The 144,179-nt window shown below is 39.1% G+C and overlaps 6 protein-coding genes and 3 pseudogenes across 6 annotated transcripts in view; 5 read left to right on the top strand and 4 right to left on the bottom strand.

Annotated features, from left to right (window-relative positions):
• LOC111091419 (adhesion G protein-coupled receptor E2-like) overlaps positions 1 to 5,624 on the bottom strand; it is a 9,830-nt gene extending 4,206 nt beyond the window's left edge. The window contains 3 exon segments of the mRNA XM_038565376.1: positions 3,174 to 3,252; positions 5,088 to 5,210; positions 5,612 to 5,624. Coding sequence (XP_038421304.1) covers positions 3,174 to 3,252; positions 5,088 to 5,210; positions 5,612 to 5,624 — 215 coding nt within the window.
• OR7C29P (olfactory receptor family 7 subfamily C member 29, pseudogene) lies at positions 16,950 to 17,886 on the top strand (annotated as a pseudogene).
• OR7A73 (olfactory receptor family 7 subfamily A member 73) lies at positions 34,157 to 35,077 on the top strand. Its single transcript, NM_001388904.1, is given in 1 exon segment — positions 34,157 to 35,077. A coding segment is annotated over 1 exon segment (921 nt).
• OR7A24P (olfactory receptor family 7 subfamily A member 24, pseudogene) lies at positions 43,677 to 44,614 on the top strand (annotated as a pseudogene).
• On the top strand, positions 56,590 to 57,522 carry OR7A70 (olfactory receptor family 7 subfamily A member 70). The gene is given in 1 exon segment (NM_001388672.1): positions 56,590 to 57,522. A coding segment is annotated over 1 exon segment (933 nt).
• OR7A72P (olfactory receptor family 7 subfamily A member 72, pseudogene) lies at positions 68,395 to 69,331 on the top strand (annotated as a pseudogene).
• OR7A69 (olfactory receptor family 7 subfamily A member 69) lies at positions 78,473 to 79,328 on the bottom strand. The gene is given in 3 exon segments (XM_038565375.1): positions 78,473 to 78,520; positions 78,522 to 78,688; positions 78,974 to 79,328. Coding segments are annotated over 3 exon segments (570 nt in total).
• Positions 79,329 to 89,723: 10,395 nt separating this feature from the next.
• OR7A57 (olfactory receptor family 7 subfamily A member 57) lies at positions 89,724 to 90,655 on the bottom strand. Its single transcript, NM_001389186.1, is given in 2 exon segments — positions 89,724 to 89,885; positions 89,888 to 90,655. Coding segments are annotated over 2 exon segments (930 nt in total).
• A 15,097-nt stretch (positions 90,656 to 105,752) lies between these two features.
• OR7A51 (olfactory receptor family 7 subfamily A member 51) lies at positions 105,753 to 106,685 on the bottom strand. Its single transcript, NM_001388671.1, is given in 1 exon segment — positions 105,753 to 106,685. A coding segment is annotated over 1 exon segment (933 nt).
• Positions 106,686 to 144,179: the final 37,494 nt, after the last annotated feature.

The raw sequence follows: 144,179 nt of genomic DNA, 5'->3' as shown, positions 1-144,179 counted from the left end.
TTCCAGAGTTCCTTCTATGTGCTAGGCACTGGGGTACAGTGGTGAGAAATACCTTGTTTACCCATGAAGTGTATGGTTTGTGAAGAGTGACTATAATTTTTCACAAACCCTTGATTTATATTGCATTTGTCTATAGGTCTGTCTGCCCACTGGAGTAAAAGCTCCAGAAGACAGAGGCTATGCTTATTTAGTGTTGGAGTCACAGTGCCTATCATAGAGCCCAGAGCAGTGGTAGACAACCAAATCATGCCTATGACGAAATTATTGCCTGAATACTACTAAGAAGTAGGATTTACTTTTTGGACTACTACTTGAAAAGTTTTAAAATTAAAATACACTTATGGAAATATGCTTGAGATTAATGAAAAAGAAAGATAAGGGAGAAGAAAAGCCATTGGCATAATATACCACCTATGCCATTGGCATAGGTACCACCCCACAACATGCTTTTCTGTTTAAAACAAGTTGGAAAGCATTCCAATGTAACTCATCAAGGGATATGTCTTTTAACTCTATTATTAATCATCCTAAACTGTAAACAATCCAAATGTCCCCCGATAGGTGAATGGACAAGCCAACTCCGGTAGAGCTGTACAAAGGAATATTACTTAGCAATAAAAAGGAATGAGCTAGTCATCAAAATTACCATTGGAACTTTGAAGAAATATAAATATCTGAACCACATGTCTAGGCATGGTTCAGTACATCTTAGGTAGGGAGGGCTTAGGCATCTGTATTTTTTTTAAATACAGTGTGATTCTACCAGAGAGCCCAAATTGAGAATTACTATGCCCACTTTTGTAAAAAATCTCTGGACTAATATGACTTGTAGATCCAACAACAGATTAGAATTATGCAGCCCACACAGGGAAAGTAATTTTATGCAACTGTATTATCAGCCAAACCCAGGATCCAGATAAATAGGAGAAGAAAACGGTCATTATAAATCCAAGCTAACTGTATCCATATTTCTTTCTGGAAAATAAAAATTTCAAAAATGGGGGTTTAAGGAGGGCATGTGATGTGAAGAGCACTGGGTGCTATACACTACTGATAAATTATTGAACACTACATCTGAACCTAAGTATGTTTACTAGATGAATGTTGATGTTGACTAACTGAATTTAAATTAAAAAAATTTATCTTTGTGTATGGTGAAAGAGAGTGGTCTAGTTTCATTATTCTGCATGTGGATGCCCAATTTTCCCAGCACCATTTATTGAAGAGACTGTATTTCTTCCAGTGGATAGTCTTTCCTACTTTATTGAATATTAGTTGACCATAAAGTTGAGGGCCCACTTCTGGGTTCTCTATTCTGTTCCATTGATCTATGTCTCTCTTTTTGTGCGAGTACCACACTGTCTTGATGACCACAGCTTTGTAGTACAACCTGAAATCTGGCATTGTGATGCCCCCAGATATGGTTTTCTTTTTTAAAATTCCCCTGGCTATTCGGGGTCTTTTCTGATTCCACACAAATCTTAAAATAATTTGTTCCATCGAAAGATGAATGGATAAAGAAGATGTGGTTTATGTATACAATGGAATATTAGCCATTAGAAATGACAAATACCCACCATTTGCTCCAACATGGATGGAACCGGAGGGTATTATGCTGAGTGAAATGAGTCAAATGATGAAGGACAAACATTATATGTTCTCATTCATTTGGGGAATATAAATAATAGTGAAAGGGAATATAAGGGAAGGGAGAAGAAATGGGTAGTAAATATCAGAAAGGGAGACAGAACATAGAGACTCCTAACTCTGGGAAACGAACTAAGGGTGGTGGAAGGGGAGGAGGGCGGGGGGTGGGGGTGAATGGGTGACGGGCACTGAGGGGGGCACTTGACGGGATGAGCACTGGGTGTTATTCTGTATGTTGGCAAATTGATCACCAATGAAAAATAAATATATTATTATTAATTTTTTATAATTTTTTAAATTTTTATTTATTTATGATAGTCACAGAGAGAGAGAGAGAGAGAGAGAGAGAGAGACGCAGAGGGAGAAGCAGGCTCCATGCACCGGGAGCCGGATGTGGGATTCGATCCCGGATCTCCAGGATCGCGCCCTGGGCCAAACCGCTGCGCCACCCAGGGATCCCAAATAAATATATTATTAAAAAAAAAAAAAAGAGGGGCAGCCCGGGTGGCTCTGAGGTTTAGCGCCACCTTTGGCCCGGAGTGTGATCCTGGAGATCAGGGATCAAATCCCATGTCGGGCTCCTTGCATGGAGCCTGCTTCTCCCTCTACCTGCATCTCTGCCTCTCTCTCTTTCTGTGTCTCTCATGAATAAATAAAATCTTTTAAGAAAAAGGAAAAGTGGAGTAAAGAAAGGAATAAACTATTGATACACAAACAATATGAATGAACCTCAAAAATGCTACACTGAGTGGAAAGAATATAACTCAAAAGGCTGCATATTGTATTATTTCATCTGTATGACATTTTCAAAAGACAATGCTACAAGTGGAAAAAACATCTGTAGGTTTGGGTTTGTAGGATAGAGGGGTGGAGTGACTGTAAGGGAACAGAAGGAAGAAATGTTTCAGGATAATGGAACTAATTGGTCTAGATCCTGAATGTAGTGTTGGTAGTCCAAATATGTACATGTGTTAAAATTCATAGACCTCTTTGGGGCCCCTTCTGGCTCAGTCAGAAGAACATGTGACTCTTGATCTTGGGATTGTGAGTTCGAGCCCCTTGTTGGGTACAGAGTTGACTTAGAAAAATCTTTGAAAAAACTCATAGAACTGTTCATCAAAGGGAAAAACAAGTTGATAAAAAGGCTCTGAAGCTTATCATTGTATGGCAGTACCATAATATGTCAGACTCTTCTCCATTAATAGAAGTCATCTGTTTCCAATCTTTAACTATTGCATACAATGTTGCAATAAAGAATCTTCTAGATATACCTTAACATGGCACTGTAAGTCTGAACAAGAATGAGAAATAGGAAGAATGAGCCTCTGATAGACCCAAGGTACTCTCTCCTGGACTCTCAGACCTAAATGATAACGGTTCTAAGACAATTGTCAAAATTGACAGGATGAGGTTGGTTCTGGGAGTGGGAGAAATGTGAGTCATGGGAAGCTACTTACCTTGAAAAGTGTTCTCTTTTTAAAATTTGGTGCTGTCTGAAAGGAGCTTTTGCCCAGAGGCACACTCACAGTAGTGACCCTCCTCCACATTGTGACAATGTGCAAGGCTTCCATAAGACATGTAGAGGTGGGCCACACTCGTTGATACCTAGAACACAAGTCAGAACTGCTAGGAATGTCCAAAATTCTGGTAGGTAAAATCTCAAATGATTTTACCCCTTACATTTTCTTTCCAAACAAAATAATGTGTTTATTGAACAAAACTAGGAAATCAGAAAATGCACACATAAAGACCCTACCACTGAGATTGCAACAATTTTTTTTAAATAATGGAGAACAGTATAATAAATCCACATATACCTGTCACCCAGTGTTACCAATTATGAAAATAATTCTACTACTTTTTCATCAATTTCCCATGGCATCAGACCATAGCTTAAAAAAAAATTCACAGCTTTTGGCATATACAAATTCTCCTGGGATTTTAGAATATTTTATGACTACTATTCCACATCAAAATAATAAATGATTTTAATGCCTCTAGATATTCCATAGAAGTATTTTATATTTTATCCAACTCATGACCACCCAGACAGACATCAGATTGCTACAGTTTGAACCATGGGTCCAGATTCTTCTACTTCCTAGTTGTGTGACTTTGGACGAAGGGATTTCCCTCTCTGAGCTCAGTTTCCTTATCTACAATATGGCACCAACTCGACTTTATCAAGGGGCTGATCGGAACTTCTTCAAGGACAGCGTTTGAGAGATTTGTGGACTTTAAATTATCCCTTTCTGAATTCCAGCTGTATGACCAGCTGTATGAGTGTGAGAAAACCACCTCTCAATGTCTCAGTTATCTTCTCTATAAATCGGATAATAACAATATCCACCCATTTGGTTGTTGGGTAGTTTAATTTTAATTTCAGAAATAGTATTTTACAAATGGCTAATGGCCATCCTGGCATGAGATTACATGTGGGTATTTTTGGATGGAGGAACTGAGATTATAGCTTATAGGGAGTTCCCAGAAAGTGAGTACTAGGGTTGGTAGAACATTCCAAATCTCTCATGGTTGCACTGCCCTCCCTAAACACCTCCTTCAACATGCTGCCTCCATCTTTGACCAATTAATAGCCAACAACAATAACAACAACAGCAAAATGTATTGGTTTCTTATCAGGTGCAAGGCGCTGTTCTAAATGTTTTGCATATATTAATTTATCATTTATGTATTTTTTTTATTGAGGTAGCATTCACATAACAAAATCAACTGTTTTAAAGTGAACAATTCACCGGGATTGATTACATTCACAATGTTGTGGAAGCACTAACTGTCTCTAGTTCCAGAACATTTTTATCACTCCAAAAGAAAACCCCCTTTGGTGAAAGGGGATTAAGAGTACAGTTCTCATAATGAGCACTGAATAATTGTGAATCACTGAGAATTTTTGAATCACTACACCACTCCTGAAACTAATATAACTAATATAATACTGTATATTAATTATACTGGAATTAAAATTAAAAACTTAATTAAAAAAAAAAGAAAAACCCTTACTCAATTAAGTAGTCACTCCCCATTCATCCCTCCCCAGCATGTGGCAACCACCAATTTGCTTTCCGTTTCTATGGATTGTTTATATGTATTCATTGATTTAAAGCACATAATAAGTAAGCAGGTGGATATTATCATTGTCTCCGATTTACAGATAAGAAAACTGAGGCACTGGGAGATGAAACAATTTGCTTGGATTTGCACAGCTGGTCAGTACAAGAGCTGGAATTCAGGTAGTCCTGCTCCAAATTCTAAACTTTCAACACTATACTGCTTGACCTTGAGACATGATTGCCTATCTCTTGGCTTCTCTCTCCTGCCCTTGGCAAAGAACTTAGTCTTGCTTCAAGGGCTGAGGAGTCTGAATACACCCAAGAGATGCCTCTATGATGACCCTTTCTACTGTCTCTCAGTAGAGACTCTACCTGTACAGACCTCCAAGGGGGTGGTGAAGATGACCTCTCCAGACAGAGAAGTGAATCCAGGATCATAGTGGTAGGAGGTGGCACTGGTACAGTAGGCATTCCATTGGCACCAAGCACAGGGAGCTGTGGGGAATGAATATATGGGTTTGAGGGCCCTCAGAAGATGCCAACTGTCAGTTGGGAACAAGGAGATGGAAGGAGGAGAAAGATGTGATGCTCGTCTTCATATAAGGACTTGTCCTTGGTAATGAACTGGAAGATTGAGAAGCAGGGTCTAAGTTCTCAAAGCCAAGAAGACTACTCCCAAGGAAAGGCCCTTGCTAGTGTAAAGTCCCTTTCCTCAGCTTCAGGTGATGGGTGGGATTTGTTACACATATAAGCCTCCATTCTTGTGGGCAATAGCTTCCAGTCATATTAGTGGGACACAGAGCTCTAGAACAGGGAGAGGAAGTAAATATAGCTGAGGAATGAAATCCAAACCAACCCCAGAAATAGGTACTACAACTTGGTTAAGGCACCTGTACCCCATGGCCCCATGGCTTCTAGATCATCCCAGTGTTTCCTTCTGAACAGACTCTTAGACTTCCCCACAGGACCTAGGGGGGCACATGTTCTCCCTTTTATCTTCTGGAGGTCTCCTGGGGGAATTGATAACAGTAGGCTTTTGGTATTGGAACAAAAATCTATACAAATGGAAAGTAATAGGCACACATATTAGAACATCTATTCCCATCCATTTTACAAGATACATTTTATGGAGAAATTTTCAGATCTGCCTGTCTTTATTCAATACAAATACTAGTTCTTTACAGTCAGGATCTTTCTTCTTTTGACGTGGCTTAAATCCATTTTTATTTCCAGGCTGACCTGAGATTACACCATGGTCTTGGAGCTGAATGCAACGGAACTTAAATTTTAGTTCTTCAACTCACTGGCTCTGTGACTTTGTGCAATTTGATCTTTACTTTAGATTGTTTTCAGTTTAATAGAAAATTCCAAACATAGTAAAAAGTAGAAAACAGTCAACTGAAGTGTGTATTAATCACCCTGCTGCAATAATAATAAACTCATGGTCACTTTTTTTTTTTTTTTGTTCATGGTCACTTTCAATTCTTCTACACCTCTACTCAGTTCCTGCCCCACTGGATAAGCTGGAGGCAAATTCTAGGCACCATATTATTTCACAGGATTTATCCTAAGAACAAAAATATTTGTAGGTAATAATAACAAAAATATATAGATCATAAATTGAGAAACCCCAAAATAAACCCCATATTTTCCCTTGGTGCAAATTCAAACCACTTCCTTCTTTGAAAGCTTATTAGAATTGAAAAAATGTCCTCTTTTGGTTCTTATCCTTTTGGAAAATAGTGCAAGAGCAAGCTGTGAATCAAGCAGAGGAAAAACATTGCTGCAAGTCACAGAGAATACTAAAATGGTTTTAATTGAAGATTCTCACAATTCTACCTATCTGAATAAAATGCAAAATACCTGCCCCTTATGTACAGAATCATGAAGCCTTAGCTGTGGGAGAATTCAATCTTGAGCTGTGGGTCAATAATATTTCCTGTTGAAGCAACTATGTTCCCTAGAAGAACTGACTTGGCAAATAGCAAGCCTGAATGCTTTCTTCCCCTTCCCCCACTAATTTGAACTTACCAAATCTCTCTGTTCTGCTTTTCATTCCTTGCTTGGCATTACTATTCTTTTCACCACCAATCTCTGTGCTGATTGATGATTCTTAATTTCCAATGATGAAAGAGTGAGTGATGGTGAATCTAGAGGGTCTTTCTAAATGAGTAAATCTGCTGGTCCCTGGCCAATGATGCAGTTCAGTATTGTTGAATAAGACCACTGCCTAGCTAACATTCACTGAGTACTACTACATCCTGGTATCTGAGCCATATATGTTATTCTTCTTCATTCTTAATTTTCTCCATTGATTTCACTCTAGTGATTCCAGCCAAACAAGAATGTGTTTAGGTGGGAAAGCTAATGAATTTATAATGACTAGTTTATGATTTCAGGCACATATACCCCTTAAGATTTTTTTAAGTTGGAAATACTTATTCTTACCAGGATTTTGGGAGCATTCACATTACATTGTCTCCTGGAAATACCTAACAAACAACATTCTTCATATTCTCTTTTGTGAAAGGCAGTTAATCATGCCAATATTAGTTATATCCACTATTTCATCAACAGTAGGCTATTTTTATTAATTTTTGCTTTTTTTTGAAGTTTCTTAATATTATTCAGTTGTTCCCATATTATAATCGCAAGATAAATAGACCTGGTTTTGATATTCCATTTAAATTACTTAGAAGTGGGCAGCCCTGGTGGCTCAGCAGTTTAGCACCGCCTTCAGCCCAAGGTCTGATCCTGGAGACCGGGGATCTAGTCCCATGACGGGCTCCCTGCATGGAGTCTGCTTCTCCCTCTGCCTGTGTCTCTGCCTCTCTCTCTTTCTGTGTCTCTCTTGAATAAATAAAATCTTAAAACATAAATTACTTAAACGTTTTAAATCTTTTTCATCAACAAATTATACAACTATATATTTGATTGTTAAAATATTTCTTGTAGGCCAATATTCCTGATGAATGTAAATATCCTCAATAAAATACTGGCAAACCAAATTCAGTGGCTCATTTAAAAGGATTATTCATAAATTCAGGTAGCATTTTTTTCCTGAGATGCAAGAGTGATTCAACATTAGGGGCATCTGAGTGGTTCAGTTGGTTAAGCATCTGACTCTTGGTTTCAGCTCAGATCATGATTTCAGGATCATGATATTAAGTCCTACATTGGGACTGCGCTCAATGTGGAGTCTGCTTGAGATTTGTTTCTCCTTCCCTCCCCCTCCCTTTCTGCTTCTTCCTCCCCTCATGCTCTCTCTCTCAAATAAATAAATAAATAAATAAATAAATAAATAAATAAATAAAAATTTAAAAAGATTGGTTCAACATTCACAAATCAATGTCATATTACACTAATAAAATGAAAGAAAAGAATCGGGGATCCCTGGGTGGCGCAGCGGTTTGGCGCCTGCCTTTGGCCCAGGGCGCGATCCTGGAGACCTGGGATCGAATCCCACATCGGGCTCCCGGTGCATGGAGCCTGCTTCTCCCTCTGCCTATGTCTCTGCCTCTCTTTCTCTCTCTGTGACTATCATAAATAAATAAAAAAAATTTTTAAAAAAAAAAAAAAAAAAAAAAAAAAAAAAAAAAAAAAAAAAAAAAAAAAAAAAAAAAAAAAAAAAAGAAAGAAAAGAATCATTTGATAATTTCAATAGGCACAGAAAAAGGATTTGACAAAATTCAACATCCATTGACAATAAAAACTCAACAAATTGGAGATAGAAGGAACATATCCTAATATAATGAAGGCCATATATGACATATAACAATTCCACAGCTAATATACTCAGTGATGAAAGGTTTTCCTCTAAGATCAAGAATAAGATAAGGTTGTCCACTTTCATAACTCCTATTCAACATAGTACTGGAAATCCTAGCTAGAGCAATAAGGCAAGAAAAAGAAATAAAAGGTATCAGAACTGGAAAAGAAGAAGTAAAATTGTCTCTATTTGCAGATGGGATAATTTATATATTGAAAATCCTAGACCCAACCTGTTAGATCTAATCAACAAATTCAGGAAAGTTACAGGATACAAAATTAACATACAAAAATCAGTAGCAATTCTATACATCAATAGTAAAATTTCTGAAAAGGAAGTAAAGAAATTGATTACTTTTACAATAGCATAAAACAATGGAATATCTGGGAGATGAATTTAAAATTAAAATTTAACTTGATGAAAGATTTATGCATTACCTGACATTGATGAAAGAAATAAAAGAAGATACATAAAAATGGAAAGGTATCCTGTGTTCATGGATTGGATGAATTAATATTGTTAAAATGTCAATACTGGCAGAAGACATCTATAGAGTCAAAGCAATCCTTATCACGATCCCAATGGCATCTTTTCCAGAACCAGAAAAAACATTCCTAAAACTTATATGGAACCACAAAAGACCCTGAATAGCCAGAGAAGCCCTGAGAAAAAAAAAGAACAAAAGCGGAGGTATCACACTCCCTGATTTCAAGCTATGCTATAATGCTGTAGTCATCAAAACAGTATGGTACTGGCATAAAAACAGACAACAGACCAATGGAACAGAATAAAGAGCCCAGAAAGAAACCCAAGTATATGGTCAAATAATATTTAACAAGGGAGCCAACAATACTCAATGGAGAAAAGATGTACAGTAAGACGTGAAACTGTAAAATTCCTAGAGGAAAGCAGGAATAAAGCTCCTTGACATGAGTTAATGTTAAAGATTTTTTTGGGTATGACACCTAAACGCAGCAACAGAGTTGAAATAAACAAGTGGGACTACACTAAACCAAAAAGCTCCCATACTACAAAAGAAGACATCAGAATGTGAAAAGACATCCTATAGAATGGGAAAAATATTTGCAAACCATGTACAATTGACCCCTGAACAAAGTAGGGGTTAGGGGCGTTGATTCCAAAACTTGACTCTCCCGAAACTTAAGGACTAATAGCTTACTGTTGACTAAACCTTACTGTTAACATAAACCATTAACATGCATATTTTATGTGTTAATTATATTTTTTTACTACATTCTTGCAATAAAGTAAGCTAGAGAAAAGAAAATGTTGTTAAGAACATCGTAAGGGGGACACCTGGGTGGCTCAGTGGTTGAGCATCTGCCTTCAGTTCAGGGCATGATCCAGGGGTCCTGGGATTGAGACCCATATTGGGCTCCCCACGGGGAGCTGACTTCTCCCCCTGCCTATGTCTTTGCCTCTCTCTGTGTCTGTCATGAATAAATAAATAAAATCTTAAAAAAAGAGAAAATCATAAGGAAGAAAAAATATATTTACAGTACTGGACATATGTTTATGGAAAAAAATCTATGTATAAGTGGATTCATGCAGCTTAAGCCTGTGTTGTTCAAGGTCAACTGTATCTGTTAAGGGGTTAATAACTGAATTATATAAAGAACTCATGGAACTCAATAGCAAAGTAATAATAATAATAATAATAATAATAAGTTCAATTAAAAAATGAGCAAAGGACCTGAATAGACATAGATATAGAAGATATTTGAAAGGCCAGCTGATATATGAAAAGTTGCCCAGCATCATTGTCATTAGGGAAATGCAAATTTAAAACAGAATGAGGTATTACCTCACACCTATTAGGATGGCTACTTTTATTTATTTATTTATTTTATTATTTTTTTTTTTACTTTTATTTTTTATTCTATTTTTTATTTTTATGATAGTCACAGAGAGAGAGAGAGGCAGAGACACAGGCAGAGGGAGAAGCAGGCTCCATGCACCGGGAGCCCGATGTGGGACTCGATCCCGGGTCTCCAGGATCGTGCCCTGGGCCAAAGGCAGGCGCCAAACCGCTGCACCACCCAGGGATCCCGGATGGCTACTTTTAAAAAGACAAAAGGTAATACATGTTGGCAGGGATGTGGAGAAAAGACCCTTGGTGCACTGTTGGAAGGAATATAAATTGGTATAGCATTTATGGAAAATAGCACGAAAATTTGAAAAATGTATAGCTATCATATGACAGCAATGTAATTTTGAGTATGTATCCACAGGAAATTAAGTCAGTATCTCAAAGAGATATCTGTACTCTCATTTTTATTTATTCACAATAGTCAAGATATGGAAACAACCACTTGTCCATCAATGGATAAATGGATGAAGAAAATGTGGGTATATGTGTATATATGTGGGTATACACACATAATGGAATATTGTGCAACCTTAGAGATGAAGGAAATTTATCATTTGTGACAAGATGGATGAACCTGGAGGACAACTGCTAAGTGAAATAAAACAGACATGGAAAGACAAATAGTGCATGATCTCACTTACATGTGGAATTTATAAATGTTGATCTTTGAGAACCAGACAGTAGATAAATGGTTAGCAGGTGCGGGAGGCAGGGGCAAGGGGAGAAATATTAATAAAAGGGTATAAGGTTTCAGTAATTCAGGATGAGTAAGTCCTGGTGATGTAATGTACAGCATAGCAAGTATAATCAACAATACTGCATTGTATTCTAGAAATTTGCTCAGAGAGGAGATCTTGATTGTTCTCACCAAAGAAAGAACTATGTGAGGTGATGGGTATGTTAATGAGCTTGATTGTGGTAATCATTTCACAATGTATACATATATGAAGGCATTATATTGTGTACTTTAAATATATATGCATTTGGGCAGCCTGGGTGGCTCGGCGGTTTGGCACCTGCTTTCGGCCCATGGCATGATTCTGGAAGCCCGGGATCGAGTCCCACATTGGGTTTCCCGCATGGAGCCTGCTTCTCCCTCTGCTTGTGTTTCTGCCTCTCTCTCTCTCTGTGTCTCCCATGAATAAATAAATAGATCTTAAAAAATATATATACACATTTTATTTGTCGATTATACAATCATAAAGCTGGAAAAAAGTCATACGGCTGTAAATTTTCTATATCTTTTTTGGATTAATTTTAATGAATTATGGTTTCTATGAAATGTGTATCATTTCTGTTTTTCTTACTATACAAAGAACTTCCACAGGGACTCCTGGGTGGCTCGGCAGTTGAGCGTTTGCCTTTGGCTCAGGGCGTGATCCCAGAGTCCTGGGATGGAGTCCCACATCAGGTTTCCTGCATGGAGCCAGCTTCTCCCTCTGTGTATGTCTCTGCCTCTCTCTGTGTCTCTCATGAATAAATAAATAAATAAAATCTTTAATAAAAAAAGAACTTCCACAAACAGAAAAGAAACACAATCAAGAGAAAATTGGGGGAAAGTTTTGAGTTTCACAAAGAAGGATATGCAACTGATCAGTATATGTAACATCATTAATCACCAGAAAAATGCAAATAAAAACCACGGAAACCCTAAATGGGAGCAAGCTTCCTGTTTTTGATCTCAAGACAGAAAAAGGCCACTAATGGGGAAAAAATGGTGAAATCCAAGTAAAGTCTGCAGTGAACAGTAACATACTTCTTGTGGTTTTGATAAATATTAATTTTCTATTATTGACAAATGTGTCATAGTTATGTAAGGTGTTAATATGGGAAAAGCTGAGTGAAAGGCATATTGCAATTCTCTGTATTACCTGCACAGCTTTTCTAGAAATCTAAAATTATTCCAAAATGATGTGTATTTTTTAGAAAATATAAAAATGAGAAAATGCTACACATCCACTACATACCTGCTGAGATAGCTAAAATTTAAAGAAGAAAAATAGTAAGTATTACAGAAAATGTGGATACTGGAATTCTCACAGTGATGATGGAAATATAAACTGGTAGAAACAATTTAGAAAAGTGTTTAGTAATGTCTACCAAAATTATATGTAACCTATGACCTATCATTTCATTCTTATGAATGCCCAAAAATTGAGTGCATGAGTGCATCAAAACTGTACAGGAATATTTATGGAAGTTTGATTTATAATAACAAAAAAACAAAACTGGAAATAATCCAAATGATCAGAAACAGTAACACGAACAAAGAAATTGTAGTGTTTTTTTCCAATGGAATGCTACCCAGCGATAAAAAGGAACAAACTAGAGTGCCTGGGTAGCTCAGTTGGTTAAGTGACTGACTTTTTTTTTTAAATCTCTCTTTTTTTTATTGCAGTTCAATTTGCCAACATATAGCATAACACCCCGTGCTCATCCCGCCAAGTGCCCCCTCAGTGCCCATCACCCAGTCACCCCCACCCCTCGCCCACCTCCCTTTCCACAACCCCTTGTTCCTTTCCCAGAGTTAGGAGTCTCTCATGTTCTGTCCCCCTTTCTGATATTTCCCACTCATTTTCTCCTTTCCCCTTTATTCCCTTTCACTATTTTTTATATTCCCCAAATGAATGAGACCATATAATGTTTGTCCTTCTCCGATTGACTTACTTCACTCAGCATAATACCCTCCAGGTCCATCCACGTAGAAGCAAATGGTGGGTATTTGTCGTTTCTAATGGCTGAGTAATATTCCATTGTATACGTAAACCACATCTTCTTTATCCATTCATCTTTCGATGGACACCGAGGCTCCTTCTTGATCTCAGTTCAGGTCTTGATCCCCAGGCTGTAGGTTCAAGGCCACCATTGGGCTTCACACTGGGCATGTAGCCCACTTAAAAACAAAAACAAAAAAAGAACTATAGTTACCTGTTAACACACAGATAAATTTCACAAACATAACAGAGTGAAAGAAGAAACATGTTACTTGCATGTAATTATAAAAGATTTTAAAATAAGTAACATTAATCCATGGCCTCACAAATCAAAATAGCAGTGACTTTCTGTTTTTCAATGATGTCAGGAATGCTCCTATATGGGGGGCTTTGCACTGGATATTTCTCTGTCTTAAATGCTCTTCTCATGGATAATCCTGGGCTTGCATCCCAATGACCAGATTTTTTTCTCAGTGGTCTTTAATTAAAAGTAAATATTAAGAGTACAGTTTTCTCTCCACTCTACAATCTCATCATTTTGTATGATTTTATTTAACAATAATCACCACATGAAATATTGTTTACTTATTCACCGATATTCTATTTCCTCCAGGCACACACATATCCTGGAATAAAACTAACTAGGGATAAAGATTTTTTAAAATTAAGTTTACTGTTCATTCTCCGTGCTTTCAACCATAATCAGCACAAAATAATTGGTCAAAGCTAGCTATTGATGGACAAAAGAAAGTCCCAGGAGATTTGCAGAGGAAAATAAAGCCTTGCGAAAATGTTTGGATTAAGGGCAAGAGAGGCTGAGCAGTTTCAGCATCAAGTAGAAGATGGAAAATTTGGGATTCCCTGGAATTTTTAGCTAACAGGAACTAGATTTATGGATAATATATAAGAATTAGTCAATTACATGTGTTTAAAATAAAATCAGTATTTCTATTCATTTTTAAGCCTTTGAAAATTAACTTATTTTTTATTTATTTTTGTTTATTGTTCTTATGTATATATATTTACTTTTTAAAGTTATATTCAACTTAATTAACATATAGTGTATTATTAGTTTCAGAGGTAGAATTTAGTGATTTATTAGTTGCATCTAATAACCAGTGCTCATTACATCAAGTGTCCTCTTTAATGCCCATCACCTAGTTACCCCATCCCCCATCCCCCATGCACCTCCCCTTCAGGAACCTCCAGTTTGTTTCCTATAGTTAAGGGTTTCTTTCTATGGTTTGTCTCTCTGTTTTCACCTTATTTTTCCTTTCCTTCCCTTCACCTCTGTTTTGTTTCTTAAATTCCACACATGAGTGAAATCATATGGTATTCATCTTTCTCTGACTGACCTATTTCACTTAGCATAGTACACTCTAGCTCCACGCACGGCATTGCAAATGGCAAGATTTCATTTTTTTGATAGCTGGGTAATAAATATATCTCACATCTTCCTTATCCATTCATCTGTCAATGAACATATGGGCTCTTTCCATATTTTGGCTATGGTGGACATTACTGCTATAAACATTGGAGTGCAAATGCCCCTTTGAATCACTGTTTGTATCCTTTGGATAAATACCCAGTAGTGCAATTTCTGGTTGTAGGGTAGCTCCGTTTTTACCTTTTTGAGGAACCGCCATACTGTCTTCCAGAGTGGCTGCACCAATTTGCATGCACTGTAATGTGAACTATGGATCTTGATTGATTAAAGATGTGTTAGTGTAGGTTAATCAGTTGTAAGAAATGCACCACTGCGGTGGGCAATGTTGATAATGAGGGTAGCTATGCCTGTGTGGGGGAAGGGTAATATGGAAAATCTCTGTACCTTCCCCTCAACTTTGCTGTGAATCTAAAACTGCTTTTTAAAACCAATATAATTTAAAAGTTCCCCCTTTTTCTCTTTCATACTTAAATTCCTGCTCTTATGTTTTACATTTGCAAATAGTGAACCAGTAAAACCCTAGGCCCCCACTCTCACCCCAATAAAAGCAGAACACCAGGCCCATGCTCACACTATCTCTGTGGACCCAGGTGTGCTGTGTGCTTTCCAGGACCTGTAAGCAGATTTTTTTTTTAAATGTTTGTCCTTCTCCGATCGACTTACTTCACTCAGCATAAAACCCTCCAGTTCCATCCATGTTGAAGCAAATAGTGGGAGTTTGTCATTTCTAATGGCTGAGTAATATTCCATTGTATCATAGACCACCTCTTCTGTAGCCATTCATCTTTCGATGGACACCGAGGCTCCTTCTACCCTTTGGCTATTGTGGACATTGCTGCTAGAAACATTGGGGTGCAGGTGTCCAGCTGTTTCACTGCATCTGTATCTTTGGGGTAAATTCCCAGCAGTGCAATTGCTGGGTCGTAGGGTAGTTTTAACTCTTTGAGGAACCTCCACACAGTTTGCCAGAGTGCCTGCACCAGTTCACATTCGCACCTACAGTGCAAGAGGGTTCCCCTTTCTCCACATCCTGTCCAACATTTGTTGTTTTCTGTCTTGTTAATTTTCCCCATTCTCACTGGTGTGAGGTGGTATCTCGTGGTTTTGATTTGTATTTCCCTGATGGCCAGTGATACAGAACATTTTCTCATGTGCTTGTTGGCCATGTCTATGTCTTCCTCTGTGAGATTTCTGTTCATGTCTTTTGCCCATTTCATTACTGGATTGTTTTTAAAGATTTTATTTATATTCATGAGAGACACACAGAAAGAGGCAGAGACTTAGGCAGAGGGAGAAGCAGGCTCCCTACAGGGAGCCCGATGTGGGACTTGATCCTGGGATCCGGACCTGAGCTGAAGGCAGATGCTCAACCGCAGAGCCACCCAGGTGTACCCAGAACATTTTTAAAAAGCAGACTCTATGCCCAGCATGGATCACAATGTGGGGCTGGAACTCACAACCATGAGACCAAGACCTGAGGTGAGATCAAGAGTCAGATGCTCAACCAGCTGAGCCACCCCACAGTGTCCCAATACATTTTTTCAATTTCCTGATGGTTATTGCTGAGGGTGTCTTGCAACTATAGTAAGAACCACAAGGACTGGTCCAGTAACAACACTGGCAAAAGATATACTGAGACTGGCACAAAAAACATGTATCCATATTTATGGTATTATACAGAGTATTTTCGCTGCCTTCAAAATCCTTTGTGCTCCACTTTCCTTTTACTCCCACTCCATCCCATGGTCATCACTTATCTTTTATTCCATGTTCATAGTTTTGCCTTTTCTAGAATTTCATGTAGTTGGAATCATATAGTATGTAGCTTCTTTCACATAAACTTCTTTCCCTTAGAAATAAACAAGGGGTGGTAGAAAGGGAGGTGGGCGGGGGCTGGGGTGACTGGGTGACGGGCACTGAGGGGGGAACTTGATGGGGTGAGCACTGGGTGTTATGCTATATGTTGGCAAATTGAACTCCAATAAAAAACTTCTTTCCCGGGATCCCTGGGTGGCGCAGCGGTTTAGCGCCTGCCTTTGGCCCGGGGCGCGATCCTGGAGACCCGGGATCGAATCCCACGTCGGGCTCCCGGTGCATGGAGCCTGCTTCTCCCTCTGCCTGTGTCTCTGCCTCTCTCTCTCTCTCTCTGTGTGTGACTATCATAAATAAATAAAAATTAAAAAAAAAACTTCTTTCCCATAGTAATATATATTTAAGTTTCTTCTATATCCTTTTATGGCTTGATAGCTCATTTCTTTTAAGCACAGAATAATATTCCATTGTCTGGATACATTGCACTTTATCCATTCACCTACTGAAGGCTGCCTTAGCTCCTTCCTGTTACTTTCTTGATTGCTGCTTGTGGCTAAATTTGAATACCTCTTGTTTCCATTTCTGTAGTGTCTTCAGCTTCATGGAACAAGGAAACCAAACCCAAATTTCTGAATTTATCCTCCTGGGCCTCTCAGAAGAGGCAAAGCTGCAGCCTCTCTTCTTTTGGCTGTTTCTGTACATGTACCTGGTCACCTTCAGTGGGAACCTGCTCATCATCCTGGCCATCTGCTCAGACTCCTGCCTCCACACCCTCATGTACTTCTTCCTCCACAATATGTCCTTTGCTGACATCTGTTTCACTTCTACCACCATCTCCTAGATGCCGCTGAACATCTAGTCTCAGAGCAAAGTGATCACCTACTAAGGCTGCCTCAGCCAGATGTATTTTTTCATGCTGTTTGGAGTATTAGACAATTTCCTCTTGACAGTGATGGCCTATAATAGGTTTGTGGCCATCTGTCACCCCCCTGCACTACATGGTCATCATGAACCCCGAGTTTTGTGGCGTCCTGCTTCTGGCATGCTGGTTATTGAGTGTCATGGACTCTCTATTACATGTCTTAATTATTTTATGACTTTCTTTTTGCACAGAGTTGAAAACCCTTCACTTTTTCTGTGAACCTAAGCAGGTGATCCAACTTGTTTGTTCTGACAGCTTCCTCATTGACCCCATGATATATCTTGCAAGTGGACTTCTGGGGGTTCTTCTACTCATTGGTACCCTCTTCTCTTACTCTAGAATCATAACTTACATTATGAAAATTTCATATTTTGGGGCAACTATAAAGCATTCTCCACGTGTGGGTCTCACTGCTCAGTTGTTTCCTTATTGTATGGTACAGGCTTTGGGGTATATCTTAGTTCTGCTGCTTTGCAAAACTCCAGGGCAAATGCCATAGCCTTGGTGATGTACACGTGGTCACACCCATGCTGAACCCCTTCATGTATGGTCTGAGGACAGAGACATAAAGAAGGTCCTAAGAAGGTTCTTTAGCCAAGAGACATTCTTTCCATAGAAGGGTCTTTTGTTTCAAGATGAAAACTTGAGTAACAGAGCTCAAAATTCTAGAAGACCTAAATCATGATGTTTGTATCAGTTCATAGGAAAACAATCTGCAATTTATCTTTTTACATACTTCAGTCTCTTTAATTTTTCATACACAAGATGCAATTATTTATTTTGCATTTCTTTAAAAAATATTTAGAACTCTCATTAAATTCCAAAGCATGGATTTTTAGGAGCAAATTAAGAATACAGAAAATTGGGTAATTATAATGTGTTAAAGAGCCAGAAGAATATATGTGGAATGCTACCTCCCTCAGATGAAAGCAGCTATCCTTTAAAGTATTCTGTTTGGAAAGAAAAATCATTTAACATATCAGAATTTATATACTGGTTTCCAGGGATGTCTGCCAATCCATCTCTGAAAGAGAGCACATCTACAACAGCAGAGGCACCTGGAACCCTGTGTGATGAATTTACAATAATCCACATTCAATGCAGTATCTAATTTTCCCCTGCACAGTCCGAAACAAAAAGTAAGTGTATAAGTAATAGAGATGACAACTCCTGATTTTTCAGGCACTGATGCTGTCCTTCTTGATGCTTCCTCCAGGGATGCATTATTACTTTTCTTTTAGTGTTCTGGTAGGCAGCAACACTGTCTGGTGTTTTCCCTCAGCACCTCCTGCCATAATAGACCTTTCACAGATCATAAAAGCCATGCAGATAGTCTGCCTATTGTCAGTTAAGTCTTTGTAATGATGCACCCCAGAAATTAGGCAGTAATAGCAAGATATACTTATGCACCTCACCTGAGCTTTGTGAGACAGAGTATGATGAATGTCGCATCATCTGATCCCAGAAACCTCCACTTGAATTTGTAGGCCATCATGGTAATTTCCTATTACACGGTTCACAGTTTTTTAGGTAAAAGTCCACAGATGCCTTGGAACACTAGTATTTAGATAAGTGTTTAAGGAGCTCTTTCAGGGGCACCTGGGTGACTCAGTGGCTGAATGTCTGCCTTCAGCTCAGGGTGTGATCCTGGGGTCCTGGGATCGAGTCCCACATTGGGCTCCCCATGGGGAGCCTGTTTCTCCCTCTGCCTGTGTGTCTGCCTCTCTGTGTGTCTCTTGTGAATAAATGAAATAAAATATTTTGCAAATTGAGCAAGATGAGAGTAATTATACCATAGAAACTGGCAAATGCTACAAGTAAGTGTTCTCCTTTGTTCCATTTTTCTTATTTTTTTCCTTCCTTTCTCCTTTATTTCTTTTCTTTTGAGAGAGAGCTTTTTTTTTTTTTTTTTTTTTTTTTAAAGAAAAGGCTCTCCCTGTGCAGAGCCTGATACAGGACTCAATCCCAGGACCCTTGATCATGACCTGAGCCAAAGGCAGATGCTCAACCACCTAGGTGACCCTCAATTTCTTTTAAAAAAATTTATTTATTAAAGGGAGAGAGAGAGACAGAGAGAGAGAGAGAGAGAGAAAGAGAGAGAGATAGAGAGATAGATAGATTTGGGGGAGGAGCAGAGGAAGAGAGAGAGAGTATCTTAAATATGGTCCACGCTGATCTCATAACCCTGAGATTATGAGCCAAAACCAAGAGTCAGTTGCTTAATCAACTGAGCCACCCAGGTGCCCATCATATTGCCCAGTTTCAAGCTACCAACTTTAGTTCAGACCACAGTCCTCTTGGGTCATTATAAGCTGGCTAGCACCATCACCCCAGAGTCTTTGGGTTGAGTTTTCAGGAAAACATAAAGTTTTGTTGTTGTTTTAGAGCTTCAGGAGTGATCCATTGAGTGGATCAGGAGTGACCCATTGCTTGATTCATCAGTTAAAGATCTGCGGGTCAGTGAACTGACTCAGATCTGAGAGTCAAGTAGAGATTAGGACCCATTATTGTGATGACTCAGGTCATGATTTTCTTCATTAGAATTAGAGTTTTTTGTTACTTGTTTTTGTTTTGTATTGTTTTGTTTTGTTTAGTTCTCAGATTGGATGGATCCTTAGTAAGCTTCCCATCTTTTTTGTTTCATGGAGACACCATTAGGTATTTGCCATTTCAAGAAATCTCTGTGGCTATCACAATTTAGATGTGAATAATTAACTCTTACATAAACTTTCAACACCATACCTCAGATGTTTTGAACTGCTGACATGGCCTCTGCCAGTTCAGGAAGGGTTGATCTCAGGACAAATCCATTTCAGTTTGTGCATGTCCATGGTAACTCTGTCCTACAGGAGAAAAGCTCTGTAGAGCTTCACAAGGAGCCATTACAGTCTTAACCCAGTTATTTCTCAGTGTTCTTATGAATTTTATGTTCTCTTAACCCCATTTTGGGTATCCATTAGGGTTGGGGTATTGAATCCACAAGATAAATCTGTCACCATGCCCTTGTCTCCTTGTACTTTGGATTCCTTCCTCTACATCATATGAAGCTATTTATGGTACTGACATTCTTTAGAGTATGCCAATCTTTTTTTATAATGCTTTTTTTGTTATGATTTAAAACATTTTGAAGTATTAAGTTACGTGGCATTAAGTACTTTCTCCCTATTATGCACCCACAGCCCCTATCCATTTCCAGAACTTTCTCATCACCTCAAATGGACCGTCTGTCTCCATGAAACACTAACTGTCCATTGTCCCTCAGCCTAGCCTCTGACTCCTGCAATCTTACCTTCTCTCTTCAGAACTGAGTAGTCAAAGCACATCATATAGATATGATTGTGTAATATTGGTCCTTTTGTGTCTGGCTTCTTTCAGTTAGCATAAGGTTTGCAAGGTTCATTCATGTTGTACCACATGCCAGAATTCTATTCTTCTTACGGGCTGAAAGATGTTCCACACTTTATTCATCTGTGATTTTTTTTGATGGATATTGGGGTTGTGTCCACATTTTGGTGACTGTAAATAAAGCTTTATGACAATTGGTGTACAAATATCTGTACATCTCTTTAAATTTCTTTGGGTCACATAAGTAGGTACAAACCCCAAAGTGAAACTAAAGATCATATGATAATTCCATGTTTCAGTTTTTGAGGAACTGGCATACTGTTTCCTACAGCAGCTGTGCCACTTTTTATCTCATCAGCAAAGCACCACAGGGTTACAATTTCCCCATGTCCTCACCAACACTTTTTTTTCCTGTTTTAGCTTTGAAAATAGCCATCCTAGTGCATGTGAAGTGGTGTTACTTTATGGTTTTGATTTGCATTTCCCTAAAGATCAGCCATGTTACCCATCTTTCATGTACTAGCCATTCCTTTATCTTTTTTTTTTTTTTTTGGAGCAATGTCTATTTGGGTCCATTGCCTGTTTTTTTTTCACCACTAATTTCATTCTTAAATTTATTTTAAAATTTAAATTCTGGTTTAGTTAACATACAGTATAATATTAATTTCAGATGTACAATATAGTGATTCAACATTTCCATAAAACACTCATTGATCATCAAGACTAGTGCCCTCCTTAATCCTCATCACCTATTTCCACTATACCTTTCCCACCTCCCCTCTGATAACCACCAGATTGTTCTCAATAGTGAAGAATCTATTTTTGGTTGGTCTCTCTCTTTTATTTTCCCTTTGCTTGTTTGTTTTTGTTTTTTAAATTGTACATATGAGTGAAATCACATGATATTTGTCATTCTCTGACTGACATGTTTCACCTAGCATAATACCCTCTAACTCCATCCACATCACTGCAAGTGGCAAGATTTTATTCTTTTCTGTGGCTGGGTAATATTCCATATTGTGTATATACATACCACATCTTCTTTATCCACTTATGTATCACTGGACATTTGGGCTGCTTATTTATTTTGGCTCTCATAGATAAGGTTGCAGCAAACATAGAGGAGCATGGATCTCTTTCAATTAGTGTTTTTGTATTTTGGGGGTAATAACCCAATATGCTGTGTGATTTTTAAAAAATTTAAATTAAATTAGCCAACATTTAGTACATCATTAGGTTCAGATGTAGTGTTCAATAATTTATCAGTTGTATAGAACACCCACATGCCTTCCTTACTGCCCATCACCTGATTTCTCCATCGCACCACCTACCCCCCTCCAGCAACCCTCAGTTTGTTTTCTATAGTTAAGAGTCTCTCATGATTTGCCTCCCTCTCTGAGGACTTCTTACTCAGTTTTCCCTCCCTTCCCCCATTATCTTCTGCATTGTTTCTTATATTGCACATATGAGTGAGATGATATGAGAAGTGTCTTTCTCTGATTGACTTATTTTGCTCAGCATAATACCCTCCAATTCTTTTTTATTTATTAATTTTTAATTAAAAATTTTTATTTTATTTTTTAAATAAATTTATTTTTATTGGTGTTCAATTTGCCAACATACAGAATAACACCCAGTGCTCATCCCGTCAAGTGCCCACCTCAGTGCCTGCCACCCAGTTACCCCCACCCCCCTGCCCTCCTCCCCTTCCACCACCCCTAGTTCGTTTTCCAGAGTTAGGAGTCTTCCATGTTATGTCTCCCTTTCTGATATTTCCCACTTATTTTTCCTCATTTCCCCTTTATTCCCTTTCACTATTATTTATATTCCCCAAATGAATGAGACCATATAATGTTTGTCCTTCTCCGGTTGACTTATTTCTATCTACATAGATGTGAATGGTAAGATTTCATCCTATCTGATGGCTGAGTAATAAACCATTGGATATATATACCACATCCTCTTTATCCATTCATCTGTCGATGGATAACTCTCTTCTTTCTACAGTTTGGCTATTGTGGACATTGCTGCTATGAGCAAATAGGTGTCCTGTATTTCACTTCATCTGTATCTTTGGGGTAAATATCCAGTAGTGCAATTGCTGGGTCATGAGATAGCTCTACTTTTAACTTCTTGAGGAACCTCCATGCAGTTTCCAGAGTAGTTGTGCCAGCTTGCGTTCCAACCAAAAGTGTAGTAGAGTTTCCCTTTCTCCACAACCTCACCAACATTTGTTGTTTCCTGTCTTGTCACTTAAGAAGTATCTCATTGTGGTTTTGATTTGTATTTCCTTGATGACAAGTGCTGTGGAGTATTTTTCATGTGTCTGCTAAGCATTTGTACATCTTTTTTGGAGAAATATCTGTTCATCTCTTCTGCCTATTTTTTTGGCTGGAGTCATTGTTTTTTTGGGTGTTGAGTTTGATAAGCCCTTGATAGATCTTGGATACTAGCCCTTTATCTGATATGTCATTTGCAAATATCTTCTCCCATTCTGTAGTTATCTTTTGGTTTGTTGACTGTTTCCTTTGCTGTGTAGAAACATTTTACCTTGATGAAGTGTCAATAGTTCATTTTTGCTTCTGTTTGCCTTGACTTTGGAGACATGTCTAGCCAGAAGTTGCTGTGTCCAAGGTCAAAGAGGTTGCTGCCTGTGTTCTCCTCCAGGGTTTTGATGGATCCTGTCTCACATTTAGGTCTTTCATCCATTCTGAGTTTATCTTTGTGTATGGTGTAAGAGATTGGTTCAGTTTCATTCTTCTGCTCATGGCTGTCCAATTTTCCAAGCGCCATTTATTGAAGAGATTGTCCTTTTTCCATTGGATATTCTTTCCTGCTTTGTTGAAGATTAGTTGACCATGGAGTTGGAGTCCATTTCTAGATTCTCTGTTCTGTTCCACTGAACTATGTGTCCTTTTCTGTGCCAACATCATACCTTCTTGAGGATTAAAATTTTGTAATAGAGTTGTACTCTGGCATTGTGATGCCCCCAGCTTTGGATTTCTTTTTCAATATTCCTTTGGTATTTGGAGTCTTTTCTGGTTCCATACACATTTTAGGGTTATTTGTTCCAGCTCTGCGAAAAATGTTGATGGTATTTTGATAGGGATTGCACTGAATGTGTAGATTGCTCTGGGTAGCATAGACATTTTCACATTTTGTATTCTTCCAGTCCATGAGCATGGAATGTTTTTCCATTTATTTGTGTCTTCCTCAATTTCTTTCACAAGTGTTCTGAAGTTTTTAGAGTACAGATCCTTTACCTGTTTGGTTAGGTTTATTCCTAGGTATCTTACCGTTTTTGGTGTAATTGTTAATGGGATTAATTCCTTAATTTCTCTTTTTCCAGTCTCATTGTTAGTGTATAGAAATGCAACTGATTTCTGTGTATTGATGTTGTATCCTGCCATATTCCTAAATTGCTGTACAAGCTCTAGCAATTTCAGGGTAGAGTTTTTGTGTTTTCTGCATTAAATATCATGGTATCTGCAAAGAGTGAGAATTTGACTTCCTCTTTGCTGACTTGAATGCATTTTATTTCTTTTTGTTGTCTGATTTCTGAGGCTAGGGCTTCTAGTACTATGTTGAACAACAGTGATGAGAGTGGGCATCCCTGTCATGTTTCTGACCTTAGAGGAATAGCTCTCAGTTTTTCTCAGTGTAAGCAGCTCTATGTGGTTTTTGCTCTCTGAAGTCTTTTTGTGCCATTTCAAAGGATTGGGGAAAAATGGTGGTGCCCCAATCTTCTGCCCCAGAGCTGAAATATTGAGGTCCCCACTCTTCAGTGCACCATTGGGTAAAAGCAATCAATCACTTCTGTGTGCACCAAACTCCCCAGACTCTTGTGGTGAGCACCTGAGTCAATCTCCACTGGGGAAGGAGGGGGATCCCATCTCAGTTCTTCTACTTGCTGGGCCTTTGCTCTTGGAGTGATTGCCCACTCATATTGCAGTTCATGTATATGGCAACATCGAGCTGAGAACCCAGTCCCTTCTTTGCTGATTGTGGCCTGCTTCCTCGGTCCTCTGCTTGAAAACCCTGCCACACTCAGGCACCCTCATTCTTTTTGTGACCCCGGGGATCCTGAGACCACATTGTCCTGCCTAGGACTCTGTCACACTTTATCACCTGAGCACCTTTTAGGTTGGGATATGCCTCACTGGAGCAGACTTCTAGAAGTTCTGATGATGTGCTCTGCTGCTGGGAGGGCTGCCTCCCCTCGTGGTTTGTCTTCCAATATATCCCCTCAGAATCACTTCTCTGCACCTCCTACCTTGCAAAAACTGGTCACTTTTGTATTTGTAGAATTGCAGCAACTCTTTCCATAGATTTCAGGTTGAATTCACAGGTGTTCAGAATGATGAGATAGGTATCTAACTGAATTCAAGGGACCAGATGAAACATGGGTCCCCCGCTCTTCAGCCATATTCCCTCCCCTACCCAGTAATGTGATTACCGGATCATAAGGCAGTTATATTTTTAGCTTTTTGAGGAACCTCCATAGTGTTTCCATAGTGTCAGCGTCTGTTTCCATTCCCAACTACAGTGAAAGAAAGTTCCCTTTTCTCCAAAACATCACCAACAGTCGTTGTTTCTTTTTTAAAAAATCTTTTAAAATGTAGCACTGGGTGTTATTCTGTATGTTGGCAAATTGAACACCAATAAAAATAAATTTATTATTAAAAAAATAAAATGTACATCTAAAACTAATATTACACTGTAGGTTAAATAACTAGAATTTAAATAAAAGAATTGCCATTTGAAAATTGAGTTGTTTGGTTTTTGTGCTGTGGAATTTTTGTACATTTATTGGATATTAATCTATTGCCAGGTATGTGGTTTGCCAATCTTTTCTCCACTTGTGGGTTCTTTTCACTTGAGTAATAGTACCTTTGATGCACAGATAGTTTTAATTTTGCTGAAGAATTTATTTTTCTTCTGGTTGCCTGTGTCTTGGGTGCTATATCCAGAAAATCTTGGTCAAATCCAGTGTGTTAAGATACACCTCAGTGTTTTCTTCTAGTCCTTACAGTTTTTTTTTCTTGTGGTTAGATCTATGATTGATTCGAAGTCATGTTTGTAGATGGTGGATGGAAGGGTTGCCTTCATGTTTTTGCAGGTTATATCCTGGTTTCCCATCACCGTTTTTTGGGAAAGTTGTCTATTTACCATTGAAGTGTCCTGGCACTTTTGTCAAAAACCATTTCACCCTCTAAACTGAATTTATTTCTGCTCTCCCCCTTTTCCAGTGATTTATATTTCTGTTTTTGTTGCTGCTATTGAAAATGGATAGTTAAAAGTATAATGTGGTAACTCTGAATATCACGTCCCTAGCAATTTTTTATTGAAGTGTAACTTACATACAGTGTTCTTTTAGCTTCAGGTGTACAATGTCATGATTCATAAATCCCATATGTTGTTCAGTGCTTATCAAGATAAGTGTAGTTTTAATCCCCTTCATCTATCTCACTCATCACCCATTCAACTGTGAGCTCCTCAGGAGAAGGAACCTTGTCTTACACTTTTCTTCGTTCTTCATTACACTTTTCATGTAGCTGAGTTACTATCGTATCCTCAAGGCTGCATAAATGTTTGTAAGATGCATAAAGAAGCAAATGGTTGAGTGATGTTAAACAGACATTGTATACAATGAAAAAGAAGGGAGAAGCAGGAGAACAGAAGAAGCATTCTGGGGTCTGGGGAAATCCATGATCATGAGCAAACAGAAGGGGGTCCTGATGATTGAGGGCACATAGAATCTCTAATTCAAGTCAAGAATTGGATGCTTATTAGGGGTACTCTGACTTATTAGTGAGATTCTCTAAAGAGCAGAGACCTCCTTGTGGGATAAAAGAGTTTAATGAGATAAGAGACAATCATGCAATGGCCAGATTGTGTCTCAATACCAACCATGGGACCAGTTTGCATTCTATGTTTAAGTCCTAGCTCCACAGCACCAAGTGTCCTAAGGGGAAGCAAAACAAAAGAATATCTCATTAATGAGACTCATAGGAATTCAGCCTCTACACCTATAGAAGTTGAAAGTCTCTGCTGTACTTACTGAATCTCTTCTAATCTCAGGTGATATGAGAAATAACTGTGTTTTCCAGACCCTTCATGAGTGGGGCAATGTCTCTTCCTTTCCTGTGGGCATGACTTTCAAGTTCATCAATCATCCATGGGAGTAACTGGTTCAGTGATCTTCCGCTCTTCTGTGATAATATCTGGGTGAGCCACAACATCTTCACAAGTGTTGGGGACATGTGTTATGGTAGGAGGGACGCTTCTATCCTAGTTATTTTGGGGGCATTAACAAAGGACAATAAGTAAAGGAAGGTTTACTAATACTATGTCTTGCCCAGTAAAGCTTTGATTCTCTGGGTACACGAAATCATCTTTCCCTGATCTGTCTTGTCCAGAGTGGTGCTTAATGATAGGATGTCATTCATCAACAGTATTTTCTCTATTTTATTGCTTGTTTTTTCATTGTTGAGAGTGTCTGCTTGTTGTTATTCAACCATTTGTTATTGCAGTCATAGGCACTATCATTTATTCTGGGCTTTAATAAATGACTAAGACGTTGTTTCTTCTCAAGGTATTCACTGTGTAAATGGAGTGAGAGATGTAAAAATAAAAAAAAATGTGATATCGTGAGATTGCACTGAAATCTGTGGAAGTATCCAAAAATGTTGACTCTTTATTTTAATTTTTTTCAAACGGTTGACTCTTTCATGGGAGTTAGTGAAGGCTTCACACACAAGCTTACTGAGCCTTGAAGGAGGTGTTTGAGTCCTTCCAAGGGGGATAAGGAATGTGAACAATCCAGGAAGAAACAGCAGAGGAGGAAATGTAGAGATTAAGTAAAACGGAAGTTGTGCTGAGATTAGAATCCCCTCTTACTGATCTGAGCAACAATCAGTAGCAGGGAATGCAAAATGAATCAGCATGAGCCTGGCCTTGTAGGAAACAGTCAGAATAACACAGAATGGAGTGTTTTGGCTACAGGGCTGACATTTAATTCTGAAAATAAAGTGAAGAGTAAGTGCAGGTTTTAAAGGTCAGGGACAGCTATGAATAGGCCTGCTCTATGGAAAAGTGACCCAGGTTAATGTGAGGAACAAATAATTGCTGTGTTCAGAGTGTGAGGGGGGACATTGAGGGATAGAAATAACACCATGAATGTGAGATGGGAGTCCAGTGATGGGTTCCTGAAGGTATGGACATCATAGGTACAAAAATTCACATGATTTTTTCATTCATTATTACATTTTAAAAAAGATTTTATTTATTTATTTATTTATTTATTCATAAGAGACACAGACAGAGAGAGGCAGAGACACAGGCAGAGGAAGAGGCAGGGTCCATACAGGAAGCCTGATGTGGGACTTGATCTCAGGACTCCAGGACCATGCCCTGAGCCAAAGGCAGATGCTCAACCACTGAGCCACCCAGGCATCCCCACTCATTATTACATTTTTACTAGAAACTAGAACAGACATTTTCTCTTCATCATTTGTATGAATTAATTAATACTACAAACAATGCCAGACATATTAATCACTTTATTGAAATCTTCCAAAAACTATGAATTTGGTATCACTCTTTAATATTATGAATGGAAGGTGTCCTGATAGTAGTGATCCTGCTTATAGAAAACATATAGTGGAGCCTAGGTACATGCTTAGAGCTCAGTGTTTCCAAAGATTTTTGTGTTTCATTAATAATTTTGAGATTAAGCAACTTTAGTCTTTGAGTAGTTATACATTTATCAAAAGTCTTTTTACTGAGATAATTCTCATAAGTTCCCTTCCCTGTTTCTGCTTAGGAACACATACTATCTGTTATACATGTTATGTGTAATCCTCATATTTGCTCAACTTCCACACCCAGCAACTTTTTTCTCAGGCTTCCCTTGTTCTTGAAGAATTGATAGCTTTGAGGAGTACTGGTAAGGTGTTCTGTAAAATGATCTTCTTTTGGACATGCCATATTACTCTTTTCTTGCTGAGTAGACTAGGACTATGGATGTTGGACAGGAAGACCAGATAAGTAAACTGCCATGTTCATCTTACAACATCAGGGGTACACCCTGTCAATGTGACTGACCCTCATTGGTGTTGATATTGGTGTCCTCACTGTCATGAAGTTTGCCAGATTTCTCCACCATGGTTACTCAGTCCCTCTTCTTTCCCTACTGTAGTCTTGTAGGGGCTTTCCATGTGCAGCCCCATTCCTAAGGAGTAGGAGTTATCTTCCACCTCCTGGAGAGTAGAATACCTATGTACATTGTTGGTATTCTTTTGCCCTCTAGTGTGTGTCTTCTCTATTTATTTTCACCTTATTTACATTGGTGTATACTCCTTGATATTGATTATATAGTCTGCATTATAACCTGATATTAATTTATTTTACTGCACAGATTGCTCCTGCTTTGGCAATGGAGAGCTCCTTCAATCAGCTGATTTGTCCCTTTGGCATGTCCCTATCATTCTTGGCTTTTTGGTGGTAATATATCATTACTATCTACAGTAAAATATGCTTCAGCTTCTTGTATTTCCCTCCTGAGTCCTAGAACCTGTGATTCCTGAAAGGAGTCCTTTTTTATTTTATTGGCTCATGGGACGAGCACCAAGATCTGGGTGTTAGATGTGCTAATTGTAACCAGGGCCTCTATATTCCCTTCACTCACTGGCAGAGTGTATATCACTCTGTGTATTTGCAGACAGCTATGCATATATCTATATAACTGTCTTTATCCATGTTAAGCTAAAACAAGTTCATACTGAATGCTCCAACTCTCTTTTATTTTTCATTTTTTAGAAAGATTTTATTTATTTGCTTGAGAGACATTGAGAAATAGAGAGCAAGAGAGAGAACAAAGAGGGAGAGGGAGAAGTAGACTCCCTGTTGAGCAGAGAGCCTGATGTGTGTCTCAATCCCAGGACACTGAGTCAAGACCTGAGATGAAGTCAGACACTTAAAAAAAAGATTTTATTTATTTATTCATGAGAAACACACAGAGAGACAGACAGAGACATAGGCAGGGGAGAAGCAGTCTCTCCATGCAGAGCATGATGTGGGACTCAATGAACCGTAGGATCATGACCTGAGAGGAAGGCAAATGCTTAATTACTGAGCCACCCAAATGCCCCTGAAGGCAGACACTTAACTGGCTGAGCCACTCAGATGCCCCTCCAATTCTCCTTTAAGAACCATATGATCCTCTCAATAGATGCAGAGAAAGCATTTGACAAAATATAGCATCCATTCCTGATCAAAACTCTTCAGAGTGTAAGAATAGAGGGAACATTCCTCAGCATCTTAAAAGCCATCTACAAAAAGCCCACAGCAAATATCATTCTCAATGGGGAAACACTGGAAGCCTTTCCCCTAAGATTGGGAATGAGACAGGGATGTCCACTCTCACCACTGCTTTTCAACATAGTACTAGAAGTCCTAGCCTCAGCAATCAGGGAACAAGAAGAAATAAAAGGCATTCAAATTGGCAAAGAAGAAGTCAAACTCTCCCTCTTTGCAGATGACATGATACTGCACATAGAAAACCCAAAAGACTCCACCCCAACCAAGATTGCTAGAACTCATACAGCAATTTGGCAGTGTGGCAGGATACAAAATCAGTGCCCAGAAATCAGTGGCATTTCTATACACTAACATGAGATTGAAGAAAGAGAAATTAAGGAGTCAATCCCATTTATAACTGCACCCAAAAACATAAGATACCTAGGAATAAACCTAACCGAAGAGGTAAAGGATCTATACCCTAAAAACTATAGAACACTTCTGAAAGAAATTGAGGGAGACACAAAGAGATGGAAAATATTCCATGCTCATGGATTGGAAGAATTAATATAGTGAAAATGTCAATGTTACCCAGGGCAATTTACACATTTAATGCAATCATTATCAAAATATCACGGACTTTCTTCAGAGAGTTGGAACAAATCATCTTAAGATTTGTGTGGAATCAGAAAAGACCCTGGATAGCCAGGGGAATATTAAAAAAAGAAAACCAGAGCTGAGGGCACCACAATGTTGTACTACACATCACAGGCGTACTACAAAGCTGTGGTCATCAAGACAGTGTGGTACTGGCACACATAGATCAATGGAACAGAATAGAGAATCCAGAAATGGACCCTCAACTTTATGGTCAACTAATATTCAACAAAACAGGAAAGACTATTCACTGGAAAAAAGACAGTCTTTTCAATAAATGGTGCTGGTAAAATTGGGCATCCACATGCAGAAGAATGAAACTAGACCATTCTTTTACACCATACACAAAGATAAGCTAGAATGATCATTCTAGCCTCTCCACTTTGCTCACCTGTAAAGTCCTACACCAAATGGCCCACCATTTACTCTCCGTTTTCTTATATGTTCAATTTCATTCACATGTGTGAAAGTATCAGCACTGGTTACAGTATCCTCTGCAATACACCTTTATAAACTAGATTAGGGTGCTTCTGAGCAAGTTCTTTCATCTCCTGTTTTACAGATTCCACTCAGTTCCCATATCCTCTATTTCTGCACTTCCCCCCCACCTTCTGCACTGCACTGAAATTAAATGCAATTGTAATACAGTTAGTTTTTTTTTTTCCCACACAGTGCACTCCATTTTGGGATTCCCTTAGTCATCTGTGTTTTGTGTTTGTATTGATCTATATTTGTAACACTGCTGAATCTGTTTCTTAGGCAACCAGGTTTTTTGTTTTTAATGGCATCTTATTTTTTTTACATATATTTTTAATTGGGGTTCAATTTGCCAACATATAGCAAAACACCCAGTGCTCATCCCATCAAGTGCCCCCCTCAGTGCCCGTCACCCAGTCATCTTATTTTTTAAGATAAAATCACCTTTTTTGTGAGCTTCTTCCTTTCTCTATTGATGACTTTTATTTCCCTTCTGTTTTTTTCTTTTCACCTTCTCCTTCCCCACCTTCCTCCCCCCCTTCTTCTCTCAGCTAATTGCTCTGTTGAACTTGCAATGCCATGTGTGTAAAAGGTATGAAAGCAGAAATGTTTGTCTTGTTTTTATCTTAGGGATAACTTTTAGCCTTTCACTATAGAGAATAATGTTAGAGGTGGGTTTTCATATATGACCTATATCATGATGAGGAAGTTTCCGTCTGTTCTTAGGTTTCTTCAATGTTACTATTATGAAAGAAATGCTCAATTTTTTTCTGCAGCAGTTGAGTTAATTATACACTTGCCTCCCTATCTGTTAATGTGTTGTATTACAGAGAGGGGTTTTTATAAGTCAAGCCATCCTTTCCTTCAAGGAACAAATCCCACTTGGTAATGATGCATAACCCTTTTATTTTTTTAATGTTAAATTCAATTACCCAACATATAGTACATCATTAGTTTCTAATGTAGTGTTCAATAATTCAGTTGTGTATAACACCCAGTGCTCATCACATCATGTGTCCTCCTTAATGTACATCACCCAGTTACCTCATCCCTGCCCTCCTCTCCAGCAATCTAATGATATTCTCACTCTTTGATGAATTCCCATTCAGTTTTTCCTCCCTTACCCTATGATCCTCTGCACTGTTTCTTATATTCCACATACGAGTGACATTATATTATAAGTAACTTTCTCTGATTGACTTATTTTGCTCAGTTTAATTCTCTCCAGTTCTATCCATGTGAATGTAAATGGTAAGATTTTATTCTTTCTGATGACTGAATAATATTCCATTTATTCTTTCTTATGGCTGAGTAATATTCTATCTTCATCCATTCATCTGTTTATGGATATCTCGGCTCTTTCCACAGTTTGGCTATTGTGGACATTGCTGTTATAAGCATTGGGGTGCAGATGCCCCTTCGGATCACTATATTTGCATCTTTAGGGTAAATACCTAGTAGTGCAATTGCTGGGTCATAGGGTAGATCTATTTTTGTTTCTTGAGGAACCGCCAAACAGTTTTCCAGAGTGGCTGTACCAGCTTGCATTCTGGCCAAAAGCATAAGAGGGTTCCCTTTTCTCCACATCCTCACCAACATTTGTTGTTTCTTATCTCATCTCTTCTGCCCATTTCTTGGCTGGAGTCATTATTTTTTGGGTGTTGAGTTTATAAGCCCCTGATAGATCTTGGATACTAGTCTTTTATCTGATATGTCATTTGAAAATATCTTCTCCCATTCTGTAGGTTGTCTTTTGGTTTGTCAACTGTTTCCTTTGCTGTGCGGAAGCATTTTGCCTTGATGAAGTGTCAATAGTTCATTTTTGCTTCTGTTTGCCTTGACTTTGGAGACATGTCTAGCCAGAAGTTGCTGTGTCCAAGGTCAAAGAGGTTGCTGCATGTGTTCTCCTCCAGGGTTTTGATGGATTCCTGTCTCACATTTAGGTCTTTCATCCATTTTGAGTTTATCTTTGTGTATGGTGTAAGAGATTGGTCCAGTTTCATTCTTCTGCTCATGGTTGTCCAATTTTCCAAGCACCATTTATTGAAGAGATTGTCCTTTTTTCCATTGGATATTCTTTCCTGCTTTGTTGAAGATTAGTTGACCATGGAGTTGGAGTCCATTTCTAGATTCTCTGTTCTGTTCCACTGAACTATGTGTCCGTTTCTGTGCCAGTACCATACTGTCTTGATGATTACAGCTTTGTAATAGAGTTTGTACCCACAGTGTGATGTCCCCAGCTTTTGTTTTCCTTTTCAACATTCCTTTGGTATTTGGGGTCTTTTGTGGTTTGATTATGTAAAATTTATGCTGTTGTAGACATCGTATATAATATATACATATAAAAATGACAGTGTCCATTGCCTTAGGATGTTTCCAAAGAAGCAGAAGGCTTTAACCTCCTCTTTCTTCTACATCCAACACCTGTTCCTGTTGCGTTACACACTCTGCTCCATCTTTCTCTTTGATGTTGCCCAGTGGTTTGGGTAAGGGGGTTTGCACAGGCTATTTCCCTGCCTTGATTGTTCTTTTCAAAGTTATCGACATGGTTCATGAATCCACTGCTCTCAGCTTTCTTGCTCAAAAGCATCTTATCTGAGAGGATACAATGGAAAGATTTCTTTTCACTTTAGGTCTACCTTGTCATGCATTATTTTACTTATTAGTGGTGACCACCACTTGAAACATCATTTACTCATTCATTAATATTCTATTGCTCCCTCTGACACACACATATTTAGGCTCAATCTTGTTAAGGTCAAACACACATCACTACTTAATACAATGTTTTCAACAATACTTACCACAAGGTATTTGTTGAATGAATAAAACAACTCTTAGGGAATGTATAGAGAAAAACATTGCCCTTGGGTAAATGTTTTGATTCAGGACAAGGATTATTAATCATTTTTAGCATCATGGGAAACATGGAGCATTTGGGATTCCCTGAAATTTTCAACTAAATATTCTGGATTGGCAGGAAATGTATAAGAATTAATGAATAAAGCAAGTTGAAAACACAAATTGCAACATTTCTTTTAATTCTGTGATCACTGCTTGTGCCCTCAGAAAGCTTTTGTCTCTGTTCCTGCCTGTTCAGCAGTTACATGGAACAAAGAAATCAAAGCCGCGTTTCACAATTTATCCTCCTGGGACTTTCAGAGGTGGGAGAACTACAGCCACTGCTCTTTTGGCTGTTCTTTTCCATGTACCTGATCACCTTCAGTGGGAACCTGCTCATCATCCTGGCCATTGTCATGGACTCCCACCTCCACACACCCATGTACTTCTTCCTCTCCAACCTGTCCTTTGTAGACATCTGTTTCACCTCTACCACCGTCCCCAAGATGCTGCTGAACATCCAGACACAGAGCAAAGTGATCACCTATGAAGGCTGCCTCAGCCAGATGTATTTTTTCATGCTGTTTGGAGGATTAGACAACTTTCTCTTGACAGTGATGGCCTATGACCGGTTTGTGGCCATCTGTCACCCCCTGTACTACATGGTCATCATGAATCCCAAGTTCTGTGGCATCCTGCTTCTGGCATGCTGGTTATTGAGTGTTATGGACTCTCTATTACATGACTTAATGGTTTTCCAATTGTCTTTCTGTACACAGTTAGAAATCCCTCACTTTTTCTGTGAACTTAAACAGATGATCCAACTTGCTTGCTCTGATACCTTCCTCAATAACCTGGCAATTTATCTTGCAAGTGGACTTCTGGGGGTTCTTCCACTCATTGGTATCCTTTTCTCTTATTCTAGAATTGTAGCTTCCATTTTGAAAATTTCATCTTCTGGGGGCCAGTATAAAGCATTTTCCACATGTGGGTCTCACCTTTCAGTCGTTTCCTTATTCTATGGTACAGGATTTGGAGTGTATCTTAGTTCTACTGCTTTGCGAAACTCCAGAGCAAGTGCCATAGCCTCGGTGATGTACACAGTGGTCACTCCCATGCTGAACCCCTTTATCTATGGTCTGAGGAACAGAGACTTAAAGCAGGCCTTAAGAAAACTCTTTAGCTGAGAGACATTCTTTGCATAGAAGAATCTTTTGTTTCAAGATAAAGATGTAAGTAACAGGGCTCAAAACCCTAGAAGACCTAGATCATGATATTTGTATTATAGAAAGACAGTCTGTAAAATAACTTTCTATAGCATTCGGTCTCTTTTTTTTTCACACACAATGATCAACTATTTCTTTTTATTTCATTTTCAAGTTTTTATTTAAATTCTAGTTAGTTAACAGATAGTGAAGTATTAGATTCAGGATAGAATTTAGTGATTCATCACTTATGTACAACTCCTAGTGCTCATCACAACAGAAGCCCTCTTTAATGCCCATCACTCATCTATCCTGTCCTATCCTATCCTATCCTATCCTATCCTATCCTATCCTATCCTATCCTATCCACCTATTCTCCAACAACCTTGTTTGTTTCCCATTGTTAAGAGTCTGTTTTATGGTCTATTTCCTCAAAATTGTTTTATTTATTTATTTTTTATTTTATTTTTTCAAAATTGTTTTAAAAAGATTTATTTCCAGAGTGGCTGCACCATTTCACATTCCCACCAACAGTGTAAGAGGGTTCCCTTTTCTCCGCATCCTCTCCAACATTTGTGGTTTCCTGCCTTGTTAATTTTCCCCATTCTCACTGGTGTGAGGTGGTATCTCATTGTGGTTTTGATTTGTATTTCCCTGATGGCAAGTGATGCAGAGCATTTTCTCATGTGTGTGTTGGCCATGTCTATGTCTTCCTCTGTGAGATTTCTCTTCATGTCTTTTGACCATTTCATGATTGGATTGTTTGTTTCTTTGCTGTTGAGTTTAATAAGTTCTTTATAGATCTTGGAAACTAGTGGAATATTACTCAGCCATTAGAAATGACAAATACCCACCATTTGCTTCAACATGGATGGAACTGGAGGGTGTTATGCTGAGTGAAATAAGTCAATCGGAGAAGGACAAACATTATATGGTCTCATTCATTTGGTGAATATAAATAATAGTGAAAGGGAATAGAAGCGAAGGGAGAAGAAATGGGTAGGAAATATCAGAAAGGGAGACAGAACATGAAGACTCCTAACTCTGGGAAACGAAATAGGGGTGGTGGAAGGGGAGGAGGGCGGGGGTGGGGGTGAATGGGTGATGGGCACTGAGAGGGGCACTTGATGGGTGTTATTCTGTATGTTGGCAAATTGAACACCAATAAAAAATAAATTTATTATTAAAAAAGATTTATTTATTTATTTATTTATTTATTTATTTATTTATTTATTTATTATTTCAGAGAGAGAAAGAGAGCGAGAGAGCAAGAGAGAGTTAGCGCAAGTGGGTAGGGCAGAGGGAGGACAGAGAATCTCCAGAAGACTCCAGGTGAGCATGGAACCCAATGCTGGGCTCAATCTCATGACCCTGAGATCACTGGCTGAAACCAAGAGTTGGACACTTAACTGACTGTGCCATCCAGGTGTTCCTATTTCTTGAAATTTTTTTGATATCTTATTAAGTCCCCTGCATGGATTTCTACAGCAGATAAATAGTACAGGAAATTGGGTACTTATAATGTTAGGAAGAGCTGGAGGAATAAATGTGGTATACTTCCTCCCTTAGATGAAAGGAGCCATTCCTTAGAATATCTGCTCTGGGAGAAAATCCATTTAACATAGTAGAGGCTATGTACCAGTTTCCAGGGTTTTCTGTTAATCCACCCCAGAAAGAGAGCAAATCTGCAACAGCAGAGGCATCTGGAACCCTGTGTGATGAAGTTTACAATAATTCACATCCACTATGCAATATATAATTTTCCCTTGCACAGATAAAAACATAAATTGTGTAGGTAATAGAAACAACTCCTGAATTTTCAGACTGATGTGTCCTTTATGGTGCTTACTCCGAGGATGCATTATTACTTTTCATTTAGTATTTTTGTAGGCAGCAACACTATCTGGTGATTGCCCTCAACACCTCCTGCCATAATAGGCCTTTCACAGATAATAAAATCAATGTGAATAGTCTGCCTCTGGCCTTAAGTCTTTGTAATGATACATCCCAGAAATTAGGCAATAATAGCAGGATATCCTTATGGATCTCACTTGTGCTTTATGAGTTGAGTAAGATGAATGTATCTTCATCACCTGACCCTAGAAGCCCCCATTTGGATTTGTAGGCCATCATGGTAAACTCCTATTACCTGGTTCACAGTTTTCCAGGTAAAAGTCCACAGGTTCCTTTGAACACTAGTGTTTAGTTAAATGTTTAAGGAGCTCTCTCTCTCAAAAGAAAACAGAAAGAAATGAAAGCATGAAGAAAGGAAGAAAATAAGATAAAGGGGGAAAAACCAAGAGTACTTACTTGTAGCACTTGTAGGTTTCCATGGTGTAATTACTCATCTTGCCCAATTTTTTTTTTAATTTTTATTTATTTATTTATGATAGTCACACACACACACACACACACACACACAGAGGCAGAGACATAGGCAGAGGGAGAAGCAGGCTCCATGCACCGGAAGCCTGACGTGGGATTCGATCCCGGGTCTCCAGGATCGCGCCCTGGGCCAAAGGCAGGCGCTAAACCGCTGTGCCACCCAGGGATCCCTCTTTTTTTTTTAAAGATTTATTTACTTATCATAGACAGAGGGAGAGACACCAGGGGAGAGGGGCAGAGGGAGGAGTGGGAGTGGGTGAGAGAATATTAAGCAGGCTCCATGCTGATCTCACCACCCTGAGATCATGACCTGAGCTGAAATTGAATTGTTTGCTTAACCAATTGCCCCACACAGGCAACCTCATCTTGCTCAATTTCAAGTAATCAATTTTAGTTCAGAGCACAGTCCTCATGGGCCATTTTAAGCTGGCTATCACCATCACTTCAGCTTCTATGAGTTGGGTTTGGAGGAAAATGTAACTTATTTGTTGCCATTTTAGAGTCTTCACTCAGGGGTAACTGGTTCCATAAATCTAGGATCTGGGCCTGTGAGATTATGACCCTTCACTGTAGTAACTCAGGTCAAGTTTTTCTTCATGAGAATTAGATTTTTTTAAAATTTTTTTATTGTTTTGTTTACTAAAATTGGATGGGCTCTTAATAAGCTGCCCATCATTTCTGTTTCATAGAGCCACTATGTGGAATTTGCCATTTTGAGAAATCCCTGTGGCTCATACAATTTAGATGTGAATGATGAACTCTTACATGAACTCTGAATACCATACCTTAGATGGTTTTGGACTGCTGATGTGGCCTTTGCCAGTTCAGGATGGGTTCACCTCAGGACAAATTCATTTCAATTTGATCATGTCCATGGGAATTGTATCATATAGGGTTGTACAACTCTGTAGAGTTTGTCAAGGAAGACATTATAGCCTCACCAAAGTATTTCTTAATGTCCTTATGTTGAATTTTATGTCCCCTGAACCCTTATTTTGGGTACACTTTGGTGTTGAGGTATTGAATCACACAACATAAACCATTACAATGTCCTTATGTCCTGTACTTTGGATTCCTTCCTCTATATCATATGAGGATATCATTGACACTGACAGTCTTTTAGAGTATGCCAATCATTTTTAATCCTTTTTTTTTGTCAAGGTAAAATATATATAACATTTATTGTTTTAAACACTTTGAAGTATTTGGTTATGTGGCATTAAAGATTTTCTCCCCATCATGCAAGCACAGCCTCTATCCATCTTCAGAACTTTCTCATCATCTAAAACTGAACCTTTGTCCCCATGAAACACTCACTCCCCATTGTTCCCCAGTCCAGACTCTGGGTCCCGCCATCCTGCTTTCTCTGACTAAAACAGAGTCCTCTAGGTACCTCATTTGGATGCAGTGGTATAATATTTGTCCTTTTGTGACTGGCTTCTTTCACTTAGCCTAATGTTTGCAAGGTTCACTCATGTTGTAGCCTGTACCAGAGTTTCATTCGTTTTACAGGCTGAATGATTTTTCACTGTATGTGCTATGCTTGTTCATCTGTGATTTTATTGATGGACATTCAGGCTATCTCCACATTTTAGCTACTGTAAATAAAATTTTATGAAAGTTGGTGTACAAATATCTGTTCTAGTCACTTCTATAAATTCTTTGGGGGCTATAAGTAGGCATATACCCAGAAGTGAAACTACTGGATCATATGATAATTCTGTTTCAATTTTTGAGGAACTGGCACACTGTATCCTGTTGCAGCTGTGCCACTTCTTATTCTCATCAGCAAAGCACCACAGGGTTCCAATTTCCCCACATCCTTGCCAACTTTTATTTTCTGTTTTAGATTTGAAGTTAGCCATCCTAGTGTGTGTGAGGTGGTGTCACATTATGGTTTCGGTTTGCATTTCCTTAATGATTAGTGATATTGTGCATCTTTCATGTGCTAATTAGCTATCCTATATCTTCTTTGGAAAACGGTCTATTCCTGTCCATTGGCTGTTTATTTTTTCTCACCATGGGTTTTGTTTTTTAAATTTTAATTTTAGCTAGTTAACATACAGTGTAATATTCATTTCAGGTGTGCTCATCACAAATGCCTCATAAACCTCATAATCTATTTTGCCCATCCCCTCTCATCTCCCCTCTGGTGACCATCGGTGTGTTCTATGTAGTTAAGAGACTGCTTCTTGTTTGTCTCTGTCTCTCTCTCTCTCTTTTTTTTTTTTTACCTTGGCATACTAGTATTGTTTCTTAAATTCTACATATGAGTGAGATTATATGGTATTTGTCCTTCTCTGACTGACTTATTTTGCTTAGCATAATGCCCTCTAGTTCCATCCATGTCATTGCAAATGGCAAGATGTCATTATTTTTGATGGCTGAGTAATATTCCATTATAAATATACCACATTTTATCTTGGAGTCCTGGGATCGAGCCCCACACTGGGCTCCCTGCTTGGAGCCTGCTTCTCCCTCTGCCTGTGTCTCTTCCCCTCTTTCTCTCTCTGTGTGTGTCTCTCATGAATAAATAAATAAAATCTTAAAAAAATAAAAAATTACCACATTTTCTTCATTCATCTGTTGATGGACATCTAGGCCCTTTCTATAGTTTGGCTATCGTGGACATTGTTGCTATAAACATTGGGGTGCATGTGCCCCTTTGAATCATTATGTTTGTATCCTTTGGATAAATACTTAGAAGTGCAATCGCTGGGTTGTAGGGTAGTTCTATTTTTTAACTTTTTGAGGAACTTCCATACTGTTTTCCAGAGTGGCTGCATCAGTTTGCTTTCTTACCACAATGTAAGAGTGTTCCCCTTTCCCTGCATGCTCACCATATCTGTGGTTTACTGAGTTGTTAATTTTAGCCATTCTGACTGATATAAGGTGGTATCTCATTGTGGTTTTGATTTGTATTTATGAGTGATGATCAGGAGTGATGTTGAGCAGTTTTTCATGTGTCGACCATTTGTATGTCTTTCTTACAGAAATGTCTATTCATGTCTTCTGCCTATTTCTTCACTGGATTATTATTATTATTATTATTAGTAGTAGTAGTAGTAGTAGTAGTAGTAGTATTTTGGTGTTGAGTTTGATAGGTTCTTACAGATTTTGGATACTAGATCTTTTTCTGATAAGTCATTTGCAAATAGCTTCTCTCAGTCTGTAGGTTGCCTTTTAGTTTTGTTGACTGTTTTCTTGGCTGTATAAAAGCTTTTTTATCCTGATGAAGTAACTATAGTTCATTTTTGCTTTTATTTCCCTTGCCTTTGGAGACATGTCTTTTTTTATTTAAAATTTTTATTTACTTATGAGAGAGAGAGAGAGAGAGAGAGAGAGAGGCAGAGACATGGGCAGAGGGAGAAGCAGGCTTCTGGCAGGGAGCTCAATGTGGGACTCAATCTGGAACTCCAGGATCATGCCCTGAGTCACAGGCAGATGCTCAATCACTAAGCCACCCTGCCATCTTGCTTTTGGAGACATGTCTAGCAAGAAGTTGCTGTGGCTGAGGTGAATATAAAAAGTGGTCCTGTTTCATTCTTCTGCATGTAACTGTTCAATTTTCCCATCACCGTTTATTGAAGAGACTATCCTTTTTCCATTGGATATTCTTTCCTGCTTTGTTGAAGATTAGTTGCCCATAGAGTTGAAGATCCATTTCTGGGATTTACATTCTGTCCCACTGACCTATGAGTCTGTTTTTGTGCCAGTACCATACTGTCTTAATGGTTACAACTTTATAATACAGCTTGAAGTCTGGAATTGTGATACCTCCAGCTTTGGTTTTCTTTTTCAACATTCTTTTGGCTATTTGGGGTCTTTTCTGGTTCCATACAAATTTTAGGATTATTTGTTCCAGCTCTGTGAAAAATGCTGATGGTATTTTGATAGGGATTGCACTGTAGATTGCTCTGGGTAGCATAGACATTTTTACAATATTTATTCTTCCCAATGTGGTGTATGTATACAATGGAATATTACTCAGCCGTTAGAAACGACAAATGCCCACCATTTACTTCAACATGGAGAGACCTGGAGGGTATTATGCTGAGTGAAATGAATCAATTGGAAAAAGACAAACATTATATAGTTTCATCCATTTGGGGAATATAAAAATTAGTGAAAGGGAATAAAGGGAAAGGAGAGAAAATGAGTGAAAATATCAGTGAGGGTGACAAAACATGAGAGACACCTAACTCTGGGAAATGAACAAGGGGTAGTGGAAGGGGAGGTGGGCAGGGGGTTGGGGTGACTGGGTGATGGGCACTGAGGGGGGCACTTGGCGAGATGAGCACTGGGTGTTATGCTATATGTTGGCAAATTGAACTCCAATAAAAAAATTAAAAAAATATTTATTCTTCCAATCCATGAACATGGAATGTTTTTCCATTTCTTTGTGTCTTTCTCAATTTCTTTCATATGTGTTCTATAGTTTCAGAGTAAAGATCCTTTACCTCTTTGGTTAGGTTTATTCCAAAGTGTCTTATGGTTTTTAGTGCAATTATAAATGGGATTGGTTCCTTGATTTCTCTTTCTTCTGCTTCATTGTTAGTGTATAGAAATGCAAATGACTTCTGTGCTTTGGTTACAGCTTTGCTGAATTCCTCTATCAGTTGTAGCAATTTTTGGGTGAAGTCTTTTGGGTTTTCTACATAGAGTATCATGTCCTAGCCTCAGTAATCAGACAACGAAGAGAAAAAAAGGCCTGCAAATTAGCAAAGAAAAAGTCGTTTTTCACTCTTTGTAGATGATGTCAGTTTTTTAAAATGTTTTTATTATGGAAGTGTTGAATCACTCTATTGAACACCTGAAACTAATAATACTGGAATGTTACTAACTTGAATTGAAATAAGCACATTGCCTTTTAAAAATTGAGTTGAATTTTTTGCTGTGAAATTTTTGAACATATTTTGGATATTAATCTATTACAAAATATGTATTTTGCCAATCTTTTCTCCATTTGACTGTTGCCTTTTCACTGGAGAAATAATTCTCTTTGACACACAGATATTTTTACTTTGCTGAAGTATTTTTTTTTCTCTAATTACCTATGTCTTTGTTGTTATATCCAGGAAATCTTGGTCAAATCCAGTGTCATGGCCATGTACTTCTGTGTTTTGTTCTAAGTGCTTACAGTTTTACTCGTTGTGTTTAGATCTATGATCCATTTGGAGTCATGTTTGTAGATGTGAATGGAAGGGTCACTCTTATTTTTTTTAAATGATTTTATTTATTTATTCATGAAAAAAGAGAGACAGAGAGAGACAAAGACACAGGCAGAGGGAGAAGCAGAGGGAGAAGCAGGCTCCATGCAGGGAGCCTGAGGTGGGACTCGATTCCGGGCCTCCAGGATCATGCCCTGGGCTGAAGGCGGTGCTAAACTGCTGAGCCACCCGGGCTGCCCTTATTTTTTGCATGGATATTCTGGTTTTCCATCACCATTTCTTGGATAGGCTGCCATATACTTCCCTTTGAACTGTCCTGGCACTCTTGCCAAAAATCATTCAATCATATAAAAAAGGGTTTATTTCTGGGATCCCTCTTATTTCAATGAGTTATATTTCTGTTGTTGAGAATAGATCATTTGTATACATTTCTTTGGAGAAATATCAATTCAAATCATATCAAACAATATTTGAAAATATTTTTTCTTTTGCAACTCATATGTTGATAACAGATTTATAACTATAATATATACAGAACTCCTACAACTCAACACAACATACATATCCCAAAATAAATTGTGTTAATGCTGAGGATATTTATAGTTAACTTCAGTGCTTTGCCTACTGTCTTCAGTAATAATAATAATTATTGTTCATATTGGATAATTTGTCAAACTATTGTTGAATAAACAAAACAAAAGCCACAAGGAACTTGTAAAAGGAAACATTGCCTTGAGTAAATGTTTAGATTGGAGCAAGGATGGCTAATCAGCTTAAATATCATGATTAACACGGAGCATTTGGGATTCTCTGAAATTTTTATCTAAAGGTAATAGATCTGAAAAAAATGTAAGAATTAGTGCATTACTATATGTTAGCAAATTGAACTCCAATAAAAATATACAAAAAATAATGCATTAAATGTTTTAATACACAAACTGTATAATTTCTCTTAGTTTATTAATCACTGCTTGAGGCTAAATTCACAATGATCTTCTCTCTGTCCTAACAGTTTCACTAGTTACATGGAATAAAGAAATCAAACCTATGTTTCAGAATTTTTCCTCCTGGAACTTTCAGAAGAGAAGGAGCTACAGTCCTTGGTCTTTGGCTGCTCCTGTCCTTGTACCTGGTCACCTTCAGTGGAAACCTGATCATCATCCTGGCTGTTGTAATGGACTCCCACCTCCACACTCCCATGTACTTCTTTCTTACCAACCTGTCCTTTGTAGATGTCTGTTTCACCTCCACTACCATCCCCAAGATGCTTCAGAACACCCAGACTCAGAGCAAAGTCATCATCTATGCAGGCTGCATTGCACAGATTTATTTTCCCATAGTCTTTGCCATGTTGAATGTCTTTTTCCTGAGTGTGATGGTCTTTGGCAGATGGCCATCTGCTGCCCCCAGCACTACATGGTCATCATGAATCGTCTGCTCTGTGGACTGCTGGTTCTGGTGTTCTGGATCATGTGTATCCTGAACTCCTTGTTACAGTTTAATGATATTGTGGCTTTCTTTCTGTACATACTTCCAAATCCCCCACTTTTTCTGTGAACGCAATCAGAAATTTGCTTGTTCTGACCCCCTTCTTAATAACTTGGTGATATATTTTGCAACTGTCTTGTTAGCTGCTGGTCCCTTTATTGGGATCCTTTACTCTTATTCTAAGATCGTTTCCTCCATATGTGGAATATTGTCAGCTCAGGGCAAGTATAAAGCATTTTCCACCTGTGCATCTCACCTCTCAGTTGTCTCCTTATTTAATTGTATGATACTTGTGTACCTTAGCTCTGCTGCTACCCACAGCTCACAGTCAAGTGCAATGGCCTTGGTGATGTATACGGTGGTCACACTCATGCCAAACCCCTTCATTTATAGCCTGAAGAACAGAGATATAAAGAGGGTTCTGAAAGCATTCTTTGTGAGGGAAACTCCACCTGGCCAACTGTTAAAAGACTGAAGAAGTGGCTGAGACTTCAGAGGTCAAAGTCTCTCTGTCAGAAATCATGAATTTTACTCAAGTTGTATGCATAGTATTCCTCTTTCTGTTGATTTCCTTGTCTTCAACTTCTCTATGCCAAATATGTAATTCACTTTATTAAGCTCTGCTCTCTCTGATACTAGTGTTTCCCTTTGTACTTTCCACTTTCTAATATTTATTTTCAACTATGGATCCGAAATATTTGGACAGTTTCATTTTCCTGAGAAAATAGACATTTTTAAATTCTCATTCATTTGGGGAATATAAATAATAGTGAAAGGGAATAGAAGGGAAGGGAGAAGAAATGGGTAGGAAATATCAGAAAGGGAGACAGAACAAAAAGACTCCTAACTCTGGGAAATGAACTAGGGGTGGTGGAAGGGGAGGAGGGCGGGGGATGGGGGTGAATGGGTGACGGGCACTGAGGGGGGCACTTGACGGGATGAGCACTGGGTGTTATTCTGTATGTTGGCAAATGGAACACCAATAAAAAATAAATTTATTATAAAAATATAAATTTTCTTTCTTTCCTTCTTTCTTTCTTTCTTTCTTTCTTTCTTTCTTTCTTTCTTTCTTTCTTTCTTTCTTTCTTTCTTTCTTTTCTTTCTTTCTTTCCTTTCTTTTTCTTTCTTTCTTTCTTTCAGAGAGAACACAGGTAGGGAGAAGGGCAAGCAAACTCCCTGTTGAGCATGGAGATGTACTCAATCCCAGGACCACAAGATCATAACCTGAGCCAAAGTCAGAGACTTAACAGACCTAGCCACCCAGGTGGCCCAATATAGATTTTTTTAAAGAATAATCTTTCTCAAAAGACAATATCATACCAAATAATTTTTCTTTTTTTAACTGCAAAAATTGTCTTGGGTGATACTAAATCTATGGAGTAAGCTACAATTTATGAATTTATATGATTTTATAGTAGAGGAAAATCCGAGAATACTTTTTCACTTTTATGTGTGATGTTCCTTTGTATATTGGTATTTTAATTTCCCTTCCTGGTAGTAGACACTCCTCCCCTTCCACCATATCTATTTTCTAGCTGTTCACGCAGTTTTATTCTCCTCATTAAGATCCTGTTTATTTCAGTTTGTTGTCCACAATGTGTACATTAGTCACTACTTTATTCAAAATATTCATCACACATGTCTCTAAGAGAAGACTTTATTGAGTGACAAATTTTAATAAATATACCAGCCTTAGAATATGACCTTAGAATAGGTGACCTTTAATATGATAAAGCAAAATTTTAATTTACACATTGTACTCTTCAAAATATTTATTCTTCATGCTATATGTTTATTCATTGAAATATGGATGGCTGGTGCCCATGTGTAAGGGAGCTTACACATACGACAGAAGGACTGAATGGCATTTTCCTATTTTTATTGAATCATGTCCTTGTTTCAGTCTGAAATCTTTCAGTGATGCCTATAGTATGGCTCCTTTCATTGTAATAATGGATACATACCCCCATTCCTTCTAAATTTTGCTATAACAATGAAAGGGATGGTGAGTGATCATTATCATTATCATCCATTATACATGTCTATCATGCTTAGGATTCTATTTATCTTTCATGGTCAAAGAATGACTCAAGAGACAGCTTGCATTCCTGTCTATTCATGTGAATGCTTCTTCCACAAACATGTATGTCTCTTTTAACTTACTTGGTTACTGGAAAATGAACCTCAACAAGTTTTTAAATGTAGTTGTTTGAAATATACTGAAATAGCAGAGTAACCATGAATACTGTCTGCGAGTATAAGAAGAAATGTCAAGAAAAATCAACAGTAGATTATGATAATTGTCCTCATTTTTTTCAAAATTTTATTTTTTTTCCATTTTTCTTTTTTTTATAATAAATTTATTTTTTATTGGAGTTCAATTTGCCAACATACAGAATAACACCCAGTGCTCATCCCATCAAGTGCCTCCCTCAGTGCCCGCCACCCACTCACCCCCACCCCCCGCCCTCCTCCCCTTCCACCACCCCTAGTTGGTTTCCCAGAGTTAGGAGTCTTTTGTTCTGTCTCCTTTTCTGATATTTCCCACACATTTCTTCTCCCTTCCCTTATATTCCCTTTCATTATTATTTATTTTCCGCAAATGAATGAGAACATATAATGTTTGTCCTTCTCCGATTGACTTACTTCACTCAGCATAATACCCCCCAGTTCCATCCACGTTGAAGCAAATGGTGGGTATTTGTCATTTCTAATGGCTGAGTAATATTCCAGTTAGTTAACATATGGTGCAATATTGGTTTCAGAAGTAGAATTCAGTGGTTCATTATTAATATACACACCCAGTGCCCATCCCAACAAGTGCCCTCCTGATACTCATCACCCATCTAGCCCATCCTCTACTCACCTCCCACCATCAGTCCTCAGTTTGTTCTCAATACTTAGGAATCTCTTATGGTTTGTTTTACTCTCTCTCTCTTTTTTACTTCTCCCCTCCCATATGTTCATCTGTTTTGTTTCCTAAATTCTGCATATGAGTGAAATCATATGGTATTTGTCTTTCTCTGACTGAATTATTTTGCTTAGCATAATACACTCTAGCTCCATCTATGTCATTACAAGTGGCATGATTTCATTCTTTTTGACAACTGAGTAATATTTCTTTCTATCTATCATCTATGTATATCTATCTATCTATCTATCTATCAATCATCTCTCTATATCTCACAGCTTTATCCATTCATCTGTCTTTAGATATTTGGGCTCTCTCCATAGCCTGGCTTTTGTTGATTATGCAGCTGTAAGCATTGGAGTACAAGTACCCCTTCCAATCTGTATTTTTGTATCTTTTGGGTAAATACTAGTAGTGCAATAGCTAGATCATAGGGCACTTCTACTTTTAACTTTTTGAGTAACCTCCATACTGTTTTCCAGAGTAGCTGCCCCAGTTTGCATTCTAGCCAACAGCACAAGAGTGGTCCCCTTTCTCTGCAACTTTGCCAACATCTGTTGTTTCTTGTATTGTTAATTTTAGCCACCCTGACAGGTGTGAAATGGTATCATACCATGGTTTTGATTTGTATTTACCTGATGACGAGCATCATTTCATGTGTGTTAGCCATCTGGATGCTTTCTTTGAAAGGGTGTCTATTTATGTCTTCTACCCATTTCTGGACTGGACTTTTGTTTTTTTAAGTGTTGAGTTTGATAAGTTCTTTATAGATTTGGATGCTAATCCTTTTCAGATATATCATTTGCAAATACCTTCTCCCATTCTGTCACTTGCCTTTTAGTTTTGTTGATTATTTCCTTTGCTGTGCAGAAGCTTTTTATCTTGTTGAAGTCCCAATAGTTTATTTTTGCTTTTTTTTGTATGATAGACATACATTTAAATGATGAACTACTTCTCCGATCTTAATGCCTCAAAGACATCAAAATCTGAGGCACATTTGCATTTGTTCACTGAGAGGCTCTCAACCAGCTAAAGGGATGAATATCTCCAAATTGACTTTAGATTTCTTCTTCTACTTAAAGGTGGGATTAACACATAAAATGCTTTTACCCAGAGGAAGCTCAGTAAATGAATGGAGAAGTTTAGTCTCAGTTTCCTCAACAAAAGTTTATTGGATAAATGTTTTTTAAAAAGATTTTATTTATTTATTCACAAGAGACACAGAAAGAAGGCAAAGACACAAGCAGAGGGAGAAGCAGCCTCTTCTCAGGGAGCCCGATGTGGACTTGATCCCATAACTCTGGGATCACGTCCTGAGCCAAAGGCAGACTTTCAACCACTGAGGCACCCAGACATCCCTGGATAAATGTTTGAAATCAAGTCTTAATGCTAATGTAAAATGACTACATTAGTGTTTTACAGTAAGTTTATGCTTTTAGATTTCTATAGGTCAGAAGCCTGAAGTCATTCTCATTGGGGCTAAAATGAAGATGTTTGCAAGGCTTGGTTGCTTCTGGAGGCTACAGGGAAGAATCTATTTGTCTATTCCAAGCTCATAATATAATGCAAAAAAAGAGCTAAATATACTTCTTTCTTTTTTAAAGATTCTATTTATTTATTTGAGAGAGAGAGAAAGCATATGTGTGAGATTGGGGGGAGAAGCAGAGAGGGAGGAGGGAGACAAACAGACCATGCTGAGCCTTGGGCCCAACAGGGGCTTGATCCCAGGACTGGGAGTCAATGACCTGAGCTAAAACCAAGAGTCTGATGCTCAAATGACTAAGCCATTCAGATGACCTTATATAGATTTCTTATAATTAACAAACGCCTCATGATGAGAGACTAAGGACAGCTCTTAATTTTTAAGTATGAAATTCCTAATTGTGAAATGTGTAATAAAGCTAGGTATGTCATTATATCAAAAAAACTTAGTTCTCCTCCTTGTTGAAAAGGAAAACAGCAGTTTTCTGTAGATGGCAGGGCTGTATCTCCACCACAAGTTAGCATTTTGGAGACCCAAGGGATCTAATCCAGACAGATTGCTCAATCCGAGACTTTAGGGAAAAGTTGAAATCAGGGTTGGGATAGGGTGCTGAGAGGTCTGAACTCTGGGAGGCCCTGAGTTCTGAAAAAGGAACAATTAGCTCTGAATTCACTCGCTTATAACCTGGTCTGTTGGGAACACACATAATCACCAGGAAGACTTTCCTTTGTGTTCAGACCAGTGTCCCACAGGGAAATCATGTGCTTAGAAGTTGGTGGAAACAGGAGGGAAACATGCCTCATGAATAGACAGAGAAAGCTCTCAATATCCCCTGTGGGGCAGCTGCCCTGACTGTGCCACTGTGGGCTGGATGGGACCTGGTTGTTGCCTCTGAAGTCCTAAGATTGGCTGGGAGACTAATACCAGCCTCCTTCCTGCCGTCTTGTGTGGGGACAGAGTTTAGTCACCATCGTCCCCACCCAGGAGGAATTCAGGCTACCACATGGAGACTCCCTCAGAGTTCCCATGCAGGTGAGTCCCAGAGCTCAGCAGGTCCTGCAGGAAAGGGTAGGAGACAATCCAAGCCAGGCACATTGACATGATGTCAGCTGATAACTGCTAGCCTAGCCCAGAAGCTAGAGATCTCTATGCTCATTTGCTTGCCTGATGAGCTGGTTAATGGATTCATTGATGATGTTAAAAAAAAAGAAGTGGACATTGGTTTTCTGTATTATACATAGTCTCTACCAGGTCTTTGCATTTGTATGGTAAGGTCAGGTGTTTTTTTCTTTTAAAGATTTTATTTATTTATTCATGAGAGACAGAGAGAGAGAGAGAGAGAGAGAGAGAGAGAGAGAGAGAGAGAGAAGCAGGCTTCATGCAGGGAGCCTGATGTGGGACTTGATCCCAGGACTCCAGGATCATGCCCTGGGCAGAAGGCAGGTGCTAGACCGCTGAGCCACCCAGGATCTCCAGGTCAGGTGGTTTTTTATTACCATTTTTAAGAAAAAGATTTTATTATTTATTTATTCTTGAGACACACAGAGGGAGGGGCAGAGACATAGGCAGAGGGAGAAGCAGGATCCCTGTGGGCAGCCAGATATGGGACTTGATTCCTGGACCCCGGGATCACAACCTGAGCCAAAGGCAGATACTCAACCACTGAGCCACCCAGGTGCCCCTTTATTCCATTTTTTTATTGCATTCTTTCAAAAAAGGAATTGGAGAGGGTTTTTGTTTTTATTTTGACATCTTTGCTGCTTGCATTGAGTTCTATTGTGTATGTATAGACATATATGTGGGAGAATTACGTTTATTAGTAGTATGGCTTAAATCTGTTACTCAATTATATGGTGTTCTCTACATTGCTTTTTTATTTTATTATCCTTACTGAAAAATTGACTGTCACTAAAATTCTTCACTTGTCAATACTTGCAATACATGAAATAGAAAATAAATAGTATTTTGAACGTTGTGCTAATAAATCTCCTCTTTATATATTTCTCATTTGTTTTCACATCGCTGTCATTCCTCATGGATCCTTTTGGCTCTTTGTGATGAGGTCTATTTCTAAGATCTGCATCATCTTTGACCATTAACTCTTCTTTACATTTGACTGAAGATCACCTTTACCTTCCATAAGCATATTTGAATCCATATATTTTTATGGAAGAAAAATATTATCACTTAGATAATGCTTTCTCCCCAGATGTAAAGGTCATTCTCTTATATTCTTTTATTCCTAGTCTTGAACATTTAATCTGGAATCAGTGACCCATCTTGATAGCACTTAATTATTCTTTTATGTCTTTGTATAGTTATAGATTCTCGTATAATTTTTATTCACATAGTAGTTTTGAAACCACTATACTTGACCTAATTTTGTTCCTCTTGAAAATGTATTCCTTACATTCTTAGTGCTTTTAAAACTTCTCTTCCCAGATAATGCATGCATAGACATTTACACACTGTTCAAATGGATGAGTAGTACCCTTTGCTCATCATGAATGCTCTTTAAGATCTAGGGCAATCTTGTTTTCTACCTGTGTCCATTCTTCCTTCTTAGTAATACTTCATGGAGTTACCTCCAGTCAACTAAGGTGATCCTAATTTTTTATTTCATGGTTGGCATAATATTTCACAATGTGACTGTGCAATTCACATTTTGAAAGATTTTTCTTTCTTAGTATTTTGTTATTAAAACAATGTCACAAAAATATTTTGAGACCATTATGTTAAAAATCTGGTTCTCTTCCAGAGGAAATATTGTTCCCCAGGGGGACACTGAGCAATTTGGAGGTTACATGGGAAGTGTCAGGAGAGGTTAGGGATACTCTAAACATCCTACAAATCCCAGGACATGCACCACCACGGAGAATGGACTGGAACAGAATGTCAGTAGCACTGAAATTAAGAATTGCTGAGTTAAAGAATATGTTAAATATATGATTAAAATATTTATATCTGCCTTCAGGTTATTTTCCCAACATTGTAACAGTTCATGTTTCTGTCAGAAAAATTAGAGAATCTTCTTTTGCTACCTGTTTAAAAATTCCAATCCAATCAGTGAGAGACATCTTTACCTTGTCTCACAGGCTGATGGATGTGCAAGAGATTCCTTGTCGTCTCAAACCATTAATAAATTTGAGCAAATATTCATATATTTGATCACCAGGTTCATTGTTAGATGCCTATGATTATCATATGTCCATAAACACTATGCATATTCTGCAGCTAGCTGCATTATTGTTGAATGACTTTTAGTTGCATATATTGTCCATAAAAATTTTAAATTTTATATAGTTAAATATGTCTCTTCTCTTTATTTCTGATTTTCCTGTCTCAATTACAATGGTTTTGTTCACCTGTAGCTTGTATCTGTATTTTCCACCTTCAAGTGAATGAACTGTTCCCATTTACATAGAGGTCTATAATCTCTCTGAATTATTTTCGATGTGCAAGTCTAGGAACCCATTTATTTTCTTTCAGATGGATAGCATATGTACCAGCTTGTATGGAACAACCTTTAACAAGTAAATTGAAATACAACCTTGTCATATATGAAATGTCCATATACACTGAAACCTATTTCCTGATTCCTTCAACAAATACGAGCAGAGGGATCCCCGGGTGGCGCAGCGGTTTGGCGCCTGCCTTTGGCCCAGGGCGCGATCCTGGAGACCCGGGATCGAATCCCACATCAGGCTCCCGGTGCATGGAGCCTGCTTCTCCCTCTGCCTGTGTCTCTGCCTCTCTCTCTCTCTCTCTCTCTCTGTGACTATCATAAATAAATAAAAAAAATTAAAAAAAAAAAACAAATACGAGCAGAGCATCTGCTCAGGCCAGAGAGTTCTAGGGACCTTCTATGCTATGTTCCCTTATGCCAAGATCTTTGGTAAATTATCGATCCATGTTAACACTGTTAAATTACTATGATTGCACATCACATCTTAGTTCATTTTAATGCTCCATTCGGTTTTGTCTAACATGGTTGGATGAAACTAGTCTACATAACTGGCTTCGATGCTGCTGCCCAACCTTTTAGGTCAGAACTTCTCATTTTCTCAAATTTGTTTCCCTGTGAATGTGCATATGCTCACATCTCATTTTGAATCATTGAAATTTGAACAATGTTGGTGAAGGCCCTACTCCTTTGGTGTTTGCATAATGATGGTGGAGATATGGTACTAGAGTTTCAGGTATGAATGTTATGGAGATGATCATTTAAAGCCAGAGGACACAGGTGGGTGCAGAATTTTGTACAGCAAGGTCTGACTGGCCTTTGGGTGTTGTGCAAAGACCAGAAATGGGACCAGAGTGCATACACTGTGTTTGTCCAAAAACCAGCAGAATCCAAAGCCCAGGAAAAGCCAATAAAAGATGCTACATAAGGAAAGGGAGAGAGAAGTGCCCCACCCCTTTGAAGATCCCAGGAAATTCAATTGCTCAAATAAATATGAGGCAGGCATAGATGAAACAGTCTCCTCCTGCTCATCCCACTATGCTGGACCATGCTGTGCTTGGCCTGTTTCTTCTGCTGAACTGCTGATTTCTCCCCTTAGCACACTTTTCTCTTAGCACATTCACTCTGCAAGGCAAATGACACCATGAAGATATAACTACTTTTGTCTTCTGATTGAATTTAGTTTTGCTCCTCCATTATTTTTGTAGGCCATCAGGAAAATAACAAGAATTGGAATGTTGTCTGAACCAGGGACGCTTCCTTTCTCTTGTCTCTCAGTTTTCAGCAACCACCTGAACCATTAGATCTTTTTGCCACCTGTCTGATTTCCGTCTCTTGCTTCTCTCTCTCTCTTTATCCGCCCCCCACTCCAGTTTTTGAGCAGAATGTGTTTCTTTAAATACGGGACAGAAAATGAGTATTGGTGGTATGATTTGTCAATTTTTTGTCCATGGGAAGCTTGCTAATTGGAATGTCAGGTAACATTTTACATTGTTTAGCATCTGGCCAGCCTGATTTAGAGCTGCTCCAGCTTCATCATCGAGGCTGGGGGTGAGGAGTTATGGTAAGAACACAGTCCAGGGGGCAATGATCTGGTGTGTGTGTGTGTGTGTGTGTGTGTGCGCGCGTGTGCACGTGCACCTGTGGAGGGGTCCGTGGTCTAATATATTCCAAGTTAACTCTTACAATACAGAAGCCAGACTCAATTACCTGATGGTACTCAGCAGCGACTGCATTTCAGTTAACAGGATGCTTTTGCAAGTAGATTATAAAATACAAGAAGTATATATTGTGGGTGGTGATTCCTTTTTCTTGAAGTTAACCAGTAGAGAGGACATCTATCATCTATTTCTTTAAAATTGTCTGAAACCATTCTCATTGCTTTGCTGCTTGTTCCCCTTACCACACTTGCCTCCTTTTTTGGACTCAAGTAGCTCAAAATAGTATAATTTCCAGGGGCTCTGCAGAGGCCATTCCCTCTTCCAGCACACGCTTCCCCAGATATACTCATGGCTCCTTCCCTCTCTTCCCTGGGGTCTCTGTTCAAATGTCACCTTGTTTACTGGTCTTGCCTAACACCAATTACAAAATAACACTCAATTATCAGATCTCATTCAGTTTTTCCTCTCTCCCCCTATGATCTTCTGTGCTGTTTCTTATATTCCACATATGAGTGAAACCATATGATAATTATCTTTCTCTGATTGACTTATTTTGTTCAGCATAATACCCTCCAGTTCCATCCATGTCCATGTAAAAAGAGGTAATATTTATCCTTTCTGATGGCTGGATAGTATTCCATTATATAGATATAAAATATATGTATATATATAAAACACATATATATATAAATATATATATCTCATATTCTGAATTCATTCATCTGTTGTCTGACATCTTGGCTCTTTGCACATTGGCTCTTTGGCTATTTTGGACATTGCTGTTATGAACATTGGGGTGCAGATGCCCCTTCGGATCACTTCATTTGTTTCTTTGGAGATAAATGCCTAGTAGTGCAACTGCTGGGTCATATGGTAGCCCAGTTTTAACTTCTTGAGGACCTCCATACCATTTTCCAGAGTGGCTGTACCAGTTTGTATTGCCACCAACAGTATAAGAGTGTGCCCTTTTCTCCTCATCCTCTCCAACATTTGCTGTTTCCTGTCTTGTTAATTTTAGCCATTCTGACTGAAATGATGTGGTATTTCATTGTGGTTTTGATTTATATTTCCCTGATGCCATGTGCTGTGGAGCATTTTCTCATGTCTGTTGGTCATTTGTATGTCTCGGAGAAATGTCTGTTCATATCTTCTGCCCATTTCTTGACTGGATTCTTTGTTTTTTTTTTTTTTTTTTTTTTTTTTGGTGTTGAGTTTGATAATTTCTTTCTAGATGTTGGATACTACCTTTTATCTGATATATCATTTGCAAATATATTCTCCCATATGTTGGTTGCCTTTTGATTTTCTTGACTGTTTTCATTGCTGCACAAAAGCTTTTAGGGGATCTCTGGGTGGCTCAGCAGTTTAGTGCCTGCCTTTGGCCCAGGGTGTGATCCTGGAGTCCCGGGATCGAGTCCCACATCAGGCTCCTGGCATGGAGCCTGCTTCTCCCTCTGCCTGGGTCTCTGCCTCTCTCTCTCTCTCTGTGTCTTTCATGAATAAATACAATCTTTAAAAAAAGCTTTTAATCTTGATGAAGTTTCAGTAGTTCATATTTGCCCTTTCTGCTTCCCTTTGGAGACGTGTCTAGGAAGAATTTGCTGTGCCAAGGTTATAGAGGTTGATCCCTGTGTTCTCCACTAGGATTTTGATGGATTCCTGTCTCATATTTAGGTCTTTCATCCATTTTGAGTTTATCTACATCAGTGGTATAGAGAATAGTCCAGTTTCATTCTTCTGCATCTTACTGTTCAACTTTCCCAGCACCTTTTATTGAAGACTATTTTTTTTTCCCATTGGATATTCTGTCAAAGATTAGTTCCCCATAGAGGTGAGGGTCCATTTATGGGTTCTCTATTCTGTTCCATCGATCTGTGTTTCTTTTTTTTTTTTGTGCCAGTATCATACTGTCTTGATAATTACAGCTCTCTAATTAAGCTTGAAGTCAGTCATTGTGATGGCACCACCTTTGGTTTTCTTTTTAACATTCCTCTGGCTATTAGGGGTCTTTTCTGGTTCCATGCAAATCTTAGGATTATTTGTGAAAAATGTTAGTGGTATTTTGATAGAGATTGCATTGAATGTGCAGTAAGGAGTCTCATGATGTAATGAGTACTGTGTGTTATATGTAATTGCTAAATTTTAAACACTAAATCTTTAAGTATATATTATATATGGGCTAACTGAATTTAAATAAACAATAGCACTTGTATCCACTCTCTCCTTGATATCCATTCTTGTTCTCTTCATAGCACTTGCCACCCTCTTATGTATTGTTAAAATTTTTATTTGTTTCTGTTCTTTCTCCATCATTGAATTATAGTGGCTTATTACTTTTAGGAACCTGTACTCATTGCCTAGACATTGCCTGGACCATGTTTGGTATTCAATATGTACTCCTCACATGCACGAAAGGCATCTTGATAAAAGAGTAGAAGGCAGGACCTCTGTAGGGGAATGGGGAAAATGAGACCAAATGCCTAATCAGAGATGAAACAGAAAGTAATCTTTTCAAGGGGAAAACCCTACACAAAATACTGAAATTAATTTATTTTTAAAAGATTTTATTTATTTATTTGAGAGAGAAAGAGAGAGAGGACTATCTGGGGGAGGCACAGAAGGAGAAGGAGAAGCAGACTCCCCACTGATCAGGGAGACCAACAATACAGGGCTAATCTGAGGACCCGAACATCACTACCTGCGCCAAAGGCATACACTTAACCAACTGAACCATGCATGTGCTCCCTGAAATTAATTTCTTGACTGCAAAATATAAATTGTTGCATGTCAGCCATGTGAGAAATGCCCTTCATTAATGAACATTAAGTAATGTTCATTAATTAAATTACGAACATAATTAATTAATTAATTTGTGAAATGAACTACTTAAATTAATGGTTTTTTCCTCTTTCTTGGTAGTCAGTGCAACCACATGCAACCAAACAATGATACATGGATATCAGAATTCTTTCTTCTGGGACTTTCAGAGGAACCAGAACTGCAGCCCCTCATATTTGGGCTTTTCTTCTCCATGTACCTGATCACTGTCTTTGGAAACCTGCTCATCATCTTGGCTGTCAGCTCTGACTCCCATCTCCACACCCCCATGTACTTCTTCCTCACCAATCTGTCCTTTATAGACATCTGCGTTACCTCCACCACCATCCCAAATATAGTGATAAATATCCAGACTCAGAGCAAAGTTATCACCTATGCAGGCTGCATCACACAGATGTACTTTTTCATAATCTTCTCAGGATTGGACATCTATCTCCTGTCTGTGATGGCCTATGACCGTTTTGTGGCCATCTGTCACCCTCTGCAGTACATGGTAATCATGAACCCCCAGCTCTGTGGACTGTTGCTTCTGGTCTCCTGCATCGCAAATATCTTACACTCCTTGTTACAGACCTCAATTATGTTACAGTTGTCCTTTTGTAGAGAGGTAGAAATCTCCCACTTTTTCTGTGAACTCAATCACATGATTCAACTTGCATGTTCTGACACCTTTCTCAATAACATGGTAATGTATTCTGCAGCTCTCCTGATGGGTGGGGGTCCTTTTGCTGGGATTCTATACTCTTATTCTAAGATAGTTTCCTCCATACTTGGGATCTCATCAGCTCAGGGCAAGTATAAAGCATTTTCCACCTGTGCATCCCACCTCTCAGTTGTCTCCTTATTTTTTTGTTCTGGTCTTGGAGTGTACCTCAGCTCCGCTGCTCCCCAGAGCTCCCACACGAGTGCAGTTGCCTCAGTGATGTATACAGTGGTCACACCCATGCTAAACCCCTTCATCTACAGCCTGAGGAACAGAGACATAAAGAGAGCTCTGAAAAGATTCTTTGGGGTTCCAGTGATGTAAGGGCTTATTGTCTGGAGGCTGAAGAAGTGCCCATGATTGGAGGACTCACAGCCTCAGAGCCAGGATCTGCTATTCATTGGTCAGACTTTGGAAATAGATATGGTCCTTCTATTTTTTTTCTGGAATTTCCATTTGTTTGAATTCACCTTCTCCATACATATAATTAACTCACTTCATTAAGCTCCTGCTCTGTCTGATATGCACAGTTTTTTCCTTTGTCGATTTTCATATGTCCCTAGTGTTTTCCCCAACCTTGGAACTCAAATGCATGGATATTTCTGTACCTTACATAGGGCTAGTTGGATTTCCTAAAAATGCTTTCATTTCAAATGACTTATATCATGCCAAGTAAATTTTCCCTAGATTTCCCAAAAGAATAATCATGACTTGTATTCTTCACATAGAAGAAACTCTACTTGTCCACTAAGCCCTTCACATAACTATATTATAGATGAAAATACAAAACCTCAGTTTTCACCTTGAGTCTGTCAATCTTTTTCCATCAGTATCTTCATTCCTCTTCCTGATAATGTGGACTTTAACACTCTTCCCTTTGTGTCTCAGGCTACTGATATTGATGTTCAGGCTAGGAAAGTCTGGACACTCCCCTGCACCACTGTGCTGTGGATATTTTTTACAGAGTCTTCCCTGAACAGAGCCTCTGCTGTGGTTACAATAGTTCCTCAGTTCTTACTGTGATTGCAGGACATGCCTCAGTAACACCCCTCAGAGAACTCTAACAACACCAGGTTTATTCCTCACAGGTCCTGGAGGCCACATGGGATGCCCAAAGGCTAACCTGGGAGGTCTCAGAGTGGGAGAAGGCATTGAGAGGGAGGGTGGGAGGGAGAAAGAGAGAGAGCGAGCAAGCCTCTGAGGAATCTGCTTTTACTAGGGTCTATGGCCAGAGTTTTTAGGGGTTTGCAGTTTAATTCATTATTGGAGAATTTTATGTGATTAGAATTTAGCTGCTGAAGGGTAAAAATAGTCACTCACATGTCAGTATCGAGGTTACACAGGGCTTCCTGAAGAGGTACTTCATGACTGGGGCAGCCTGAGTGCTTATCTGGTAATTGTGTCCCACACTTGACAATTATTTATTAAACATGACTGTTTTTGAAATGGATGCCTCAGAAATCAAAAGCTTCATATCAGGCACTTCCATTAAAAAAAAAAACTTCACATCAGGCACTTACTCTACAAACATGCTCCTATGTTTCCTAACTGGTTTTATGCTTTTATTCTGTGATTGAGCTTAGTGTTCAGAAAGTCCACTGGAGACACTGGAGACACTGATTAGCAATTATATCTCTCCCAGTGCAGTTTACACAGAAAGACAAATTTTTTAATAATAAATTTATCTTTTATTGGTGTTCAATTTGCCAACATACAGAATAACACCCAGTGCTCATCTCGTCAAGTGCCCCCCTCAGTGCCCGCCACCCAGTCACCCCAACCCCCCACCCTTCTCCCATTCCACCACCCCTAGTTCGTTTCCCAGAGTTAGGAATCTTCCATGTTCTGTCTCCCTCAGAAAGACAAATTTGAATAAATAGATCGACCTGATATGTTCTTAGTGTCAGGATGACCATAAATATGACAAAGCAAAATTTCAAAATACTCATTCCGTAACCAACCAAAATATCTTTTTTTCATTTTTTTATATCACAGTTCATGTTGTGCATTTATTTATTGAAGCATGGAAGTTTGGTGTCCACAGTGAGAGGGTTATTCACTGAGGTGAATGATTGCTCAGTGTCTTGTTTGTTTGTTTTAATTTTTTTATTGAAGTTTGATTTGCCAACATATATTATAACACCCAGGGCTCATCCCGTCAAGTGCCCTCCTCAGTGCCCATTCCTCCACCTGCCTCCCCTTCCACTGCCCCTTGCTCAATTACCAGAGTTAGAAGTCTCTCATGTTTTGTCATCCTCTCTAATTTTTCCCACTCATTTTCTCTCCTTTCTGCTATAATCCCTTTCACTATTTCTTATATTCCCCATATGAGTGAAACCATATAATGATTGTCCCTCTCCGATTGACTTACTTCACTCAGAGCATAATACCCTCCAGTTCCATCCACATTGAAGCAAATGGTGGGTATTCGTTGTTTCTAATGGCTGAGTAATATTTCATTGTGTGTGTGTCTGTATATATATATATATATATCACATCTTTATTCATTCATCTGTTGAGGACATCATGGCTCCTTCCACAGTTAAGCTATTGTGGACATTGCTGCTATGAACATTGGGGTGCAGGGGTCCCAACATTTCACCACATCTGTATCTAATGTCTTGTTTGTTTTGTCACCAAATTATCTTCCTGTTCTCAGTTCTGGTTTCTTTTATCTTTGAATCTGTTCTCTGGGACTGCATGCAAGCCATTCGGAAAACATGTGTTTTCATATAACAAGTTTATAATCAAATAAGATTTTCTGGTGGAGAGTTGTTCTGATCTGTTTTGCACTTCTTCTAGGTCCCTACATTGTATTTCTAAAGGTCGCCCATGATGTTGCATGGGGCTGTAGTTCATGTCTTTCTTCAATTAACACATGGTATTTACTCCATTTGTATATGGAGGATAAATCTTACATTTTATGGAAAAAATAAGGTACAAAATGTAAATAGACTTAATTTAATTTCACCATTTCTATATTAAATGTGATAATTTGCCTTTTTCCCCAGTTATAAGACATTTCTCCCATCCCTGTCAGGTATGACTCAGTTATACATGCTTTTTAATCAGAATGAATCATACACCATTACCTCTTCACAGATGACATGATACTGTACATAGAAAACCCAAAAGACTCCACCCCCAAATTGCTAGAATTCATACAGCAATTTGGCATTGTGGCAGGACACAAAATCAATGCCCAGAAATCAGTGGAATTTCTATTCACTAACAATGAGACTGAAGAAAGAGAAATTAAGGAGTCAATCCCATATACAATTGCACCCAAAAGCATAAGATACCTAGGAATAAACCTAACCAAATAGGTAAAGGATCTATACCCTAAAAACTATAGAACACTTCTGAAAGAAATTGAGGAAGACAGAAAGAGATAGAAAAATATTCCATGCTCATGGATTGGCAGAATTAATATTGTGAAAATGTCAATGTTACCCAGGGCAATTTACACGTTTAATGCAATCTCTATCAAAATACCATGGACTTTCTTCAGAGAACAGATCATCTTAAGATTTGTATGGAATCAGAAAAGACCCTGAATAGCCAGGGGAATTTTAAAAAAGAAAACCATATCTGGGGGCATCACAATGCCAGATTTCAGGTTGTACTACAAAGCTGTGGTCATCAAGACAGTGTGGTACTGGCACAAAAACAGACACATAGATCAATAGAACAGAATAGAGAATCCAGAAATGGGCCCTCAACTCTATGTTCAACTAATATTCAACAAATGAGGAAAGACTATCCACTGGAAGAAAGCCAGTCTCTTCAGTAAATGGTGCTTGGAAAATTGGACATCCACATGCAGAAGAATGAAACTAGACCACTCTCTTTCACCATACACAAAGATAAACTCAAAATGGATGAAAGATCTAAATGTGAGACAAGATTCCATCAAAATCCTAGAGAAGAACACAGGCAACACCTTTTTTGAACTTGGCCACAGCAACTTCTTGCAAGATACATCCATGAAGGCAAGGGAAACAAAAGCAAAAAGGAATTATTGGGACTTCAAGATAAGAAGCTTTTGCACAGCAAAAGAAACAGGCAACAAAACTAAAAGACAACCTACAAAATGGGAGAAGATATTTGCAAATGAGGTATCAGATAAAGGTCTAGTTTCCAAGATCTATAAAGAACTTCTTAAACTCAACAGCAAAGAAACAAACAATCCAATCATGAAATGGGCAAAAGACACGAACAGAACTTTCACAGAGGAAGACATAGACATGGCCAACAAGCACATGAGAACATGCTCCGCATCACTGGCCATCAGGGAAATACAAATCAAAACCACAATGAGATACCACCTCACACCAATGAGAATGGGGAAAATTATCAAGACAGGAAATAACAAATGTTGGAGAGGATGTGGAAATAGGGGAACCCTCTTGCACTGTTGGTGGGAATGTGAACTGGTGCGGCCACTCTGGAAAACTGTGTGGAGGTTCCTCAAAGAGTTAAGAATAGCTCTGCTCTACGACCCAGCAATTGCGCTGCTGGGGATTTACCCCAAAGATACAGGTGCAGTGAAACGCCGGGACACCTGCACCCCGGTGTTTCTAGCAGCAACGTCCACAATAGCCAAACTGTGGAAGGAGCCTCGGTGTCCATCGAAAGATGAATGGATAAAGAAGCTGTGGTCTATGTATACGATGGAATATTACCCAGCCATCAGGAAGGACGAATATTCACTTTTGCCTCAATGTGGATGGAACTGGAGGGTATTATGCTGAGCGAAGTAAGTCAATCAGAGAAGGACAAACATTATATGGTCTCATTCATTTGAGGAATATAAAAAATAGTGAAAGGGAATAAGGGGGAAAGGAGAGAAAATGAGTGGGAAATATCAGAGAGGGAGACAGAACATGAGAGATTCTTAACTCTGGGAAACGAACAAGGGGTGGTGGAAAGAGAAGTGGGTGGGGGTTGGGGGTGACTGGGTGACAGGCACTGAGTGGGGCACTTGATGGGATCAGCACTGGGTGTTATGCTATATGTTGGCAAATTGAACTCCAATAAAAAGAAATTAAAAAGAACAAATAGTGCATTATTAGTTTTAGAGGCAAAGTTTAGTGGTTCATCAATTGCATGTAACACCCAGTGCTCATTACATCAATAGTCCTTCTTGATGACCACAACCCAGTTACTCCATCCTACCCTACTCACCACCCGTCCAGCAACCATCAGTGTGTTTCCTATAGTTAAGAGTCTCTTATGATGTCTCCTTCTTCAATTTTGTCTTACTTTCTTTTTCCCTCTTGTTTCAATAACTTGAGTCTACTCTCTTTACTTCATTTCAATCTTGCTTAACTGTTTTTACATTTTTTAAAATTTAAATTCAATTTGCCAATGTATAGTATAACACTCAGTGCTCACCCCATCAAGTGCCCTCCTCAGTGCAGTCACCTGGCTATCCCTTCCTCCCCACCCACCTCCCCTCTGCAATCTTTTGTTTCCCAGAGTTAGGAGTCTCTCATGGTTTGTCTCCCTCTCTAATATTTCCCACTCAGTTCTCCTCCTTTCTCTTATAATCCCTTTCACTGTCTTGCTTAACTTTTGTCAATTCTTTTTTTTTTTTTTTTAAATTTTTATTTATTCATGATAGGCACACAGTGAGAGAGAGAGAGGCAGAGACACAGGCAGAGGGAGAAGCAGGCTCCATGCACCGGGAGCCTGACATGGGATTCGATCCCGGATCTCCAGGATCGCGCCCTGGGCCAAAGGCAGGCGCCAAACCGCTGCGCCACCCAGGGATCCCACTTTTGTCAATTCAATTAATGTTCCCAACTTGCTTTTCATTTCATTGATTTTCTTTTCTATTTTACTAATCTATATCTTATTATCACAAACCTTTATTATATCCTTAACTGGATTTGAGTTTAGTTTGCTCTTACTATTGTTATTAATTTAGCTCTTTAAGGTGTAAAATTAGGATATTGATTTGAAGTTTTTCTTTTTTTTTTAAAGTAGGCATTTATAGCTATACTTTTACCCTCTGACCACTGCTTTCACCAAATCCCATAAATTATGGAATGTTGTATTCTCATTTTTGTTTTTCTCAAAGATTTTATAATATCCTTTGTTATTTATTCTTGGACTCATTAGTTGGTTAAGAGTATGTTTTTAAACCTTCACATATTTGGCAATTTTCTAGTTTTCCTTCTTTTTAGAGTTTTATTTATTTATGAGAGAGAGAGAGAGAGGCAGAGACACAAGCAGAGGGAGAAGCAGGCTCCATGCAGGGAGCCTGACGTGGGATTCAATCCCGGGACTCCAGGATCATGCCCTGGGCTGAAGGCAGGCGCTAAACCGCAGAGCCACCCAGGGATCCCTCTAGTACTGATTTCTGGTTTCCCTTCTAGTACTGATTTCTGGTTTCCCTTAATTTTGGTTGAACATGATACTTTGCATTATTTTAAATTTTTAAAAATTATTGAGGCATATTCAATATGTTGATGTGGTCACAGTGAGAACCATCAGGGTATCCACTCTCCCTAGGAATTGTCTTATTGTTTCCTGGTGATTATAGTTGTTGAGTATTATACTAAATGATTTTTAAAGACTGCATTCTTTTTCATGTGTTGTTCTCTGATATCTCTGTTCTTTTAGCTTGGTTGTCAGCCTGAAGTTTGAAAGAATTTGTTTAATGCCATGATTGAGGACAGCGCCAAAAAAGACAGATGGGAGAAAGAAGATATTCTAGTATGCACACAATGTCCCTCCAGAATCAGGGATACAGAAGCCATTCAGGTTTTATAGTAGCCATACCTAAAAAGTGGTGGCCTCCTTCTGGGAGGAAAGAGTCCAAAGAGATAAGAATTCCAAAGATGTCTCCTAGGACTAAATCTAGCCCATGGTTGCACTAATTTTTTCCTTTTGCTCCAGGGAACTAAATCTCTCAAGGAATAGAAAGGCAAAAGAATACTTCACCAATGAGTCTCATGTGAATTCAGCTCCTAAAGTCACAGAAACTCTTAAATGTTTCCATTAAAACCTTTCAAGTCTATTCTATTAATTTCAGATGATGGGAAAAAACAGTTGGGCCTTCCAGAGGCCTCATGGGTGGTTCTATCTCCCTGCTTTTTCTGGGGGCAAATTCGTTAATCATACTTTCATGAGTGAACTCAGCCTTTCCTGTGATAATATCTGGGTGAACTACAGCATCTTCACAGGTACTGGGGAGTATGATAATGATGCATAGGACTCTTTTTATTGGCAGTAACTTTATGTTATTCAGAAGGATAACAAGGAAATAAAAGTCTGGTAATACAAAGTCTTGGCATATTACAGTCCTAAATTTTGTAGGCCATTGGTGAATGCACTAAAACATCTTGCTCCCATCTGTCTCCTCTGGTGTTGGCTGTCAATCATGGGGCCTCCTTGTCTCTATGATTTGTTCTGTGGTTTCACTGTTTCTCGTTTCTCCCTATTGTTGATGGTACCTCTTTTTCATGTTACTCAACCATTTGTTCTTTTCCAAACATTTATTGAGACATTAGTGAATGGTAGGCATTAGCTTATATTCTGGGAATAAGGAAATTAATAATATGTTGTTCCTTCTTTCAAGGCACTCCTGGTCTAAAAAGGGAAAGAAACATAGAAATAGGTAAATGTAATATCTGATATAGTATTCCAATTCTGGTGATGTGGGTCCTAAAATAGTAGACTTTTCCAGGGGAGATTAGTGAAGGCTTCACAGTCAAGGTTATAATTGGACAGAGCTTTTCAGTAGGCACATAGTTATTCCAGGTGAGGTAAGTGTGAGAATCTTTCAGGAGGAATAGCAGTAAATATGAGCATATTATGCTTAGGTAATGAAAAATAGTTCTTAATACCTGACACAATGTGAAGTTAGGGATGAAAAATGAAACTTGGGCCCGGCCATGAGAGAACCATCAGAGCAGAGAGTCTTATATTTTGACTACAGAACTGACTCATGCCCCTAAAATCAGTGCAGTTTATATCAGGTAATGGCCATGACTAAACTCACCCCATGGAAAGGTCACCTGGGTCAATGGGAGGAACACATTATTGCTGCTGTAACAGCCAAAGCCATAGATAATGGGGGTGGAAATAGGGACAGTGGACACAGATATGGGATGTGAGAGATGAATCTCTAAGGGTTTGAAACAGTCATCCAACTTCATTGTTAATGCTAGATGCAGGTGGGAATTTTGCATTGTTTATTTTGCTTGATTCTTTCAGTAACTATGTAATCAGATTTTGTGGATGAACAATGTGAGACAGAATAGGCATGTGATGGAGTCTGGAGTCAGCTCAGGGATAACTGCCTCCAAGGTTTTTACATTTCACAAATAATTTTATTTATTTATAAATATTCTTTTCATTTTATTTTATTTAACTTTTATAGTAACATACAGTGCAATATTGGTTTCCAGATTAGAATTCATCACTTACATACAACACCCAGTACTCATCATAAGTGTCTTCTTTAATACCCATCACCCATGTAGTCCATTCCCCACCCACATCCCCTCCAGCAATGTTCTCCATCATTAAGAGTCCCTTTCACCTCAGCCATAGCAACTTCTTATTAGGCACACTTCCAAAGGCAAGAGAAACAAAAACAAAAATGAACCATTGGGACTTCATCAAGATAAAAAGCTTCTGCACAGGGAGGGAAACAATCAATGAAACTAAAAGGCAGGCCACAGAATGGTAGAAGATATTTTCAAATGACATATCTCATAAAGGGTTAGTATCCAAAATCTATAAATAACTTACCAAACTTAACACCCAAAAGACAGTTTTAGGTTTACAAGGAAATTGCAAAGAATACCAGTTTCCCCATTATTAACATCTGTCATCCAGAATGCATTCATTTAGCCATCATTTCTCTTTGGGTATCTATTGGCTATGAAAGTTCCTCGGACTTTCATTCTTTTGAAGAACTTGATAGCTTTGAGAGCTAATGGTCAGATATTTTGAAAAGTATTACATTACTTGAAATTTGTCTGATAGTTATCTCATGATTAGATTAGAGTTATGAATTTTTTTGGGCGAAACACATGGAGGTTGTCATTTTTATCACTTTATATTGAGGATACAAACTATCACTGTTACTTTGCCCTGAACTTGAACATATGATTGAGCTGCTGTTTACAGGTTTGTCCACTGTAAAGTTATTATTTTTCCCTCCTTTCCATACTGTACTTTTTATGAGTAGATACTATGTTTTGCCCACAATTCACTGTTGGTAGGTTAGTTTCCACTTCCTTGAGAATGGAATATCTATGTACATGATTGTTTTTTTTGTACAGGAGATTTTTTCCATTCATTCATTCATTCATTCATTCAATTGTTTATGTTTTCCAATGTGAGTGCTTTGAATTGGTTCTGGATTTTCTGGAATTAGCTCTCAAATATGATTAGATTAAAGATACTAATGACTCTATCTCCATCAATAATGAGAACAATAGAGATTTGCAAAATATTTCCATTGGATACTTCTAATAAACCAATTGTAAAAAGGGATGATCTGGGTGGCTGTGTATCTGATACTTTCCAACATTGTTGCAAACTAATGAATATACTGAGATTGATGGCCTGCTCATAATGTTACTAAAAAAAGTCTGGGAAAGAAAAAGATTAGGTCACATGTTTGAATCTCAGTTCAAATGCCTTATAAATGATCTGAAAACTTTTATGTGTGCCCTGGAAGATATTTATCTCCTGTATCTTCAAGGCTAGGATTGCTGAAAATCTCATCCTGTGACTGGCTGCATTATAATGCAAGCTGAATGAGTAGCCATATGGGGTGTCTACAGTTAAATTGGAGGCACTGCTTGGGAAGGAATGGGATCCTGCATGTTGGAATGAGGACATGTGAGAAGGCCTTGATGAAGCTGGAGAATTGAACTCCTAAGTCTGATAAGTCTTCTTTGCCAGTGGAAGCTGCATCCCCACCCCAGTGGGTTTGACCTCCCTAACCCTAATCCTCCCCTGTGGATGGTAGGGTAATCCATAGCCCCAGTGGTAGTTGCCTTCACACCCACAGTGGTGTAACTTTTCCACTTCACTCTGAGAGTTTGACCCTGCTTTGCCTGAGGAAGCTAATGCCTCCCCACCAGGCAGCTGCTACACAACACAGTGTGGAGTCTCCTCAGGTCTCACCCTCATCTTTCCTCTTTGTTTCTAGATCCATAACTAGACTCAGGTACCAGTAGGCCCAGTAGGCCACTAAAGGGTAAGGTGCAGAATGACCTGTGAAGAGGTATGTTTCACTCCAAAAGAACTACTTGAGTTTTCTATGTTACACAGACAGAAATCTAGGGAACATGTGTGGGAATGAATATATTAAGAGAGTGGGAAAATAAGAGAAACCACATAAAGTTGGAACAGGTTGAATTTATCAATATGGGTTATCATGCAGAGTTTCTACATTCCATGTTGCAGCTTGGGAACCTTACAATTTGGTTGAATCATGGACCAAGGGTAGACCACAGTGGGTGAGTTGGAAATGCCAGACCTCTTTTGATTTAATGAAGAGGATGGATGTAGAGGCTTAGGGAGATTGGAGTGTTAACATAGATTTGACCTACTCATCCCTGCTGGAAGAGGTCAGAAGACATACCTTTCACCATAACTGTGAGAAATAAATTTGTGAGGGGAGTTCCAGCATCCTTGAAGAGCTCTGTGATCTTCTCTGTAGGCTAGATCATACGGTGGGAACTTCAGCTATCAAACTGCAAAACCCAAATACAATGGGAGCTATTGTATCTCGGGATTCTAGGGGCCAAGTGGCAGCATCAACCACTAAAAGCAAAGTAGGGGTGGTGTAGTGGACAGCAGAGTGAAAGCCTCCTCTGGAATAGTCTGACTTGGTCCAATGCATGGTGTTGGTTAGTTCATCATGGTGTTCATAAAAGAGAACTACATAGAAAGGTGACTAAATTCTTACTGGGTCTGTATAAGCTGGAAAGCTCTAGGTCAAGTTAACAAAAGCTAACCTTAATCAAAAACAGAGTCCCAGCTCCTCAATCCATTCCTAGATCTAGTTTATGGACCAATTATACTACCCTAAACTTATTCTATTAATCTTTCTCCTTGCCTTTCCCCATTGGGACCTTCAGCATTTTATTTCAGTAACTGTACATGGTAACTGTGGCTAAATTTTCATTGTTTTGTCTCTTTTCCATCAGTTTCATTAGCTACATGGAACCAGAAAATCAAACATGTGTTTCAGAATTTATCCTCCTGGGGCTCTCAGAAGAGGTATTACTACAGTCCCTCCTTTTTGGATTTTTTTCTGTCCATGTACCTGGTAACTTTCATTGGGAACCTACTCATCATCCTGGCAATTATCACTGACTCCTGCCTCCACACGCCCATGTACCTCTTCCTCTCTAATCTCTCTTTTGCAGACATCTGTTTCACCTCCACCACAGTCCCCAAAATGCTGTTGAATATCCAGACACAGAGAAAATTCATTACCTATGCAGAATATATCACCCAGGTATATTTCTTCATGCTTTTTGGAGATCTGGATAACTTCCTTCTGACGGTGATGGCTTATGACCGGTTTGTGGCCATCTGTCACCCCCTACAATATATGGTCATGATGAACCCTTGGGTCTGTGGGCTCCTGCTTATGGCATGCTGAATTATGACTGCCCTGCAGTCATTGTCACAGAGCTTAATGGTTTTACGGCTCTCTTTTTGTAATGATTTGGAAATCCCTCACTTTTTCTGTGAACTTAATCAATTGGTCCAACTTGCTTGTTCTGACACCTTTCTCAATGATATAGTTATGTATTTTGCTACTGGACTTGTTGGTGTTGTTCCTCTTACTGGAATTCTCTTCTCTTACTCTAAGATTGTAACCTCCATTTTGAGAATTTCATCAGCTGGAGGCAAGTATAGAGCATTTTCCACATGTGGGTCTCACCTTTCAGTTGTCTCCTTGTTCTACTGCACAGGCCTTGGGGTCTACCTCAGTTCTACTGGTTCACAAAACTCCAGGACAAGTGCCATAGCCTCAGTGATGTATACAGTGGTCACACCCATGCTGAACCCCTTTATTTACAGTCTTAAAAACAAAGACATAAAGCAATCCCTTAAAAAACTCTTCAGCCAAAAAACATTCTGTGCATAGGGGTATTATCTCTATGAAAATAGAGACTTGATTGTAAGTAACAACGCTTAAAACCCTAGAAGACCTAAGTCATGATAATGTTATCAGCTCACAGAATGATGATAATCTGCAATTTATGCTATTTCAAGGATTCAGTCTCTTAATTTTTTCATACATGACAAGTAACTATCTTTTGTACTTTATTTAAAACTTTGATCTCATAAAGTTCAGGGTCCACTTCTGGATTCTCTATTCTGTTCCACTGATCTATGTGTCTGTTTTTGTGCCAGTACCACACTGTCTTGATGACCACAGCTTTGTAGTACAACCTGAAATCTGGCATTGTGATGCCCCCAGATATGGTTTTCTTTTTTAAAATTCCCCTGGCTATTCGGGGTCTTTTCTGATTCCACACAAATCTTAAAATAATTTGTTCTAACTCTCTGAAGAAAGTCCATGGTATTTTGATAGGGATTGCATTAAACGTGTATATTGCCCTGGGTAACATTGACATTTTCACAATATTAATTCTGCCAATCCATGAGCATGGAATATTTTTCCATCTCTTTGTGTCTTCCTCAATTTCTTTCAGAAGTGTTCTATAGTTTTGAGGGTATGATGTTTCTAGCAGTAATGGCCACGATAGCCAAACTGTGGAAGGAGCCTCGGTGTCCAACGAAAGATGAATGGATAAAGAAGATGTGGTTTATGTATACAATGGAATATTACTCAGCTATTAGAAATGACAAATACCCACCATTTGCTTCAACGTGGATGGAACTAGAGGGTATTATGCTGAGTGAAGTAAGTCAGTCGGAGAAGGACAAACATTATATGTTCTCATTCATTTGGGGAATATAAATAATAGTGAAAGGGAAAATAAGGGAAGGGAGAAGAAATGTGTGGGAAATATCAGAAAGGGAGACAGAACGTAAAGACTGCTAACTCTGGGAAACAAACTAGGGGTGGTAGAAGGGGAGGAGGGCGGGGGGTGGGAGTGAATGGGTGACGGGCACTGGGTGTTATTCTGTATGTTAGTAAATTGAACACCAATAAAAAATAAATTAAAAAAAAATAAAAATTTTAAAATAATAAATGAGGGGCTCTTGGGTGAAAAAAAAATCAAAAAAAAAAATAAAACTTTGATCTCATTATATTTTAGGGGGGTTTCAGCCTGGGAAATAGAATCCAGTACATCAAATTTTCAGCAGCAAATATGTGTGATACAGAAGATTTGGTGCTAACAGCATTATAGGAAGAGCTGGAGGAATAAACGTGTGATACATCCTGTGCTGGATGAGAGGAGCTACCCTTTGTATTATCTGCTCTCAAAGAAAATTCATTAGACATATCAAGGGCTATGTACCAACTGTGTTAATCCACTTTAGGAATTGAGCACACGTATACATATACCACATCTTCTTTATCCATTCATCTTTCGATGGACACCGAGACTCCTTCCACAGTGTGGCTATTGTGGACATTGCTGCTATAAACATTGGGGTGCAGGTGTCACATGGGAGTTTCTATACTTCATCCCAGAAAAGCAACACTGCTTTTTTTTTTCTTTTCAAATTCTAGTTAGTTGACATTCAGTGCAGTATTAATTTCTGGGGTAGAATTAGGTGATTCATCACTTATATATAGCACCCAGTGCTCCTACTGGGGATTTACCCCAAAGATACAGATGCAGTGAAAAGCCGAGACACCTGCACGCCAATGTTTATAGCAGCAATGTCCACAATAGCCAAACTGTGGAAGGAGCCTCGGTGTCCATCGAAAGATGAATGGATAAAGAAGATGTGGTTTATGTATACAATGGAATATTACTCAGCCATTAGAAACAACAAATACCCACCATTTGCTTTGATGTGGATGGAACTGGAGGGTATTATGCTGAGTGAAATAAGTCAATCGGAGAAGGACAAACATTATATGGTCTCATTCATTTGGGGAATATAAAAAATAGTGAAAGGAAATAAAGGGGAAAGGAGAAAAAATGAGTGGGAAATATCAGAAAGGGAGACAGAACATGAGAGACTCCTGACTCTGGGAAACGAACAAGGGGTGGTGGAAAGGGAGGTGGGCGGGGGGTGGGAGGGACTGGGTGATGGGCCCTGAGGGGGGCACTTGGCGGGATGAGCACTGGGTGTTATGCTATATGTTGGCAAATTGAACTCCAATAAAAAAATAAAAAAATAATAAAAAAAGGAATTGAGCACATGGCAATAGCAGAAGGAATTGGGGCCACCCTTGGATAAAGTTTGCAATAATCCACATTCACTTTCTAAGATCTAATTTTCTTCTGCACCATTCAAAACGTAAGGGTAGCACAATAGAAATGACAAGCTCTGACATTCAAGCATTGATCATATTATTAATCTTTGTAAGTTCCCTAGGATGCATTGTTATTCTTAATATTTTGGTAGGCAAGAACACGATAAGGAGATTTATCATAGTAACTCCTACCATAATGCCCCTTGCTCAGATTATAAAAGCATCGTGGGTATTTTGCCAATTGCCATCTATGACTTTTCCATCTTGGCAGGCCAAAATTCAGTCCTAATAACAGTATATAGCTATGGACCTGAAATATGCTTTATGAAACAGAATAAGTAAAGTTAAATAAGGCTTTATTATTTATCATTACCTGATCCAGAATTGACCTCACTAATTTGTATGCCATAATGGTAGTTGCCTATTTGGGATTCCTACTCTTGATTTTGGCTCAAGTCATCATCTCAGGGTTGTGCGATCAAGCCCTGAGTTGGGCTCTATGGTCAGCAATGAAAGGTACTTGAGATTCTCTCTCCCTCTTTCTCTGCCCCTTCCCTTGTTTACACACTCTCTCTCTTAAAATACATGAATAAAATATTTTAAAAAGAAAATGAAAGGTAGAAAAATGCCTGATTGCAGTATTTTCCAGTTTCCATAGTATAAATCTCTCACCTTGGCCAATTTTAAGCTTCCCATACTTTGCATCTACCAACATAGAATGGGATGAGATGTGCACAGTCAGACCTCATAACCCATTAGGAGCCAGATCCAACACAGAAGCATCTTTGTTTAAAGTCAGGAGAAGCATCTTTGCTTAAAGTCTGTTGCAGTTTTAGTGTTCTTTCAAGGTGAGCTGGTCCCATCATTCGAAGGTCAGTATCAGTGAACACTCTCAGGTCTGAGAATCAAGTGAGTGATTGTGACTCTTAATTATGGTGATTTGGGCCACGTTTCTTTTTATAAGAACTACAATTTTTCTTAGTTCTATAAATGGATGGGATCTTAATAAGATGCTCTTCACTTTTATTCATGGAGGCATCACAGTCAATTATCTTTTTCAAAAATCCCTGTGGTTCAATCAATTTTGATTAAAATATTGATCCTTCTACATATTAAGTTAATAATAAATTCCTTGCCTCTTACATTGAATGACATCCACTTGGTCTCTGCCAGTTCATGATGCCACACTATTGAACCTAGGATAAACCTATTTCAATCTCAGCATCTCCCATGTTATGTTAGCTTTGTCATGCAGGGAACAACCACTATGGAGCTCTTCAGAGGTGTCACAAACCTCACCAAGGTATTTCTCAATCTTTTGATGAATACTACAGTCTCCAACCCCTTTCCTAAGGCATTCTTGGGAGTTAGATGTTGAATCATAGAAGATAAATCCACACAGCACTGCTTTTATTTCATCCCATAAACTTATGTATGCTGTGACTTTATTTCCATTTATCTGAAGGTAATTTCTAATTTCCCTTTGATTTCTTCCTTTGTCAACTGGTTGTTTGAGTGTGCTGTTTAATTTTTCACATATTTGTGAATTTTCCACTTTTCCCTCCTATATTGAGTTCTAGATTCATTCCCTGTGGTTGGAGAAGATACTTGGAGTAATTTCAACTTAAAAATGTATAGGGAATTGTTTTTTCAAGACTTTTTTAGTTTTGATTTGATTTGTGTAGTGACACTTTTGATTTCCTTCTCATTTCTTCTTTGCCTGTACTTTATAGGCAAATCTTTGTTTGTTACCATGAGGATTACATGCAACATCATGAACTTGTAACAATCTAATTTGAGCTGACACCAACTTGACTTCAGTCATATACAAAACTCTACTCATATAGTTCCATCCATCATTTTATCAATATTGAAATTCATGTAATTATTGTTTAGCAGTCGTATTGTAAATACACACATCAAATGTGGTGTTAAAGTCCAAAATTATAAAATGCTGGTTTTTGTATTTGGTCATATACTTAACTTTAACAGAAATCTTTATAGCTTCATATGACTTCAAACTACTGTCTAGTGTCATTTCAACGTGAAGGACTCCCTTTGGCTTTTTTGGAGGGTGGGTCTAGTAGGAATTTAACTGGATCAGCTTTTGTTTATCTGAGAATGTCTGAAATTCTCCTTCTCTCCTCTTCCTGGAGTATAGTTCTGAGGAGATAAGAAAGGCTTCCCCTAGGAGTGAGAACCAGAGTCAGGGCTCATAGTATATTGCTGCCTTACACTTATACAATCTTTTCATCAAAAGCCAAAATTTCTTTAAAAAACATGTAATGCTCAGAAATTAATAACATTTGGGTAATTTATCTAAAGGAAATTTACTCCTTCATTCATTAAGTAGATGTACACATTGTATTAGTCAGCTTGAGCTGCTATAAGAAAATACCAGAGACTGGATAGCTTAAATCACAGAAATTTATTTATTTTCTCACATTTATGAAGGATGGAAGTCAAAGATCATGTGCAATTATGGTTGGGTTCTTTTTTTAAGTCTAAAATTATTATTATTATTGTTATTTATGGTTGGGTTCTGATGAGAGATTTCTTTCTGGCTTGTAGGCAGCTGCCTTCATTATTGGTTTTCAACTGTTATTTTCTCAGCGCATGTGAGGAGAGAGAGAGAGGGAGAAAGAAAGAGAGAGAGAGAAAGAGAAAGAGAAAGAGAAAGAGAAAGAGAAAGAGAAAGAGAAAGAGAAAGAGAAAGAGAGATCTTTTCATCTTATAAACCCACCGATGCAACCCAACCCAAATGGGTTAGGGCCCACCCTTCTGACTTTACTTAACTTTATCACTTCCTGAAATATGTGAATACAATCATACTGGGGATTTGAGCTTCAATCTATGAATTTTAAGGGACACAATTCAGTCCATAACACATATCTCAAGGTGCCAGGCATTGTGTTGGGTATGGAAGGGGAACATGTGTACTTTGGGCAGAGTGAGGGTGCTCAGAATTTATGATAGTTCCTAATAACTCTTGATTTTATTACCTGACTCAGCCAGCAATCTATTTCCCTTATTTAAGTTCATGGACAGCAACCCACTCTGTCTTTAGATCCTTAACAATATCCCTTCATTTTTACTAATGTAAAAAGGAAAGGAAAGGATCAGTGCTCTAACTAGATAGACCAGGTTAGGGACTAGATTTTAATACTTGAGGTCAATCACAGTCAGTTATCTCTATCCAAACCATCTGGAATTGCCTCAAGGAAATTTTGTAATACAGTCTCATTTTGGGAAAATTTTCCTTGTCTTTTTTAGTGATGCTAGGGAAAGTCAGAAGAGAGACCCAAAAAAGATCCATCCAGAATTTCTACTCACTTTGCACACCTTTTAACTAGCTAGCATCACCCCATATTATCACTTTTGCTTCCTAATATGTCCTAAGTGGCTTGTCCTTGTACAGGTTTTTTCTTCTCTGCTTTTATGGTCCCCAGCTAAATCTATCCCTCAGTGATATGTTTCCACACTTCTTAGATCTTTTCCTCCATAGTGCAGAAAATCACACAATAGTCCTGTGTTTTGCTGACAGTAATCTACCAATGAATACATTCACTTGACTAGGAACTCTGACCTAGTCACTTATGTCATTAACTTGGAATTTCATGTCATTTGTATGTGTGACTTTGGAAATCATATGACATATATATGACAGCACAAACAGGTGTGACTTTTTTATTGCACTTTTTCACACTTTTCAGATATTACATTTTTTACAAATTGAATGTTTGTGACAAGCCTACATGGAGCAAGTCTATTGGTACCAATTATCTAATGACATTTGTTCACTTTGTGTCTCTGTGTCAGAATTGGGTAATTCTTGCAATATTTCAAACTTTTTCATTATTATATTTGTTATGATGATTTGTGATCCATGATTTTTGAAATTACTATTGTAATTGTTTTGGGGCTTCACAAACTATACACATAAGAGAGAAAACTTAATGGACAAATGGTGTGTATTGTTATGCATCCACTGACTGGTTGTTCTCCATTTCCTCCCCTCTCCTCAGGTCTCCCTGTTCCCCAAGACACGACAATATTGATATTAGGCCCATTAGCAACCCTACAATGGCCTGCAAGTGTTCAAGTGAAAGAAAGAGTTAGACAATCTCTCACTTTAAATCAAAAGCTAGGAATAATTAACCTTAGTGAGGGAAGCAGGCAGGAAGCCAAGATAGCCTCCCTGGAGGCTGATATTGGAGACTGAAGCTCTGTCCCATATAAGACAGGAGGAAGGGGTGAGGCATTGGTCTCCCAACCAGACTTAGGGCTCCAAAGAAAGAACAATGTCCTGTCCAGGCCAAGATTGCACAGTTCATTCTATGAAATAGTACTTTTATGAGCTCTATTCTCTATTGGAGAAATGGGGCTCAGTCGGATTTAATGTTCTCCAAGACATAAACCAAGTAAGGGATATAGTCTTAATTGGAATTATGTAGGATGCTTCCAGTTCTGAAAATCTGGGGTAGTGGTCCTCCAGCAGAGATGCCCTTGTTATTGGCCATATCTGAAAGGATGCTGTCGAATACCACAATCCACAGGACAGCATCCAACAAAATTAACTATCCAGTTCCAAGGGTCAATGATGAGAAGGTGAGGAAACCTTCTCCAACCTTTCTGTGCACACAATTCACCAGCGATTGTAGTTGAAATGCAAATTCTGACTCATCAGACCCCCAGGGGCCCAGCGACTGCATTTCTAAAAAGCTCCCCATGGGGGGATCCCTGGGTGGCACAGCGGTTTGGCGCCTGCCTTTGGCCCGGGGCGCGATCCTGGAGTGCCGGGATCGAATCCCACATCGGGCTCCCGGTGCATGGAGCCTGGTTCTCCCTCTGCCTGTGTCTCTGCCTCTCTCTCTGTGACTATCATAAATAAAAATTAAAAAAAAAAAAAAAAGCTCCCCATGCCATGCCGTTGATGCTGTAAGTCCTGGTCTGTGGAGCACAGTTTGAGAACAAAGCTATGTTAGAGGTAATTATTTATTTATTTATTTATTTATTTATTTATTTATTTATTTTATTGGAGTTCAATTTGCCAACACATAGCATAACATCCAGTGCTCATCCTGTCAAGTGCTCCCCTCAGTGCCCATCACCCAGTCACCCCAACCCCCTGCCCACCTCCCTTTCCACTACCCCTTGTTCGTTTCCCAGAGTTAGGTGTTGTTAGAGGGAATTTAAATTAAAATTTAATGTTATTAAGATGGCAATACTACCCAAAATATCTACAGATTTATCAACAATATGAAAATAATAAAAAGGGGGCTTGGGGGAAATTTTTTTTAAAAACCCATCCTAAAATTAAATTTTAAGGGCAGCCCCAGTGGCGCAGCGGTTTGGTACTGCCTGCAGCCCAGGGCATGATCCTGGAGACCCTGGATTGAGTCCCATGTCAGGCTCTCTGCATGGAGCCTGCTTCTCTCTCTGCCTCTCTCTCTCTGTGTCTCTATGAATAAATAAATAAAACCTTTAAAACGATTTTTTTAATTGAAATTTTCCAAGCATGAACACAACCTATCATACCATAATTATGTCTTATTTAATTTATTTAATCAATATTTTGTGTTTTTTTCTTTATAAGCCCTTTGTCTCTAATCAATTGTTCATCCCAGTGAGTAAATCTCCTTACACATACTGCTACTGTATTTCATATTTGGTTGAGAGATGTACAGCTTAAAAAGAAATGTAGTGCATAGTGATACGAGGGACAGTTTAAAATTTGCCTTATCATATTCGAGGTGATCTTTGACTCCAAGTTCATATTAAATCATCCTATGTATTCCAGGGGCACCTAGGTGGCACAGCCAGTTGAGTAACTGACTCTTGGTTTCATCTCAGGTTGTGACCTCATGATTCTGGAATTGAGTCCCATGTGGGGAGTTTGTGCTTAGCATTGAGTCTGCCTGAGATTCTCTCCCTCTCCCTCTTCCTCTGCCCGTTCCACTCATGCTCTCTCTCTCAAATAAGTAAATATTAAAAAAATCATTCCGTTTATTCAAATTTCTGTTTCCATGTAGACTCCATTGGTAGATATGTATTTGATAATCAGGTCTGCCAGTGACTAATGTAAGCAATGGGGACATAGAGCCTGAGCAGAGAACAGTATCCTAGTTGGGAGAATAAAACCGATGAACGTTTTAAAACACACCAGTATTTTCTTCATTAAGAAGAACAGTTAAGGTAGTGATAAAGAAAAAAATGACAGACACAAAGTGAAAACCTGTGGTCTCAGATCTGTAATGTAACATAATATTAAGGAAATGACCCAGTTGTCAAATAGAATTTTTTCCATCATAGTGGTAACTCATGACTTCTTTTAGGAAAACTAAGACATATTACTTGGGGAGATTTTTGTCCTTTGGGAAGAAATGATTCTTAGGAAATCCAAGCAGTTCCATGAGATAAATGGGAATTAGTAACTTTTTAATATCAAAGATTGGGAATAAATTAAGAAATAAAGGATGAAAATTAAGGGAAAAACTTAATAACATGAGTAAGTTGTCCTGAGAAGTTGAAAAAATTAAAATTCCAGGAAATAAATGAAAGAAGCAAGTTCTATTTCCACAATATTCTTTTAAAAATCCTAACTTCTGGGAATCCCTGGGTGGCTCAGTGGTTTAGCGCCTGCCTTCGGCTTGGGGTGTGGTCCTGGAGTCCCTTGTTCGAATCCCACATCAGACTCTCTGCATGGAGTCTGCTTCTCCCTCTGCCTGTGTCTCTGCATAGAGCCTGCTTCTCTCTCTGCCTGTGTCTCTGCCTCCCCCTCCTTCTCTCTGTGTCTCATGAATAAATGAATAAAAAAAATCTTAAAAAATAATCCTAACTTTTGCCTCCAAGGCTTTGAGGCCTACAATTATGGGAAATTCTTCAGCAATAGGACAACTGGCCTTTTGATAGCTTCCAGCCCAGAGAATTTCATCAGAGCCCTCTTTATGTTTCTGTTCCTCAGGCTGTAGATGAAGGGGTTCAGCATAGGTGTGACCACTGTGTACATCACTGAGGCCACTGCACTTGTGTAGGAGCTCTGGGGAGCAGCAGAGCTAAGGTACACTCCTAGGGCTGTACAATAAAATAAAGAGACAACTGAGAGGTGAGATGCACAGGTGGAAAATGCTTTATGCTTACCCTGAGCTGATGATATTCTATGTATGCAGGAAACTATCTTAGAGTAGGAGTAAAGGACCCCAGCCAGGGGAACACCCCCCAGGAGCACAGCTGCAAAGTATATCATCATGTTATTAAGAAATATGTCAGAACAGGCAAGTTGGATCATGTGATTGAGTTCACAGAAAAAGTGCGGGATTTCCACCTCTGTACAGAAGGACAGCTGCAACACCATTGAGGTCTGTAAAAAGGAGTGCAAGACACTTATGATCCAGGACACCAGAACTAGCAGTCCACAGAGCCGGGGGTTCATGATGACCATGTAGTGCAGGGGATGGCAGATGGCCACAAAACGGTCATAAGCCATCACAGCCAGGAGATAGATGTCCAACCCTGAAAAGATTATGAAAAAGTACATCTGTGTGATGCAGCCTGCATAGGTGATGACTTTGCTCTGAGTCTGGATGTTCAGCAGCATCTTGGGGACAGTGGTAGAGGTGAAACAGATGTCTACAAAGGACAGGTTGGCGAGGAAGAAGTACATGGGGGTGTGGAGGTGGGAGTCAGAGCTGATGGCCAGGATGATGAGCAGGTTTCCAAACACAGTGATCAGGTACATGGAGAGGAAAAGCCCAAATACGAGTGGCTGCCAGTCTGGTCCCTCTGAAAATCCCAGAAGAAAGAATTCTGATATCCATGTATCATTGTTTGGTTGCATGTGGTTGCACTGACTACCAGGAAAGAGGAAAAAGACATGATCTGTTTTCACATGAACAGCATTGCTTATATAGTTGAAATGCTACTATTTATATTTTTCAGTCAATTATTAATTTCAGTATCTTGTGTAGGGATTGTGCCCTTGAAGAGATTCTGTCCCGTTCCATCTCTAGTTAGGCTTTTTGTTTTCATTTTCCCCATTGCCCCCAACAGGTCATTCACTTTACTGTTTTATTAAGAATATCTTTCAGGATACTTGGTGGCTCAGTCAGATAGGGATCTGACTCTTGATTGTGGCTCAGGTGATGATCTCAGGGTAGTGAGATCGAGCCCCACATTAGGCTCTGCTCTGGGTGTGGAGTCTGCTCTAGATTCTTTCTACCATTCCCTCTGTCCCTCCCCTGTTCACACTTTCTCTCTATCTCTCTCTCTCCCTAAAAAAAGAATATATTTCATGCATTCAAGGAGTATGTATTGAGTGTCAAACATGTTCCAGGCAATGTCTATGTCTAGACAATAAATATAGGACACTGAAAGCCAAAAGCCACTATAATCCAATTATGGAAAAAGAACAGAAACAAATAAAATAATAATATATCACAGGGTGTCAAGTGCTATGAGGAGAACAAGAGTAGGTATCAAGGAGAGAGTGGATATGACTGTTATTCTGTAATTGGTGTTTAGGGAAGACCAGTAAACAAGGTGACATTTGAACAGAGACCTCAAGGAAGAGAGGGCAGGAGCCATGAGCATGTCTGGTGAAATGTGTGCAGACAGAGGGATTGGCTTCTGCAGAGCCCCTGAGGATTATATTACTTTGAACTACTCAAATCCAAAAAAGGAAGCAAGTGTGGGAAGGGGAATAAGCAGGAGAGCGATCAGAGCTGGTGTCAAGCAGTGCTGTTGGTTAAACTTCAATAAAAGGAATCACTCAGGCACATTACATGTTTCTTGTATTTTATAATCTACTTGCAAAAGAGTCCTGTAAATTGAAATAGAGCCCCTCCTGAATACCATTAGGCAATTGAGTTTTGGCCTCTGTAAGAGTCACCTTAGAATATAATAGACCATGTACCCCCACTCTGAAGACTGTTCTCACTCCACAAGTGGCATGCATGCATGCACAAGTACATATGCTGCCATGTATGTGTGCACACACACAACTCCAGATCATTACTCCCTGGGTTGTGTTCTTACCATGACTCCTCATCCCTAGTTCCAATGATGAAGCTGGAGCAGCGGTAACTCAAGCTGGCCAGGTCAGTGATCATTCCCTTAAACAATGTAAAATGCTAACTGATAGTCCAATTGGCAAGTTTCCCATGGACAAAAAAATTGACAAATCATCCCAGCATACTCATTTTCTATCCTGTATTTAAAGAAACACAATCTGCTCAAAAACGAGAGAGAGAGAGAGAGAGAGAGAGAGAGAGAGAGAGAGAGAGAGAGAGAAATCAAACAAAGGTGGCAAAAAGATCTAATGGTTCAGGTGGTTGCTGAAACCTGAGAGACCAAGAGGAAGAAAGCCTCCCTGGTTCAGACAACATTCCAACTCTTGTATCTCCCAGATGTCCCTGAAAAAATAATAGAGGAGCAAAATTAAATTAAGTCAGAAGACAAAAGTAGTGGTATCTTCATGGTGTCATTTGCCTTAGAGAGTGAATGTGCTGAGAGGAAATTGTGCTAAGGGGAGAAACCAGCAGTTTAGCAGAGGAAACAGGCCAAGCACAGCATGGTCCAGTATGGTAGGATGAGCAGGAGGAGACTGTTTTGTCTATGTCTCTCTCTAATTTATTTGACCAAGATGCCTTTTAGGATCCTCAAGGGGGTGGGGACTTCCGTCTCCCTTTCCTTATGTAGCATCTTTTCTTGGCTTTTCCTGGGATTTGGATTCTGCTGGATTTTGGACACAGTGTGTGCATTCTGGCCCCATTTCTGGTCTTTGCACAATATCCAAAAGCCAGTTCAGACCTCAATGTTCAAAATTGTGCACCCATCTGTGTCCTCTGGCTCTAAATGACCATCTCCATAAGATTCACACCTGAAACTCTAGTACTGTGACTCCACTATCATTATGCAAGCACAAAAGGAGTAGGGCCTTCACCAACATTGTTCACTGTAGATTTCAAAATGAGATGTGAGCATATGCACACTCACAGGGAAACAAATTGAGAAAATGAGAAGTTCTGACCTAAAAGGATGGGCAGAGACATCTAAGCTAGCTATGTAGAGTGGTTTCATGCAACCATGTTAGACAAAACTGAGTGGAGCACTGAAATGAACTAAGATGTGATGTGCAATAGCAGTAATTGAACAATATTGACATGGATCAGTAATTAATTTAGCAATGATCTTGACATTAGGGAATAAAGAATAGAAATTTCCTAGAACTCTCTAGCCTTAGCTGGTGCTATCTTCATTTTGTTGAGGGAATCAGCAGCTAGGTTTCGGTGCACATGGGCATTTCATATATGACAAGGTTGTATTTCAATTTATTTGGTAAAGGTTGTTTCATACAAGCTGGCACATATGCTATCCATCTGAAAGAAAATAAAGTGGTTCCTAGACTTGTACATCAAAAACAATTAAGAGGGATTACAGACCTCTGTGTAAATGGGAACAGTTCATTCAAGTGAAGGTGGAAAATACGGATACAAGCTACAGATGAATAAAACCATTGTAATTAAGACAGGAAAATCAGAAGTAAGGAGAGAGACATATTTAACTATATAAAATTTAAAAATTTTATGGACAATATATACAACCAAAAGTCATTGAACATTCCAAAAAAAAAAAAAAAAAAACAAAAGTCATTGAACAATAATGCTGCTAGCTACAGAATATGCATAGAGTTTATGGACATATGATAATCATAGGTATCTAACAATGAACCTGGTGATCAAATATATAAATATTTGCTCAAATTTATTAATGGTTTAAGAAGACAGCAAGAAATCACTTGCATATCCATCAGCCTGTGAGACAAGGTTAAATATCTCTTTCACTGATTGGATTGGAATTTTTAAACAGGTAGCAAAAGAAGTTTCTCTAATTTTTCTGGGAAAAACATGAACTGTTACAATGTTGGGAAAACGAAGGCAGACGTAAATATTAAAATACACATATTCTTTAACTCAGCGGTTCTTAATCTCAGTGCTACTGATATTCTGTTCCAGCCCATTCTCCATGGTGGTGTATGTCCTGGGCTTTGTAGGGATGTTTAGAGTATCCCTGGCCTCTCCTGACACCTCCCATATGACCTCCAAATTGCTCAGTGTCCCCCTGGGGAACAATATCTCCTCCTGTGGAGAACAAGATTTTTAACATAACAATCTCAAAATATTTTTGTAGAATTGCTGTAATAGCAATCAAGGTATTGAAATAGAATAGAAGAAGCTTTCAAAGTATTTGTAGCAGAGCCACATAGTGAAATATTATGCTGACCCTGAAATTACAAATCAGCATTACCCTCGTTGACTGAGGGAAGTGCATGGGGTACCATTGAGTAAGATGTAGGAATTGGCACAGGTAGAAAACAAGACTGACCCAGAACTTTAAGAGCATTCATGATGAGCACAGGATACTAATCCATTTGTATGGTGTATGAATGTGAATGTGTGTGCACCATCTAGGAACAGAAGTTTTAAAAGACACTAAAAACTTAAGGAAGAAAGTTTGTTGGGAGGAATGAAATTAGGTCAAGTATGGTGGCTTCAAAACAACTGTGTGAAACAAAATTACATGAGGATCTAAAATAATGTATATAAAGACATAAAAAAATAATTGAGTGCTATCAAGATGGGTTGCTAATTCCAGACTAAATGTCCAAACATGTGAAATAAAAGAATATGAGAGAATGACATTTATAGCTGGGGAGGAAGCAGTATCTAAGTGATAATATTTTTCTTACATAAAGATATATGGATTCAGGTATGCTTATGGAAGGTACAGGTGATCTTCAGTCAAATGTAAAGAAGCGATGATGGATAAAGATGATGCAACTTTTAGAAATAGATCTCATCACAAAGAGCCAAAAGGATCCATGAGGAATGACAGAGAAGTGAAAAGAAGTGGGAAATATATATAGAAGCGAGTTATTATCAATTTACAAAATACCATTTATTTTCTATTTTCTTATCACAAGGATTGGCAAGTGAAGAATATAAGTGACAGTTCATTTTTTCAGTAAGAATAATAAAATTAAAAAACAATGTAGAGAACACTATATAACTGACAGGTTTGAGCCTATACTACTAATAAACACAATTCTGCATATATATACACATACACAATAGAACTCAATGCAAACAGCAAAGTTCATAAAACAAAAACAAAACCCTCCTCCAATTCCTTGTCTGATATAATACAATCATAAAAGGGAATAAAATCCTCCTGGCCCCACTGTACAAATGCAAAGACCTGGTAGAGACAATACACAATACAGAAACCAATGAATAACTAATCCACAAGTATATTCAGCTCTCTGGTAATGAAATCATTGCAAAGCAACAGTCTTTCACATAGTTTTCACTTGTCAGATAATTGTTTTCATGTGAATATCCAGAGTAACAGGGGATGCTGTGAAAATGGATATCATGAATTACTGTTGCAAGGTCATATCTGCAAGCAATGAATTGGTCTAGGCCTTTCTCATCAGTATGGAAACAGAGTCCAATAAGCCCCATTTTAAAGAAGAAATAGAAATGCCTTGACTTAACTGAACATCCCTCCATCCCTAATATTCCTACTCCCTTTAATTGCAATACTCACAGGTTGTGTTCTATTTTAATGGAAGTACTTTATCCCCTTACTTCATTGTCAATAACCACCCATGTGCTCCTAGCTCTGTCTACTTTTTTCTTTAATATCATCAATGAATTCAGTAATTATTTCTTCAGGCAAGCAAATGAACATAGAGATATCTAGGTTCTGGCCAAGACTGGTGGCTGTCAGCTGACCTCAGGTCAATGCACCTGGTTTGAATTGTCTTTGACCCTTCCCTACAGGACCTGCTGGGCTATGGGACTCACCTGCACAGGAACTCTAAGGGAGTCTCTATGTGGCAGTCTGAATTCCTCCTGGGTGGGAATGATGGTGACTAAACTGTCCCCACACAAGATGGCAGGAAGGAGCCTGGCATTAATCTCCTAGCCAAACTTAAGTTTCCAGAGGCAACAACCAGGTTCCATGCTGCCCATGGTAGCACAGGTAGGGGGACTGCCACTCAGGGGATATATAAAGCTTCCTCTGTCTATTCATGAGGCATGTTTCTCTCCTGTTCCTCCAATCTCTAAGCACATGATTTCCCTGTGGGGCAGTGGTCTGGACACAAAGGAAAGTCTTCCCGGAGATGGTGTGTTCCCAACAGACCAGGTTATAAGTGAGTGAATCCAGAGTTAATTATTCTTTCTTCAGAACTCAACTACTTTTGGTAGAGACACAGCCTTGCCATCTATAGAAAATTGCTGTTTTCCTTTTCATATGTGAGGAAAACTATTTCTTTGAGATGAACTTTGAGGCAACACAGACCTCAGTTTCATGACATATTTGCTAAATATTTAGGAATTAAAGAGCTGTCATTGAGTCCATAATTGTGAAGAACATTTCCCTCTTGTGACTCCAATCTCTAAGCACATGATTCCTAGGTGGAAAAGTCCTATAGACAGAAAGTATGTTTTCCTAATGAACCTCAGTTCCCAAAAGACTAGGTTAGAGGTCAAGGGAATCCAGTTCTTTTGTTTCCATGATGTTTGTTTTACTTAAACTTCCTGAACTTGCCCCCTTCCTGATGTGTGAATCTCCTAGCACCTTATCCTAGCTCGTGTTTTAGATAGTATTAACTTCCACCATTGTAGAGCAAAATGAGGCAGAGAAAATAAAAAACGCAAAACAACAACAAAAACCCATATCTTGTTTATCTCCCAAAATTAAGTTGAGTATGTTGAAGGGAATCTGGAAGTGGAAAATATATCTAGGACCTGTAATTGTAGAAGTATGAAAGCAAAAAAGGAAGACTCTTAAAAATGAAGAGGTGGTAAAATATTGTAGTTAAGGTGGGAAAAGAGAAAAACAATTGGAAATTTACAGTCTGATATAAAAACGAGTTGTACTGGAAAAAGGAAGAAAAACAAAAAACAAACAAAAAAATAGGACGGGTACCCTCTGTTCTATATACTATAAATCCTTCAGCTTCCCCTGGAGATTTCCAGCGCTGCTTGGCCAAGACCTTGCTCTTCCCCTGTCCTTCCAGCTGGTTTTCTGGGGGAGGGGCCTGCTGTGCTGATTCTCAGGTGTGTGCACCTGAGGGAGCTGCCCCAACCCCTGCCAGGTGTATGGCTTAGTGGGAGCTGTTTATCCTGTGAGGCCCCTGCTCCCTGGCGGCCCTGCTGAGTCCCAGGCACAGAGTGACACCAGGAGGAACAACAGTGGCGGCGGCCAGCTCTCCAGCCCTGGAGTCAACTCCCGCAGTAACTACTGCAGCTCTCAGTCCGCAGGACCTGGATGCTCCGGGGGCGGGGGCCGCGGATCTGCACAGCTCCTGGCCCGGGGTGGCAGGAGCATCCTCGCTGTCCTGTGTCCTCCGGCCTCTGCCTGTCCCGAGGGGAGCACAGGATCGTGGGCTGTGTCCCCTGGCGCCCTGAGATCCGGGGTCTGCGCTGCTGGAATTACGCTCCCGGGCCCGGCTTCTGAAGGCAGCAGGTGCAGCCTCCTCCGCCCAGAGGCCCTTCCTAACCTTCCGGCTTCTCCCCGAGGCCCGGCCTGGCAGGCGCTCCAGCCCTTTACGGAGCTGGGCCTGCGGTGTGTGGGATGCTCTCCCCCGGGCGCACTTCCTCTATTTCCCTGCTAAGCGCCTTTCCATCCAGGAAGAATCCCGTGTGGATGTTTTAAAAGTCCTGCTTCTCCAGGGTTGCGCTTTCCCATCCCAGAGGCTTTTGCTGCAGGGCTTTAGCCTAGCTCCTCACGGGCCCCTCCCCAACTTGATTCTTTTTTATTTTTTCCCAACTTCCTACCTTGTTAGAAGCGAAGACCTTTCTCTCTGCCGCGTTCCAGCTGTTTCTCTTTATTTTTAAAATATTTTTTTTATTGGGGATCCCTAGGTGGCGCAGTGGTTTGGCGCCTGCCTTTGGCCCAGGGCGTGATCCTGGAGACCCCGGATCAAATCCCACGTCAGGCTCCTGGTACATGGAGCCTGCTTCTCTCTCTGCCTGTGTCTCTGCCTCTCTCTCTCTCTCTGTATGACTATCATAAATTAAAAAAAAAAGAAAAAAAATTTTTTTATTGGAGTTCAATTTGCCAACACATAGCATAACACCCAGTGCTCATCCCGCCAAGTGCCCCCTCAGTGCCCATCACCCAGTGACTCCAACCTCCACCCACCTCCCCTTCCACTACCCTTTGTTCGTTTTCCAGAGTTAGGTGTCTCTCGTGTTTTGTCACCCTCACTGATATTTTCACTCCTTTTCCTTTATTCTCTTTCACTAATTTTTATATTCCCCAAAAGAATGAGAACATATAATGTTTGTCTTTCTCTGATTGACTTATTTCACTCAGCATAATACCCTCCAGGTCCCTCCATGTGGAAGCAAATGGTGTGTATTTGTCGTTTCTAATGGCTGAGTAATATTCCATTGTATACATAGAGCACATCTTCTTTATCCATTCATCTTTCGATGGACACTGAAGCTCCTTCCACAATTTGGCTATTGTAGACATTGCTGCTATAAACATCGGGGTGCAGGTGTTCTGGCATTTCACTGCATCTCTATGTTCTCTCTTTAAATCTCAGGTCGAATTTGTAGGTTTTCAGGATGGTTTGAAAGTAATCTAGGTAAGTTGGTGGGGCCAGGTGACTTGGGGACCCTACTCCTCTGCCAGCTTGCCCTTAATCCTAGCATGAGGATTCTCCAGGAACTCATGGCTGCCTTAATGTTGATGTTTTATTAGAGACTTTTGGAAAGCTTATCTTGTCAATAGTCAGACCTGCAAGGTCCTGTAAACCTCATTTTCAACCTACAGAAATTTCTTAGAAATGTGGGTTATCTCTACCCCCTCCCTCCACAAACTAAAAAGTACAGAATCAGTCACTCCTCACAATCCCAGTGCAGCTCTTTACCCATAGATCTTGTCCTTGTGTTATAATAAAATGCACATAAAATGCATCATAACATGTCTTAAGAATTCTTTCTTGACCATTGCATTCAGCCACCCTGCATCAGTATGATATCCCATTTGACAAGGATAGCCTGTTATACAAGAGCTGACTGGTGCAATAATCCAAGCAAACAGACCTAAGACAGTTAGAACCTGTGCTTCTTTTTTTTTTAAAAGATTTTATTTATTTAGCACACAGAAAGAAAGAGAGAGAGAGAGAGCACAGCAGAGGGGAAGGACAGAGTAATAGGGAGAAACAGACTCTCTGATGAGCAGGGAGCAAGATTTGAAGCTTGATCCCAGAACACTTAGATCATGACCTGAGCAGAGGCTTCATTGTCTGAGCCACCCAGGTGCCCCATGTGCTCCTTTTTTTTTTTTTAATTTGTGGCATATGATGTGACAAATGAGGAGCGCAGTTGTGATCATGTTATCCACGTTTATTTCTGATGGCTTTATGAACAAGTGACTATACATGGGCTACCTTCAGAGTTGCTGGGACAGTTTGAAGGACATGCACATTTGTGCAGAAGACCTGGTGACCCTTAACCACACAACTGTCAGGACGTCCAGCTCTCCTGTGATCCTGTAGGGGGAAGGGATTTCTGAGCAGGAAGGAGATAGGAAATGGTTGATGCTTATACTGTTTATTTGCTATTCCTTAGCATTTGTGACAAATATTAGGAAAGGAATTATTTCATGAACAATAGAAAGACTCATGTAACCATGTGAATTTTCTGTAGAAACAGGAAGATAATTCAGTGATAAAACATTAATGAACTAACCAACCCTTCACCTCAATGAATAAACTTCCTCAGTTGTGGAACCAATCTTCCATGCTTCAACCAGTAGATGCATAGCATGAACTCTGATGTAAGAAAAAAAAAGGAAAAAGAAAAATGAAATATTTTGTGTAGTAACAAAATGAGTATTTGGAAATTTTGCTTTGTCAGGTTTATGGTCACCCTGACACTAAGAACATACCAGGTCCATAACATACCAGGTCCATCTGTTTACTCAGATTTGTCTTCCTGTAGATTCCACTTGGAGATACATACTTGCTAATCAGTGTTTTCAGGGACTATGGTAGGCTTTCTGGACATCTAGGTGAATCACAGAGTAAACGAAGGAGACCAGTTAAGAAACACAAGAGCATGTTTGTAGAGTAAGTGCCTGACATTAGGCTTTTGATCCAAGGCATCCAGTTCAAAGACAACCATATTGAATAAACACACTGTCAGGTGTGGGACACAATCACCAGAGAAGCCCTCAGGCTGTCCAGCCATGAGATACCTCTTCAGAAAGCCCTGAGTAACCTTATTACTGACACATGAGGGACTCTGATTTTATGCTACAGCAGCTGAATTCAATTCATATAGAATTCTCCAATAATGTGTGAATGCACAAACCCCTAACCAAACTGGCCATGGACCCCAATAAAGGCAGATCCCTCAGTGGCTCTCTCTCTCCCCCTCTCAATGCCTTCTTCCACTCTGAGACCTCCCCAGTTGGCCTTTGGGCATCCCATGTGCCCTCCAGGACCTGCGATTAATAAAACAAGTGTTGTTAGTGATCTATGATGGGTGTTGATTAGGCATATCTTGCAATCACAATAAAAGCCCAAGAGCTGGTGCAGCCAAAGCAGAGGTCAGGGAAGCATCTGTGGGAATGTCCATAGCACATGGGCTTAGGGGAGTGCCGGCCTAAGCATCCCTGTCAGTAGCCTGAGATGTAAAGGGAACAGTGTAAGAGTCCACATTGTCTGGAAGAGGCGTGAAGATAGTGATGGAAAAAGATCGACAGACTCAAGGTGAAAACTAAAGTTTCATCTTCTCCTTTACAATGAAGATATGTTAAGGGCTTAGTGGCCAAGTAGAGTTTCTTCCATATGAAGAATACATCTCATGATTATTCTCTTGAGATATCTAGGGAAAATTAACTTGGCATGATATAAATCATTTGAAATGTAATTAGTTTTAAGAATTCAACTTGTCCTATTTGAGATACAGACATAGTGATTTCCTTATATGTGTGTAGAAGGAGGAGATTCTACTTACATAGTCTGATCCAAGTAGACCAGTTCCTGGCTCTGAGGCTGTGAGCCCTCCAATCATGGGCATTTCTTCAGCCTCAGAACAACTGGCGCTTACATCACTGGAATCCCAACGGTTCTTTTCAGAGCCCTCTTTATGTCTTTGTTCCTCAGGCTGTAGATGAAGGGGTTTAGCATAGGTGTGACCACTGTGTACATCACTGAGGCCACTGCAGTTGAGTGGGAGCTCTGGGAAACAGCAGAGCTAAGGTATACCCTAGGCTTGTACAAAAAAATAAGCAGACAACTGAGAGGTGAGATGCACAGGTGGAGAATGCTTTATACTTGCCCCGAGCTGATGAGATCCCAAGTATGGAGGAAACTATCCTAGAGTAAGAGTAAAGTATCCCAGCAAGGGAACCACCAACCAGCAGGACAGCTGCAAAATACACCATCAAGTTATTAAGGAAGGTGTCAGAACAGGCAACTTGGATCATCTGATTAAGTTCACAGGAAAAGTGGGGGATTTCGACCACTGCACAGAAGGACAGCCGCAACACCATCGAGGTTTGTAACAAGGACTGCAGGACACAGATGATCCAGGACACCAGAACCAGAAGTCCACAGACCCGAGGGTTCATGATGACTGTGTATTGCAGGGGGTGACAGATGGCCACATACCGGTCATAGGCCATCATGCTCAGGAGAAAGACATCCAACACAGCAAAGACTATGAGAAAGTAAATCTGTGTGATGCAGCCTGCATAGGTGATAACTTTGCTCTGAGTCTGGATGTTCCATAGCATCTTGGGGACGGTGGTGGAGGTGAAACAGATGTCCACAAAGGAAAGGTTGGCCAGGAAGAAGTACATTGGGGTGTGGAGGTGGGAATCAGAGCTGACAGCCAGGATGATGAGCAGGTTTCCAAACACAGTGATGAGGTACATGGAGAGGAAAAAGCCAAAGATGAGGGGCTGCAGTTCTGGTTCCTCTGATAATCCCAGAAGAAGAAATTCTGAAATTTGCGTATCATTTCCTGGTTTCATGTGGTGGAGGTGACTTCTGGGAAAAAGGGAAATAACATCTTATTTTCACACAAACTTGTATTACAGATTTGAAATGTTATTTATTTATTTATTTAAAGATTTTATTTATCCATTCATGAGAGAGAGAGAGAGAGAGAGGCAGAGACATAGGCAGAGGGAAAAGCAGGCTCCATGCAGGAAGTCCGATGTGGGACTCCAGGATCACGCCCTGGTCCAAAGGCAGGTGCTAAACCGCTGAGCCACCCAGGGATCCCCGAAATGTTACTGTTTTAAATTTGCAGTTCAGGAATTCATTTTAATATGTCGTTCATGGATATGTTCCTCTTTAGAGGATCCTCTGTGTCATGTCTAATGTAGTTTTTCTTTCACCATCCTCTTTCCTAAGAAGTCATATATTTTATAATTTTATTGAGAAATTTTTCAAGTATTTCAGGAATATAAATTGACTGCTGATCAGGTTTCAGGCACTAGGTACACAAGGAACATAGGTTGCTAAAGGACAAAAGTCCCTGCAGTGAATGGAGACAGAATGTATAAGGAAATAATAGTCTTGGAGATAATCTTCATATAATCTTGGAGATGGTGAAGGGTGGTAGGAAGAAAAGGAAAACAAGGATGAAGCAGACAGCCAATCAGACATTGTGTTTTTTGTGGGTATTTAGAAAAATTCTGCAAACGAGGTGACATTGGAACACAGACCTCAATTAAGACAGAGAGGTAGATATAAGACTATATGTGGACATGTGTGCCTGCAGAGAGAATGGCCTGTGTGAAGGCTCTGAGGAAGATAGTTGTCTCCAATGTTTAGGTAGAAGAAGCACAGCCAGTGTTACAAGGGGAATAAGCAGGAGGGAGACTGACGAGAGACACTGTCAGACATGCTGAGGAGGAAAGTGGCCTCTCTGCTACCTCTGAAGCCTCAAGGCACAGGGGACTTCCCTGTTCACATTTCCTCTCCCACTGTGTTCATCATGTTGCAAAGACATCCCAGGAATTGATGCTGACTCCATTCTTAGTGGCGTCCTTTGATTGAGTTCTGGCCCCTGGATTGTGTCACCATGGGATTTATGAATCCTGGCACCGTACTGTGAGGACTGTTGACACCCTACAAGTCACACATCTGCAGGATACTGTGGCCTCCTGGGTTGTGTTATTCCCGTCTTTCTCAGCCCCTTTTATAGTGGTGATGTCAGGAATGTATCCAACTCAAATAGGCCAGATCAGTGATCCTTCTCCTGCAATGTGCAGAAATGGCTCCCAGAAATGCCAATTCTTACACCTCCCATGGACAAATAAATTGGGGGCTCCATTTGGGATGGCCATTTTCTGCTGTGATTTACACAAACATAGAAATCGAATCAATAAAAAAAGAGACACAGAGAGACGAAGGTGGGAATGAAATGAAAAATGAGAAGAATGACCTATTACACTCAGGTGTCCCTGAGAGATGGATTGTGGAAGAATAATCCCCCTTGGTTCTGGCAGCTTTCCACTTCTGATTACATCCCCTGATGCCCAGCAAAAACAAGAGAAGAGAATAAACTTGTTCAAAAGATAGTTAGGGATATCTTTATGATATATTTACACAAAACTATATCAATAAAGATATAAATAAGTGTGAATACTAACACATATATATTTTTATTATAAATTCTAGACAAAGAGCAAAGGATACACCAACACTTGACAAAAGGAAATATACACAACAGAACAAAAAGGGGGCATTTTTATTTCAAGCATAGAAGACTTACTTTTCCTGCCCCTCCTGCATCATTGTTTGGCAGATTCATTTCTATGTGGTCTGATGGGGAATGAGGTTAGCCCCTTCCTCCCTTCTTTTATGTTGTGTCTTTTCCATGATATTCTTGTGATTTGGATATTGATCTCTCCTTTGATAGACCCATTGAGCACACTCTAATCCTCATTCTGCATTTCATCCAACATGCAAAGGCCTCCCCAGTCCATGCTTTGTAATCATGCCCACATTATCACACTCTATCTTTTATGCTGAATTACTTGCTTCTTATGATGATGCCATATGGTTACACACATTTATTTCATCGTACTCCATCCTAGCTGCTGCAATGCAACATCCAAAAGAGCAAGGATCTCACCTTCTTTGTTCATTTTTGTTTTTTCACCAAGTCATCTGAATATGTTTAGTATAAAAAGATGTAAGAATACGAAAAGTTATAGAATGAAAAGAATCAAGGGATCACCAAACCAGATTGGAATGAGTAGTTTCAAAATAACTGTCATAAGCCAAATTGTATGAAAAGTCAAAATGAACTGAAATAGATATAAAATAGCAATAATTAGTGATATCAACCTGGATTAATAATTCAACTGGTAAAGGCCTAACCATGAAAGAATACAACATGTAATGTTCTTAGAATGTTCTGGCCCATGGCAGATGCTCATTTTGTATTTGTGAAGTAAGTCAAGAATTAGATCTCCATGTATAAGGACATTTACCACATGGCAAGGTTGTATTTCAATTTTGTTGGGAAAAGTTGAATTGCTAAATGAATGCTAGCATAAAGGGACATCTACCTGGAAGACTATGAAATTGGTCCTCTTTCTCAGGCATTTTACAAAATTCAGGACGATTATGAATCCAGTGTAAGTTTAACCATACAATATAGTAGAATATCAGGAAAACTACATACAAAATTACAGGTGGGAAACATCACTTAAATAAAGTAAAAAGCTCAGAGGTAAGAAGATGGGTATATTTAAATAAAATTTATTTATTTATTTTTAATTTTTTATTTATTTATGATAGTCACACAGAGAGAGAGAGAGAGGCAGAGACACAGGCAGAGGGAGAAGCAGGCTCCATGCACTGGGAGCCCGACGTGGGATTTGATCCCGGGTCTCCAGGATCACACCCTGGGCCAAAGGCAGGCGCTAAACCGCTGCGCCACCCAGGGATCCCTTAAATAAAATTTAGAATTTTTTGGTCAAAGTATGTTCCAAAAGTCAACTGAGAAGTAACGATCTGACGAAATCATTTGAAATGCTGTTAATTAACCTGCCCTACGACCCAGCAATTGCACTGCTGGGGATTTACCCCAAAGATGCAGATGCAATGAAACGCCGGGACACCTGCACCCTGATGTTTATAGCAGCAATGTCCACAATAGCCAAACTGTGGAAGGAGCCTCGGTGTCCATCAAAAGATGAATGGATAAAGGAGATGTGCTTTATGTATACAATGGAATATTACTCAGCCATTAGAAATGACAAATACCCGCCATTTGCTTCAACGTGGATGGAACTGGAGGGTATTATGCTGAGTGAAATGAGTAAATTGGAGAAGGACAAATATTATATGTTCTCATTCATTTGGGGAATATAAATAATAGTGAAAGGGAATAGAAGGGAAGGGAGAAGAAACGGGTAGGAAATATCAGAAAGGGAGACAGAACATGAGAGACTCCTAACTCGGGGAAATGAACTAGGGTTGGTGGAAGGGGAGGAGGGCGGGGGATGAGGGTGAATGGGTGATGGGCACTGAGGGGGGCACTTGACGGGATGAGCACTGGGTGTTATTCTGTATGTTGGTAAATTGAACACCAATAAAAAAATAAATGTATTATTTTTAAAAAAAGATGGTGGAGGGGAGTAATGTTAGCATATAATAATAAAAGCCAATCAGAATGGTCATAAATATATAAAGTTTGGTAAAACTGAAGGATAGTTCAAGAAAACAACAAGAAACATCTCTATCACTAGCAGTCTGGGGAAAAAAACTTAATAGAGCAGTTATATTCTTTGTGATTAGAACTTTTAAACTGGTGGCCAAAGTGTTATAGTGAATTTTTTCTGGCAGAAAATAAGCATTACAAGGTTGAAGGCAGCTGTGTTCCAAATACTGGCAGTCTTTAACTCAGGGTTTCTCTGTCTTTGCACCAAGGACATTCTGGCCAGAGCCTGCCCTGGGGTGGGGTGTGTCCTGTGCATGGTAGGGTGTTTAGAGCATCCCTGGCCTCCACCCACCCCTCTCCAGCATGATAGGCAAAGGTGGCTCCAGACAGTGATCAATGAGCCCTAGGGGACAAAATGACATCCAGTTAGAACCACACACTGAATTTAACAATCTCAATATACTTTTTGTAGCATTGCTATAATAGCAATTTAATGATGAAGGCTATGAAAGACCATCAAAGTGTGAGTAGCAGTCACTCTGTGAAATTGACATTAGCACTGAATTAATACTTTAATTACCTAATCAAGCAAACAAAGAACACAGTGATCACTGGTTCTGGGCTAAGTTGGATTGGAAGTCAGATGATGATGGGTCCATGTTCTTGGCTTCCATTCTCTCTGACCCTGTCATCCACAGTCCATTGGGGGTTTGGACTCACCTGGCTGCAGTGTTTGACAGGAAGGTCACCTTGTAGAAGTCTGACTTCCTCCCTGGACAGCAGATGATATGGACTCAAGCTCTGTCCTAAGCCAAGGCAGCAGGAAGGAGCGAAGCATCAGCCCCCAGCAAGAATCAGGACTTGTAATAAACAGACAAGAAGCATGGCCTTTCCCATCAAAGGTTGCAGGGGCTGAGGGACTAGAGATGAGGAGGTATTTACACCTCCCTGTCTGCTCATTAGACACATTTCCCACTTGGACTCCAATCCCTAAGCACATGATTCCCAAGTGGAAAAGTCCTCTAGGAAGAAACTGTTTTCCTAATGAACTTCAGTTCCCAAAAGACTAAGTGAGGTCAAGTGAATCCAGTTCTTTTGTTTGTTTGTGTGTTTGATTGTTTTACTCATTTTCCTTGAACTTGCCCCCTTCTTTTTTTCTAAATTTATTTTTTATTAGTGTTCAATTTGCCAACATATAGAATAACACCTAGTGCTCATCCCATCAAGTGCCCACCTCGGTGCCCGTCACCCAGTCACCCCCACCCCACAACCACCTCCCCTTCCACCCACAGCAAATATCATTCTGAATGGGGAAGCACTGGGAACCTTTCCCCTAAGATCAGGAACAAGACAGGGATGTCCACTCTCACCACTGCTATTCAACATAGTACTAGAAGTCCTAGCCTCAGCAATCAGACAACAAAAAGACATAAAAAACATTCAAATTGGCAAAGAAGAAGTCAAACTCTCCCTCTTCACCGATGACATGATACTCCACGTAGAAAACCCAAAAGCCTCCACCCCAAGATTGCTAGAACTCATACAGCAATTTGGCAGTGTGGCAGGATACAAAATCAATGCCCAGAAGTCAGTGGTATTTCTATACACTAACAATGAGACTGAAGAAAGAGAAATTAAGGAGTCAATCCCATTTACAATTGCACCCAAAAGCATAAGATACCTAGGAATAAACCTAACCAAAGAGGTAAAGGATCTATACCCTAAAAACTATAGAACACTTCTGAAAGAAATTGAGGAAGACACAAAGAGATGGAAAAATATTCCATGCTCATGGATTGGCAGAATTAATATAGTGAAAATGTCAATGTTACCCAGGGCAATTTATACGTTTAATGCAATCCCTATCAAAATACCATGGACTTTCTTCAGAGTTGGAACAAATTATTTTAAGATTTGTGTGGAATCAGAAAAGACCCCGAATAGCCAGGGGAATATTTAAAAAGAAAACCATATCTGGGGGCATCACCATGCCAGATTTCAGGTTGCACTACAAAGCTGTGGTCATCAAGACAGTGTGGTACTGGCACAAAAATAGACACATAGATCAATGGAACAGAATAGAGAATCCAGAAGTGGACCCTCTTCTTGATGTGTGAATCTCCTAGCACCTTATCTTCACTCTGACGTACAGTTTTCTTCACGTCTGTGCTCTAGATTCTGCCTGGATTAGTTTTCATTATCTTCAAAACATTGACATGTGGTGAGCACCCAGCCCTGCTATCTTCATACAGATTATAGTCTTCTTTTCAATAAGGCAAAGGAGCAAGTTAATTCTAATAATAAACCTTGGGTACTGCACACATCAGCTTCAAGACATGTCTGCCATTACAATAAGGAATTTCTTACTTTACCACAAGTTAAAAGCTGTCCTTTAGTCCCTTGTTATACCATGGTCGATAATTATTAACAGATGTGTTTATATTTTTTATGTACTATAACATGAGTGTCACGTCTCACAGGGATTATTTGATTTAATTTTTATAAACATCTTCTCTCTGAGATTCTACAGTTATGAACTCCATTGTACATTGTAGAAATGATGCTTGGTGCTGTCTAGTGATCTGTTCGCATTCAGTATCTAAGTAGGTGGTGGTCACTAAGTGTCAATCTGTCAGGATGTGTCTAGTTCTCAAGCTCTGGGGCAGTGGTTCTCAACCAGAAATGAATTTGTCCCTGGGGATGTCTGGCAATGTTGATTGAATGTTGCTGAACAACTACAACCCAAAGGAAAGCACTCCTAAAATGTCAGCCATAAAAGGTGAGAAACCTACCTAGACCAGCATCAATGAGCCTGTGAATCCATAGGGATTCCACTACAAATGCAGAATCTGAGTGCAGGTCCTGGTGAACCCAGAGATTCTATATTTCTAGCAAGTTCTCAGGTGATGTTGATGTATGGATCTGGTTGTGGACTAATCCTCAATTAACAGGGTTGTGATCATGTATTAGAGATAGGTATAGGTGGTTTTAGGTCTTCTACACCAAATATTGTCATTGCTGAAATTTTGAAGGAATAGTGTATTCACTCATTCTTGAGGCTGTGTAAAGTCTGTGTTTATTGCTTTTATCAAAAATTAGTGGGAAATATCAGAAAGGGAGACAACATGAAGACTCCTAACTCTGGGAAACGAACTAGGGGTGGTGGAAGGGGAGGAGGGCGGGGGGTGCGGGTGACTGGGTGACCGGCACTGAGGTGGGCACTTGACGGGATGAGCACTGGTTGTTATTCTATATGTTGGCAAATTTATTTATAAAAAGTGACCAAATAACACACTAATGACCAAATAAAACCCTTTGTAGTAGGCAGAAGAAGACCTTCCAAAATATGTCCACACCCTAATCCCCAGAGCCTTAACATGTTATTTGTTATAGCAAAGAACAGTTAAGGTAGCAGATTATACAGGGTGCCTAATCAGCTACCATTAAGATAAAAAGATGATTGTACGTGGAAAACCATTTCTTTTTTCATCGCAGACGAATCATTTCTTCATTGTGGGATGAATGTAATCACAATGGTCTTTGGAATCTTGAGGAGGGAGACAAAAGAGTTGGTGTCAGAGAGATTTTGAAAATGCTGCCCTGCTGGCTCTGAAAGTGGAAGAAGAGCCATAAGCTGAGGAATGCAGCTGCCAGCCACAGACACTGGAATTGGAAAGGAAACATTCTTCCTTGAGCCTCAAGAGGGAACCCAAAGCTACAGATATCAAACTTCTTATTCCAGAACTATAAGAACAGGTTTGTGTTTGTTTTAAGCAACTAGTGTGAGGATATTTTACAGCTCCAGGAAGAATCTCATATGGACATGGTCAATTAGATTATATGAGGAAACTGAGTTTAAGCCTATCAATTCACTCATTAGCTTCTCTTGGAGCAGAGCAATTTGCATTTAAAGAACCCACACTTAGTGGAGGTTCCTCAAAGAGTTAAAAATAGAGCTATCCTATGACCCAGCAATTGCACTTTATTTTGCAATTTACCCCAAAGATACAGATGCAATGAAACGCTGGGACACATGCACCCCGATGTTTATAGCAGCAATGTCCACAATAGCCAAACTGTGGAAGGAGCCTCAGTGTCCATCAAAAGATGAATGGATAAAGAAGATGTGGTTTATGTACACACTGGAATATTACTCAGCCATTAGAAATGACAAATACCCGCCATTTGCTTCAACGTGGATGGAACTGGAGGGTATTATGCTAAGTGAAATAAGTCAATCGGAGAAGGACAAAGATTATATGGACTCATTCATTTGGGGAATATAAATAATAGTGAAAGGGAAAAGAGGGGAAGGGAGAAGAAATGGGTAGGAAATATCAGAAAGAGAGACAGAACATGAGAGACTCCTAACTCTGGGAAACGAACTAGGGGTGTGGAAGGGGAGGAGGGCGGGGAGTGGGGGTGACTGGGTGGCGGGCACTTAGGGGGGCGCTTGACGGGATGAGCACTGGGTGTTATTCTGTATGTTGGCAAATTGAACACCAATAAAAAATAAATTTATTATAAAAAAAGAAACTTAAGTTATCTTGATGAAGTCCCAATAATTCATTTTTGCTTTTGTTTCTCTTGCCTTCATGGATGTATCCTGCAAGAAGCTGCGTGGCCAAGTTCAAAAAGGGTGTTGCCTGTGGTCTCCTCTAGGATTTTGATAGATTCTTGTCTCACATTTAGATCTTTCATCCATTTTGACTTTATCTTTGTGTATGGTGTAAGAAAATAGTCTAATTTCATTCTGTATGTGGCTGTCCAATGTTCCCAGCACCATTTATTGAAGAGACTGTCTTTTTACCAGTGGATAGTCTTTCCTGTTTTGTTGAATATTAGTTGAGCATAGAGTTGAGGGCCCATTTCTGGGTTCTCTATTCTGTTCCATTGATCTATGTGTCTGTTTCTGTGCCAGTACCACACTGTCTTGATGACCACAGCTTTGTAGTACAACCTGAAAACTGGCATGGTGATGCCCCCTAGCTCTGGTTTTCTTTTTCGGTATTCCCCTGGCTATTCGAGAATTTTCTCATTCCATACAAATCTTAAGATGATTTGTTCCAAGTCTCTGAAGAAAGTCCATGATATTGTCTTGATGACCACAGCTTTGTAGTACAACCTGAAATCTGGCATTGTGATGCCCCCAGCTATGGTTTTCTTTTTTAATATTCCCCTGGCTATTTGGGGTCTTCTCTGATTCCATACAAATCTTAAGATGATTTGTTCCAACTCTCTAAAGAAAGTCCATGGTACTTTGATAGGGATTGCATTAAATGTGTACATTGCCTTGGGTGACATTGACATTTTCACAATATTGATTCTTCCAATCCATAAGCATGGAATATTTTTCCATCTCTTTGTGTCTTCCTCAATTTCTTTCAGAAGTGTTCTGTAGTTTTTAGGGTATACATCCTTTACCTTTTTGGTTAGGTTTATTGCTAGGTATCTTATGCTTTTGGGTGCAATTGTAAGTGGGATTGACTCCTTAATTTCTCTTTTGTTAGTCTCATTGTTAGTGTATAGAAATTCCACCGATTTCTGGGCATTGATTTTGTATCCTGCCACACTGCCAAATTGCTGTATGAGTTCTAGCAATCTTGGGGTAGTCTTTTCTCCATCCCTCCACTAACTTAAAAGTATAGAATAAGTTACTTCTCACAATCACGGTATAGCTCTTTCTGCCCACAGGTCCTGTCTCTAAAGCATCTTTTTGAATCATAAAAGGCCTTTAGAATTCTTTCTTGACAACTGTATTCAGCTACTCCGCATCAGGATGGTATCCCACTTGCCAAGGACAGCTTGTTTACAGCAAGAGCTGACAGATACAATAATCCAAGTGAACAGACTTGAGGTAGGTAAAGCATGTGCTGCTTTTCTAAAAAAGATTTTATTTATTTGAGAGAGATAGAGAGAGAGAGAGAGCATGAGTGGAGGGAGGGCCAGAGAGAGAGGGAGAAGCAGACTCCCTGTTGATCAGGGAACCCTACTGGGAGCTTGATCTCAGTACCCTTAGATCATGATCTGAACCAAAGGCAGATGCTTCATTGACTCAGCCACCCAGGTGCTCTGTGGGCTGCCTCCCCTTTTTAATTTGTGGTATATGATGTGACTAATAAGAAGAGTGGTCATGATCATCTGTTATTCCAGTTTATTTCTGATGACTTGAACAAGTGACTCTATGTGGGCTACCTTCAGAGTCACTGGGACAGTTTGGAGGACATGCACATTTGTGTAGAAGACCTGGTGACCCTGAACCACACAACTGGCAGGACGCCTAGCTCTCCTGTGATCATGTAGGGGGAAGGGATTTCTGAGCAGGAAGGAGATAGGAAATGGATGATGTTAATACTGTTCATTTCCCATTCCTTAGCATTTGTGACAAATGTTTTCCTAATGAGTCTTGGTACCCAAAAGACTAGGTTAGAGGTCAAGTGAATCCAGTTCTTTGTTTTACTTGTTTTCCCTGAACTTGGCCCCTTCCTGATGTGTGAATCTCCTAGCACCTTATCTTGGCTCTGACTTACAGTTTTCTTCATGTCTATGCTCTAGGATCCTGCCTGGATTAGGTGTCTTTATCTTCAAAGCATTGACATGTGGTGAAGACCCAGCCCTGCTATTTCCAACAGGGTCCATTCTTCTTTTCAGTTAGGTGGAGAAGTGGGTTATTCTGATAATTAACCTTGGCCACAACACACATTAGCTTCAAAACACATTTTCCCTTACAATTAGGAATTTTTACTCTACATAGTTTAAGAGCTGTGATTTATAGCTTTATTATAAAACGGTAATTTATTTTAACAAATGTCTTTAGATCTGTTTATGTACTATAACTTGAATTTCATATCTCATAGGGATTATTTGATTTAATTTTTGCAAGCATCTTCTCCCTGAGGAATTACATTTATGATCTCCCTCTACATTTTAGAAATGGTCTTTGATGTTATCTAGTGATCTGTCCACATTTAATATATGAGTATATGGTGGGCCATGAGTGTCATTATATCAGGATGTGTCTAGTTCTCAAGCTCTGGAGCAGTGGTTCTCAACCAGAAATGAATTTCTTCAGGTTACAACTCACAATCTTTGAAGGGATGCTGCTGAATTACTACAATCCAAAGGAAAACATCCCCAAAATATTATTATTTTTCCACAAACGTCAGCCCAAAATGTGAAAAACCCACCTAGACCAGCATAAATATACCTGTGAATCCACATGGATCCCACTACAAATGCGGAATTTAATCACAGGTCCTGGGTGACCCAGAGAGTCTGCATTTCTAACAAGCTCCCGGGAGATGTTTATGTGTGAACTATTCTTCAATTAGTCAGGCTGTGATCTTTTGTTAGAGATGGTGTAGGTGGTTTTAGGTATTCTGCACCAAATATTGTCATTGCATGGAATTTTGAAGGAAGCGTGTATTTTCTCATTTTTCAGGCTGTGTGAAGTCTGTATTTATTGCTTTCATAAGTGATCAAAATAATACACATAGGAAAAAACTTTTGTAGTAGTAAACTGAAGAAGATCCTCCCAAATATGGGCCCTCCCACATTATAATCCCTAGTTCCTTTAAGGTGTCATTTGTTATATTAAAGAAGGGTTAAGGTAGCAGATTGAATAGGATTGCTGTTCAGCTATCAATAAGATAAAAAGATTAGCCATGACTGTCCAGGTGGGACTATGGTAATCACAATGGTCTTCCAAATGTTGATGAAGGAGGCAAAAGAGTCGGTGTTAGACTTTGAAAATGCTGCCCTCCTGGGTCTGAATGTGGAGGAAAAGTCTTTAGCCATGGAACACAGGTGACAGCAAAAGAGACTGGAATTGGAAAGGAAACTGATTCTCCCTAAAGCCTCTGGAAGGAGCTCAACCCTGCAGACATCTTGCTATTAGCCTTATGAGACTTTTTTCAAGCTTCTAACTCCAGAACCCTAAAAACATGTGTGTATTTGTTTTAAGCAAGTAGGGTAGAGATATTTTACAGCAGCTGGAGGAATCTCATATGGACATACTCAATAAAATTATTTGAGAAAATGGAATTTAAGCCTTTAAATTCATTCATCAGCTTCCCTTGGGGGAGGGCATTTACATTTAAAGAACCCACACCAAGTATAATACACTCTAGTTTCATCTACTCTAGTTTCATCTACAACCAGTTTCATCTGGTTGCAAATACCGTGCGATTTCACTAGGATGTGGAATATAAGAAATAAAACATGAACATAGGAGAAGGGAAGAAGAAATTAAAAAATATAAAAACAGAGAGCGAGGGAAACCATAAGAGACTCTTAACAATAGAAAACAGACTGAGGGTTGCTAGAGTGGAGGTGGGTGGGAGATGGGGTAACTGGGTGATGGGTTTTAAGGAGGGCACGTGATGTGATGAGCACTGAGTGGTGTATGCGACTGATAAATCACTAAATTCTACCTCTGACAGTAATATTATACTATATTTGAATTTAAGTAAAATCTTGAAGGAAAAACCAATCAATCAAACTAGGAACCCACATTAAGTAGAAAACAAATTGATTTGGAGAAATTCTGTGCCCTCAGCTGGTACAGTGAATTCCTCATGGCATAAATGTGTGTGTGATCTGACTCTGAGGCCTTTGAGGCAGGGACTTAGGAAAGGGACTCATGATCAAAATTAAGGTCACTCACTTTAATTTACAATTTTATGTCTACATTTCTGCATCCTTTTGTTTCATGTTGATTCCATCACTTATTCTTTTCAGTGCTAATTTCTCCAGTTTCCCCTCAAGTTTCCTTTCAACATAAAAGATGAAATCATAGATCACCTGTGTGTGTGTACACAGGTGGCGAGCATTCTTATTTGAAAGAAAAATGTATATAAGACACACACACACACACACACAAGGCACAACCACTACACTGGAATGTTTTATCAAGAGGAAAAAGTTAATTTCCTTGCATTTCATTCTTTTCTTACAAGATTCACTTATTTTTAAAATTTTTTATTTAAATTCAATTTAGTTAAGCTGTATTGTATTATAAGTTTCAGGGACAGAATTTAGTAATTTATCAGCTGCCTGTAATATCTAGTACTCATCACATCACGTGCCCTCCTTAATGCCCATTATGCAATTATCCACCCATCTCCTCTCTAGCAACCCTCAGTTTGTTTCTTAGAGTTCAGCAACTCTTATGGTTTACCTCCCCCTCTATTTTCATCTTTTTATTTTTCTTTCCCTTTCCCCTATGTTCATCTGTTTTGTTTCTTAAATTCCACATGTGAATGAAATCAAATATTTATCTTTCTCTGACTGACTTATTTTGCTTAGCATAATACCATCTGTGTCATTGCAAATGGCAAAATTTCATTCTTTCTGATGACTAAGTAATATTCCATTGTGTATGTGTATATATATACCACACCTTCTTTATCTATTCATCTGTCTGTCAGTGGACATCTGGGCCATTTCCATAGTTTGGCTATTGTGAACATTGCTGCTACAACTATTGGGGTGCATGTGCCCCTTTGAGTCACTACATTTTTAACCTTTGGATAAATACCTAGTAATGCAATTGCTGGATTATAGGTCGCTCTACTTTTTAACTTTTTGAGGAACCACCATACTTTTTTTCCAGGGTGTCTGTACCAGCTTGCATTCCCACCAACAGTATAAGAGTATTTCCCATTTTCCGCATCCTTGCCAACATGTGTTGCTTCCTGAGCAGTTTGTTTTAGTCATTCTGTTTTAGCCATTTAGCTATTGGTGTAGGGTGGTATCTCATTGTGGTTTTGATTTGTATTTTCCTGATCCTGAGTGATGTGGAGCATTTTTTTCATGTGTCTGTTGGCCATTTGTATGTCTTCTTTGGAGAAATATCTGTTCATGTCTTCTGCTCATTTTGTGATTGGATTGCTTTTTTTTTTTTTTTTTTTTTTTGGGCACTGAGTTTGATAAGTTCTTTATAGATTTTGGAGACTAGCCTTTTATCTTATAAGACATTTGCAAATATCTTCTCCCATCCTGTAGCTTCACTTTTAGTTTTGTTGATTGTTTCCTTTGCTGGGCAAAAGCTTTTTATCTTGACGAAGCATTTTTACTTTTGTTTCCCTTGCCTTTGGAGACATGTTTAGCAAGAAGTTGCTGTGGCTGAGGTCAAAGAGGTTTCTGCTTGTGTTCATCTTTAGGATATTGATAGATTCCTGTTCCAACTTTAGGTATTTCATCCATTTTTGAGTTTGTTTTTGTGTATGTTGTAAGAAAGTGGTCCAGTTTCTTTCTTCTGCATGTGGCTTTCCAGTTTTTCCAACCTCATTTGTTGAAGAGACTATAAGTGCCTGGCGTTAAGCTTTTGATTTCCGAGGCATCCAGTTCAAAGACAACCATAATGAGTAAACACAGTATCAGGTGTGGGACACAATTCCAGATAAATCCTCAGGCTGCCCCAGCCATGAAGTACCTCTTCAGAAAGCCCTGGGTAATCTTGATACCAACGCACAAGAGACCCTGATTTTCCCTTCAGCATCCACATTCTAATCATATAAAAATCTCCAATATAATGTGAACCACAAACCCCTAACCACTCTGCCCATGGTCCCTGATAAAGGTTGATCCCTCAACGGCATTCTCTCTCTCTCTACCTCTCAATGCCTCTCTATACCCACCCTGAGACGTCCCTGAATGGCCTTTGGGCATCCCATGTGCACTCCAGACCTGTGAGTAATAAACCTGGTGTAGCTAGAGTTCTCTGATGGGTGTTGCTGAGGTGTGTCATGCAATCACAGTAAGAACCCAAGGGCAGGAGCAGCCACAGCAGAGGCTCTGGTGAGGGAACCATCTGTGGGAATGTCCACAAGCACACATATACAGGAGTGTGCCCAGGCTTTCTTAGCCTGAGTATCCATGTAAGTAGCCTGAGACATAAACAGAACAATGATAGAGTCCACATTAACAGTAACAGTAGTGAAGGTAGTGATGGAAAAAGATCGACAAACTCTTGAAAACTGAGGTTTTGTATCTCCTCTAAATAAAGTCATGTGAAAGGCTTAGTGGCCAAATGGAGTTTTTTTCCATATGAAGAATACAACCCATGATTATTCTTTTGGGAAATACAGGGAAAATTTACATGGCATGAGATAATTCATTTGAAATGAAATTAGTTTTAAGAAATCCAACGTGTCTCAGGTAAGATACAGAAATTTCTAGGCATTTGTGATCCAAAGGAAAACATCAGAATGGATGAAATAGATCAAAGGGGAAACTATCTGTATATGAATCAGACAAGGCAGAAGTTTAATAACATGAATGACTTAAATGTATGGAGAAGTTGAATTCAAACAGATGGAAATTCCAGGAAATGAGTAGTAGGAACAGATTCTACTTCCACAATGTAATCATAGAATGGCAGTTCCTGGCTCTGAGGCTGTGAGCCCTGCAATCATGGGCACTTCTTCAGCCCTGATGATTGGCCCTTATATCACTGGAACCCCAGTAATTCTTCTCAGAGCCCTCTTTATGTCTCTGTTCCTTAGGCTGTAGATGAAGGGATTCAGCATGGGTGTGACCACCGTGTACATCACCGAGGCTACTGCACTTTTGTAAGAGCTGTGATTAGCAGCAGAACTCAGGTACACTCCTAGGCTTGTACCATAAAATAAGGAGACAACTGAGAGGTGAGATGCACAGGTGGAAAATGCTTTATATTTGCCCTGAGCTGCTGAGATCCTAAGTATTGAGGAAACTATCTTAGAGTAAGAGTATATGATACCAGTCAGGGGAGCCCCACCCAGCAGCACGGCTGCAAAATATATCACTATGTTATTTAAAAAGGTGTCAGAACAGGCATGCCCAACCACCTGATTGAGTTCACAGAAAAAATGGGGGATTTCCACCTCTGCACAGAAGGACAGCCGCAACACCATTAAGCTCTGTAATAAGGAATTCAGGGTACTCATGATCCACGACACCAGAACCAGCAGTCCACAGAGCCACGGATCCATGATGACTGTATAGCGCAAGGGGTGACAGATAGCCAAAAAACGGTCATAGGCCATCACAGCCAGGAGAAAGTCATCCCAGTCTGCAAAAAGTAGAAAAAAGTATATCTGTGTGATGCAGCCTGCATAGGTGATGACTTTGCCCTGAGTCTGTATGTTCAGCAGCATCTTCGGGACAGTGGTGGAGGTGAAACAGATGTCTACAAAGGACAGGTTGGCGAGGAAGAAGTACATGGGGGTGTGGAGGTGGGGGTCTGACCTGACAGCCAGAATGATGAGCAGGTTTCCAAAGACAGTGATCAGGTACATGGAGAGGAACATCCCAAATAGGAGGGGCTGTAGTTCTGGTTCCTCTGATAATCCCAGAAGAAGAAACTCTGAAATTCCTGTATCATTGTCTGCTTCCATGTGGTAGAGGGGACTACAGGGAAAGAAAAAAATAACAATAATTTTTCATTTTTAAGTTTTTATTTTAAGTTGAATTTGTTAAGCTACAGTGTAATATTTTTTTCAGGTGGACAATATAATGATTCAATACTTCCATACAACACCTGGTGGTCATCACAAGTGCCCTCCATCATCCGCATCATCTATTTGACCCATCTTCCCACCACATCCTCTCTGGCAACAGGCAGTATGTTCTCTGTAGTTAAGAGTCTGTTTCTTGTTTCTCTCTCTCTCTCTCTCTTTTACCTATGGACTTTGTTTTGTTTCTTAAATTCCACATATGAGTGAAATCATATGGCATTTGTCTTTTTCTGACTGACTTATTTTGCTTAGCATAATCTCTCTAGCTCTATCCATGTAGTTGCAAATGGCATGATTTCATTTTATTTTCTGAGTAACATTCCGCTGTATGTATGTGTGCATATACATCTCTATATATATGTAGGTGTATATATATGTCACACCTTGTTCATCCATTCGTCTATCGTTGGATACTTGGGCTGTTTCCATAGTTTGGATATTGTAAATAATGCTGCTAATAAGATTTGGGTGCACATATCCCTTTGAATTAGTATTTTTGTATTCTGTGGGTGAAGTAGTGCAATTGCTGGATCCTAGGGCAGTTATATTTTTAAATTTTAAGGAACCTCCATAGTGTTTTCCAGAGTGGCCTCACCAGTTTGCATTCCCATCAACAATGCAAGAGGATTTCCATTTCTCTGCATCCTTGATAACACCTGTTGTTTCTTGTGATGTTAATTTTAGCCACTCTGACTGGTGGGAGGTGATATCTTATTGTGTATTTGATTTGTATTTCCCTGATGATGAGTGATGCTGAGCATCTTTTCATGTGTCTGTTAGCCATCTGTATGTCTTTGGAGAAATGTCTATTCATGTCTTCTGCCTATTGCTAATTGGATTATTTGGGGTTTTTTGGTGTTGAATATGATAAGTTCTTTATAGATTTTGGATACTAATCCTTTATCAAATTTGTCACTTGCAAATATCTTCTCACATTTCATAGGTTGCACTACTAGGTATTTACCCAAAGGATACAAAAATACTAATTTGAAGGGTTATGCACCCTGATGTTCATAGTAGCATTATTAACAATAGTGAAACTATGGAAAGAGTCCAAATGACCATAAACTAAAAATGTATAAAAAGTTGTAGTATATATATGCAATGGAGTATTACTTAGCCCACCAGAAGGAATTAAATCTTGCCATTTGCAATGAACTGGATAGAGGTAGGGAGTATTATGCTAAGTGAATAAGTCAGAGAAGGACAAATGCCATGTGATTTCATTTGTGTGTGGAATTTACGAAGCAAAGCAAATGAAAACAGTTGGGGGAAAAGGAGGCAAACCAGGAAAAAGACTCTTAGCTATGAACCCTCCAGAGGGTTGCTGGGGGAGAGAGGTAGGAGATGAGTGAAATAGATGATGGGGATGAAGGAGGTGGTGTGGTGTTGTATAGAAGTGTTGAATCACTAAATTCTGCACCTGAAACTAATGTTGCACTGTATGTTAACTAACTGGAATTTAAATAAAAACTGCAGGAAAAGAAAAGTCCATGCAATCCAATGATGAAGGAAGACTATTTATTAAAAAATAAAAAAATCATGTACCACATCAGATGGTGACAGGGGCCATGAAGGAAAAAGAAAATCGGTATAAAATGACTGGATGGGGAGATGTTAAGTTTTAATAAGAGATCAGGGTGACCTGCAAAGAAGGTGATATTTTAACAGAGGCTTCCAGAAAGACTAAGCTGGAGGCAGGAGGATTTCTGGGGGAAGTCTGTGCCCTGCAGGGAAAACAGAGCAAAGGCCCTGCAGAAGGCACTTATTTCAGATATGCAAAATCTCAGAATGGAGTCAGCGTGGTAAGAGAATGAGGAATGTGAAATGGTGCAGCCACTCTGGAAAACTGTGTGGAGGTTCCTCAAACAGTTAAAAATAGACCTGCCCTACGACCCAGCAATTGCACTGTTGGGGATTTACCCCAAAGATACAAATGCAATGAAACGCCGGGACACCTGCACCCCGATGTTTATAGCAGCAATGGCCACGATAGCCAAACTGTGGAAGGAGCCTCAGTGTCCATCAAAAGATGAATGGATAAAGAAGATGTGGTCTATGTATACAATGGAATATTACTCAGCCATTAGAAACGACAAATACCCACCATTTGCTTCAACGTGGATGGAACTGGAGGGTATTATGCTGAGTGAAGTAAGTCAATCGGAGAAGGACAAACAGTGTACGTTCTCATTCATTTGGGGAATATAAATAATAGTGAAAGGGAATATAAGGGAAGGGAGAAGAAATGTGTGGGAAATATCAGAAAGGGAGACAGAACATAAAGACTCCTAACTCGGGATCCCTGGGTGGCGCAGCGGTTTAGCTCCTGCCTTTGGCCCAGGGCGTGATCCTGGAGACCCCGGATCGAATCCCACGTCAGGCTCCCGGTGCATGGAGCCTGCTTCTCCCTCTGCCTATGTCTCTGCCTCTCTCTCTCTCTCTCTCTCTCTATGACTCATAAATAAATAAAAATTAAAAAAAAACAAAAACAAAAAAAAGACTCCTAACTCTGGGAAACGAACTAGATGTGGTGGAAGGGGAGGAGGGCGGGGGGTGGGGGTGAGTGGGTGACGGGCACTGAGGGGGGCACTTGACGGGATGAGCACTGGGTGTTATTCTGTATGTTGGTAAATTGAACACCAATAAAAAATTAATTTATTAAAAAAAATAGCCAAAATGTGGAAGGAGCCTCGGTGTCCATCGAAAGATGAATGGATAAAGAAGATGTGATTTATGTATACAATGGAATATTACTCAGCCATTAGAAACGACAAATACCCACCATTTGCTTCAACATGGATGGAACTGGAGGGTATTATGCTGAGTGAAGTAAGTCAATCGGAGAAGGACAAACAGTATACGTTCTCATTCATTTGGGGAATATAAATAATAGTGAAAGGGAATATAAGGGAAGGGAGAAGAAATGTGTGGGAAATATCAGAAAGGGAGACAGAACATAAAGACTCCTAACTCTGGGAAATGAACTAGGGGTGGTGGAAGGGGAGGAGGGCGGGGGGGTGGGGGTGAATGGGTGACGGGCACTGAGGGGGGCACTTGATGGGATGAGCACTGGGTGTTATTCTGTATGTTGGTAAATTGAACACCAATAAAAAATAAATTTATTATTAAAAAATAAATTTATTATAAAAAAAAGGGAATGAGCAAGAGGGGGAGAGATAATATGTGGTGGCAGAGAATGATGAGGAATGAGGTGGCTTTCCTGCCACTGATGGGACTTCAAGACACAGGTAGTCCTTCCTTCACATGGTGTTCTTTGCATTTCATTGATTTTGTTTCAAGGTATTCTGTAAATTGGAATAGATCCCTTCCTTATTTCCATCTGTTGGTTAACATTCTGGAATTTACAAGTCACAGATTGGAGTACATGAATTCGGGTACCATTGCCCTGAGAACTGCTCATGCCCCACACAAATACACATGCACACAGGCACACAGTAAAACACACACACATGCACACATACCCTCCACCCCATACATTCATGTACAGAGTGCACTCTGGCCTCCTGCACTGTGTTACTATCATGCTTTTTTCACCCTTAGCCACAATAATGTTGAAACAAATGATACAGAGACACCTGGGTGGCTCAGCAGTTTAGCACCTGCCTTCAGTCCAGGGCATGATCCTGGAGTCTCAGGATCGAGTCCCGCATTGGGTTCCCCACAGGGAGCCTGCTTCTCCCTCTGCCTGTGTCTCTGCCTCTCTTCCTCTCTGTCTCTCATGAATAAATAACTAAAATCTTAAAAAAAGAAAGAAATGATACAAAGCAAGCTATCAACATCAGATTACCTTTACTCAGAAGAATGTGTAAATAAAAATTTTTTTTTTTATTTATGATAGGCACACAGTGAGAGAGAGAGGCAGAGACACAGGCAGAGGGAGAAGCAGGCTCCATGCACCGGGAGCCCGACGTGGGATTCGATCCTGGGTCTCCAGGATCACGCCCTAGGCCAAAGGCAGGCGCTAAACCACTGCGCCACCCAGGGATCCCAAGAATGTGTAAATAATACTTAAATTCTAGTTATTAAGTCTCCCATGGGAATAGAAACACAGGATTGCATTTTAATATGATTACGTTGTGTCTTATATTTAAAAAAAAAACATAAAAAAATCAGAAGACAGAATGGACACTAGAGTAAAAGAGATATAATAAGCTCAGGCAGTCCCTGAGAGCCTGCTGAACAGGAAGTTTCCCTGGTTTCGGCAGCCTTCCAGTCTCAGTACACATCCTTTTGCTGCCCAGAATAATTAACAAAGCAGGAAACAAACAGTGTATCTAGATAAGAAAGGAGTGGTATTTTTATGATGTCAAGACATTTTACCAATTGAATATCCCTCTAGAAAAAGTGCAAAGGGAATAAGCTTGCAATTTACAACAGAAAATGCACAATGTGCAACAATAGAAGGGATTTTTAAAGATGAAATAATTAAGAGTTTTCTGATTGATCTTCAATGCAAAACTTTTAGAATCAGAAAGCTAGGTTTTCAATGTTTGATCTACTACATATAAGCAGTTTGAACTTGGGAGAGACAACCAATCCATTCCAAATATGAATATCCTTACGTGGTAGTGGGGACAGCAGTACCCACCATCCTAGGGTGGCAGACAGCGGTCATCGGTACATGTAAATAGCCTATAGTATAGTTATTTCCTGTGAGAAAAGGAGTGATTATCACCAGTGAAAAGAGTTGGTTGGGTTTCTTCTATCTCAAAAACGTCTCCATCGTTTCCACACCTCTTTGTAATGAAGTATTACAAAAAATAAAACTAGTTAGAATACCCTGTTTTGTATATTAAATACAATTTTTCTAATGTGAATACTCAATGTGAAAGTGCTGAGAAATGTATGTCTCAAGAACTGCTGTTGCACGAGAATAGATAGCTACCCGCATGTGTTCCATAAATACAGAACACACTCAAAAACACCACATTTAAAAAAGTACACCACACTTACTCCAAGCCGAATACTCTGTCTTCCTACTCCCCTTAGCTGCAAAACTCCATGGATACGTTCTAATTTCACTGGAACCACTTTAGGTCCCCTATTCCCTTCCTCCATCTCATCCAACTGGACTTCCATTCCCACCACATACTGTCAACAATGATGCCTGTGTTGCTGAGTCTGATGGACACTTCTCTTTTGAACGCATTACATAAATTAATTATAAATGAGTCTACATAGTCTCAGGTGACCTCAGGGAAAATTCCTCATCTTTAAGATCCTTTCCTGAAATACCTGCTGAGCTCTCAGACTCACCTGGTTGGGTCGATAAAATAAAAGTCTCCGTATGGAGGTCCGAATTCCTCCCTGGATGGGTGATGGTGCAAGTTGAAGTTCTGTTTCTAGACAGGACAGCAGGAAGGAGTAAAGCATGGGTCCTCCATCCAGACTTGGGAACACAAAAATAGCAATCATTTCCTGGCCAATCCAAGGTTTTACTTGTGAAGGTCTGAAACAGAGGAGATATTTATTTACAGCTTTCTATGTCTGCTCATTAGGCACTGTCTCCATTGTTACTCCCATCTTAGACTCCATTCCCTGTGGGCCACTGGTCTGGACAGAAAGGAAAATTTTCCTGCTGAGATGCTGTTCCTGGGAGACCAGATTAGAAGTCAGGTGAATCCAGTTTGTATTCCTCATTCTCATGATCTTGCCTGCCTTCCAGAAGTCTAACCTCCTTGCACTTTATGTTAACCTTGAGATGATACTGAATTTATTTAGTTGAGGGTTTACTTTACCATTTAAAGTTTGGGGGTGATGTTAATAAGTAAGGCATGTGATTCTCATCATGTGTGGTTTGAAGACAAAAGTCCCAAGTACTTGACTTACAGTCTGAAATAAATTCTGTGTTTGATTCTTCAAAGTGAGGTCCCTTGACTTGACATCAAATGTGCCTCTAAAAAAGACTTTTAGTAGGCAGAATAATATTCCCAAAACATTTATATCTCTTAATCTACAGAATCTTAGGATTTATCCTGTGTCATGGCAAGAACAAGGTTCTTGTTCATGAAGGTTGCAAATGGTATTAACGTTCCAATCAGCTGACCCTAGGGTAAAGTTATTCTGATGATCCAGGTGGGCTCAATAGAACACAAGGATCCTCCAAATGTGGAAGAGGGAGGCAGAAGTCTTGGAGTCAGAGAGGGATTTTTGAGATGCTATGTTGCTGGATTTGAAGATAAAGGGAGGGCACATGAGCCAGGGAGTACAGGTGGCTCTAAAGCTGGAACAGGCAAGAAAACATATTCACCCCTAGACCTCCAGAATGAATTATTCTTTTAGCCCAGGGAGACCTATTTCAGACTTCTGACTTCCAGAACTCTCAGAAAATAAATTGATTTGTTTTAAGACAGCAGTATGGTAATTTGTTACCACTACAATAAAAATCTAATTGAGACTATTATCCAAAATCATTTTGTTCAAGGGAAATGAAATTCAGCCTTGCATCTTATTCATTTATATTCTCTTGGATAAGGATATTTGATATTAAAATCTCAGTTTAATTGGAAAAAGAAATCTGAAGTCACTTTAGAGTTGTTTACCCAAGAGCTCTTACAGAAAATCTCCCATGCCATGAGCCATACTGACTTGCAGACACTAAGGTAGAAAAATTGAATCCTTAAAGCCAGTTGTCTGTCTTAAACCTTTGTGTCCAAATTTTAACATACTTTTACTTTCATGTAATTCAAATTTTAAATTTTATCCTCTTTTACTTTCTCTCAAGATTACATGTGACATGAAATATTGCCTAATAATGAGTCTGTGTGTGTGAATATGAGAACCTATGTTTACTTGAAAGAAAAATGTTTATAAACATACATACACACACACACACACACACACACACACACACACCATACCCTTCATCATTGAACATTTTCTTAGGGATCGACAAAATACGACCACACATCTGTTTATTCCCCAAGATATCTCTCTAAAATTAGATTTATTATGCCATGTTATCTTTAAAAATAAGAAAACTGAGGATTAGGGGCATTCAATTTTAATAAGTTACACAACAAAGTAGTTAAAGCTTATTGTGCAACTTTCTGGAATTACATACTAAATTAATCATTTATAATGTGCTCCTAAATTTTGTATAACTCCTTTAATGCAGCAGACTGTATACTTTATTTAAACTTTTAAAATTCAAATATAATTGGCACCAATGTTACATTAGTTTTGGGTGTGCAACATAGTGATTCAACCCACAACTCTTTATTATGCTGTGCTCACCACAAGCATCAAACTATATACTTTAAATACATATAGTTTGTTATATATAATTATACTTCAGTGATATATTTAAAAGGAAAGAGTATAGTAGAGCATGACTGAGGGTAGGATCTAGAATACTAGTATAGCACAGATGGAAGATATCTCTTCTAACTAGAAAGAAAGCAAGGTGTCTAATTGGATATGGGAAAAATGAAATTAAATTAAGGTAATTCACATTTCATATGCCAGCTCTAAATCACTAACAGGTACTGATTTTATATTCAAAGTACTTTTTTCCAAAGAACAAAGCCCAATGTGAGTAGAAGAAAGTAAATAATAAAAATCAGAGCATAAATAAATGACACAGACTAAAAAAGCAACATAAACGATCAATGAAACCAACAGTTGTTTCTTTGAAAACTTAAATAATATTAACACTAAGCCACAATCATGCAGAAAAAAGAGAAATGACACAAATAAGTAAAATAAAAAATAAGAAAGGAGAAGTAACAACTAATGCCACAGATACACAAAGAATTATGAGATTGCTATGAAAATTTATACGCCAACAAATTGGACAACATAGAAGAAATGGATAAAGTCCTAGAAACATACAATCTTCCAAAATGGAATCAGGAAGAAATAGAAAATCTGAACAGACAAATTATAAGTAACAAAATTAAATTGGTAATCAAAAAACCACCCAAAAGTACAAGTTCAGGACCACATGGATTCAAAGGTGTTGTCTACCAGACTTTTAAATAAGAATTAATACCTATTGTCCTTAAACTATTCCAAAAAACAGAAGAGGAAGGAAAGCTTACAAATATACTCCATGAGGCCAGCCATACCCTGGTAGCAGAACCAGACTAAAGCACCACGGAAAAAGAAAATATAAGCCAATATCCTTCATGAAGATAGATGCAAAAATTCTCAACAAAATACTAGCAAACCACATACTACAATATATTAAAAAGATGACTCACCACGATCAGGTGGGGTTTATTTTAGGGATTCAAGGATGTTTCAGTATTTGCAGATCAATCAATATCATACACCACATCAATAAAATGAAGGCCAAAAAGCACATTATCATCTCAATAGATGAAGAAAAAACATTTGACGAGATTAAACATTCATTCATGATAAAAACTCTCAACAAAGCAGGGATAGATGGGACATATCTCAACATAATAAAGGCCATATATGAAAAACCCACACTTAACATCATATTCAATGGTGAAAAACTGAGAGCTTTTCCGCTAATGTCAGGAACAAAACAAGGATGTCCACTCTCACTACTTTTATTCCATGTAGCACTGGAAGTCCTAGCCACAGCAATAAGACAAGAAAAATGAATAAGGGGCATCCATATCAGGAAAGAAAAAAAATTAAATTGTCACTACTTATAGATAACATGGTATTATGCATAGAAAATCCTAAAGACTCAACCAAGAATTTACTAGAAGTAATAAACGAATTCAATAAGGAGCAAAATTACAAAATCAATACCTAGAGCAGTAGAATTTCTACACACTAACAATGAAGTAGCAGAAAGAAAAAAAAATAAAAACATGATTACAATTGCACCAAACAGAATAAAATACTTAGGAATAAATTTAACCAAAGAGTTGAAAGACCTATACTCCAAAATCTATAAAACACTGATGAAAGAAATTGAAGATGACACAAACAAATGGATCAGAAGAATTAATATTGTGAAAAGTCCATATTACCCAAAGCAATCTACAGATTTAATTCAATCTCTATCAAATACCAATATCAGTTTTCACAAAACTAGAACAAATAATACTAAAATTTGTATGGAATTATGGAAGACTGAAAAACCCAAGCAATCCTGAGAAAGAAGAGCAGAGCTGGAGGTACCATAATACCAGATTTCAAGATATATTACAAAGCTGTAATAATCAAAACAGTATGGGACTGGCAAAAATAAAGAAACATAGGTCAATGCAACAGACTCGAGACCCCAGATATAAGCCATGATTATATGGTCAATTAAGGCAAGAGTATGGGGAAAAGACAATCTTTTCAATAAATGGTGTTGGTAAAACTGGAGCTACATGTAAAATAATTAAATTGGAACACTCTCTAATTAAATATACAAAAATACACTCAAAATGGATTAAAGACCTGAATGTGAGACCTGAAACCATAAAAAATCCTAGAAGAGAGAGCACAGGCAGTAATTTCTCTCACATCATCCCTAGCAATATTTTTCTTTTTTTTTTTCCTAGCAATATTTTTCTAGATATGTCTCCTAAGGCTAGGGAAACAAACGCAAAAATAAACTCTTGCGATAATATCAAAATTAAAAATTTTACACAGCAAAGGAAGCAATCAATAAAACAAAAATACAACTTGCTGAATGGGAGAAGATATTTGCAAATGACCTACCTGATATGAGGTTAATGTCTAAAATACATGAAGAACTCCTATAGCTCAATACCAAAAAAATGATAAATTGAACTTAAAAATGGGCAGAAGATCTGAATACATATTTCTCTAAATAAGATATACAAATGGTGAACAGGCACACCAAGATTCTCAACATCACTTATCATCAGGGAAATGCAAATCAAAGCCACAGTAAGATGTCATCTGTCAGAATATATACCAGATATATCTGTCAGAATGGCTAAAATAAAAAAATGCAAGAAACAATGAGTGTTGGTGAGGATGTCTGTGAAAAGTTGCATACTGTTGGTAAGAATGCAAACTGGCATAGCCACTGTGGAAAATATTATGGAAGTTCCTTAAAAATGTAAAAATAGAACTATCATAAAATCCAATAATTCTACTACTGTTTCCAAAGAAAACAAAAGCACTAATTTCAGAAGGTATATATACCCTTTTGTTTATTACAGCATTATTTACAATAGCCAAGACATGGAAGCAGCCTAAGTGTCTACCAATAGATGAATGGATAAGGAAAATGTTGTACACACACACACACACACACACACACACACACACACAGGAATATTTCTCAGCCATCAAAAAGGACAAGATTGTGCCATTTGAGACAACATGGATGGACCTAGAATATATTGTGCTAAGTAAAGTAAGTCAGACTAAGAAAGACAAATACCATATGATTTCACTCATAAATGAAATATGTATATACATATATATATAAAGGAATATATATATGTATATATATATATATGAATGAGTAAAAAGCAGAATCAGATCTACAAATACAAAGAACATATTGATGGCTTCTAGAGAGGAGAAGGGTAGGGGGATGGGCTGAGTGAGTGAAGGGGAGAGGGTACAGGCTTCCACATATGGAATGAATAAGGCTTAAAATCAACACCAAAGAAACAAACAATCCAATCATGAAATGGGCAAAAGACATGAAGAGAAATCTCACAGAGGAAGACATAGACATGGCCAACATGCATATGAGAAAATGCTCTGCATCACTTGCCATCAGGGAAATACAAATCAAAACCACAATGAGATACCACCTCACACCAGTGAGAATGGGGAAAATTAACAAGGCAGGAAACAACAAATGTTGGAGAGGATGCGGAGAAAAGGGAACCCTCTTACACTGTTGGTGGGAATGTGAACTGGTGCAGCCACTCTGGAAAACTGTGTGGAGGTTCCTCAAACAGTTAAAAATAGACCTGCCCTACGACCCAGCAATTGCACTGTTGGGGATTTACCCCAAAGATACAAATGCAATGAAACGCCGGGACACCTGCACCCCGATGTTTCTAGCAGCAATGGCCACCATAGCCAAACTGTGGAAGGAGCCTCGGTGTCCAACGAAAGATGAATGGATAAAGAAGATGTGGTTTATGTATACAATGGAATATTACTCAGCTATTAGAAATGACAAATACCCACCATTTGCTTCAGCGTGGATGGAACTGGAGGGTATTATGCTGAGTGAAGTAAGTCAGTCGGAGAAGGACAAACATTATATGTTCTCATTCATTTGGGGAATATAAATAATAGTGAAAGGGAATATAAGGGAAGGGAGAAGAAATGTGTGGGAAATATCAGAAAGGGAGACAGAACATAAAGACTGCTAACTCTGGGAAACGAACTAGGGGTGGTAGTGAATGGGTGATGGGCACTGGGGGTTATTCTGTATGTTAGTAAATTGAACACCAATAAAAAATAAATTAAAAAAAATAAATAAAAGGCACAGCGTATACAGTCAATGATATTTAATAGTGATGTATTAGGACACATTTTATTTTATTTTATTTTTTTTTTTTTACTTTCATTTTTTTTTTATTGGTGTTCAATTTACTAACATACAGAATAACACCCAGTGCCCGTCACCCATTCACTCCCACCCCCCGCCCTCCTCCCCTTCTACCGCCCCTAGTTCGTTTCCCAGAGTTAGCAGTCTTTACGTTCTGTCTCCCTTTCTGATATTTCCCACACATTTCTTCTCCCTTCCCTTATTTTCCCTTTCACTATTATTTATATTCCCCAAATGAATGAGAACATATAATGTTTGTCCTTCTCCGACTGACTTACTTCACTCAGCATAATACCCTCCAGTTCCATCCACGTTGAAGCAAATGGTGGGTATTTGTCATTTCTAATAGCTGAGTAATATTCCATTGTATACATAAACCACATCTTCTTTATCCATTCATCTTTCGTTGGACACCGAGGCTCCTTCCACAGTTTGGCTATCATGGCCATTGCTGCTAGAAACATCGGGGTGCAGGTGTCCCGGCGTTTCATTGCATCTGTATCTTTGGGGTAAATCCCCAACAGTGCAATTGCTGGGTCGTAGGGCAGGTCTATTTTTAACTGTTTGAGGAACCTCCACACAGTTTTCCAGAGTGGCTGCACCAGTTCACATTCCCACCAACAGTGTAAGAGGGTTCCCTTTTCTCCGCATCCTCTCCAACATTTGTTGTTTCCTGCCTTGTTAATTTTCCCCATTCTCACTGGTGTGAGGTGGTATCTCATTGTAGTTTTGATTTGTATTTCCCTGATGGCAAGTGATGCAGAGCATTTTCTCATATGCATGTTGGCCATGTCTATGTCTTCCTCTGTGAGATTTCTGTTCATGTCTTTTGCCCATTTCATGATTGGATTGTTTGTTTCTTTGGTGTTGAGTTTAATAAGTTCTTTATAGATCTTGGAAACTAGCCCTTTATCTGATATGTCATTTGCAAATATCTTCTCCCATTCTGTAGGTTGTCTTTGAGTTTTGTTGACTGTATCCTTTGCTGTGCAAAAGCTTCTTATCTTGATGAAGTCCCAATAGTTCATTTTTGCTTTTGTTTCTTTTGCCTTCGTGGATGTATCTTGCAAGAAGTTACTATGGCCGAGTTCAAAAAGGGTGTTGCCTGTGTTCTTCTCTAGGATTTTGATGGAATCTTGTCTCACATTTAGATCTTTCATCCATTTTGAGTTTATCTTTGTGTATGGTGAAAGAGAGTGATCTAGTTTCATTCTTCTGCATGTGGATGTCCAATTTTCCCAGCACCATTTATTGAAGAGACTGTCTTTCTTCCAATGGATAGTCTTTCCTCCTTTATCGAATATTAGTTGCCCATAAAGTTCAGGGTCCACTTCTGGATTCTCTATTCTGTTCCACTGATCTATGTGTCTGTTTTTGTGCCAGTACCACACTGTCTTGATGACCACAGCTTTGTAGTACAACCTGAAATCTGGCATTGTGATGCCCCCAGATATGGTTTTCTTTTTTAAAATTCCCCTGGCTATTCGGGGTCTTTTCTGATTCCACACAAATCTTAAAATAATTTGTTCTAACTCTCTGAAGAAAGTCCATGGTATTTTGATAGGGATTGCATTAAACGTGTATATTGCCCTGGGTAACATTGACATTTTCACAATATTAATTCTGCCAATCCATGAGCATGGAATATTTTTCCATCTCTTTGTGTCTTCCTCAATTTCTTTCAGAAGTGTTCTATAGTTTTGAGGGTATAGATCCTTTACATCTTTGGTGAGGTTTATTCCTAGGTATCTTATGCTTTTGGGTGCAATTGTAAATGGGATTGACTCCTTAATTTCTCTTTCTTCAGTCTCATTGTTAGTGTATAGAAATGCCACTGACTTCTGGGCATTGATTTTGTATCCTGCCACGCTACCGAATTGCTGTATGAGTTCTAGCAATCTTGGGGTGGAAACTTTTGGGTTTTCTATGTAGAGTATCATGTCATCGGCGAAGAGGGAGAGTTTGACTTCTTCTTTGCCAATTTGAATGCCTTTAATGTCTTTTTGTTGTCTGATTGCTGAGGCTAGGACTTCCAGTACTATGTTGAATAGCAGTGGTGAGAGTGGACATCCCTGTCTTGTTCCTGATCTTAGGAGAAAGGCTCCCAGTGCTTCCCCATTGAGAATGATATTTGCTGTGGGCTTTTCATAGATGGCTTTTAAGATGTCGAGGAATGTTCCCTCTATCCCTACACTCTGAAGAGTTTTGATCAGGAATGGATGCTGTATTTTGTCAAATGCTTTCTCTGCATCCAATGAGAGGATCATATGGTTCTTGGTTTTTCTCTTGCTGATATGATGAATCACATTGATTGTTTTACGGGTGTTGAACCAGCCTTGTGTCCCAGGGATAAATCCTACTTGGTCATGGTGAATAATTTTCTTAATGTACTGTTGGATCCTATTGGCCAGTATCTTGTTGAGAATTTTTGCATCCATGTTCATCAGGGATATTGGTCTGTAATTCTCCTTTTTGGCGGGGTCTTTGTCTGGCTTTGGAATTAAGGTGATGCTCGCTTCATAGAACGAATTTGGAAGTACTCCATCTCTTTCTATCTTTCCAAACAGCTTTAGGAGAATAGGTATGATTTCTTCTTTAAACGTTTGATAAAATTCTCCTGGGAAGCCATCTGGCCCTGGACTCTTGTGTCTTGGGAGGTTTTTGATGACTGCTTCAATTTCCTCCCTGGTTATTGGCCTGTTCAGGTTTTCTATTTCTTCCTGTTCCAGTTTTGGTAGTTTGTGGCTTTCCAGGAATGCGTCCATTTCTTCTAGATTGCCTAATTTATTGGCGTATAGCTGTTCATAATATGTTTTTAAAATCGTTTGTATTTCCTTGGTGTTGGTAGTGATCTCTCCTTTCTCATTCATGATTTTATTAATTTGAGTCTTCTCTCTCTTCTTTTTAACAAGGCTGGCTAATGGTTTATCTATCTTATTAATTCTTTCAAAGAACCAACTCCTGGTTCTGTTGATCTGTTCCACAGTTCTTCTGGTCTCGATTTCGCTGAGTTCTGCTCGAATCTTTATTAGCTCCCTTCTTCTCTTGGGTGTAGGATCTATTTGCTGTTTTTTCTCTAGCTCCTTTATGTGTAAGGTTAGCTTTTGTATTTGAGTTCTTTCCAGTTTTTGAATGGATGCTTGTATTGCGATGTATTTCCCCCTTAGGACTGCTTTTGCTGCATCCCAAAGATTTTGAACGGTTGTATCTTCATTCTCATTAGTTTCCATGAATCTTTTTAATTCTTCCTTAATTTCCTGGTTGACCCTTTTATCTTTTAGCAGGATGGTCCTTAACCTCCATGTGTTTGAGGTCCTTCCAAACTTCTTGTTGTGATTCAGTTCTAATTTCAAGGCATTATGGTCCGAGAATATGCAGGGGACAATCCCAATCTTTTGGTATCGGTTCAGACCCGATTTGTGACCCAATATGTGGTCTATTCTGGAGAAAGTTCCATGTGCGCTTGAGAAGAATGTGTATTCAGTTGAGTTTGGATGTAAAGTTCTGTAGATATCTGTGAAATCCATCTGGTCCAGTGTATCATTTAAAGCTCTCGTTTCTTTGGAGATGTTTTGCTGAGAAGACCTATCGAGTATAGAAAGAGCTAGATTGAAGTCACCAAGTATAAGTGTATTATTATCTAAGTATTTCTTCACTTTGGTTAATAATTGATTTATATATTTGGCAGCTCCCACATTCGGAGCATATATATTGAGGATTGTTAAGTCCTCTTGTTGAATAGATCCTTTAAGTATGATATAGTGTCCCTCTTCATCTCTCACTACAGTCTTTGGGGTAAATTTTAGTTTATCTGATATAAGGATGGCTACCCCTGCTTTCTTTTGAGGACCATTCGAATGGTAAATGGTTCTCCAACCTTTTATTTTCAGGCTGTAGGTGTCTTTCTGTCTAAAATGAGTCTCTTGTAGACAGCAAATAGATGGGTCCTGCTTTTTTATCCAGTCTGAAACCCTGCGCCTTTTGATGGGGTCATTAAGCCCGTTCACATTCAGAGTTACTATTGAGAGATATGAGTTTAGTGTAGGACACATTTTAAAGCAATTTTCTCCTTGGGTCTTCCTTTTCTTCTCTAGTTTCCTTCAGGTTATATCTTGGGTTCCCTTTTTCACTTTATAAACAATCATTTTCACTTGGTGTGACAACAACCTGCTATTTTCTCAGTAATCTTTAGTAATGGTTTATATTTCTTAAGAAAATAAGGCAATTCTCATGTAGTTAATATCTATCCTCAGAATGATGGGATGTGGGCCTATTTTGGAAGTGTCCTGAAAACCTATTTACAGAGATGTTTTCTCAGGTCATATGAATAAAATCAACTCAAAGATTTGCCCCTCCCCCTTTTCCCTGATCTGATTCACTTTCCTTTCAGTCACATCAACTTTATTAAATTTCTCTGCTTGTCCACTATATCAATTCTTTGAATTTCAGAACTGTCTTTTACCTAACTTTGAAACTGCAGTGCCTAGTACTGTTCTCAGGCTGGAGTTTTTGTGAATATTTGTTGAGTGAAAAGTACATGGGCAGGTGGTAAATACAGTCAGGACCAGAAAACAAAATGTAACACTTTTGAACTAGAAAATAAATTTGGTGTTTTGTTTGTTTGTTTGTTTTTAGTAGGCTCCATCTCCAGGAGTGTACCTTAGCTGCTCTCCAGAGCTCCCATTCAAGTGAAGATGCCTTGGTGATGTACGCAGTGGTCATGCCTATGCTGAACCCCTTCATTTATGGCCTGAAAACAGAGACATAAAGGAGGCTCTAAATGTATTTCTCAGGGGAAAGCCATAAAAGAGCCATTTTTCAAGAAGTACTTGTAATTGCAGGCTTAATGCCTAAGAACCAGAAGTTGTGGTTTTTTAAAAAAGATTTTATTTATTTATTTATTTTTGAGAGACACACAGAGAGAGGCAGAGACACAGGCAGAGGGAGAAGCAGGCTCCATGCAGGGAGCCTGATGTGGGACTTGATCCCAGGACTCTGGGCTCGTGACCTGAGCTGAAGGCAGAAGCTCAACCACTGAGCCACCCAGGCATCCCAGAAGTTGTGATTTTTAATTGGATCATGAAATAAGAACTTAATCCCTCTATTTATATCCTAGAGTTTCTATTTTTCTAAAGTTCAACTGTTTTATTGAATTTAAATAAATCCCATTGGATTGAGCCCCTATTGGGCTCTCTGCTCAGCAAGGAGTCTGCTTCTTCCTTTCCCTCTGTCCCTCCCCCTGCTCCTGCTCTCTCTCAATCTCTCTCTCATATAAATATATAAAATCTTTTTTTTTATTTTTTTATTTTTTAATTTTTATTTATTTATGATAGTCACAGAGAGAGAAAGAGAGAGAGGCAGAGACATAGGCAGAGGGAGAAGCAGGCTCCATGCACCGGGAGCCTGATGTGGGATTCGATCCTGGGTCTCCAGGATCGCGCCCTGGGCCAAAGGCAGGCGCCAAACCGCTGCGCCACCCAGGGATCCCTAAATATATAAAATCTTAAAAAATAAGTCCCTTTGTTGAATTTTCTGCTCCTTATGATAGCCAACAACTTTTCCTTTTGTTTTCTTGATTTCCAAAGTTAGTTCCAACCTTGAATCAGAAAAATTTGGTGATTTCCATTTGCTTCAGGTAGTGATGGTCTGTACTCATTTTATAATAACTTTATTGTAGAGGAAATTCTGAGATTACAGTTTTTTACTCTGTGTCTGCCATTCCTTTCCTCATTACTACCATAAATGCTCTTCCTGGTAATATATACTTTAACCAACTAACCTGTTTTGTAGCTAGACATGGTGCTTTATGATCGCCATTAGGATCCTGTTTCCTTATCAGCTTAACATCCACAGTATCCCTGTCACAGAATAGTAAGGCAAGAACTGCTTATGAAAACAACTTCCAAGTGTAATCTACAGAAAGACAAATTTGCATAAACCAGGTGACTTAATATAGGCTCAGTATCAGAGAAGACATGAAATATGATGAAAAATATGATGTAAAATTTTCAATAACACCACATTTCATTGTGGAAAATGTGTTTTTGATGATGTGCTTCTACTAATTGGAGTGTGGGATATTTGCTGCCCATGTTTGAAGGGTTCCATTAATTGGAGTGAAGAAGTTAGTGGCAGATTTTACATTATTTAATTGGATGATTTTGCTGTTTCTAATTGAAAATTTCGAATGCTGCCTATAAGTTTTACTCCTTCCAGTGCCCTAAGATTAATATCTCCCCTTTAAAAATGTTCTCATAAATAATATACTGTGAGTGAGTGAATAATAACGACAAACATTATATGGTCTCATTCATTTGGGGAATATAAAAAATAGTGAAAGGGATTAAAGGGAAAGGAGAAAAATGAGTGGGAAATATCAGAAAGGGAGACAGAACATGAGAGACTCCCTAACTCTGGGAAACGAACTAGGGAGGGTGGGGGTGACTGGATGACGGGCACTGAGGGGGGCACTTGATGGGATGAGCACTGGGTGTTATTATATATGTTGGCAAATTGAACACCAATAAAAAATAAATTTATAAAAAATAAATTTATATAAAAAAGTGTATTCAGTCATTAATTTCTTTGTCTTTTTTACGCTCTAAACTCTCTTCAATCCTATGATCAAAGGATGACTCAGACAACAGCTGGAATTCCTGCCCAGTAATACTCTGGGATTGGAAACTCGTGACTGAGGGTCCCACAAGTTATTCCTGCAAAAACACACAGGCCTTTCCAACCTCTAACCAGTGTCTTGGAAGGGAATCTCAGTGATAGTCACTTTTTAGTACAGTTATCTGAAATAATGTGAATAGCCAGGCCATTATGAATACTGCTTTCAAATATCAGAACAAATGCCAAAAATAAGAAGCAGTGTATTATTCTTAATACTCTCAGTTCTGTTTACATTGTTTATTGTATCAGTCAGCTCTTGCTACATAACAACCTATGCCAAAGTTAAAACATATAAGATTAAGCTTCTTTTATTTTTTTTTATTTTTATTGATTTATGATAGTCACACACAGAGAGAGAGAGAGAGAGGCAGAGACATAGGCAGAGGGAGAAGCAGGCTCCATGCACCGGGAGCCCGATGTGGGATTCGATCCTGGGTCTCCAGGATCGCGCCCTGGGCCAAAAGCAGGCGTCAAACCTCTGCACCACCCAGGGATCCCTAAGATTAAGCTTCTTTTAAAATCACATGGGGATCTATGTTGGAGAAGTGTTCTGGTCTCTGCTGGTCTCCTCATGAGGCTGTGGTCAGCTGTGGGTCAGCTGGAAGTGTTCTGCTAATCTGGGCTGTGTTCACACATTTGTAGCCTTGGTGGTAGGCTGGTCTAGGTTGGATGGGGTCTGCTCCACATGTTTTTTCCTACAGCAGTCTAGCCTGGACTTGTATACATGGCAGAGGCAGGGGTACAAGAAAGCAGCAGAAACACACCAAGGCTCCTTTAGGAGCAATTTTCAGCATTCCATATAAACAAAAGCAAATAAAACACTAAGTTCAGTCCAGATTCAAAGGTGGAGAAATAGACTCCATCTCTCAATGGGAGGAGCATCACAGTCATATTGCAAAGTACATGGATATGGAGATAAGTGGTGAACTGGGGCAATCTCTGCAAAAGGTCTACCACAAGTGTAATTTTCAATTCAATAAAGTTTTATTTGTGAAGAACATAAACCTACAAAACATATAGTACAGTACAATATAGTGAATCAACGATTCTATGCATGACTATTGCTCATTATGGTGAGTACTCTTATTTATTTATTTATTTATTTATTTATTTATTTATTTATTTATTTATTTGGTGAGTACTGTCTTAATGATTGATTCCTGCATGATCTTCTATCTAGTTTATATCATCTGTAAATAAAGACAATTTTACTTCTTCTTTTCTGATTTGGATGTCTTTTATTTTTGTATCTTGCCTGATTGCTGTAGCTAGGTCCTACCGTATTATGTTGAATAGGAGCGGTGAAAGTGGACACCCTTGTATTGTTCCAGATCTCAGAGGAAAAGTTTTCTAACCTCTCACCATTGAGTATGATGTTATTGTGGGTTTGTCATATATAGTCTTTTATGTTGAGATATGTTCCTCCTATACCCAGTTTTTTGAAGGTTCTTTTTAAAGCATGAAAAGATGTATTTTGTCAAAAGCTTTTTCTGCATGTGTTGAGATGATCATATGCTTGTTATATTTCATTCTATTAATGTGGTGTGTCACATTTATTGATTTGCTTGTGTTGAATCATCCTTGCATTCCAGGGATAAATTCTGCCTGATCATGGCCTATAATCCCTTCAATGTACTGTTTCATTCAGTTTGCTACTATTTTCTGAAAAATATTGTGTCTATGTTCATCAGTGATATTGGTCTATAGTTTTCTTTTCTTTTCTTTTTTTTTTTTGTAGTGACCTTTTATGGTATCAGGGTAATGCTGGCCTTGTAAAATCAGGTTGAGAATGTACCCTCCTCTCTAAGTTTCTGGAAGAGTTTGAGAAGGATCTCATTAATTTTTCATTAAATGAGTAGCAGAATTTACCAGTGAAGATCTCTGATCATGGACTTTTCTTCACTGGGAGATTTTTTTTAATAAATTAATTTTTTATTGGTGTTCAATTTACCAACATACAGAATAACACCCAGTGCTCATCCCGTCAAGTGCCCCCCTTAGTGCCCGTCACCCATTCACCCCCATCCCCCACCCTTCTCCCCTTCCACCACCCCTAGTTCGTTTCCCAGAGTTAGGAGTCTTTATGTTCTGTCTCCCTTTCTGATATTTCCCACACATTTCTTCTCCCTTCCCTTATATTCCCTTTCACTATTATTTATATTCCCCAAATGAATGAGAACATACACTGTTTGTCCTTCTCTGATTGACTTACTTCACTCAGCATAATACCCTCCAGTTCCATCCACGTTGAAGCAAATGGTGGGTATTTGTCATTTCTAATGGCTGAGTAATATTCTATTGTATACATAAACCACATCTTCTTTTTTTTTAATTTTTTTTTATTTTTTTATTTATGATAGTCACAGAGAGAGAGAGGCAGAGACACAGGCAGAGGGAGAAGCAGGCTCCATGCACCGGGAGCCTGACGTGGGATTCGATCCCGGGTCTCCAGGATCGCGCCCCGGGCCAAAGGCAGGCGCCAAACCGCTGCGCCACCCAGGGATCCCAAACCACATCTTCTTTATCGTTCATCTTTCGATGGACACCGAGGCTACTTCCACAGTTTGGCTATTGTGCACATTGCTGCTAGAAACATCGGGGTGCAGGTGTCCCGGTGTTTCATTGCATCTGTATCTTTGGGGCAAATCCCCAACAGTGCAATTGCTGGGTTTTAGGGCAGGTCTATTTTTAACTCTTTGAGAAACCTCCACACAGTTTTCCAGAGTGGCTGCACCAGTTCACATTCCCACCAACAGTGTAAGAGTGTTCCCTTTTCTCCGCATCCTCTCCAAAATTTGTGGTTTCCTGCCTTGTTAATTTTCCCCATTCTCAGTGGTGTGAGGTGGTATCTCATTGTGGTTTTGATTTGTATTTCCCTGATGGAAAGTGATGAAGAGCATTTTCTCAGGTGCATGTTGGCCATGTCTATTTCTTCCTCTGTGAGATTTCTGTTCATGTCTTTTGCCCATTTCATGATTGGATTGTTTGTTTCTTTGGTGTTGAGTTTAATAAGTTCTTTATAGATCTTGGAAACTAGCCCTTTATCTGATACATCATTTGCAAATATCTTCTCCCATTCTGTGGGTTGTCTTTTAGTTTTGTTGCCTGTATCCTTTGCAGTGCAAAAGCTTCTTATCTTGATGAAGTCCTAATAGTTCATTTTTGCTTTTGATTCTTTTGCCTTCGTGGATGTATCTTGCAAGAAATTACTGTGGCTGAGTTCAAAAAGGGTGTTGCCTGTGTTCTCCTCTAGGATTTTGATGGAGTCTTGTCTCACATTTAGATCTTTCATCCATTTTGAGTTTATCTTTGTGTATGGTGAAAGAGAGTGGTCTAGTTTCTTTCTTCTGCATGTGGATGTCCAATTTTCCCAGCACCATTCATTGAAGAGACTTTCTTCCAGTGGATAGTCTTTCCTCCTTTATTGAATATTAGTTGACCATAAATTTCAGGGTACACTTCTCCGTTCTCTATTCTGTTCCATTCATCTATGTGTCTGTTTTTGTGCCAGTACCACACTGTCTTGATGACCACAGCTTTGTAGTACAACCTGAATTCTGGCATTGTAATGCCCCCAGCTATGGTTTTCTTTTTTAAAATACCCCTGGCTATTCGGGGTCTTTTCTGATGCCACACAAATCTTAAAATAATTTGTTCTAACTCTCTGAAGAAAGTCCATGGTATTTTGATAGGGATTGCATTAAATATGTAAATTGCCCTGGGTAACATTGACATTTTCACAATATTAATTCTGCCAATCCATGAGCATGGAATATTTCTCCCTCTCTTTGTGTCTTCCTCAATTTCCTTCAGAAGTGTTCTCTAGTTTTTAGGGTATAGATCCTTTATCTCTTTGGTTAGGTTTATTCCTAGGTATCTTATGCTTTTGGGTGCAATTGTAAATGGGATTGACTCCTTAATTTCTCTTTCTTCAGTCTCATTGTTAGTGTATAGAAATGCCACTTACTTCTGGGCATTGATTTTGTATCCTGCCATGCTACCAAATTGCTGTATGAGTTCTAGCAATCTTCGGGTGGAGGCTTTTGGGTTTTCTATGTAGAGTATCATGTCATCAGCGAAGAGGGAGAGTTTGACTTCTTCTTTGCCAATTTGAAGGCCTTTAATGTCTTTTTGTTGTCTGATTGCTGAGGCTAGGACTTCCAGTACTATGTTGAATAGCAGTGGTGAGAGTGGACATCCCTGTCTTGTTCCTGATCTTAGGGGAAAGGCTCCCAGTGCTTCCCCATTGAGGATGATATTTGCTGTGGGCTTTTCATAGATGGCTTTTAAGATGTTGAGGAATGTTCCCTCTATCCCTACACTCTGAAGAGTTTTGATCAGGAATGGATGCTGTATGTTGTCAAATGCTTTCTCTGCATCTAATGAGAGGATCATATGGTTCTTGGTTTTTCTCTTGCTAATATGATGAATCACATTGATTGTTTTACGAGTGTTGAACCAGCCTTGTGTCCCGGGGATAAATCCTACTTGGTCATGGTGAATAATTTTCTTAATGTACCATTGGATCCTATTGGCCAGTATCTTGTTGAGAATTTTTGCATCCATGTTCATCAGGGATATTGGTCTGTAATTCTCCTTTTTGGTGGGGTCTTTGTCTGGTTTTGGAATTAAGGTGATGCTGGCCTCATAGAACGAATTTGGAAGTACTCCATCTCTTTCTATCTTTCCAAACAGCTTTAGTAGAATACGTATGGTTTCTTCTTTAAACTTTTGATATAATTCCCCTGGGAAGCCATCTGGCCCTGGACTTTTGTGTTGGGAGGTTTTTGATGACTGCTTCAATTTCCTCCCTGGTTATTGGCCTGTTCAGATTTTCTATTTCTTCCTGTTCCAGTTTTGGTAGTTTGTTGCTTTCCAGGAATGCGTCCATTTCTTCTAGATTGCCTAATTTATTGGTGTATAGCTGTTCATAATATGTTTTTAAAATCGTTTGTATTTCCTTGGTGTTGGTAGTGATCTCTCCTTTCTCATTCATGATTTTATTAATTTGAGTCTTCTCTCTCTTCTTTTTAATAAGGCTGGCTAATGGTTTATCTATCTTATTAATTCTTTCAAAGAACCAACTTCTGGTTCTGTTGATCTGTTCCACAGTTCTTCTGGACTCGATTTCGTTGAGTTCTGCTCAAATCTCTATTAACTCTCTTCTTCTGCTGGGTGTAGGATCTATTTACTGTTTTTTCTGTAGCTCCTTTATGTGTAAGGTTAGCTTTTGCATTTGAGTTCTTTCCAGTTTTTGAATGGATGCTTGTAATGCGATGTATTTCCCCCTCAGGACTGCTTTTGCTGCATCCCAAAGATTTTGAACGGTTGTATCTTCATTCTCATTAGTTTCCATGAATCTTTTTATTTCTTCCTTAATTTCCTGGTTGACCCTTTCATCTTTTAGCAGGATGGTCCTTAACCTCCACGTGTTTGAGGTCCTTCCAAAATTCTTGTTGTGAATGAGTTCTAATTTCAAGGCATTATGGTCTGAGAATATGCAGGGGACGATCCCAATCTTTTGGTATCGGTTCAGACCCGATTTGTGACCCAGTATGTGGTCTATTCTGGAGAAAGTTCCATGTGCGCTTGAGAAGAATGTGTATTCAGTTGAGTTTGGATGTAAAGTTCTGTAGATATCTGTGAAATCTTCTGGTCCAGTGTATCATTTAAAGCTCTCGTTTCTTTGGAGATATTGTGTTTAGAAGACCTATTGAGTATAGAAAGAGCTAGATTGAAGTCACAAGTATAAGTGTATTATTGTATAAGTATTTCTTCACTTTGGTTATTAATTGATTGATATATTTTGCAGCTCCCTCATTCGTGGCATATATATTGAGGATTGTTAAGTCTTCCTGTTGGATAGATCCTTTAAGTATGATATAGTGTCCCTCTTCATCTCTCACTACAGTCCTCGGGGTAAATTTTAGTTTATCTGATATAAGGATGGTTACCCCTGCTTTCTTTTGAGGACCATTTGAATGGTAAAAGCTTCTCCAACCTTTATCTTCAGTCTGTAGGTGTCCTTCTGTCTAAAATGAGTCTCTTGTAGACAGCAAATAGATGGGTCCTGCTTTTTTATCCAGTCTGACACCCTGCGCCTTTTGATGGGGTCATTAAGCCCGTTCACATTCAGAGTTAATATTGAAAGATATGAGTTTAGTGTCATCATGATATCTATTCAGTCCTCGTTTTTGTGGATTATTCCACTGAACTTCTTCTTAAAGGGGAATTTTAAGAGTCCCCCTTAAAATTTCTTGCAGAGCTTGTTTGGAGGTCACATATTCTTTCAGTTCCTGCCTGTCTTGGAAGCTCTTTATCTCTCCTTCCATGTTGAATGAGAGCTTTGCTGGATAAAGTATTCTTGGTTGCATGTTCTTCTCATTTAAGACCCTGAATAGGGATCCCTGGGTGGCGTAGCGGTCTGGCGCCTGCCTTTGGCCCAGGGCGTGATCCTGGAGACCCGGGATCGAATCCCATGTCGGGCTCCCGGTGCATGGAGCCTGCTTCTCCTCTGCCTGTGTCTCTGCCTCATTCTCTCTCTCTCTGTGTGACTATCACAAATAAATAAAAATTAAAAAAAAATTAAGACCCTGAATATATCCTGCCAGCCCTGTCTGGCCTGCCAGGTCTCTGTGGAGAGGTCTGCTGTTACCCTAATACTCCTCCCCATAAAAGTCAGGGATTTCTTGTCTCTTGCTGCTTTAAGGATCTTCTCTTTATCTTTGGAATTTGCAAGCTTCACTATTAAATGTTGAGGTGTTGAACGGTTTTTATTGATTTTAGGGGGGATCTCTCTATTTCCTGGATCTGAATGCCTGTTTCCCTTTCCAGATTAGGAAAGTTTTTAGCTATGATTTGTTCAAATACATATCCTGGCCCTCTGTCCCTTTTGGCACCCACGGGAGCCCCAATTAAACGTAGGTTTTTCTTCCTCAGGCTGTCATTTATTTCCCTTAATTTATCTTCATGGTCTTTTAATTGTTTGTCTCTTTTTTCCTAGTTTCCCTCTTTGCCATCAACTTGTCTTCTATGTCACTCACTCATTCGGAAGAAACTTCGTTAACCCTCATCGTTAGGACTTCTAGCTTGGATTGCATGTCATTCAATTGATTTTTAATTTCTGCCTGATTAGCTCTAAATTCTGCAGTCATGAAGTCTCTTGAGTCCTTTATGCTTTTTTCCAGAGCCACCAGTAGCTGTATAATAGTGCTTCTGAATTGGCTTTCTGACATTGAATTGTAATCCAGATTTTGTAACTATGTGGGAGAGGAGTGTTTCTGATTCTTTCTTTTGAGGTGAGGTTTTCCTTCTAGTCATTTTGCTCAGTGCAGAGTGGCCAAAAGCAAGTTGTATTGGGAAAAGGAGAAAAAGAGGAGAGAGAGAAGGAAAGAAAATAGAAAAAGAAAAAAGAAAAAAAGAAGGAAAAAGAAAAAGAGAAGAAAGAGAGAAAGAAAAAGAAAGAAAGGAAAAAAGGGTGGGGGAAGGAAACAAATCAAAAAGTAAAAACAAACAAACAAAACAAAACAACAACAAAAAAACCATGGGGAGTATCTTCTGATTCTGTGTACTTTAAGTCCCTTGACTTCCCCTGGAACTTGTCCTTCTAGCTGGTCTTCTGGGGGAGGGGCCTGTTGTGCTGATATTCAGGCGTTAGCACTTGGGGGAGCTGCTGTGCCCCTGCCTGGTGCAGGGCTCAGTGGGTGTTGTTTACCCGGTGATGCCCCAGGAGGAACAACCCCAGTGGCGGCTGCAGCTCTGGAAACCTAGATTCAGCCCCCACAGGAACTCCGGAGCTCTCCGTCTGCAGGGCCTGGAGGCTCGGGGTGGGGGGGTGGGGCGCTGATCTGCTCAGCTCCGGGCAGGAGCGTCCTTGCTGTCCTGGGCCCTCCCGGCCTCTGCCTGTCCCGGGGGAGGTCGGATCCTGGGCTGTGTCCTGGCGCCCTGTGCTCCGGGGCCTGCGCTGTTGGATTCGCTCTCCCGGGCCGTGCAACCCCCTCCGCGGAGCCGCCCCCGAGCCCCTCCGAGCTGCTCCGGGTCCCACCGTGCGTGCTGCAGCCCTTAGGGAGCTCGGCGCACTCTCCCGGGGCGCAGGTGCCTGTTACTGTCCCCGGGAGCCCGAGGGCATCCCCGCCCTCCTGGGGTCCTGCTCCAACTCCCTGCGAGCCCCTTTCCGCCCGGGAAGGTTGGGGCAGCTCCTGCGTCTCCGGGACGGGGCTCTCCTGTCCTGGGGACACTCGCCCCGGCCTCAGCCCGGCTCCTCGCGGGACCCCTCCCCCTTGGAGGCCTTTTGTTCCTTTCTTTCTTTTTTCCCGTCTTCCTACCTCGATAGAAGCGTGAACTCTTCTCACTGTAGCATTCCAGCTGTTCTCTCTTTAAATCTCAGGCCGAATTCATAGATTTTCAGGATAATTTGAAGTTTATCTAGGTAATTTGGCGGGGACAGGTGATTTGGGGACCCTACTCTTCCGCCATCTTGCCCCTCCTCCCCCATGTATGGTTTTGAAAGAAAAGTCTAAGTACTCACCCTAAAATCTCAAATAATTCTGTTAGATTCTTTTACCTGAGGGCCCCAGTACCTCTGAAAAAGACTTTCAGTAGGCAGAACAATTTCCCCAAAATATTTTTATCTCTTAATGTACAGAATCTTTGGATATGCCTTGTGTCATCGCAAGGGAGAATTAAGGTTGCAAATGGCATTAATATTGTTAGTCAGCTAACTCCAGGATAACATTATTCTGATGATCCAGGTGAGCTCAATAGAACACAAGGAACCTCCAAATGTGGAAGAGGGAGGCAGAAATCTTGGAGTCAGAGATTTTTGAGATGCTATGTTGCTGGCTTTGAAGGTAAAGGGAGGGCACGTGAGCCAGGGACTATAGGTGGCTCTAAAGCTGGAAGAGGTAGGAAAACATTCACCTCTTAATCTCCAGGATTAACTCTTCCCTGCAGACAATGATTTTAGCACAGGAAGACTGATTTCAGACTTCTGACTTCTAGAACTCTTAGAAAATACATTGATTTTTTTAAGACAGCAGCATGGTAATTTGTTACAACCACAGTAACAGTTTAATCAAGACATTTATCCAATCGCACTTTGTTCAAAGCAAATAAATTCAGCCTTGGATCTTATTCTTTTATATTTTCTTGGATAAGGATATTTGGTGTTGAAATCTCACTTTAAGTAGAAAAAGAAATCTGAAGTCACTTTGGAGTTGTCACCCCAATAGCTGGTACAGAATATCTCCCATGACATGAACTGTATTGACTTGGCAGACACTAAGGTAGAGAAATTGAATCCTTAAGGCCACTAATCTGTTTTAGGTCTTTGTGTCCAAATTTTTACATACTTTTAGATTCACATTAATGTAAATTTTTATTCTTTTTATTCTTATCTTCTCTCATTTTCTCTCAAGTTTACATATGACATGAAAAATTACCTAATAAGAGTCTGTGTGTGTGCATATGAATGCCCATGTTTACTTGAAAGCAAAGTGTATATAACCACACACACACACATGTACACGTGTATCATACTCCTTACCACTGAAGATATTCTTAGGAATCTACAAAATATGACCACACATTTGTATATTCCCTCCCAGGTGTCCCGGTGTTTCATTGCATCTGTATCTTTGGGGTAAATCCCCAACAATGCAATTGCTGGGTCGTAGGGAAGGTCTATTTTTAACTCTTTGAGGAACCTCCACACAGTTTTCAAGAGTGGCTGCACCAGTTCACATTCCCACCGACAGTGTAAGAGGGTTCCCTTTTCTCCACATCCTCTCCAAAATTTGTGGTTTCCCGCCTTGTTAATTTTCCCCATTCTCAGTGGTGTAAGGTGGTATTTCATTGTGGTTTTGATTTGTATTTCCCTGATGGCAAGTGATGCGGAGCATTTTCTCATGTGCCTGTTGGCCATGTCTGTCTTCCTCTGTGAGATTTCTGTTCATGTCTTTTGCCCATTTCATGATTGGATTATTTGTTTCTTTGGTGTTTAGTTTGATAAGTTCTTTATAGATTTTGGAAACTAGCCCTTTATCTGATACGTCATTTGCAAATATCTTCTCCCATTCTGTAGGTTGTCTTCTAGACCACTCTCTTTCACCATACACAAAGATAAACTCAAAATGAATGAAAGATCTAAATGTGAGACAACATTCCATCAAAATCCTAGAGGAGAACACAGGCAACACCCTTTTTGAACTCAGCCACAGTAACTTCTTACAAGATACATCCACGAAGCCAAAAGAAACAAAAGCAATAATGAACTATTGGGACTTCATCAAGATAAGAAGCTTTTGCACAGCAAAGGATACAGTCAACAAAACTAAAAGACAATCCCTCTGAAATTAATTTTATTATCCATGTTATTTTCAGATATAAGAGAACTGATGCTCAGGGGCATTAGATTTTAATAAGTTACAGAACAAAGTAGTTAAAGCTTATTGTGCACTTTCTGGAATTACATAGAAATGGAATCATTCAGAACATGCTCCTAAAGTTTGTATGACTCCTTTACTTTTATTTATTTTTATTTAAAATCAACTAGGCAAATTGAACTCCAATAAAAAAATTTTAAAAAGAAAAAAATAAAATCAACTAGCCAAATATAGAACATCATTATTCAGATGCAGTTTTCAATAATTTATCAGTTTCATATAACACCCAGTGATCATCATATCATGTGCCCTCCTTAATGCCTATCACCCAGTTGCCCCATGGCATGAATTATATATATTCCTTTAAATTTTTTTATTGATGTATCATTTACACAACATATTGCATTAGGTTTGGGTGTGCAACATAATGATTCAACTGACAACTCTCTATGTTATGCTATGCTCACCACAAGTGTCATATAGTAAAAGGAAAAAGTTTAGTAGAGCATGGCTGAGGGTAGGATCTAGAGCAATGGTATTGCTAATTCACCTTGAACAGGGATGAAAGATATCACTTTTTACTAGAAAGAAAGCAAAGTGTCTATGTGAATATAGGACAAATTAAATTAAGGTAATTCATATTTGGTATGCTTGCTCTAAATCACTAACAGGTACTGATTTTATATACAAATTACTGTTTCCCAAAGAACAAAAATCCCCAATGTGAATAGAGGATAGGAAATAATAAAGATTGGAGCAAAGATAAATGACACAAAGACAAAAAAAAGTAATGGAAAAAAGTCAATGAAGCCAAGAGCTGTTTCTTCGAAAAAATTGACAAGCCTTAGCCACATTCATGAAGAAAAAAAGAGATGACAGAAATAAATAAAATCATAAATGAGAAAAAAGAAGTAACAATTGATGCCACACAAATACAAAGAATTAAAAGAGATTACTATGAAAAATTAAATGACAACAAAGTGAACGACCTAGAAGAAATGGATAAAGTCCTAGAAATATAAACAGAACCAAGAAAAATAGAAAATCAGAACACAGGCAACACCCTTTTTAAACTCGGCCACAGCAACTTCTTGCAAGATACATCCACGAAGGCAAAAGAAACAAAAACAAAAATGAACTATTGGGACTTCGTCAAGATAAGAAGCTTTTGCACAGCAAAGGATACAGTCAACAAAGCTAAAAGACAACCTACAGAATGGGAGAAGATATTTGCAAATGACCTATCAGATAAAGGGCTAGTTTCCAAGATCTATAAAGAACTTATTAAACTCAACAGCAAAGAAACAAACGATCCAATCATGAAATGGGCAAAAGACATGAAGAGAAATCTCACAGAGGAAGACATAGACATGGCCAACAGGCACATGAGAAAATGCTCTGCATCACTTGCCATCAGGGAAATACAAATCAAAACCACAATGAGATACCACCTCACACCAGTGAGAATGGGGAAAATTAACAAGGCAGGAAACCACAAATGTTGGAGAGGATATGGAGAAAAGGGAACCCTCTTGCACTGTTGGTGGGAATGTGAACTGGTGCAGCCACTCTGGAAAACTGTGTGGAGGTTCCTCAAAGAGTTAAAAATAGACCTTCCCTACGACCCAGCAATTGCACTGTTGGGGATTTACCCCAAAGATACAGATGCAGTGAAAAACCGGGACACCTGCACCCCGATGTTTCTAGCAGCAATGTCCACAATAACCAAACTGTGGAAGGAGCCTTGGTGTCCATCGAAAGATGAATGGATAAAGAAGATGTGATTTATGTATACAATGAATATTAGCCATTAGAAACGACAAATACCCACTATTTGCTTCAACGTGGTTGGAACTGGAGGGTATTATGCTGAGTGAAATGAGTCAGTCAGAGAAGGACAAACATTATATGTTCTCATTCATTTGAGGAATATAAATAATAGTGAAAGGGAATAAAGGGGAAAGGAGAAAAAAATGAGTGGGAAATATCAGAGAGGGAGATAGAACATAAAGACTCCTAACTCTGGGAAACGAACTAGGGGTGGTCGAAGGGGAGGAGGGCGGGGGGTGAGGGTGAATGGGTAACAGGCACTGAGGTGGGCACTTGATGGGATGAGCACTGGGTGTTATTCTGTTTGTTGGCAAATTGAACACCAATAAAAAATAAATTTATTATTAAAAAATATGTGTTGGAAATGAAGCCAAAATATATTGTATTCAAAAAAAGCAAATAAAAATCTGAACAGATCAAATATACATAAGTTGAATTAGTAATCCAAAAACACACAAAAGTACAAATTCAGGACCAGGTAGATTCACAGGTAAGGTCTACCAGACATTTAAGGAAGAGTTAATACCTATTGTCCTCAAACTATTCCAAAAAACAGAAAGGAAGGAAAGCTTCTAAATTGTATGTGGCCAGCCTTATCCTGACACCAGAACCAGACAGAGACATCCAAAAAAAGAAAATATAAGCAACATCTCTGATTAAGTTAGATGCAAAACATCTTCAAACAAAATGCTAGCAAACCACATACATCAATATATTAAAAAGGTCATTCACCACGATCAGGTGGGATTAATTTCAGGGATGCAAGGATGTTTCAATATTCACAAATCGATCAATATCATATGTTACATCAACAAAACGAAGGCTGAAAAGCATATGATAATCTCAGTAGATGCAGAAAAAGCATTTGACAGGATTCAACAGTCGTTCATGATAAAAATTCTCAAAAAAAAATTCTCAACAAAGGAGGGGTAGATGGAACATAACTCAACATAATAAAGACCATATATGAGAAGCCTACAACTAACATCATACTCAATGGTAAAAAATGAGATGTTCCCCCTAATGTCAGGAGCAACATCCACTCTCACCACTTTTATTCAACATAGTACTGGAAGTGCTAGTCACAGCAATCAGACAAGAAAAAGGAATAAGGGGCATCCATATTGGAAAGAAGTGAAACTGTCACTATTTGCAGATGAGATGGTATTACCAAAAATCTACTAGAAGTAATAAACTCAGTAAAGTGCAAGTTACAAAGTCAATACCCAGAAATCAGTAACACTTCTGCACACTAACAAGTCTGGTGGTCTCAGTGATGGACACCATTGTCACCCCCATGCTAAACTCCTGCATCTACAGCTTAAGGAACAGGGACATGAAGGGGGCCCTGGGTAGGCTCCTGGGCAGGGTGGTGGCTGTCAGCATCAAGACCATTACAGGACTCTCCTGAGTAGCTGGCACACAACATGGAGGCCCAGAAATCCTGGCTTCTTTATCCAATGTTTTAATTTCTTCCCCAGGTTTACACATTTTAAAGTAGTTCTATCCTTGTGTTTTCCTTGTCTTCTCTACTTTTTTTTTCAGGTCATATGTTGGGTTCTCCTTTCACTTTATAACCAGTCATTTTTTTTTTGGTGTGGATATAACTTGGTATTTTCTCAATAATCTTTGGTAATGGTTTGGATTTATTAAAAAAATAAGTCAGTTCTCATGTAGTTAATATCTATCCTCAGAGTGATGGGATATGTGCCTATTTTGGAAATGTCCTGAAAACTCACTTACAGCTCACATGAATAAAATCAACTCAAAGATCTCACCCCCCCCCACATACTTTTTTTTTCTGATCTGATTCACTTTCCTTCCAGTCACATCTACTTTATTAAATTTCTTTATTAGTCCATAACATAGATTCCTTGAATTTCAGAGCTGTCTCTTCACCTAACTTTGAAACTTCAGTGCCTAGTAAAGTTCTCAGGCTGGAGTTTATGCTCAGTGAATATTTGTTGAGTGGAAAGTAGATGGGTAGGTAGTTAAGTACAGTCGGGACTAGAAAATAAAATGTATTGATTAATGAAAGCTTTTGAGCTAGAAAAGAAATTTGGTATTTTGTTTGTTTGTTTCCTTATTTTTAGTAGTCTCCATGCCCAGTGAGGACCCAAGGAAGGGCTTGAATTCACAACCCTGAGATCAAGACCTGAGTTGAGATCAAGAGTCAGCAGGTTCACCAACTTAGCTACTCAGATGCCCCAGGAAATTTGGTTTTTGATATGAATTTTGATAGCAAAAATAATAATAGCAATTTTCCAGCATGGTTTAAGTGTTTATACATATTATTCCATGTAAGTTTTCCAATAATACTTATACTATTACTATCATTCCCTTTTATTTTGGAGGAGGAGTCAGAGCTTATGATATCTAAATGACTTAACTCACGGCCACAGCTCTGTTGAAAAGACTCAACCCTTCTGAATCTGAGGAGGGTTGCCTAGGAACCTGTGTAAATATTAGGTTATAGGAGAAAAGGAATTAAAGTTATCAAAGGAATTAGGATTGCTAGTCACCGAATCTTAGAATAGAGGCTATCTGAGGTTATCTGGATGAAGCCAGTGGAATGACGAGGGTTCATGAATGGAAAAAGGAGGCAGCAATAAGAGTCCAAGAGATGAGACATGACAAAGACTCAGCCAGCCATTACCGGAATTGAAGATGGAGGGTGGGCTCATGGGACAAGGGATGGAGGTGGTCTCTAGAAGCTGGGGAAGGCAAGAAAGTGGGTTACCCCTTAGAGTCTCCAGAAAGGAATGAAGCACTGAAGACAGCTTGATTTTCCAGGGAAACCGGGGACTTTCCAGGGAAACCCATTTGGGACTTCTGATCTGCAGAACTATAAGGTAATACTTTTGTGCTCTTAAGCCACTAAGTCTATGGTCACTGGTTACCACAGCAACAGTAAACCAAAGCATATGATCCCCCTTATATTGATGTTTTAATCTGAGTATATTGCCACCCCTATCAAATCAGTCTCCTCCACTAGGAAAAGCAGAGAATCAATATTGGAAAGGCAATTTAGTCTCTGTTTATGATTAAATGTGTAATAAACATGCGTTTATCAAAACATTGTGAAATTGGCTTAAGCCTAAATGGTATCAAGATAGGAGAGTGAGAAAACATAAATTTTATAAAATGAAAAGATGTCATATTATAAAAATGGGAACAAAACCAATGAGGAAAACAACTTTGGAAATAAATGGTGCTTCAGTAATTTGTTATAAGAAGTAAAATCACATTAAATTCCTATCTTAATGCCAGCCCTTAATTTTGGAAGGCCATCATTCTGCCTAACATACCATATAACACAAATTTGCCCAATATATGTGAACTGAAATCTGTTAGTGGAGGTTTTAGGAAAACACATATTTTCCTACTGAAAGAAAAATATATCTTCAAAATGGTGAAATAGGAATTTTCTCATATCTTTTCCCCAAAGAACACCTCTGTTGACAGTAACTCATGGTCGAAAGTACCTTTGTGGAAGTCCAGGGGTGTCACGAATAAACTGAAGCTCAAGGAGGTGCAAAACACACCCAGTATTGAACACACTGAAGAGAGTAAGAGGAACAATTACACTTACCCACATACCCTCTATCCCAAGGAAGCACACTCAGTGCCATGGGAGATGTTCTTGGCCAGAGACTTCTGTGGATAAATGTGAATGTGTCAGTGGATGCCTGACTTCCCCATCTGTGCAAATGCTGCCAATGATACCCACTTCATTTTCAACTCACTCAGAAAAATGTCCCAGAGGCAGAGGAATCCCGAACTCACTTCCTGTTCCAAGAGGCCTGTTTTGATGTCATCATGAGCTGAGGAAATGTGGAACTTAGATGATCACAATAGTCCCTGTGGATGGAGTGCCAGCTCATGCTAGGAAATTTCCTGTGAACTCTAAAATATTACTAAGTTCTCAGACAAAATCCTTCGATGGAATTTCTCCAGTTTACAGAAAAGTGAACAAAAACTTACAAGGTTCAAGTCCTTCCCTGAGGGAAAAAGAAACACCTGTAAACTTGTTTGACCTTCTAAAGTTAGATATAAGGTGGGTGGGGGATTCTGGGAGAAGAACACACCTGACACTGACGCTGGACAACAGTCATACCACACAAATATGTGTACAGACTGAGAAAGGCACCATCAATGCATGGGAACTAGTTACAGATGCAGACTCTCTGGGCCACCCCAGACATGTCAAAGAGGTAGTAGCGTTTCCCAAGCTATGATAGTCAAAAATTTTTCCAGATATTTTCAAGTGTCCTCTTGAGGCAAAATCTTCCCTGGTTGAGAACCACTGGCCTATTTGTTGCATTCCAATCAAAGCACATCAGTTCATAATGACCCAGTTCATAATTCTGGATTGATCACTCTACTCCTCCAAGTCACACTTCTATAAATGTGGAATGAGGCTCATAATTTTATGATCCTCATAGAATAGCTTTTGCAAAAAATAAATGAGACAATCCATATAAGATTCTGAAGTCAGCCCATGGTGCATTAGAAGGTCTAAATAGATTTCTTATAATATCAAATATTTTTAAAGTGAAGGACTAAATGCCAACTGTTTTCTCCATCTTTTATTTTATTTTTATGATCCTTTTTCTTTAAGGAATCCTTATATGGATTTCCTTATAATAATCCACAGTTTTCTCACTTAGCTCACATTTCGAGATAGAGGAGCAAACTGTGGAAGGAGCCTCAGTGTCCATCGAAAGATGAATGGATAAAGAAGATGTGGTTTATGTATATGATGGAATATTACTCAGCCTTTAGAAACGACAAATACCCACCATTTGCTTCGACATGGTTGGAACTGGAGGGTATTATGCTGAGTGAAATAAGTCCATCGGAGAAGGACAAACATTATATGGTCTCATTCATTTGGGGAATATAAAAAATTGTGAAAGGGAATAAAGGGGAAAAATGAGTGGGAAATATCAGAAAGGGAGACAGAACATGGGAGACTCCTAACTCTGGGAAACGAACTAGGGGTGAGGGAAGGGGAGGTGGGCAGGGGGTGGGGGCGACTGGGTGACGGGCACTGAGGGGGGCACTTGATGGGATGAGCACTGGGTGTTATTCTATATGTTGGCAAATTGAACACCAATAAAAAATAAATTTACAAAAACAAAAGGAGGAGCAAAGTAATTTTTGTGCTCCTCTTGCTTGCTATGCCTCACTCTCCTCAAATGGTAAACAATTTCTATAGAATATTAGCCTCTTCCAATCCATGAGCATGGACTATTTTTCCATCTCTTTGTGTCTTCCTCAATTTTTTTCAGAAGTGTTCTATAGTTTTTAGGGTTTAAATCCTTTTCCATTTGGTTAGGTTTATTCCTAGGTATCTTATGCTTTTGGGTGCAATTGTAAATGGGATTGACTCCTTAATTTCTCTTTCTTCAGTCTCATTATTAGTGTATAGAAATACCACTGACTTCTGGGCATTGATTTTGTATCCTGCCACATTGCCAAATTGCTGTATGAGTTCTAGCAATCTTGGGGTGGAGTCTTTTGGGTTTTCTATGTAGAGTATCATGTCATGGGTGAAGAGGGAGAGTTTGACTTTTTCTTTGCCAATTTGAATGCCTTTAATGTCTTTTTGTTGTCTGATTGCTGAGGCTAGGACTTCTAGTACTGAGGTGGGCACTTGACGGGATGAGCACTCGGTGTTATTCTGTATGTTGACAAATTGAACACCAATAAAAAATAAATTTATTAAATAAAAAAATAAAAAATAAAAAAATTGGAGAAGGACAAACAGTGTATGTTCTCATTCATTTGGGGAATATAAATAATAGTGAAAGGGAATATAAGGGAAGGGAGAAGAAATGTGTGGGAAATATCAGAAAGGGAGACAGAACATAAAGACTCCTAACTCTGGGAAACAAACTAGGGGTGGTGGAAGGGGAGGAGGGCGGGGGGTGGTGGGGGTGAGTGGGTGACGGGCACTGAGGGGGACACTTGACGGGATGAGCATGGGTGTTATTCTGTATGTTGGTAAATTGAACACCAATAAAAATTATTTTATTAAAAAAAGAATAAGGCAAAAGTTAATTAAACTATTCTTAAAATGTCAAAAAAAATAAAAAAAGAAAGACTCATGTCTTTGGAAATAAATAATTAAAATTAAAAAAAAAAAAGAATATTAGCCGCAACCCACCACGTATCATTTTCTATAGTGACTGGTAATTACGATAAATGCCAACTTCTTACCTTTATTAAAATACTAAACTCCTAATTGGTTTGTCAAAAGAATTATGAATCCAAGGACTGTTGTACCTGTGGTTTTATCGCAAAGGAACCCATTTTTGCTTGGAGAAGGAAGAGCAATTTCCTAGAGCTATCATGAGTTGTGCTCCCACCACAAGCCAATGTTTTACAGACCCAGGGAACATGGTCAAGATAGGCTCCTCAACCTTAGATTTGGAAAAAAGAATTTCACTCAGGGCTGTGGAAAATTTCAATGTTAGAGCTCTGGAAGCCAGGTAAGTTCAGGGAGGAGTACTAAACATTGGATGCTCCTGAATTCTAGCCTGGTCTCTTGGGAACAGAGATTCTACAGGAAAAAAATTCCATTCTGTCCAGATAAGTTCCCATGGGGAGATGTGCTCAGGGGTTGGAGTAATAATGGGAAATGTGTGTAATAAGCAGGGATAGGGAATAGATACAACAAACAGAAGGAGCTGTAAATATCTCCTCTGCTACAGCCCCTGGGCATGTTCAACCTTGAGCTGGAGGAGACATGGTTTTTGTATTTGTATTTCTGAATTGCTGGGAGATCCATGCTTCACGGATTCCTGCTCCTGTTTGGGAACAGAGCTTTATTCTCTATCATCAACCATCCAGGAAGGAATTTGGACTTCCACATGGAGACCTTCTTTTCATAGACTGCATCCAGATGAGTCTCAAAGAGCAGCAGGTATTTCAGGAAAGGTTCAGAGAGAATGGAAACTGAAAGCTTTTTTCTGAGGTCAACTGACAGCCTAA

The sequence above is a fragment of the Canis lupus genome, chromosome 20, assembly GCF_011100685.1.
Source record: "Canis lupus familiaris isolate Mischka breed German Shepherd chromosome 20, alternate assembly UU_Cfam_GSD_1.0, whole genome shotgun sequence".
Lineage (NCBI taxonomy): Eukaryota > Metazoa > Chordata > Mammalia > Carnivora > Canidae > Canis > Canis lupus.
This window is presented reverse-complemented; position numbering and strand designations above follow the sequence as displayed.